This window comes from Pleuronectes platessa, chromosome 15 (assembly GCF_947347685.1).
Source record: "Pleuronectes platessa chromosome 15, fPlePla1.1, whole genome shotgun sequence".
In the NCBI taxonomy this organism is placed as follows: domain Eukaryota; kingdom Metazoa; phylum Chordata; class Actinopteri; order Pleuronectiformes; family Pleuronectidae; genus Pleuronectes; species Pleuronectes platessa.
Window position 1 is genome coordinate 16,363,847 of NC_070640.1, and position 144,179 is coordinate 16,508,025.

General features: G+C 41.5%; 1 protein-coding gene across 1 annotated transcript; it reads right to left on the reverse strand.

Moving 5' to 3' along the window:
- Positions 1–26,546: 26,546 nt before the first annotated feature.
- On the reverse strand, positions 26,547–102,497 carry pcdh1a (protocadherin 1a). Its single transcript, XM_053441673.1, has 4 exons — positions 101,694–102,497; positions 98,472–100,658; positions 47,438–47,657; positions 26,547–27,144 (listed from the first exon to the last, which is right to left on the reverse strand). Exons 1-4 carry the CDS (start codon positions 102,486–102,488, stop codon positions 26,771–26,773), a joined length of 3,576 nt encoding a protein of 1,191 aa, XP_053297648.1. The 5' UTR covers positions 102,489–102,497; the 3' UTR covers positions 26,547–26,770.
- Between the last annotated feature and the right edge of the window lie 41,682 nt (positions 102,498–144,179).

The following is a 144,179-nucleotide window of genomic DNA, read 5'->3' on the forward strand; positions in this document are numbered from 1 at the left end:
GAGGTGGGCTGAAGGAGCAGAGAGAGCGCTGAAAGCCCAGGCACGGAGACAGTGATATTCAATTACCGATTTTCTAATTCACTAAAGACATGAATGTGGAGGGAGAGAGAGGTGGGTTTATTTAGTTGGGAGCAGATGGAAAAGGGAGAGAGTGAGACCCTTATTTGACGAGTACCCGACACATGAGGTGAGGGGAAGAATGAGAGACTTTAATTAGACAAGATCGACAGTGAGAGGTTGGGAAGTCTAATTAGGTATGTTTGGGGGGGGAAAAAGCGGTTTTGAAAGTGAGATCACTCAACTGGATGAGAGACTTCATTAGAGCTGAAAAGAAGCGGAGCGAGCGAGAGAGGGATGGTTGTGTATATATTATGTTTTTTTTGACTCGCTGCGGGCAACATTTCAGATAACAAATGATAAGCCCTTTTGTCTGTTTCATTAGCGGAAAATGTCCCGTCAATCGGACTGCCGTGATACTGAGCGCCCTAATTTGCTACCAAAGCAGATCAAGCTCAGTGACCTTGTGAAGTGACAAATCTCTTTGGACACAAGCAGGTATTTTACCTGCCTGCGCCCCTTTGGTATGATTCCATGGCCGGCCGTGAAATTAGCACTTACAAAATATGCGGGGGCGCACATTAAAAGGAAGTGTCAATACAAATTGGGCAATTTGGCATTGCGACCCAGCGTCTCGGCACAATGGCTTCCATTTTGTGCCGTTTCTTCAGCCGGAGCCGGGGACGGCACAGCATTACACGGTGATGTGGAAATCGACTTCTCAGCTATTTCTGTACAAATTCTCCAAATAGCTGCCATATTCACTCAAACGTCAAACATGTTTTACACTGTTAGAATAATGTTATGTTCATCCATCCATCCTTTCATTATCCCTATAGGGTTGCCGGGGAGCTGCACGGAGCCAATCCCAGGTGATATTGGACGAGAGCCATGGTACACCCTGGACAGGTCGCTGGAATACTGTGGGGCTGACATATAGAGAAAAACATCCATTCACGCTCAAATTCACATCTTTAGGCAATTTAGAGTCTCCGTGTCGCCTGCTTGTATTTTGACCGTGGGAGGAAGTCAGGGTGCCCAGAGAAAACCCACTCAGACACATAGAGAAAATAGAAAACTCCACACAGGAAGGTTGCAGATGGCAGGGTGATAATAGTATGCAATCTCCTAAACTGTTAATAATAAAGTTCTCCCTGCATAGCATACGGCTTTGGGCCACTTCAGGCAATGATGCAGCACATCTGCACTTCTTGTGGCCCAGGCAAAAATAAATGTGAGCCTAAAATTGCACACATGTTAATTTGCTAATTTGGCCCTCAATATGCAAAAACAAACATAGGTCACTCTTGGCAAACATGTGGTGCTCTGTTGAAGCTGTAATCCTGATGTGAACCTGAAGCAGTCCATGAGGTAAATAGAGAATGTGGCCCAAAAATGATCTGCATCAGGCTCTTTATCATTGTATATTAGCAATTAATCAACTATTGCCATTAGAGAATGTTCATCCATTTTAATCAAAAGTAATGGTATTTAATCACTGCCATGGTTTGCATTTCAGTTGGATATATGTAAAGTTAATAGGAACAAAAACACAGCGGTCCACGTGAGAGGAGCTCTTCATCCTGGACGAGTTCAACTATGTTTGAAAAGATGAATAACAGAACAACAACGGCAAGGACACTGTCCTCCACTCAAGTGGTTGTTATGGGCTAATATCTTGGGGAAAAAAACAACTTGTATTTTAATTCATTATTATTTACTTATTAAATCAAATAATATTTCCAAAATATATTATTATTATATTTTATAAATAAAATATACACATATATTTATACATTCAAAGGGAGAAAAGTAACCCATTATGATAAAAAAAAGGGTTCTCCTAAAGGTTCAATAAGGAAACACACCATTGATTTGAATGGATGTTAGCAGCTAAGGGGCAGGACTCATCCTAGGCCATGCTATGCACTTGGGTTGATAAAGAAGATTGAAACAGGCAGCACATTATGTCTTTTGCCTCTTTGAGACAGCTGCCAAAATTTGTGAACCGGAAATCCACAAAGAGACTCTAACTTCAATTGATTAGGTGATTTATTTTAGGAACAACGTTACCTTTTATTTGAGGCATTTCTCTAGCTTCCAGACAATCTTAAGTCCAATATTGAGCCTCTTTTCTGCTTTTTTTGGTCTCCACCGGCTCTCGGGGGAACAATCTGTCTCTTAAGCTGCTAAATGCTCCCCTATGTCCACCAGCTGGTTGGTCTGTCTGCCATTTGATGTTTTGCACATTGTGTACAATGTTTTTTTAGAAATCCTTCCCCAAACCAGCTGCCTGCTGCAAACCCAAACAACATCTAGTGAGAATGAACCAAAACAGAAAGTTGATCACAAATGAAACCAATGAGCTGAGAGATGGTAAAAGAAGCTTTACGGAGCTGGGGGAAACTGCAGTCACGTGATAATTCCCTGTGGTTTCATCCCCACCAGCAACCCCTTTGACATTACAATGGCATTTGATCTATTGTTACTGATTACAGCCACGTTAAACTCATATCCAGCTGATCAGAATGGCACTCTGACCTGTGTTGTCTCCTGTGGAGGTAAAGCATTGACAGGATGGATTTCCTCACACAGAGACACAGAGTATGGATATTTTGACAAAGATTCCACCCTCGCTTTGGATCCTCTCTGAGATTGAGTCTAAATAGTTTTGAAGGAGTCTAACAGAAGTGGCTAATGATTTCAAAGTGACTGAGAGTCATCTTTATCTCCCTTGAAACCATTTTGAAAATCGTATAAGTCTAAGCAATTAGTATATGTAATTGAAACATTGAAATCTTCCCCCCCTTGTGATTTCAAAGCAATTTGTTTTTTAAAATTGCTCACAATAGGAGAGCAATATCAAGCCAATCAATATTCTCTCCTCACGCCGGAGCAACATTTACCCAAATGTACTTCAAATTAGTAAATCTGGAGATACCACCATTGCTGATTAACCAGCACTTTGTATTCTGGACAGAGTTCCTCCAAGGGCGTCAAGGTATTGCTGCCATATAGATCTCATATCTTTCCCCCCAGAGAAGTCAACCCCATCTCCAATCAATATGTAAGCAACTGTTTGCTTCTCTCTCTGCATTTACAGAGCTGACTCATCCTGCCATGATCCCACTCCGCTCCCATGGCTCCATTCAATAATTGCATGAGGGTGTCCTACTCAACCTGATTTTACAACCACAGCTCACTCTCTGCAGCAGAACCTCTCTCTGCTTTTTCTATTTCCATTTCACAGGCTCAACCGAAGGCACTTGAAGGCCCTCACACATTTATGGGACGACGCAGGCCCAGTTTCTGGCAAGAGGTGACGCCCAGATGTTCATTTACACTCTAGGATGACGCCCAGATATTTAGCACAAACAGTGTTTCGCGCTCTGTTTGGTATTTACGACCAAGACGATGTTTTCCCTCGCATTGAAAGAGCCCAAAGCCAATTAATAAAGTCGGGAAGAAAATAGCTGCGGTGCCTCAAATCCACGCCGGTGTCCTTGAAACCAGTCGTAAACCACTGACTGCGGCACCAGAAATGCATTTCTAAACCACGGGACCAGAAGTAAACAGCTGACTACACAGCTGGAAACAAACAGGCAGCAATGAGACCAGAAATAAATGACCGACCCACGGAGGTGGAACTAAACTGGTGATCACAGGAGAGTAGATGGATGACCAATTATCAAGCGGTGAGCAGGCAAAGCTCTGAGGGTTTGACATGTCTGTGTGTGCGTGCGCCTCCCCTCCCCCGCCCCGCCAAAGCCAGTGCCCTTTCAGCTGCCTCTTAAAAGACTTGGTCTCCATGAATTTGCTGTCTGCATTGATTGTCCCCGAGGAGACGGGTCGGCTCCTCCTAAAGGTTACGCTCTGTCACTTCAGGGAAGAGGGTCAGACGTTCACAAGGACTACAACCAGCTAGTGATTACTGTATAGTAGAAGTGTGTGTGTGTGTGTGTGTGTGCACGAGTGTGTGTGTTTGTGTAGATATTTCTCAGAGGGAGATAGAGAGAGCCAGATAGGCAAATAAAAAAGTTTGTATTGGGAACTTTTAAAAGTGGAAATACTTAAAATATACGCAACCGTGTAATATGCTTATTCATGACAGAAACAGCATCAATATTTTTCTTTAAGGTGAAGCTGTACTGCATTAAGTGTGCAAATATCATCTGAAGTGCTCTGAATAAACTGATAATCTACACTTTACCAGTGTCTTGTATTGATCCATAATGAAAGAGCTGCTCAGCACAGAAAGTACCAGTCGATAAATTGTGGACTTTGTTGATAAAAATGTTCAGAAAGTGTAAAACCTGGAGCCTCCAGGACCTACACAGACCCGAATAATCACTGCTTACCGTTCAAGTTCGGACTTGTGTTGAAGAAAATCAGCCGTATCTAAACATTGCAGTCAGCGCGTTATTTACGAGATCGGTGAGCACTCACAGATTAATTCGGCATTTAAACCCCCGGTGAAATAATAGGCAGCCGCAACCAAACAACGTCAAGTGTTACACAGAGAAAATATGCCGTTAGGATAATGAGCCAATCAATTATTTGGATCTGCTAAAGTGACAGTTGGCACTCACTGCTCGGCGAAGTTAACTCGCTGGCTGCGTAGCGTCTCTGCAGGTGCCTCCATCTTGCATGAGATTCTGCCGCCACTTAAGACCTAAATACCCCCCGAGAACAGGGGGAAGCATAAAACGGAGAGCGAACTACAACGTCTCCCTCCCGGAAGAAAGTGAACCACAACCAATTATTCTATCACCCAGAGGCCTCTATAAAAGGTTGACGAATTGCATGAGGCAGGTGATTAGTTTTAAGTGTCAGATGATTGGGCTGTGAACTCTGCACTCTAAGAATTGTTACACACGCTAATTGAAGGAAGGCTAATATTCCTCAAAAACTCCCCTAGCAAGCATTTGCTTACTTTTATTTTTCTATTTTAGTTAAAATATATATAATGAAGCACTTCAAATGTTGGAGCAGCTTCCTCTGTCAAAACACTGGAAAGTCTATTTTACACTGCAGTTGCTGCACCTGGCATGATGATGCCACAGAGAACAGAATAACTGCTATACCTTTATTTTGACAGTAAATTTCACTATTTCTCTTTTCTTTTTTAAAACACATCCCAGCACAGCGGGCTTTACTCGGAGACACAGGGACATCTTCACCGAGGAAGATTCCGCTAATTAGACTTAATATTTAATTACAAATCACGGCCTGTAAAAGATAATAGGCCAGGACTATCTCCCAACAACAGACTGTAATGTCCTCAGGCATTACAGTGTTCTACACATAGCTCTTGTTTAACATTTTATTTGCTGTGGGATTTCCTCTGTTCTTACAGATGGTTGTGGATGTGTCATGCTATTTCGCTCGCCCGTGAATGTTGAATCATAATGAATAATTACAGTCTGATACCGTGACCTAAATGTGATTTATCTCTGTTTTTTTGAGAAATAAGGAAGCGAGCTTAAGACCCTTAATTCAAATCATATGGCTTATATATATTTATTTACCTATTTTGTATCTTTATTAATATCTTCTTTTTCTTATTTCACTAGGAGTTCCTTCATCCTCTGCTTCTGTGATTCTTTGCAGCAGCTCATTCAAATCGGTAGCTGGACTGAACTGGGGGTGACATCACTCTCAAAAATGTTCTCTTTTTTTAAGTAATTGCACTTGACAAACAAACCATTGGCCCAAGTAAATGTTTATTGACTGGTCTTCCTGCCGAGCGGCGTTGCTCCTCAGAGTGCAGTGCCACCGTCGCTGCTCAAGAGGCACGAGGTTCTGGCTCACACCCATCCCCACCCAGGTAGCAGAGTGTGTAAACGCCCTGATCGATTTCAAATTTGGTGAGAGCTGCGAGGGATGCTGGTGGTGTTTCCCCCAAGCTTTCCCATACAGCCACGGAAGTTAAACTCCTCTCCCCGCAGCATCGCACCGGGCGAGATACTTTTCACTCTGCATTGCTCACATATTCTCAGTCCCTCCGGCAACAGCAGCTACAAAAGGCAGAGGAAAAAAAAGATGAATAGAATGTGTATTTGTGTTTGTAAGCGTGTACAGCGTGTGGTCTTGTGAGCCTGCCCACTGCAGATTAGTTAACTTATGCTTATCAATGTTTTTCTAGAAAGTTTTCACCCACATTTGAACAAAACACGATGAACATCATGTTCATTTTTTTCAACATAATTAGCTGGAGTTCTAACATCTAACTGAAAAGCAGGAAAATCTGCGACTCGCTAACAAAGCAGTTCATGAAAAAGTCACAGAATTTAATGTATTGATTTAACAGATTTACCAACTTTTTTATTGTGTTTCTTCGGGATTACCATGGAACGAGGTGCAAAGATCTGGTTTGGATCAAGAAAGGGACAGGATCCAGGGATCTTGTCTTTCACCTTTCGATTTAGGCAATTTTTTTGTGACATTTTCACTTATTTCACAGGGAATAATTCCTGCTTCTTAATGGAAACCAGAATCATATTTATGGGGCTGATGGGGATTGCTGTGCTTTCCTGAGAGCCATTCTAGATTGTTGGTTGGTTGTTTTATTTATAAGCAAAAAAAGATAACCACAAAACGTGGTTCAGGATTCAGATCTGGTAGCGGATCCAAAAGATTTTAGGATGAGATGGAGCTTTTATTTTACATTCTCACATATTTCCAAGGGAATTTGATGAAAAAAAGAGTGTGAGAACTTTTGTGCAACTGGATTGAATTTAAGGGGACTAGGGATGCACCGATTTATCGGCCGAACATCGGTAGCGGCCGATATTCGCCTCGTTTACTGATATCGGCTTATCGGTAATAAACTTGACTTTCACCGATATCATTGGCCGATGTTCATATTTGTGGTAAAACCGCTGGGCACGTGCCGCGGCTGGGGGAGCAGTCACTCCGTCGCCCTCCTCTCCGCGCCGCCGGAGGCTCAGTGTGCGGCACCGGGAGGTCCTCATGCGGTGCCGCCTAACGGCGTCGCTGGTGCGGGGGCTTTCTTTCTCTTGGACCGCGGGGCGTTGTCCATCGCCGGCGCGGAAGGCGGGCCGTTGGAGGGGACCGGGTACGCGGTCAGCGGCGGCCACTCTGGACGCGTGTCGGGCCCTTCTCGCGGATCACCTCAGCTACGGCGACCGCTGGGGGAACCCTCCGGCTGGCGCCTAGCAGCTGACTGAGAACTGGTGCGGACCAGGGGAATCCGACTGTTTAATTAAAACAAGCATCGCGAAGGGCCACGGTGGGTGTTGACGCGATGTGATTTCTGCCCGACACTCAAAACAGGTCAAACTGAGGAGGGCTTGTTAAGTTATCTTGACTCACGCAGTGTAACTTGGTGTAACAAGTATGAGCGTAGCGTCTGTTTAAGTACTTTATTCTCATGTGCATCGGCTCTATTCATCCGTCTCATGCACAGGTAACAAGGGAACTGACAACATACGTCATACACACAGAAGCCGTAACACATATAATAAACGGGCATTACTGCTACCGTAAATCAATGAGAAGAGCGTTTTCTATAATGATACTTTAACAGGGCTGTTTTAGACAGGGTAAAAGGGTGCTGTTTTAAATTATCCTTGTGGTATTTTGACCAAAATATGTTACAGACATTTCATTAAGATCCCAAGGAACCATTTCAACTTGCGGTAAAATGGGCATAATATGTCTCTGTTAAATAAAGTTATGATGAATAAATCTGATTCAATTTGTGCTCATTAAAAGATAAGAGGGATGAAGGGCTAACCCTAAAACATTTTTTTAAATAGTGCTTTTTAAATAATGATTTAATTATTTTTCTGGCACAAAAGGGTGAATGAATAACAACAAAAAGAAAATAAACAAATATCGGTATCGGTATCGGCTATCGGCCAGATTGTTATTTTAAATATCGGTATCGGTATCGGCCAAGAATTTCCATATCGGTGCATCCCTAAAGGGGACTGTTGGGTATGCACTCTACTGGCTGCCATTCTGTACGGCTATGTGAAATATCTTAGGGTACTTGGGATAGTTCACAGAAAAATGAAAGTTCAATCATTATCCACCACCCACTATGCCGATGGAGGAGTTTTTGAGTCCACAAAAGTAAACAGCGTTACAGCTTAATACAATACAATTGAAGTCAATCGCGACTGCTTCTTCAGACATAATAAAAAAACATACTGCTTTGTGTGGTGTCATACAAGTGTCCACAAGCCCCAACATTCCTATTCAAATCCAAACGATGTACATTCTATGCCATCCATCGATCAGACAACACTTGTATGACTCCACTGAATGTGGCCCTTTTCAGGTGAAACACAATATATTAATAAGTTGTGCCTGCCGTCTCGTAAAAAAAGTGGAAACTTTGTGTCCGTGTAACTGAACAAATTCATTAAATTTCCACGACTTTTTCAAGAGCTGCCGTGAAGAGTGGGTTGAAATGCCACCGTGACCTCTGAAGTGAGGAGCCGTTATTAGTTGTCGCAGAGAGCAGCAGATATTGTAAATGCGCAGCTTAGGCGTCTAATGGAAACGGGAGAAGGGGAGAAAGTGTGAATGCAGTGCCGACATCTGAAGACATCAATGTGTACGCTGAATATATCTTATGCAAATGCACACTGTGTTAATCCATTTGGACCTTGTAGTGGCTGCTTATTAGATTACAGCTTAAATGTCATGTTTATCAGGTTTAGACATGTAAATGGAGAGCATTAAACATATCCTTTAAGGATACAAAGAGGTAGAAAGCCAGTGCTCCCTGCCTAACGGAGAGCTTGTGCAGAGTTCTGGAACAGAATTTGTGGCTGACTTAATCTAATACAGATCGTTACTTGCCCACAAGCCTTTGAGGATGTGGGTGGTTTACATTAAACTGAATGAATATTTGGTGCTCCACTCGGCCCAGAAAGTATTTGGACAATGAAATACTGTTTGATTTTCGGGCCCCGCTCCCTGCCTTCTCATGCAGCGCAAGCAGATAATTCTAATGAGGTTAGTTGGTTTAAATTTCAACGTATCTTCACACTCAAATTAATACTGAATGAAGCGCACGTTCCTTTTCCTTTTTTTTTATTTTACAGTTCGAGCCGTCGTGTGAATGCGGCGCCCGGAGACATGAGTGTGCCCTCGGTGAACAAGGGGCTTGTTGTGAGCGGGGGCCAGCGAGCACCGAACGCGCCCGCTCACCTGTTCGTTCCTGATGGCCAACTCCTCTCTGCTCTGCCCCTGCCAAGCTACACCGTGACCAGCTGGTGGCAATCTTCAGTTACAACACCTGAGCCGCATTAACTAGCCGGGGCCCCCGAACCCTGGAGGACAGCAGGTGGGTGAGGGAGAGGAGCAAAGGCTCGCTGGTACCCGTGGACAAGGCCTGGCTCATGTCAAAGGGAAAGGGGATTTGTTTTGTTGGTCGACTGTGGCAGAGACTTTTGTTGTCCTTTTGTGGATATTGGAGCAGTGCGGTCGAACAATGGAGCTACCTGCTTTAAAACGACGTGCCTGGGCAAATGCATTCGCAGAACAGACTGTTAATGTTTTACATTTCACATTAAAATCGTAAACCGCGCATGAAATAGGACTTTACAGCTTATGGTGTAATAATAATCATAATTGCAGCATAACACAGTTCCCATTAACGTAATAGATGCTGCCTTCCAATGATGTGGCGAGTTTCATCCTGTCACTGTAGCAAATTAGATGTTATTGCCAAATTATGTATTTCCGTATTTTCATGAGTATGCAATTTAAAAAGCTGAAAGGTTTTTATGTGTCTAAAACAGAAGTGACGCCGTCAAAAGACACAGGCGGCTTTAATGTATTTGCAGATTTTGCACATTTCTATTTTAAACAGAGAAAGGGATGGTTTTGTGGGATCAGACATATAAATCTGTCTGCTGTATGGTTTTGAGTATTGATGGGATTGTTTTGTAGGGAGAAAATCTTCAGGAAGAGCACTCTGTTCTCTTTATATTACGAACCACTTTCAACTAACATGGAGCGAGAGTCAAAGAGCAATTCCCACCGGAGTCCTCGGGGAGAGCAACATGCCTGGGAAGAAAATAAGACGCTCAGTTTTACCAGCTGAGAACGTGCACAGGAGGATTTCTGACCTGTAATCTGACGAGTTATTTTTTGAAGCGATTAAAACGTAGCCACAGTGCACCAAAGAGATTTTTTTTTTGTATATATTGAAATCCTTGATTAAACTAAACCCTTTCTTCTTTAACCTTGCAAATAATTACAATCCTTAAAATCCTGTCTCACTTTTGTGGCATCATCAAGTCCTCGATCTTGATGGCAGCACGGCTCATCGCTTGAATTAATGTTAAGACACTCAGCCGGTGGCCTCCATTGAGACAAAGATTTACTGAAGTGAAGATATGAACAGGGGAATGTGTTTACTAGTTGTTGTTTTTGAGGAGCTGAGAGTGACAGCCTAATTTGGCACTGTGGACGTCGAACAGGGTTTATATTTGTAAGGTAGATTTGGCAGAGAGCGAGCGCGTCTGCTGTTATGTGATGGATTGATTCCGTTTATCTATAGCAACAGTTGCTCAAATGAGAGAAACAACCCCAAAAGATGGGTTTGGGTAAATTGTCTTTGAGATAGATGTGGAGTGTGTTTGCGGAGCTTGTTGCCGGATTACTGAAGGTCTGTCAATGCAAATGGATGGCGTGTAGGTAATTCAGTAATGACTGAGTGGGTGCTCAGGTGGGAGGTAATAGAGTGTTAAATGAGCGATGCACAGACTCACTGGCACAGCGGAGTGGGGGGAGAGGTTGCCCTGGCTGCTTTAAGAGCAGCATGATACACATAGAGTGCGTTTTTTTTATCCCCCTTTTGTTTATGTGTGAGAGGCACCGCCGGAAAAGTTCATAGTAGCGGTGACGCTGCACGTGAAATACTGGGTGCCGGGTGCAGTCCTCAAGAGTACTTATTCACTTAAAGCAAATGTCCTGTGATGATGATTCACTTACATTGACTTCATCAGTTTTAATGTGGCAATAATATCCTCGGTTAATCAGAGTCAAAAACCTGGGGTTACCGGAATCGCATGAGTGTGATCAGACTTAAAGGCTTGTGACTGCCATTTGTTCCACCAACATTCCTGTTATCACTCATTTATATAGGAATGGCCTTGAATGAATGGATGAGCACAACAAACGCTCTGTGTCTCGTCACCCCCCCCCCACGACTACTTTAAACAGTGGTGCACCCACAACGATGCCGATTTGAATTGATCACTTTGGCTTTTTTTTTTTCTCCTGAGAACGAACCGCGACAATGCCTGGGATATAGTTGTTTCCTTTTTGCTTATTTGAACGCAGAGGCTTGAACAAGCATCACGAGCGACAAGGCGGCGTTCTGATCCGTGTTAGATTTGATTCAAGGTGCTAAAAAACATGGATTTTTGAAGTCATTCGTCGGTACAGCAGCGTACAGTGCAGGCTTTTAGAAGCATCGCTCCCAGGTGCATGCTTTATTATATAGAGAGCAGATGTAGCTCGAAGAAGCATTGCTATTTGAAAGTATTTAATTGGAGACTGCATTTCAAGACAGCCAGCCCCGCCGCTGGTTTTATTCTAATTGCCGGCAGCAATGCACTTAATGAAGCGAGCTGTGAAGAGTGTGGGTAAAAGAGTGAGAGTGACCAGGTTTCCAAGGCAACAGCAGCGGTAGCCGAGTAGTGTTTTCATCTTGAGGAAAAGGCTACAAGAGAGCAGTGTTTCCCCGCAGTGCTTCCTGCAGCTCTACAATGAATAGCTATACAGTAATAGATATATACTCGGGGAAACGTTGCAGAGGTGGGAAAAAACGCACGCAAACCTGTAGAGTAAGGTCAGTGCAATCCAACCGGATGAACGGTTTTCCTCGAAACCTCAGGACCAGACATGAGCACTTCTTACATCAACCAGTGAGACAGCTCTGAAGCCTTCCGTCGTCAGGTTGGAAAAAAGAAAATATATGTTTAGTCGGGCTTATCTCACAGCATTTTACACATAGCAGTGCAACATCTTTGAATCCAGAAGGGGTCCATTTGCACTGTTTCCACCACAGATGCCCGTGATGGATCATCATTACTGTGCACTACACAATAAACCAAGCCCGGTGGCCCCAGAAAAGTATCACAAATAACAGGTCTGTGGGTTTTCAGCCTGGGGTTGCGTTCATTTTTTTTTTTTTGTAAGATATCATTATAAAGAAATTGCCCCTTTTTTTCCGCCAATGGTCTGAATCCACATGTGGCGTGTGTTTCAAGTAGGACACACTACGCCCAGCAGGAGAGGAGAAAGACAGGCCGAGCGTAGCTAATGCGTTGTATTTGCCTTACACTTAGTAATGGATACAATAAAGGAGAAGAAAATAAATAAATAAAACAAACTTGATACAGGGGAAGTCTCAAAATCCCCAATTATACAAGGAAGGATTCTTCAGTAGGCACAATCCCGTGTGATCCAAGATTATGTGGGTAAATAGATGTGTCAAGTTCAGCTGGGAAAGACGTGCAGACTTTAAACAAGCTGTGATCTACAGCAAGTACTGGGAAAATACAACGGCAAGAATTTGTTATCAGACCTCCCTAAGCCACATTGAACAAATTACCTAATTAGTGTTTAATTTAATTGATACAATAAAACAACATTTAAATTACATTCGACACATTTCAAGCACAATGTTCGTTTTGTTGCTGCAGTGCTTTATACTGAGCAGAATTAGAGCTGAAAAGTTTTGAAATGGGTTGAAGATTCTGTCGATTGTTATCAGACCTCAGAAGCAGCCGACATGCACTCTATGGAAGCATAACACCAGTTGAGTCAATCATTCAAATTGGTGTATAAACCACACAAGTAAATATAAATAGAGAACATTCACTCTCATTTTATCAAAAAACATTGACACTTTAAAATCTTCACTGCAGATAAAGCTGAACACTCAGTTTCCACCTTCGCTCTGCAACACAGACTGTTTATGAAAAGCTCTGCCCACAACATCCTGCACACAAATAATAGAAAGTGACAGTATATTGTGGAAGCGTTTGAGGAGGACTCACTAATGACAAGGGATAATTATTGAGTATTAACGCAGGACAAGACAAAAGTGCAGAAAAGACTCTGTACTAGTTTTACTGTTTAGGCAACAGTGTGCGTTTCCAATTGTCAATGCAGGTTTTAGATGTCAAACCTTACACCCCAGCCCGTCCACTCTGCTGTGTGTCGGCCAATCGGCTTACTGCGAGGGACACCTAGCCACTCAACATAATCACGACTGTTTGCTGTCCTGGCTCCTAAACGGTGGAACGAGCTCCCCATTGACACCAGGACAGCAGAAAGTCTACACATCTTCCGCCGCAGACTAAAGACACATCTCTTCCGACTACACCTTGGATAAAACAAAATTTGCACTTATATGGCACTTACATGTAGCACTTTTGTAGTTTGGCTTTTTTTAAGCAAATTGTACTTACTTGATTCTCTTAGTTCTGGGTTTGTACCCTCACGGTTGAATGCACTTATTGTAAGTCGCTTTGGATAAAAGCGTCAGCGAAATGAAATGTAATGTAATGTCAAAGATTAAGCATTAATTAAACAGAAATTATTTAATTTGTCTATTTATAATTTGTCTATCCTGTACATGACAAAAAAGTTTTGATTTTCATTTCATCTTTGATCTCATTTAAATTAGCTTCTTGTGACTCTTTGGTGATAGTCAACTAAAAAGACCCAGAATAAACTTGAACCAGAGACTGCTGTATCAAGATATATATTCTTTATTACTATGGATGAAATAAAATGATCCATTAAATTATAACCGTAATAGTAGGCCTAAAGGCAGAAAACAATACAGGAGGGATGGGGTAAATTGCACAAAACAAAATCTAATGTAATGTCATTATGAAACAGCAAATCCCCACAACAGTCTCGGGCCGCACTGCACCACCAGGAAGGCTGGAGTAGAGTGAGACAAAGGTGAAAGTGTCAAAATGTGTAGGGTACACTCAAATCTTGAACAAAACAATGTAAAACTATTTAAAATTATTATTCAACACGAATATTTGCTCATTTCAAGAAAGCTAAGGTGATTAAAGCTACACACTACAAAAACATGCAAGATGGTTTCTCTAACCTGATTAAAAAAAACCTGAAGGCTAAATAAGATATGGAAAAAACTGTTGCTGGCTCCTCATATGGTGTCTTTGTTTCATAATGAAACAAACGGGGGATCATTAACACATGTAACGGAAAATTCTACTGTTCCTGTAGTGCCTGTAAACACAACACAGGTACAAATCTGCCTAATCATAATTTGCAATCTGATACATCTGCATCAGTGACCAGGCTAACATTAAAACATTGTTTGAAACAATGTTTGTACTCAGGAGTTTCAGATGATTCATTGAATGTGTGTGTCCTGAAACTTTCTCTAAAAAAAAATCTATTGTTGGAGACTGTGCCAGACTGTGTCTAAACCAAGTTCCTGTTTCAATGCTGTTTCTCAAGGTTGCACCTCTGTTTTGTTATGCTGTTATTGTGTTGATCAGATGATCTGCCTGCTCCACGTGTGCAGCACATGTGTTTTTGAAAGTTCCTGCTACTGTTTTGCGGAACTCGGGGGGGGGGAGGGGGGGCTTCTTAACTGCCAGTTCTGAGAGGCTCTTTGCAATCTCAAGCAGACAGCCTTGCTGTCCGTTTGACTTGTGTCCGAAGCTTCGTAATAAAAGACAAACAAACTAAAATAAAATTGCCATCACACACACAAAAGTTAAGCATTTTACAACAAAAAAAGATCTCTGATTATACTCTGCTAAGCTGGAAGAAAGTTATTTTCCCCAAGTGACTATATGAATCCATATCTATATAAATTCCCATGTTATTAGGCACTAAAATCTATTTAAAAGCATTTCCATAGTGCTGACCACAGCATGTTATTTGGCTGATAAGCTTTAACAAGTCGTAGACCATAATTAACTATAATTTTAAAGTTTGGAGAATTAAACTTAAACTTAAAGTAAAAAAATAATGCCTGCCTAGATATATTTCAACTGACCATCATTTGCATAAATCTGTGTTTCCTATCGATCAAACGCTTTGCCACAGGGCCGATGTGACCGTGCAGGGGCTGAGGGGACAGCTCAATGATGGATAGATTAATAAAGAATATTTTTATTTAAATATTTAACGCAGTCATTTTATATTTTGTATTTACCATTTGAAGTGTGGTGGAACCAGGCCTTGAATTTTGAATTATTAGTATGTTTGGATTTTCTCTCCCTCTCTCTCTCTCTCTCTTGGTTCATCTTTCTCTTTTCTCGGCTCTCTTCTCCTTCTCTCTCCTCCTCTGTCCCTCCCTGAGCTTTATTGTCCATCCCTAATCCGTCCTCCGTCTCTGTCTATGGAGGTAAACAAACACTCAATAATACATGAATTAATATAGGCTGGTTATTTTTTCACAGACAGTTTGCCCATCTCCAGCTCTTTAACAACAGCCAAACAGCACCTGAGTGTGTGTGACGGAGACGAAGAGTTTCTCTCCCAGCAGCTCGCTGTCATGGCCACAGAAAAGTTTACGCTGTAAGCAGCGGCCACATCACTTTAGTCAGGGTTAGGGTTGATGTGAGGGGTATACTGAAAGTGAAAAGAGGAGAACCTGGTCATGTCTTTGCTACGTTGTTTACATCTGGTCAGTTTTGGGAGGTGTCTACTCGACATCGATTGGTTTGTAGACGTGCTAGTGTCTGACATTGGCGGGTTGTCAATCCAGCGGCTGCATTTTAACTTTTTTAGATTAAAGTGCAATGGTGAAGATAGAAATAGAAAAAAAAAAGTAGTCTTTCAGTTTGAATGGAGAAAATGAATGAACCAGCTCATTTTGTTAAGTACGTTGCCACTGTAAAGTCATTATGGTTTCACTGGCCAGCAAAATGCACGACTTGTTTGTATCGTCGGAGGCCAAGAAGGAGAGCAATCCTGCAAGCTGCTGATTTTCTTCTTCTATTGTTTATTGATGTCTCAACCTTCTGCAGTTGGTCCAAAAGCTCAAACTGTGTTCGCAATACAAACAAAACCAATCACGGTTCAGGGCCATCCGGACAGAGACCACCACATTTGGTCGGACTAAATTTTGGTCCACTGTTCCAAGGCACCTTTCCCACCTGTTGTTTTGGTTTCAGCCTAAACTGAAAGGTTTGACGGTCAGGACCAAACACGGAGGGTGTGAGAGCCTCTTAAGAATACATAGAGATTAGTCATGACTAACTACCCTTAATCAAATGTTCCATTATGAGGAGTGTCTTATATTTCCATCTGTGATTATGATGTATACACCATATCTACAGTCATTTGTTTTCAACTTCTTTGTTTTTTGTAATTATATTATTATTATCATGATTATTATTGTTATTATTGTATTATTCTTATCATTAGTAGTAGTAGTGTTATTATAATTATTATATATTGTAATCATTCCCCATGGTACTAAATGTGTAATTTAGCATAAACAGTGATAAGATGCCTTTAACATGCCTCCATATAGTTGCTAGACTCTTGGCAGTTGTCCCCAGCATGGGAAATACCATCATCATGCCTCTGACATCAACCCATAGCAGCAGTTTAATCACAGAGTCACAGAAACATATTAACTCGTATGTGTTGCAGTGATGAAAGTTTGAAATAAGGCAGGACTATTACAGCCACCAGCCAATGAGCTATTATTTCTATTTGCCAATGTATATTTTTACTCTAATTTGGCATATAGCAGGTTCTTTGTACACCACCCCCCCCCCCAATCTAACATCCAAGAGGTAAATTTCATTCCTATCTGCGAGAAACTCTGTTTATATACAATCAATTCCTATCATTTATTTACAATGTATGTTTACTGTGCACATCCGCTTCAGTGCATGCTTCTCTGTAGCGTTGTTATTCTCAATGCATTTTTATAGAACATCATTATTGCCATTCAGAGCAAATAAGTGTAGTTTTAAGGACTGATGTGTATTACAGTCTCCTCTACCACCTCACAATATGTTTGTGTGGATCATTAAAATCTATTTCCAGTGCAAACGACTGAACTTCCAAAGATATACAACCTCTAACATGAATAAATATGAAAGTGGCGCAGCATTCCTTGCACCTTTTGTTATTCACAGTATAACTTTCTAAGGACACCATCTTCCCTCCTGTGCACCAGTGTAACATTAATGACTGCCTGAGAAGTGGTCTCTGAAGCACTAAATCAAATTGAAAAATGTAATTGTACACTCCCATCCCTGGAAAAGTCGTCTGAACGTATTTAATACTACGCGATGCTACCTGCCCACTCATGACTGACATTTGGTTCTGCCTCCTCCGCCAGCAGCAAAGCGTTCAACTAGGTGCTGTAGTTCAAAAACACTTATTTCAATTATATATGTTATGCAAGACCAGTAACTAGCATACATTCCTGTCTGATGCTGCATTCTACATTACCAAGCCTCAAAATAAAGGTGCGTGTTTCCAAGGCACAGCGTACTCATGGTTTAGCACCGGCCCTCAAACAACACGCCACGCATTTCTTCCTGGTTTGCCACTGATCGTAAGCACTGTTCTTTAAAGTGGTTTGAGAGGGAGATGCTGGAAAGATGGTCTATTATCATCAGATAACATTGTTTAATGACGTGAGTCACTTCTAGCTGCAATCTGTGTTATTTTAATTATGTTTATGTAACAAACTGTATTTGGGCATTGGAAAATGTGAGACATTGCTGTTTGCTGTGTTTTAGTTTTACATTGTTTTGATTGTTCCTAGATTATACTTTAGTTATCATTAATAAACTATCTTGTCAGGTCAGTCTCCAGTCTTAGATTTGGTCATATCAGTCAGACTCATGGGCCAGTTTAGGGCATTCACTCCTACACCTCTGTTAGGGGGTACAAGCAGCTTTTTTAAACATGGACAAACCCGACATTAAAAAAAGGGAATTTACTCCTTTGCCAATGCCAGTAGAGGATTCCAACCACGCCCCTGCAGAAACCAACACTGTCTTGCCAGAGTTGCATCTCAAGATTTAGGTGTTGCATGTTGTTCCAAAGATGTACAAAAAAAAGTATACAAACATCCAGGGCTAGTTACAGGCCAACGAGCAACAGCTCAATAAAAGACATTGAATGACATCATGCTGTTAAAAGAGCAGAGTCAGCGTCTGGTCCACTAAAATCTAGAAGAGGAAAAAGGACACAAACCTTGGTGTCATGTTTCCCTGACTGCCTATCGGAGCTGGAGCTAATAAAAACTTTGAGTGAATGCTGATTGTATCCATTCTTAATGCAGACAATAGATGTTAATGGGTTTTTGAGCAGTGGAAAAGTGACTTGATTTTAGTTCAAACCCTTGAGCCGGCATTCTTTTTGGTTATATCGAAATGCCTCAGTTAGTTGCACATTTTTTACACTTTTTAAAACAAGCTTAAATGATACCACAGTTGATGGCAGCCTGCCACAGAGTAAAATAATATGATCTCTAAAACTGAATTATAAGTCAGGCTGCTCATGAGATATGTATGGAGTTATTGACTCAATTTAACATCTTCAATTTATCATCCTCCTGGCTTCATCTTTATTGCGTTGTCAATTACCAAATGGTCTCGGGTCTCTCTCGCCCAATTGTGGGCGACTGCCCTGAATAGAGAAACACTTCCATGAGTCAAAAGCTAGATAATAACCATAATACTGAGACAGCACATCCCTCAAGTAAGAGGGTATCCGGCAGAACATAGACAAATTAATAATTGATAGACAGAAAGCCAGCACTACATTGCAATTCTGAGAAGGCCAGTGGCTGCCACAGGAGAAATTTCCCGCAGCAAATAGGTCTTGAAGGTGCCAGTTATGTCATCTTTCACTACAACAGTGAAGCGAAATGCCGAGTGGGTCTAATAGACTAATAAATTACAAAACGGGGCCCCCTGCCCTGAGTTAAAATTCTGTGGCGACCAGAAATAATGTAAAATCCCAGTTACTATTTCGCCTGTGCTACTAACAAATCACAAAAATAACAAATAGGAAAACAACTACCTTCAGACCCGGGCAAAACTTAGTTAAAGTAACAGGTTTGTAGTAAGGCAAATAGTTAGTAGCAAATTCGGTAATATCTTGTTATTTCAATACTGGGTACAGTTGGTTTGTGGAAGATATGGAACAGCTGCAGCACTCTAATGTTCTACAGTTCATAGCATGAACTTGTTCCCCTGTTTCTATCACCGGAGTAGATGGTGCTCTGTGCACAGCAAGCTGGCTGCTTCATGTACGCCTTTAAGGTTACATGTTATTGATAATATTGGCTTTGTCTCACTCACCAGGAAGCAGGGCAGGCTAAAATTAGCAGCAAGTTAAGCATGGCATCAGAGCTGATAAAGTCAGTAAAGTTACTCATGCAAGTACCGAGGGGAGCATTGAACCCCCGAGGCAGACAGCTGTGTCTCTTTAGCTCTTGCACCTCCATACAAATGCCTGTAGTTGTGTTAGCGCTTCAAAATTAAAGGTGCAATTGTGTGAATAATGCAGCAGACGTATGAGGAATCAGTTTATTACACCTGTGCAGTCAAATGGATTTTCTTTAGATTTTGGTCTGCATATTTCAATTTTTTTTTTATGCAAAAAACTACTGGGCAGATTAACACAAAACTTGGAGGAAATATGTGGTATGGGTCAGGGAAGAAACCCTTCCATTTTAGATTGGATATAGATCAGTGAGTGAATCCGGGATTTTTTTAGGCATTCTAAAACAATTTGGGCGACTGGATTAAAAAACATCTGGCCTGTTTAGAGGACTGATATTTATGAGTCCGTTTAATTTGGTGCAGATCTACATACAAATCAGGATCTAGTGAATTTAAGGTTTTATTATTGGACTGTTGGGCCTTGACAGAGATATTCGCTCTCTGAGTACTCTGAGTACTGCTGATAAGTGATTCCTCTTCACATTGTGTTAGTCCAAATACTCTAAATGGTATTCAAAAATATTTTAAAAGGACATGTTGTTGCAGCTGATTCACAAGAATTGGTCCAGAAGGTGAGAGAATGGACCAGCGCTGTGCCATGATCAGGCAGAACCAATCCTTCTTACGTATGAAGAGTTATCCCAGTAGCACCATGGTCATTCAAGCTTTTCACGGACCAAGCTCCATCGCACAGGGGCAAAAACAGATATTGCAATATGCCTTGCACATGTTATGTTTGTAAGTCGCAGAACCAAAATGCAGGTAGGTACAATAGGATATTTATTATGGACCAGCTTACAAGACGGGCACGAAAAATCAAGGTAACCTAAATACACAAAAAAAAACTTTGGCAGAAAAAACATAGGCAGAAACTCGGAAATCAAGTATGAGCTAAAGTGGAACTAAATGTGAAAACTGAACAGATAAAGAGACAAAGACAGAGGGGAAACGTTGAGACTACTGGGCACAGCTGTGACACTAAAGGGCAGGCGCTCACAGGAGCAGGAAACAGGACAGAAAACAGGAAGTTAAAATGAATCCAAATATACACATTCAAGGAGATTGCATAAGCCAAGAACCAAAGACAAACGGCAAAAAGTCAATAAATCCAAAATGAGTGCAACACAGCGTTTCACAAAGATAAATCCATCAATAGCTCTATACCGGGGCAGAATCATGATAGTCATTCAACAGATGCAGCTCTCTGCTATGCTGTCAGAGAAGCTTGTAGAGGGGCTGGGCGTTTGCATTTCACAGGCTTGTGTAAGGGCTCTTGGCTTTTAAATGCCAGGTGTCTCTGGATTTCTCTGAAGGTCTAGTTTGAACTCTATTACATTAATCTGCCTCAGCCCGTACTTAAAACTACCAGGGAGGCCGGCAGGAGCAAGAGGCCGAGCACAATACCCATATCCATGAGATAACGTGTGAAAAAACAAACATAATATTACTGACTGCTCAACGCTTAACATAACACTGTTATACATTGAGTGAAGTCTAAACCATAATACTCACTGCCAGCTATGACGGAGGACGATGTGACTAATGACTGTAGATTAACCGGCTTATACAAGGGAGATTGTTGCCTTTATCTATTTCCAGACGAGTTAATACCTCCTGTTCTGTTGCTCAGCAGTCTCAGGGTGCGCATTGCACATGTTTGATCTCTGCAGCAAATGTAATATAGGTACAGTAAGCTGGTCCACTGGTACTAGGTGAGAGGCAATTCTAAAAGTCAAAATGCTGGCTGTACTATGCACTGTTGTATTATATGTATTCAGACTTCCTAGCAGCATGGATGAAGAGATGGTTATGTAATCCTAACAAAGTCCATTTTGGTTGCACTACCAGACGGTTAGGAAAAGATATAAATAATTCCAAAAGTCATAATTATGGCTTAACTATACATTTTAATTACCAGTTTTGGGCTTGAATGAAGAGATGGTTATGTAAGTCAATTAGTCGCCTCAACAACTTACTATGGACATTCATCGTGTTCAGAGGATGCATCTAAAGGAAAATTTTAAGTCTGTACTAAACCGTAGGGTTTGGTAAAGATAAATGAAGATTATATGAAGTTTATGAGCAATTACCTTGAAGGTCTTTGACATTTCCATCAGACCAAGCTCTATTTTGTGCTTTGTGCTAATTAGCAAATACCGTGCTTTAATATGCAAAACTAAGATGAGTGATAAATATTGTTGGAAACACTAATGTGTGAACAATCGGTATCATACATATACATATATTTATAACATATATTTAGCTCGTTTTACATATTTGCTTACCCTCCATATGATAGAATAATAAGATCTCACATGTGACTGAACATGTCGACCTTTCTGCTAACAGCATTTTCAAATTAACTCATACCGCGATGCACATTTCATTCACACTTGTATGCCCACAACACGATAAACCTCTCCCATGTACATACCAAAGACTTTTATTCTGACACATTACCCAGGCCAGTGACTACTTTTATTTCATCACCTTTCTAAACTTAAAAAAAGGTATAGCGTGATAGCTTATAGCATGGCTAGATTATAAAAGACATATTGTTCTTGCCCTTAAAATTCTTTGGAATTTCTTCATTTAGAAAAAAGCATTCAGGGCTTATTAGCATGTAGCCTTATATTCTCTCTCATCATGTGAGATACTATCTAGTAGGGCTACGATACTAATGAGTGTCATGGATAATGTTTAGGAAATAAGATGAAAATTCATCACTCGTTATATAACTGCAGTTCACAGATTGTTGAATAATATGGTATCTGTGCAACAATGATTAAGTAAATTAAACCCACAGCTTATGTGCTAATGATGAAACCGATAAATATGCAAGGACTGTGAACATGGAGACGTAGAAAGAGCTCGACTCTTTCATCGAAGGCTTTCAAGCGAAGCTCATTGTCCAGTGCACAGTTTCCATTCCCTGTCTTTGAGCAGAGGCACTTAGACGTATCAAAATTAACATCACAACACAACATTCTTGTAAGCTACGTGCTAAATGTGTAGCAACGGGCAGCTCATCAATGCTTTAAAGAAGTGTTTTTGTAGTAAGCTTAAGTGCATGATGGGGACTGTGTACTTCTGGCACATTGTTTTACTGAGTTGAAGTAGTGAACACAGGTCCTGGGACTCTACTACTTCAAGTCCTGGAATGCCGCCCTCTCAATATTCTGGAGCTCCCTGATTAAGAAATGAAGCGCTGTTCCCCCACATGACAAGAATCCTAGGTCCTCATAATGAGCCTGGGTCCTAGACTGAGACACATTTTACACCGTGTAGCTCCAAGGCTGCAAAGCCTCTTATGAAAATGCAACATCCAAAACCTTGTTTAACGCTGAAAAGTGATGAATAGTAATAGAAAGCAAAGACACTGACAGCCTTCGTTTTTTTTTTTTTTTTCCCTGAAGTGATTTTTATTACAAAGTTCATGAGGACTTACAGTATTACAAGAGAATTTGTCAACATGCGAAAACAGAACGAAGCAGAACACAGGAGTTTAACAAACTGGTAAGATAAGACGATCCACTGTTCACGATAAACATAAAAACTGATTAAGTCCTCAGGAGGTGAGAGCCGGTGAATGACTACAGTGCAGGCATTGAACGGCCACATTCACACTGACTCAGCAAAGGTCAATCCAACCAAGGCAAGATGTGCACATCTCAAGAAAAACATGTTACAATTTTTATATGCCATCGGCTTTTCTCAGAACTTTTAGAAAGCTTCACTTGTATGTACATAAAACTGTACAAAAACATGGCATCACAAGCATTTTTATCCTATATAAATATACCAACAATTAGGATAACAACTAGATTTCTTTCTTGCAAAGACATATTTTCAAGGCAATTGTCTTTGTTCTAGATGAACAGTGAAAAAAGATGAAATGTTCAGTTAATTTTCAGTCGGTTTGGGAGAGGGCTTTTTGAATATGAACCAGCACTGACATTTCAGAGAGTGAAATTAAAAACGGGGGAGGAAAAAAAACAGAAGAGTAAACAGTTTCTACCAATTATCTTTGGAATTCATGCTAAAATCATCGCCCGCCTGACAGCAGACACATGGTTGTGGAGATCTATGTACACTACACCACCGACGGATTTCTTTATTTTTTCACACAACCAGTTTGCTAAGAGTCTTTGATAGGTACGGAAAATCAACAAAAAAAAAATCCCTTTGCCAATTTCACTATAGTAATTTATCCATCTGTCCACAGAAATGATCACCGTACGATACACACCACAGAGAGGGAAAATATACTCAAGTGAATTCAACACTAAATCAATGTTAAGTACAAATTAAACATTATTCAACACACTTTTCGAGTGTGTTTTTGGTGCTTCATGACGTCCTCCTGGTTTCGGTCAAGAAGGACCGAACTGTGTTTGAGAGAGAGAAGTAAACACAGTTCATTCAGCATGAGTTCGAAAGAAAGGTCAGACCCGGTGATATATTGTTCCAGGGGTGAGTAGCGGGAGGTCGTTACCAGCCGGAGTGAAAGAGTCCGACTCATCAAGAGAGAGTGAGGGGGGGCAGGGAGGCAAGGGGGAGGGGGTGGTGGGGAATAGGCTCAGGCTTGTTTTTGATTTGCAGCGGACTTTTAAATCAGATTCCCGTCATTCCGTTCGGTGCAACAAACTGACGATTATGACTTATCTGCTGAGGAGCGAAGCTCGTTTCAATTAATGAACTGGTGATCAAAAAGACAAATCTGATGATACATCCCAGATTCACTAACACGATAAAGCGCGCAACAGGCTGGAATCAGGTTAAGACTTAACGCCGGAGATAAACCCCAGGATTGCGAGAGCGGTTGTGAATCCGAATGGAGTCAAAAGCCTTTAAATAGATAAAGTTATGATTGCGGCTACGTGACATTGGTTTTATCACTCGGTGCCATCTTTCTCACTTGTCATTAATTCCAGGTCAGCGGTCCTACCCGGTGCTCTCGGCTTGCGAAGCGGCTATTCTCAGCACTGAGAGGGGCGCTCGGGGGAGCCGTGGGGGGTTTAATCACAGTGTATCATGGCTGTTGTTTGAATTTTATTTCAGTCGCTAAATGGCTTTGAAAACGGCATAATGTGCTTTCTCCCCCTCAAGGCAGGATAATCGCCCACCTTATTTAATCATGGCCGTGTCTAGTAATTTCCATATGTTTTCACTTTAATTATTCTAAATGCAGTTTTCAATGGTGGCGTGATGAGGTAAGTGCTGATAAAAATACCCCTTTCAACTGATTGTAGCTCTGTGGGTGGATTTGCATTATCTGGTGGGTGCCTTGTCCTGGGGGTGCGCTCACACATGCCCCAGCTCAGGACTCATTACTCACCCTAATTAGGAAAATGTCCATTTTGGGCTCTTCCAGCCTCACTCAGAGACGCAATCTCACTGTGGAAACACTCCACAGAGGTGAAAGGTATCTACAAATCTAATCAAATCAATGTTTAATTCAAAGACGGTGGCTGGCTCCGCGATGTTGTACGGCAGCCTAGTGTAGTCATCATTAACATCCAATTACTGACTAATATATAGTGTCCTTCAGACGCATCCTTCACATTCGCCTTGAAAATCGTTGTAAAGGAAGGAAGCCCACGGGCATGCCCCATTTTCTTATTCTGTGTTCAGTAGCCAGAGGAGAAAAAAATGCCTAATAACTTATTAAGCATGTTCTCCTCAAAACAAGGATAATCACCATTTACTGGAGTTGAGGTAAATCTGGCCTCAGTCCCGTTTTCCAAAGCTAAGTTTGGACTCAACAATTGTCTACTCTTGCGGAAAATATTTACTGACACTAAACAAATATTTATTTTGAAATCCTTCACCTTATTGACATTAATTCTAAAAAAGTTCTCAAAAACCTTCTATTGATTAAAAAAAAGCACATTATCGGCTAATCCAATTGTTCCTGTGAGTGTGTTGTATGTTGAATTCACCTCTGAAGAAGTATATATTGTATATATATATATATATCGTGAGAAATTACACTTTGAACAACAACGACATACTCCGAATGCAGAGCACTCGTCTAGGTTACACCAGCGTGATATCAACTTTTAGCAGTACTCCGTCTCTCCAGTGGCTCTCAACACTCAAGTGCCCTTTCATGTAAATAACTCATGCATTCATAAGATCCACTGATGCACTTATAGATCACGAGGGAAAGGGACTTTCGAGCTCGAGAGGGAAGGGCCGCCAGCCGGCACGTGGAGCCCGTCTGATTGTCACAGTAGAGGAAAGCGCTCCAGAACCGACACACTGTCATGATTTTAATCGACGGGGTGAGTCACACGCTTTTATGAGAAACACCAATCAGAACGTGTCTGATGAGCACCCTGCGTTTGGTCACTGTGACTCCGGGGGTGCTGTGTGGCCAAGTCAACCGTTTTCATGACGAACGATAGGTCACAGTGTTGAGAGTCAGTGGAAATACACAATGTCAGCTGGCATGTTTCCACATAGCTTTCTCCACCAGCGGCAGAGCTCTACAGGGAGCAGAGGTAAAGGCCATTCTGCTATGATTAGGGGTCGAAGGTGTGTGTGATTGCGGGGAGCGGATAAATGCCTTCCACAATCTCGAGCTCCACCTCAGGAGACGGTTTCAATCAAGTTTAAACAGCAGCAGCAAAGAAAAGCTTAAATATGCTAGAAATTCTGAGGCAAACTTTTTTTTTAGTTTTTTTTTTAAGCCGGACAAAATATATGTAGAACACACCATTCAAATGTATTTACAGCACTGTACATTAAGAGAGACCGTTTCACTTGATTGTTGAGTCGTGCCTTTTGTTAGGGCCTGACTGGCTGTCTATGAAATAATAGCTAATAATGGCACAAGAGCACTGATCACAACTTTCAGATTTAAAGAGATCACTTCACAGAATGGGAAATTGGCTAACTACAACAATAACCACTTAGTACTAAAGTAGCATTCACCATCTGCACTTCCTGTGGATCTGTTTGAATTGTATCCTTCAAGATTTTGTATAAATAAATGAGTGAGTGAGTGAGTGAGTGCATCAATTAACTTTGTGGATTTCTTAATAAATATGCTAATAAATTAATAATTTAAGGAGGAAAAATGACAAAAACAAGTGTTCATGCCAGTGATTGAATGAGTCACAGACTATAGTTTCCTACAAAAACGGGCATTGGCTTTAGGGGACAGCCGCTTTCTCCTTCTGATAGTGGGCGTATCTTTCCTCATTTGTGCGCCAATCAGACGATGATAAATCTCACAGGTAAATTTCCCTTTTCGGAGTGTGGGCAGACGGGGAGGGGGTTGGGAACTCGGAGGCTGCGCTCAGGGGCATCTCCTCTAAGGGGCAGTCCTGACTGGCGTCGTGACCGCTGTTGGAATAGGCACTGCGGGAGGGCGGAAGGCGCGACCGGTGCTGCTCCTCGCCACCCAGCCTGGCACTCCCGTTCGCCAGGCGACCCAGGCTCCCTCTCTCCTGGTAAGGCACGAAGGTGGAGAGCTTCGGGGGGTTCCTGGTCTTGCGCACTGGGGAGGGATGCCCGGGCATCCAGCAGGCGTCCGAGTGGCCCAGCTCGCTGCACTCCGGCGTGCAGTTTCCGGTCATCGCCACGTCGGGCAGGGAGCGGATATCTGTGTGAGAAAACAGCACCGTCAGGGCGAGCCTCGACGCGGTAAAAGTCTGAGCAGCATTCATGAAAGACGAATTCTTGAAAAAGGCATTTGTGAACAGAAATGGTGTCATCTAAAACACCCCATGAACCCCCCCCCCCCCCCCTCCTTGAGGTCTTTGCAGCTGTTGCTAAGCAGTCAGCAGCAGTTGCTATGTAGCTGTTGCTATGCACTGTGTAATGAGCACTACTGTGTGTGTGTGTGTGAATGTGGGTGAGTGTGTGTGTAGTCCACTAGCCGATGTGATACATTCAGTAGATAGCATGCTGTGTCTATGTCATTTACAAGTATCTAAGAGCACTTTGTCTGCTGCTTTTTATAAAGTATACCTCTGTATTGTTAATGTGTTCGGCAGCAACATATTGATTTATGTTATATGTGATTTGTAAGCGGCGTATGGTGCACGGAACATGTGTCAACGTGAAATAATGACTGCAGGAATAGACCAAACACCACACACACACGCGCACCCACACACACACACACTGTAGACATGCAAAATTTGGTTACAAAGAGAATGGCTTAGTCCCTTTGGGCAAAACCATTGCTGAATGAGTTATTGATTGACAGAGCTGAAATGAGTTCCCTGCCCTTGATTATCATCCATTTTTTATTCAGCGGCTCCTAATTAAATAAATGGGTCCACGACCCAGTGACCTCATTCTAATGTACAATCTGGTAAAGCTCCAAAATAAGTTTGCTCTAACCATCACTCAAGTACATCACACTGTGTCTCAAAGTAAAGTTATGCCAGAGGAACCCAGCATTATTTGTTTACCAGAAACGTTAAGCTGTCAAACAATGGACTTGTTAAGCAGCCCACCTGTTGACAATCTAAACATAAAGCCAGGATTAAATGGGAATACCAGCAGTCACTTCATCTTTCTTATGCCTTCAGTCTCAGACTGCGGCACACAATTCTCTGTCAGTGAAGAGAGGAACAGACGACTGACATCTTTGATGTGCCAGACATGTAAAGTTTTGATTCCTCTGATAAACTGTAGTGGCACAATGAAAGAAAAGGAATCCATCACGGAGTGCTCAGCGTCTCGTCTCGCAGCTGCAGGACGAGAGTCCGAGCGAGAGCAAATGTATTCACCGCTGCACATGAGACGAGCACAAAGACGTTGCTGCATGCGAATGATGCAACCGCCAGAGATGACGTATCAGAGGTGGCGGCGGCGAGAGTTCGCAGCTAACAGAGAAAGGCCAGCTCGACAGTAAGCCTACGAGATGTACCATCAGTATTGTGCTCATGACCACTGGCTAGATAATTATCCCACAAAATGTCAGACCTCTGAGGCTGGAGAAAGAAAAAAAAAACTGCATCTGGCCCACCAAGGCTTCAATCTATCAGAAGGCAGAGTGAGACAGCTCGTGTGTGTGTGTGCTCGGCGCGACTTGAGCTATTAAACTACTTAATGAAAATGAATGGAGGTTTCATTATTCTACATATTTATGTCTAACATATTAATTTCTCCTGGATAATCCCCTACACAATTGTCCCATTGTTTAAATAAATAATAATAATTGGAAAAGAAGAATGGACCGCGTGATCTATTGTTGCAGTTAATCTCATTGTTCCTGTAATCCTAAATGGCTAGATGTTTAGGCTATTTAATACATTTACTTCACAATTGAGCAATGTTCTGCCTTATTCATGCTTAATTATTTCATTATGCTTAAGTGGCAAAATCTTCTCTCTGTTTACGAGGTCGATGAATGAACTACATTTTTACGCCTGATTAAGGGAGAAGAAACTGCATTTTGAGCTCTATGAAACGACGGGCAACCGAGTCAAGCGTGTGTCTTTCTGTGTGTGTGTGTGTGTGTGTGTGTGTCTGCACTGCCGGATGCACAATAACTGGAGTTTCATTTTCTCAGCTCCGCTAAGAGCATTGTCTGTATGCATCACTGCGGTGAAATGGACTCTCGCTACCAAACATGTTCACGGGGGAAGAGTCGGGGAGAGCGGTTTGAGGAGTGCGCTCCTCAGCACAAGCACAGTCGTGGAGGCATCTACTCCGACAGGATTTCACACTTGATTAAAACCTCTCCACAGCTTCCAGGAGGTTTACGCCACACCAAGCGGGCCCCGTGTAAAAAATTTGCAGTAGCTACACAAATAAAAACCAGTGTGTCGGAAACAAAAAAGAAGGTACGCTTACACAGGTTTTCTAAAACGCTTAACATGTCAGAACGGGGCCTATTTCTTTCTTTATGAAATAGGAACGGCCATTAAGTGTGTGCATGTCATAGGGTTCGGTGTGAACCCATGCACAGAAAACTCCCAGTTACTCACATAAATTGACAAATGCTCACATTTGCCTATTTAACGCGTAATGCATGCATAGACTCATTCAGGCTTGCAGACAGGAGATAAAAAGGCATAAAAGGTTAACGCTGAGTGCCACATCTTCGCTGTCAGTTAGGTTGTTAATTTACTTTGGGGCGAAGGTGTTTTTTTAGAAATCGTAATTGGACTTCTTTTATGGAATGCCACGCGGAAGAAAACATGCAATGTAGCGTGATACCAAGCACTGGTGACAGGACTTAAAGCACATTCTGAACCTCGCTCATCTTCATCAAGGGCCAGAAAATCAGCATTGACAGCTAAATGCGCCGCCTGGCCTGCCAAAGTCTGCCATTTTTCTTCCAGTGCCGCCAACGCACATAGTCGCGCGTCATCGAAAGAAAGAACATAGACGCTCTCATGCCAGCTATTTTAGTAGGCCATTACCTTGTCTGTTAATGTTTCATCTACATTTCAGGAGCTTTTATTTATGAACTACCTTTGACATTTTATCTATTCCTACCAGAAAATGTTACAAACGGGAGGCCTAGATTCAACTGTAACCCGTCACATCAGAGTCGTTGTCGCTACACGCTATCATTAGCATAATAGTGCATACAACTTTCAATCACGCAGGTCAGATCATCAGTTATCTACATGTGATTAAAATCAAGTTTGTCTGTGTTACGACAGCATGCTATGATAAGAGTCCAGTTTGTTCATTTGCATGCACTGACCTTTCTGTCACGCTCAAATCCATCTCTACAAAGACGTATTCAATAGTCAGTACTGATTCTTGTACTTTTGCGTTTGCCTCTTGCTGTGGCCATTAGCCAACTGTAGCTATAGTACCCATGTACAGTGGAGCAGAATACTGTCTGAGAAAAAAAAAAAACACGCTCACGCCTCACTGCAACAATCGCCGCTTGAATATTTGATGGACACGGGCGAAGCAAATGAGTCAACCGTGAGGTGAAGGAGGAGCCAAAGGCAAAGTGGGAAAATTGGTATTTTCTCGCCCTCTCAAAGCTGTTTTCTGCTGTACCCGGGCCCTGAAATAAATCTGCTCGCACTCTGGAAAAAAAAAAAACTCCTTTAGAGTTTATAGTCTTGCATGTCATGGATGGAGGGCTAAGGTGGACAGTGGAGAACAGATGGGCAAACCACAGCACTATTATGCCAGTGGCTGGAACAGGTTGACTGGATTTAGAGAGCTTGTGATTTGGTTTTGAAGAGCAATGACTCAATGACATGTCCACTTCCTCTCTGCACACCACATTTATTTTCCCCCAGTCTTGGGGGGGAAAGATTGCACCTGCAGCTTTCTCCTTATATACTCTGTCGGTTCCATCTGCTTGCTTAAAGCAATATCATGAAAAAAAAAATGAAAAAATGAAAAAGCAAAATAGTAATTTCCACCTTCTACCACCTTCGGTACCACATCAGTAGCCCTCAGTGACGCTTAGGGAAACTTCTCAAAGCACCTCCAATAGCAGTAGCATAGCATGCACTCCACAGTGCACTTACAGAGTGGAGGTACACATAGAGCTTAACCCCCCGGCTGGCAGATACATGCGAGGGGTGGGTTTGCATGCAGCTTGCATCAGGGTGCCAATGGGAGGTGCTGAGTGTCTGAGGCAGGCTTCCTCATCGTCTGATCCCCTGCCCACGGGCATGGGGGAAGCTGCCTCTTCCTGAGATTTCACACTGCTCCTCTCTGTTTGATTGCAGCCTCTCCCCACCGGCTGCTTTCCAGTGTGCGCGCCACACTGCTATGATCGATGGCGAACAAATATGAGAGACCCAGAGCTCGTGGAGGGATAACAGGGAAGAGCAGGGACTATCGTTTGGGAGTGCATGAGCGATATTAATGGTGTATTTGTGGTCCCTGCAAACAGGTTATGTGGCAAATGACTTAAAAGTTCTGGGAAACTAAAGGAAATAGAAGAAATAACCCCGGATCTCTGCACACATTAGAGTCTGGTGTTGGCTATCAGTATAATAATTGTGCGAATGCATTCTGTGGTTGTCATCCTCCATGAGGAAAAAACAACAAGAAACCAGGGTTTTGTATTTCTTTAGCTATGACATGTCAAGTCTTGTTATTCAGGAGCTCAGAGCTCTTTCTCACAGTAAGCAGAAGCATCCAAAAAACAATCCTTTTTTTATCCGGGGGTGCTTTTTTTTTTTAAGGGTAAAACTTGCCACGAGCACACAAACACAGTGTTGACATGCACATTTTCCTTGCTCGTCGTAATGGAATACAAACCTTAGACATGCACTTTCACATCTCACCAGCAAAATTACAATGTGTAGGCTGGAAGGCTTTGTCACAATCCCTTTGCAGAAAGTGAGATGTGAGATAAAGCTGCAGTTAACCGGCGTTACAATAGTGCGGTGTTATTCCGCAGGTAATTGATATGCATTTATTCCAAAGCATGTTCTGTGGACCACAGTTCACCGGCCTCCCTTGGATGAGGTTATTTATAATCCTATCATAAATGCATCGCTAATGGATATTGCCATGTTTTTTCGTTGTGTGCCAAAAAACGAAAAGGCACGTTGATAATTCGTAACTTGTTAATCGTGTGGCAGAAACGAGTTAATCGCGGAGTTAAACTGTCGACAGAACGTGACGCCCAGGTGAGAATCGATGTTGAAGTGTGAGACATGCATCAACGTCTCCTTCACAGATTTGGTAAGGCCCCGAATTCACGGCTTCTTCTCCAGCAGGCGAGCCCTCTCGCTGACAACGGCTGATGAGTGGACATGTCGGCCAGCGGCCCGTCAGCAGGAGCCGCTGTAGATGGTTCAGTGGGTGATGGTACACCTCCTGTCAGTTATCTCACCATTTTGTCTCGGAGTTCGTTTATTTGAAGACTGCCTTTTGCATCACTGCATTTGACAAAGCCTTAGCACCTGCTGACAGATCACACCATGCACCAGCTCCTCCAATTGAGAAGTTGATACGCGGTGTGATATGTCAACCAATTCTTAGGCTTTGTCAAACTGTGACACGCGCGAGGCGTTGTAGGATCAAATAGATTCGAGAAACCTGGCCGTGGAATGTGAGAAAACGGGGCTAAATGAGAACATAGTCACTTTTGTATGTTATATAATTGTTTCTTTGCAGGTGCGCGGAGGTGTTTGTGAAAAGCTTGTGTGGAGAACGGCTTCATGCCTCTGCCCACAGCAATATGTCAGGGTTGCTGGCCAATTACTGACTGGAAATTGCATTTTGAACTTTACAACAGAATATTGATCTCCTGCAAATGCAATAGTACAAAAATATGATTCATGAACATAAGAGACTGAGGTTTATGATTATCATGTAAACAACACTTTTTTTGCAATTAACAAAATGGGGCTGCAGGGAAACACCAAATACACCAAATATCTTAATAATAATAATGGTATAAAAACAAATTAACAACCTATTCAGCCGGCCTACAGTGTCATTTGCCTTGTCCTTAGGTCTATTGTTAAAGTTACCTTTGCCTTGAGAAGAATAGATGGCCACATCATCTTGCCTAAATCTTTAATCAGAAGAGTCAGCTTGGATAACAAACAGCATTTCTCTATATGCTGTGTTCTATCTCATATTCATGCAGAGAGGGCTTCGGGGACACTCTCAGTAGAATGTGCATGTTGAGTCTAAAACGCATTAGTCAGACATCAGTACCTAAATTTAGAAATTTGCATTTGTTCCTTGGGCCAGTGCAGGTATTTTATTAATGCTGCTCATTTAAATCTTTATTTTGGGCCAGGCCACAATTGATCCAGAAGGAAATCTACCAAGCAGAATTTAAATAGGGTATTAGTAGAGTTAGTTCTTGATGGATATTTATATGTGTCTATTAAGATGTACGGTGCAATATTAATAATCTATCATATGCCACGGAAACATTATCGTAATTTGTACTATACCAATATGTAATTGAACTTATTTATTTCCAGAAAATAAAATTCAATCGTTTTGTGGAGGTTAAGACTCAGGTCTGGAAACTGCCACAGTGAAGTTTAGACAGCGTTAAGTTTGAGCGCCGCTGGCGTCCATTCACCGGGCCAATCTCCGTCCTCTCGTCAACAAACTGGAGGAACTGGTGCTCATCAGGACAAACTCGGACTTTTCACGCTCGGCTGCCTCGTGCTTCACTGAAAGCTGCCTCTGCGAGTCCAGCCCAGACAGCTCATTACAGCTGCCTGGTTCTCATCTCCACTGAGCGGACTGCGCAACAGAGCAATAGGTGGAAACGAGCATAGGTGGGATCTGCTTTTACAATAATAAAAGGTCGGTGTAGAGATGTAACTATGTTGAGAAAATAAGACGAGGAATCCAAACTTAGAAACTCTCATCATGAACTGTAAACCCTCTTATCCTCCACGGTTCCTGCAGGTGTTTACATCTAACACACTTGGGCCTGTGTGAGTGAGGCTGTGCAACGCTTGGCTGACCTGATAACTAGCATGGGACATAAACATGCAGACCGATTATTTCAGGTGACTTCATTACACCACAGGGGAAAAAAACAAACTGGACCATAGCCGTACCATATTAAAGGACTCTGTTCTTCTTCGGGACTCCAATCTATTTTTCATTCATGTTCTCCTGACTCACACACAGAGAATCAAACCAACAAATCCTGCGGCAGAGACTGTGAGGAGATGGATCAACAAGGCGAAGCTGGAGCTACAGGCCTCTGTTGACTCACTCACACTGTACTTCAGTTTTTGTGACAACATAAACTCCAGCTTACAGCTAAACGCAAGCAGGTAAGTCACCGAGGAGGCCTACCGAAGTGGGGACCACTAAAAATAATAATGAACTTTATTTATACTGCACTTTTCAAAACAATTCTACGAAATGCTTTACACAGTTCAAACTAAACAAAATATCACAGAACAGAGGGAAATAAAGCAGTAAATAATACATAATTAAAATCAATTATAACAATATCAACAATGATTTGGGATTTATAGTAAAAGTGAAACAGATAGGACCTTAAGAACAACGGTGAACCGGAATTAATAAGTAGGTTTCCTGAAAAGATGCGTTTTTGAGAAGGGATTTAAAAGGAGGCCAGAGACACAGAGACTCTGTTCACACCAGGCATTAAAATGCTTCTTGGGTCCCAGCACCCAATCACAAGTGGACAGGTCTTCCTACACCAGTTCACATGTAGCATTAGAATGCATCTCCACATGTGTCTTGACTGACAACTTGTGATCCGATCTTGGATTTCTTTCCCCACTCTATATGCAAATAAACACATAATTTCCATTTGCAAGGACCAAATGCATTGCTGTTTTTAACCAGTGAAGACAGGAATTAACTCACCATGCCCAGACTGTCAGAAATTAAAAAGACGAAGAAGAAGAAATGAAAACAACACAGACCCCGCTCTACACTTTGGTATGTTCCAGACAAATTAGGAATTATCAGGCAGATTTCAGTTCAGTGTTCAAAACTATCACCACAGAAATCCTCCTCTCTAAACTCCCCCAGCTCACGGTGCTAGCCTCTACCTGTCAGTGGATCAGCAGCCTCCTGACAGGACGCAGCAGGTGAGACTGGGGAAAATCACATCCCGAAGCTGGACAGCCTGCACCAGGTGCCCCCCCCCGGGATCACCGCCTTCCCCACTGCACCTAAGCAAACCTGTCTGTTAACCTTTTGAAATTTGCAGATGACAAAACAGTCATTAAGCCGGTCCTTGACAGTGACAAGTCTGCATAAGGACAGGAAGGGAGGGAGCTGGCCCTCTGACATGGTCACAACAACATGCTGTTGAACACGCTTCTTAGAACTGGCTAGATGACTATGGAGCACTTTGTCATCTGTGGAATTTATCAGGTACCTGGGATCAAAAGTACTCAAAAAATGATTATTAAGGGATCTGCCTGCACCATTGCTGCAGTTCTACACTGCAGTCACTTAGTGGGTTCTCTGTGCTTCCATTACTGTCTGGTTTGCCTGGGCCACTAAACAAGACAAGTAAAGGCTACAACGGACAGTTAGCCTTGCAGAAAATGCCATTAGTGCTGACTTGCCCACCATCTAATACTTGTGCACCTCCAGAATCAGAATTGTCCAGGAAGCACCACTGCAGAATTCTCACACCTTGGATACCACCCGTTCTGACTGTGTGGTAGGTGTTGAAGATCGGTGAACAACAATACGGCCAGACAAAAGAACAGTCACTCAGATAAACAGTTATATATTAATAAGTTATATCAGACTCAATAACCCAGTATTACTAAACATTCACTTATATAATTAACTTTAAACTCACATTGTGCAAAAGCATTTATTTAGTTATCACTTAACAGGCAGATACATAGAAGTACAGTCTGTTTATTGTACATGGACATGCACACGTAGGATGCACATAAACACCTACATAGTAACTTATTACACTTTCCACTTTATATCTATTTCAGCACATTCTCACACCTTATATCACCGCTTCTTACTGCTTGATTTGTTGATTGCATGTTCTGTCCATGGTTGGTTGTACTGGTTTCAAGATAATTGCCGTGTGTTTGTGTTTATTTACCTTAGCTCAGCTTTGTTGTTCTTGTTCTTACTGCGTGTCAAAGTGTATCTCCCTTTACATTATTTTCAGTATCATGTACTGTGTAATTACATTGAGAGCCACTGGAAACCGATTCCTTCTATGCACAAACATACTCGGACAACAAAGCATTCATTGTGTGTGAGAAAAGCTCCAGGAAATATAAACTTAGATCCTGTCATGTTGAGTTTTGTGTGGTCGCTTAATTAATCTTTTTTGTTTGGACTCCATTGTTACCATTACAAATTCCGTACATCTAAAGGAAAAAAACGTTTAAGAACTGGTGACAGCTCTGATGTTAGAAACGAGGATGGAGCTGTGAATAAAAATGTAACAGCAAATATGTTTTTTGTCAAGACTGTGACCAATTTATTGGTAAATGTTGTCTTGATAATTAAACAGCTTGTTTTATCACCCAGCCCTTCTCTAATTACTGCATGACATTGACTTGAGGAGTCACCAGTCTATTCTCGTCTCACACCCAAGCCTTCTATCTACTACATGAGCACAAAGGAGATGTTTTCTTTTGTTACAGCAGAAACGGTCCCACTGTTCATATTCATTGTATTTTAAGTTGTTTAATTCCTTACACTAAGAGCAATGGACTTTTCTAGTCAGGTCTTAAAATGGTACAGTTTTTTTCTTCGTTACTCGGCCACATCCTGCCTCCATTCAAGCCATTGCAGAATTGATTGATTCAAGTAGAAAATGCTTTTTCTTTTGTTTTCACAACTTAGAAGGATGAATTTAAAGGGAACTGCCATTTAGACCGGACGTTAATGAAGCCCAGCGAAGGTTCAATAAGGAATAATGTCTTCTGCCATATGCCTCCTCAAGTATGCACAGTTCCCCAAAACTCGTAGTCCTGCAAACTCATTCTCTCTTTTCATCCAATCACAACCTGACACTCTCGCCCTGAGTCAGTCACTTGTAAGCTGTCAAACTTTAAAACGTTCTGCTCTCTCTCCTGTCATTCAGCTGTCAGTTCGGTACAACGATCAATGAGTGACCCACCCTTTACCCCTGCACCCCCTCAACTCTGAATACCCAGGCATCTCCCTTTAAACTGTCCAACTAGAAACCTTCATGAGACTTCCCAACTTCCTGCTCCATTCCTCTCTATCACCATTGGGGTTCCGACCCGGGTGGGAACTTTCCTCTGTAGCTGAAACACCTAATTCACAGCATTGCTACTATGGTGTTCTACTTCCTGCTTGGGCCTGAGCACCAACGTCTATTCCTCTTGCTCATGATAAATAAAATGTTAGTCTAATCTACTCACTTATTTAAAAGTCTAACCTGATTGATTTGGATTTATGTTTTAGTGACAATGAATAATTGTATTAACATAGTTAAAAAAAAGGTGTCTTTAAAACTGCATATGCTAAACAGAAATAATTATTTTCCTCTCTTTATTATCCTACTTGGACTTCATTCCAATGCACCACTTCTTTGCTCACCATCTCATAGATCTTATTGACATGTAGAATGGATGTCTTCCATGATCTATTTGTTGTTCTTTCTCCCCTTTCGATCAAGACGTTAGCTCTTCGCTAATTCTGCCTTTGATCTTCACAGGCTGCAGTGTGAGGCCTTGTTAACGGACATTAGCTGCTAATTATCTTATACCTGCATAAACGTCCAAAGAGAAACTTGAAATGATCATCAAGGCTTCCGAGAGTTCCTCTACTCTGTATTGACAGCATTCTCTGTGTCTGGTGGACTACACAGCCTTGCCTACGGCCGTGTTTGTTCTAGCACAACTTATCATTTGATCATACATCGTATCTTTTAACAGAGCTCTGCAGTTTGGATGCATTCCAGGCAAAATACAGGCTTGCTATATAACCACAAGTGATATGAAGAGATAGCTGATGCAAAAGGTAATACACGGAGATTTAAATAATACAGTCACCGGAGGTGCATGGTTGTCATGCCAAGTATGGCCAAACACCAATGTAATCTCACAAAATCCGATTTTTAGAATTATGTAAGCAGTCCATGCAGCGGCTAAATCATGACCCTGCAGAGGCAGAGCTTTATTTGACCGTCGTCTGTAGATAGGGTTGCTGCATGACTGACAATTCTCTGGTAGAGTCAGCATACTAAAGCAGTCAGACGGAAAAAAGCTCTCTTCCCACAATGCTCTGAACAATACAGCTATGCATTTGGAGCAGGACCATTGAAATATACAACATGATGAATAATGAAAATTGCCATTTGTGTAGCAGAGAGGCCACCGTGGCAATCTGCCCATGCCGCTCTACCCACATATATCCTGTGCCAGGCAATAGCTGGTCTGACAAGACTTTTGATTAAAGGAAGGGAAGAAAACATCACATGGAATCAAGAGCATGATTCAATGTACAGTATAATTATCAAGGGAAATCGCACATTTCCGTCTTTAAATACCGACTTAAAGAGGAATGCAAAGCACAGAAGGCAGCAGGGGGTCATCATGGTGGCTTCTGAGGCCAGCGTGATTCCGCCATCCCCTGTTGTTCCTCACTGATTTATTGCTTTCAGCCGCTTGTATCTGATTGACTTTTACAGGCTTTGGCTTGATGTCGAATGAGCCAACATTCATGTTCTTTGAAGTTGTCGAAACCCACCGGCAGGAATAATTATCCGGCACAATAACACCTCTGACCTGATAGTTGTTGAGATGTGTGAGTGCGTGTGGGGGAGGGGGCACTTTGGCATATCTGGGGGCCGCCTATTTTGGTTGATTGAATGAGGACCACACCTGCACTTAAGTGCCGTCTAGTGTATTAAAGGGGCATAGAATGGCAATATAAATGTTTTATCACCTTAAAATAACATCAATGGACAGGACATATGCAGCATTATCAGATAATAAAATGAAAATTTAATGAACTGATGGCTAAATGAGGTCATGCACACAGCGGAGTAGTCTGGGCATGTCTGCAGCCCTGGATGTGCATGTTTGGCAGAAAACAGACCTTTCAGCGATTTTCTTTTTAACAAATTGGGTATATTCACTGTGCTTTTGTGCCATGTAAATGTGGCTGCTGATGAGCTACATCGGGGCAATCAAGTGCAAGGGAGCCATCGCAATAACAACAACAAAGTGAGGAGGCAGTAAGAGATGGAGAGAAAATAATAAATACAGCAAATGCACATCAAGAGTAAATGTTGCTGTCACTTTTTCTTTTTTTACGAAAGTGGCTGCTCGTGCCATCTGTTTCGTCAGTGCCTTCGGTGGCTGCATGTTTGGAACAGTATCTGGCCTGAAGATGAGGTACACATCAAAGTGGACACTTCATCAAGATGAGTGACAAGTGCTGGGGCCTTGCAACATGACCATCTGAGACAGGGTAACACAAAGGTTAAGGGAAAATATGAAAAAACACATGATTGCTTTACGTAAAATGGTGACCAAGGATTCGCAGAGTGATAGATGTCTGTTGTTGCAGCTCTGTATTCTCAAAGTGACAAGGAAATCTAAAAAACGAAAGTTACATTTTCACAATGGAGTCAAGCGCGCTCTCTAATTAGAGCACAAATGCAGAAACAAGCCGCATCATCATGCAGTATTCTGTCTGAATTACTCTCCTTTTGGCTTGAGAACAGGGGCTCTTTGGAGACGCCTCGCACCAGAAAGTAGGTTTAAAAGTGAGCGTGGAAAGACGGGAATTTTTAGAAGTTGGGAAATAATTATCAAGATGTGGTTTTAAAAGAAAAAAAAAAACTGTCAAGTCCTTGTAAAAATGTGTTGAAGTCTTTGTGTAGAAGTGAAGAAAAAAATCCTCTTCTGTCACCTAAAATGAGTAACGCTTGGCCGTGAGGTTAAGCATGACAGATTACAGTGATTTTCTCTTAGCTGAAGGCACGCAGGATATTGATTGCATGATATACCATGTTAACACAAAATTGCAAATTAAGAATTGATCCTCTCACCAGGAGGATATTTTCATTTCTAAACAAATGGGGAAAATGCAAACACAAGCAAACAAACCCAAAAGTATCGCTGCACTCTATTTTGGTGTAGGGAGGTAATTTCCACTTTAACAGGATGTATTCCTCACTGAGTTGGCAAAGTCCTTAAACGGCAACGAATTCTAAGATATCCTCAACTGACTGTGAGAAAGCCTTAAAGCTAGAGCGGCTCCATTCCTCTGTGACTCACTGGAAATAAGGAAATGCATGTCAGACCCATACAGTACAATTCCAGTCCCTCAAGTGCCATCCATCATTGAAGGGCAGAACACTAGTTAGAGGGAGGTTCAGCGGCTCTCGGTCCCCATCACACTATGATGGAGAGATGACCCCCGGGGCCTTTCTCTGATGCCGGCTTCAGCTGCCCGACCAACTGAGGCTAAAGTGGATCTGGCCCCCAGCCAGCATCCCCTGCCCAATGCACATCGCTCTACCTGCTCTACGAATCACATCTGGGGTGAGACTGGGTAAGACCCACTGAGAGCCACAGAGCCCAACCGCCACTTTCTATTTCTGCCTCCATTAAAGTTTCAGCTCGGGATCTTGTGGACCTTTATGAGTGGACACTGTTAAAAGGAGTGTCTTTTATGGCTGCGACTGACACCGGGCTAATTAAGAAATTTTTCTTCTCCGGTGTCTTTATAAACTTGTACTTTCAAGCCGGAGTCTCTCCCATTACCACCTCCAAACCTGCTGCTTCAGCATGCTGTTGCCCAGACTCGCTGGCGTGGCAAGAGAAGGCAGTGTACTATCCAATTTTTGCCTAAGTACAGAGAGCCATCCACTTTTGTTAGAGTAATACATGAGCACATCTAAAGCTTAGGGATACTGGCTTAGGCAAACTGGCTCGCTCTTTCATTTTACAAGCTTAGTGCTAAAACTGGAGATTGTGGCAGCAATGGCGTTAAAAGCACTATTTATGGAACCTAATGTGCGCTCATATGTGTGTGCTTTACTTTTTGGGCATGACTCAGAACACTCATATGGGTTTTTCGTACATGCAAATTGAACTGAGTGGGTTTGGTAGACCTCAATTAGAGTGGAGAACAAAAGGGAATCTGTCCTGAGGAAATGTTAAAGAAATCTTCCACCGAATCTCTTACGAGTTTTGCTTTTCTCTTTTTAAAAAGTTATTTAAGACATTAAAATATCTCTTTTAATATTTAACATTGGAACTTTTTTTCTCTAATGTAAAATACCCAAATGTAAACTATATATTAACAGGGCAGGTACCCAAGCGCAATAACATAGCAGGTCCTGATAAAATCATGCTATTACCAGGGAAGATTCCGACTCAGATGGTCACAATGATGAAAGTACAGAGAAATCACCTTTATGTGCAAAATGCCGTGATATGGACTTGAATGTAAGAGGTGGATTCAAGGAGATAATAGGATTTCTGCTCTGGCTCCATTCCAGATTTCACATGTAATCGCGCAATAAGAGACAATAAGCAAACTCCTTTCTTGGCTGCAGTTAATGGTCTGAGCTGTGATACCATGTCCTTTCTTTCATCTAGCCCTGTTCAAATGTCTGGCCCAGCTGAGATCCTTTGACAAAAGCCGTAATGTGCGCACCCAAAGTTTGGGGTTGTCGGTCGTATTGTTAGTGACCACACGAGCGAAAGCACATTTTCAGATTCAAATTGGGTGATGGAAAAATCCATGAACGTTAAAAAATGTGACAAGTTGACACATCATCAGTTCCATTTTGGATTCAGCTGCATTGTCCTACAAACCCACCACTGCTACAGTAAACCATTGTTCATGGTGTGAAAGCCGTATTCAGGTTAGAGAGTTTAATTCTGCTCCAGTAAGGCTCGTCCATTGACCTATTTGTTCCAAAATAAAATTACAAACAATCTCGGTGATGGGGAGGCAAACAACGGCAGCTGATGTTAGCGGAGCATAATGCGTGTGCAACAATAAGCTCGGCATATAGGCGGATTACTCATGACAACTTGCCTCGAGGGACGACTTGTTGGGACTCTTTCCCACAGAATCGCCACAAAACTGCCAGTGACGCTTCGACCTTTCACTTTTATGTTAGGCCGGTCTGCTGGTTTGGGACTGGCATGGTCTGCTCCACTCAAATGTACAAACAGACAGGGACTCTGATAGGGAACATTGACATCTGCTTCAGGAGACCCACACCCTTGCATCTGCACTCTGTATTGGTGCCCGGGCAGGGGCCCAAGCCGACACTCATGGGACAAACAAGCCCCATTAGGCTGATGCTACGACTCTCAGTTTCTGCAAACGCTTTCCTCACATTTTTTTGTTTGTTTGAAATAATTCTCTCACTGTAACCTCATTATATTATAGCAGTGATGGCTAAAAATTGGGGTGCCATGTTGGATAGCGATATGGCACACACTGAAAGCAGAGAGGGAACCCTTGACTTCAGTTCCAAAGAATAAATACACGACATTACATGCATCGTCAAGAAGATCTAAGGCCGGAAATACAAGCATTACTAAAGAACTTCATTATAATGTAAATGCACATTTATTCAATTTGATCTCAGCCTTGTCTATAGCCCATATGGCGGCGAGTCCGTGCAGAGGGAGACGCAGGCGGACCTCACACTGGGCAACCGGCCACATCCAAATTCCTCCATCTGTGGCCAGTTGAGTGTGTGTGTGGGAATGTGTATGTGTCTGTGTTGCACGCTGGTACCTGTCTTCAATCCACCTGTGTCCTATCAGAGCTGGCCCCCATATCACAGCCAAGATGCCTAACCACTGATCCCCAGAAGAGTGATTATTATGTGCGTTGGACTGGACATGACAGGATTGCCGGTCAAACTTGTGTCACAAGAAAAGAGGGGAGGCCTATCATAGGTCCCGGCTGAATCATACCCAGGGTTCTGGGGCAGCTGGAGGTTAAACCGGTTCTGAGTGCTGGAGCTCAAAAATACACACAGTGGCTTGGGCTAATATTGATTAAAAAGTATGTGGAATATACGTTTTTATCAGTTGTTGTGAAATATCGACTGCTAGCATCGATTGAATTATAATAGTTTCTTTAACTTAAGCTTCTCCTAAGTTTCATACTTATGTTTCACCTCTCAGGCGACATCCCTTCTTCCCTACCCTCTGATTGGTAGAAATATACCTGCAGCCTGATGAAACCCTGCAGTGAAAATAAAGTCACACTTTTAAACATCAGTCTATTGGCTATCAAATGACTGCAAATTAGCCTCGGGGGGCAACAGCCAATATTTTGGGGCTTCTGATGCAGACAGCAAATATCCAGAGCTGTTTTGTTTACTTTATCACACAAAACAAAAACAGCGATACTTGCTATAGGTGTTTTTGGGCCAGACAACATTTTGGCTGATCTTTGTCAACATGAATGCATATGAATGCAGATCAATTCAAAAGCCGATAAATTATGCATTTTGTTCAATCTATTGTGCCTCTTTTTCTCTCCACACAAAGTGATAGTTGGCAACCAAAGCCTGCTCAAACGTGATTGGTCAAACTAGAAATGGAAAGCAGACAGCTTCTGGCTCACGTGCAGATTCGTCATATTCATATGCGGAAACTGTTTGTTAAAAATGACAGATAAGGTATTACAGGTGAGTGGACTGTAGTAAAGGACAGGTTAGTACCACAATTAACATTGTTTGATTGTATTAAACAACAATTAGCCGGTGGCACAATAAGTTATTTGCTGGATAAATATAAATATATAAATGCAGGAAACAGCATCTATTTAGAGTGTTTGTTCATTTAATAGCCATGAATGTGGCTAGTGACAAACACTCTAAATTACTTTGACACGGCCACTATTTGCAATCTGATCAGCAAAGTCTGAGACACAGAGGATGGACAGATTGGACAAACCAGCCTCCTTCTGATTTCACTGAGGACGACTAATCATGCATCTTGACGGCGAGCAGACATACAAGATAAGCAGTTTTCATGCTGTCTACAGCAATCAATTTAAAGAGAATTACAGAGCTCAGTGATTATGATGAGAGTCTATTAAAGTAAAATAGCACTGTAATCAAAATGATTTAGCGATTCGGGGTGCGGTGCAACACCAACCAATAGGAAGAAATACACGCACGCATGAACGCACGCATAAGCACAGGCATGAATGCACCCACTCATGCACGCGCACACACACACACACACACACACAGAGTCATGTCCATGTCTTCAAAGGACATTATTGACTTAAGTTCATTTCTTAGAGATTAATCTAACATTAACCATAACTACTACTTGCTTAACCACAATTAACCTCTTTCATTAATGACACGCACACAAATCCCAATAACGTGAGTCTACGAACAGATTTGGGTCCCCACAACATAAGTAATACACAGACCACACACACAATCCCATACGCACATAATGTAAGCACACACGCACACACACACACACACACACACACACACACACACATACAAACGCACATAAACACATGCACGTGCCCCTGATGAATAAACATTGCCGATGAGATGAACCAGCAGTTGAGCAATGCAACACGCGTGAACATGAGAGTGGAAAATACACATGGGGATACTGAAATGGAGTGCACTCTAACACTAAGCCTGAAGATAGGAATTAAAATTAAAAAAAAGTAGAGGGTGGGGAAAGCAGCCACTCAGGCGTACGGGAAAAAAGGAAGTCCAGAAATTAATTGCTGCAGATCCGGCAGCATAGATGTCATATATTAGAAATTTCATTACGGTTGTTTGAAACTACTCTTAATTCCAAAGCCAACCACCATGAGGGAACAACGTTGATGTCCACATCAGTGAACCGGAAAGTCTGATAGAGGCAACACAGACTTTTTTCTTTCAGCAAAGGTATAATAAGGAATATATACGGTATGTAAATCAATAAACCCCTCTATCAGCTATACTGTTTATACTTTCAGAGTTACTGGGGTTGCGGGAGCGAATCCCAATTCACACTGGTAAAGCCGCCAACATCCAATATGGATTTGTCTTTGGACTGTGTGTTGAATTGGAACCAAGAACATTTCATATATATACTAGTTTTATAACTTTAAAATTGGAACATCTTGAATAAAGACATTGCATTTAATGGCATGCCCTTCCAGTTGGAGGTCCGGACTCATGCCCATGCAGCAGTTGACCTCATTGCAGACAATGAAGGTCTGACTGATGCCATATTTTCACCAAGCGACGAAACTGGAATGGATCACGAGCTGTACATCACGCTCTGCTGTGGGCCATTGACACTCACTCAACATGCAGATTCAGCGCTGTCAGCCCACAACAAAACACACGTCCACGTCAATATTTCTCGGGCCAAGCGATGCAAAGACTGACAGTCTGAGGTTCATATATTGAGTTTTATCCAACTTAAGCGGAATGACACATCATGCTCACCTCCCCATTTTTCGCCTGTCACTCATCTGCAACTGCAATGAATAAAGCTCCGCACCAGTACATCCTGGCACCCTGTCACTCAAACCCCTAAAAAAAAAGACGTCACGTCACTGCTCAGGTGGAGCCGGGGAGGGAGTCCTCTGTTGGGTTTGATTTTTCTGTCTAATCCCTCATTTTATGCAGGCTCTCTGTTATCTCCCCGACGTCGGAATCACATTTTAATTAGGTTTACCTTCAGTTAGTGGCTCATCTTCTGCATCTCGCTGCCCTACGTGCTCATCCTATGGGCTTTGCCTCCTTGTCGGAGTCTCTGAGTCCCCGCTCGCTCTCGCAATCTAACATCTCCCCCCCCCCCCCCCATCTTGTGCCATCTTTTCATCCTCTAACTGCTCCATCTTCCCTCACAATCTTGCTCTCGTGCTGCTGACAACAAAGATCACCTCGTCTGACAGAAACCTGTGTTCGGCAGATAGCTAGAAAAGCCCAATAAACACTTACAACAGTAGGAACGTGGGGGTAAAAGAAGAAAATGCATATCTGACACACGTTGTCGGGAAGAAATGTTGTCGACAGCTGGCTTCTGGGCTATAAACATAAAACTATTCATTAAATGGGATGTTAAGAAGTCTCTGACCTCTGCAGAGCCGGAGGGAACGTTGACAGGACCTACACGCCCACCATCCCCGCCTGCATTTGAAATATGGTGTCACTAATTGACATCCGCGAATAAACAGTAAACATTTGCAATAGAGATGAATAAGCCAGCTAATGAGACCCAGCACACTTGTCGAGGGAAGAGGCAATGCATCACAATGCAAGACACCCCTAATAATAGAACTTTGTCGTCTGCTGTTTTGGCGTGACAGTGACACATTTTAGCCTTTGATACCGCAACACTTTGCTACTGGGAGTGCTTGAGACTGAAATAGGATATTTTTTTTCCCCTTCTCTCATCACTTTAAAAAAGGAAAAAAAGCAAGAAAAACTTTCCGCACTTGGAACGTACAGTCCCATTGACAAAAGATAAATCTGTGTCTCTTTCACTCGGACAGTGACAAAGTAACTGTCAGTGTTGATCAACAGCTCTATCAAGTCCATGCTGATACATGCCCCGTTTTGCACAGGGCAGTGAGCGCCTTGTTACGCACCTCCAAAATCCATACCCTGTGCTCGGGGAAAAAAGCAAGAGTGTGCGTTAATAGAGCAGACTAACACACTAGACAAATGTAGGAAGAAGGATGAGCCGGTCAAGGTGAGCAGTGAAACATCGCCATGTAAAAGTGTCTAATCCAGAGAGCGGGGCAAGGCACAAAATACTATAATAACTGGAAATGCACCATGTGAATCACTTATCATAGTGTGTTACAAGGCAGGTAATGAATTATGTTTAGCAGCTTAAGGCGGCAGGAATGGCTGGCAGTTGCCTGGCAGCTACGGTGTTGGCTATGAATTTTTCTATTTTTTTCTTTTCTTTCTCACCCTAATATGGACCTGTGCTGGGACCATCAGTGGTCACCCCGTGGATTGATGGCTCCTGCACACCTGAGCTGCAGAACAACTCGGGTCCAACTGGAGAGCGAGGCGCTGCTTTGAGTAAACACAGCGTTGTCTGCACAGATGTCATGGTTCAGATTTATTTAGAGGGCAAATGCTCCATTAGTTGGGCTTTTTAATTAGCACACTTGTGAGGGAGGGTCATTAAGGATGTCTGACAGAGGACCTGCTGATGACGAGGATGAAGGCACTGCTAATTCTTGCTAGCCCTTGATACCACAAACACACACATGCACCTACACACATGCACACACAAAGCACCTAGCCAAGCACAGGTCTGCTTAAAAACCAATAGCCCCTCACACAGTCATCAACAAACACAGCGAGACAACATCACAGGCTTCCACTCAAAAATACAGAGCACAAACAAACCTCACAGAGGCATCGCACAACAACACCGCCACGGACACACAACACGACGACAGCCAATTAAAAGCCATTGACACTTAAATACATATTCATGGGGAACAGGGCAGAAAGGCAGGGATTACCGTCGTACCATTTTCCGGGTGTTCGGTCTCTCCGATGCTGCCATCCGGAGTGGTTCTCTCGTAGTGGTCCTCGGGCAGGGTCAGGGGTCCGATGCGGGGACCAGACGACGACTTGCTGCTGGGAGTCTCAGATTCCTCCAAGCCGCTGTCATAGTAGCTGTGCTGGGAGGCGTCCTGCAGGTCCTGCACGGGGTTGGCGGTGGAGAAGGTCACTCGCCGATGGGGATGCTGGACGAAAAGAACGAAATGTGACAACGTATTAATGTCTTGAGAACGAGGGAAGTATTGTTTCAACTACACTTTCTGTCTTCTCCGTTTTTATTGACTGATGGCTTCACTGTGCGCGTGTGGCAACAGGTACACCTCGGAAGTCCACAATTTAAAGCTGCCGTCTGAGCATGTTCTGGCCTCCAAAAGTTCACTCTTTTAAGTTAGAAAACAGTATTAAATATTCAACACTCTTAAATATTAAATAGCCCTTTTGCACTATCATTATTCTGAAGATTATATAAGGTGGAACTATATGAACAGAGCGAGGCTATGGATTCCAATAATAGAAGTGCAGAAATTGAACAAATTGAGACAAAACACCCACACACACGCACACAATTAAAAGTTAATATACCACAATGTAAATATCTAAAAAATGGGGCATGTGTTTGAATATTCTGTATGATTTTGTGCTGCATGTGAAAAGAAGATTCTAATTTGTATCTTATTATTTGTATGCATTGTATACAAAATGAACACAGTTTATAGATTAATGTCTTTACAAAAATGGGTATTTTTGTGAAGACATTAATCTGAATCCTGGCACGTCGATACATGATCTAATATACTAAATTAGCAGGTGTTGATCCACGGCATAGAATGCAAAGACATGTATTTATGTTATCCATTTTCCCTCTTATCATGAGCTCCAGATGAAGTGGCGTAGATAATGTATTGCAAAAAATAACACCACTATTTTCAGTAATTTCCTCAATAACATTGTTTGGATAGAGGCAGAGTCTGTATATAGATGTATACACAGATTTCCATCTCCTGAGGCAATGAATAAATACATGTGTGCAGACGTGGAAGTAAACACTATAGGTACATATATCGAAGGGAGTCTTCCAGTGTTGTTAAAAAACACTTTTCTTGCTGTTATTACCGTGATTATACAGACAAAAGATTAATTTCCTAAATCCGCCACTGCAAAATGAATTCTGATGACAATGATTGGTACACTAATCAGTTGCCCCACTGAGCTACTTCCTATCTCCATATTTTAATATTTCCCCTTTCCACAGCTTTTGATGTTTAACCGAGCAGAAAGCTAGACAATATTTATGCAATTTAACTTAGAAGGAATCCCAAGGAGATCCAAATAAGGGTAACTGAAAGAAGTGAGGAGGAGGACCAAAAAAAACAGAGCACTGGAATTATGGCTTGTGACAGTCGCTGTTTTGCAAACATTAGAATATATCATTGGATCTGCTTTCGCTGTTGCACACTGATGAGATCTGATGAAAGAATGAAAGGGCAAATGAATGAATAGAAGCACTGATGAAATCCAGAATCGGATAGCTTGAAGACCAAGAAACAGAGCGGCATTATGATAAATCATTCAGGATCGCACCCTTTATCAAATTGAATGGCTTGTAAATACAGTTAGGAGACCATTAAATTTCCTCTTCCGAAGATCAGTTTACTAATGGCTACTTACCACCGATCCACAACAGAAAGAAGACTCCTCGCGGTGCACATGCGATTGCACTTCCCCCCGATCCCCCCGCCACCCCCGCACGTGAGTAACCTCTTGTAAAAGTCAGGAAAGCACTGATACAGCAGAATGGGGGCCCTGCCTCTGCTGCACGAGCCCACCCAGATCGATACCGCGGGTCCGTGCTTTCTACCGTTCAACCACTTTTCTGGCAAACAAATCCATGCCAGAAATCATTGGAACCATCAGCCTTTTAGTACAGACACACCAGATATTGAGAAGTGCTTTTAGAGCTTAGGTTAGAGCTCTATGGGTAAGAGCTTTCAACACTGTGGTCTTAATACCATTAATAGGCTTCAAAATGGCTCCAGAAACCCATTCATCTTTCCATCAGCTAAGTCGTGTTTCTGTTTTTTCAGTTTTTTCACAGAAAAGATGCCTTTCGGGGGGCTTTCATCTAAATAATGAAATCTTAAGATCTGGGCGGCTTCATGTTTTTTTGTTCTTTCCGCTGTGATTCTACTTTAGTCATAATAATATACTGTCTTGGATTTCTTAGAAACTTTAAGATTTAAAGGAACTTGTATCCAAAGTTCGACGAGCGCATCCCGCTCAGGCCCTGTTGGACATGGTCACATTTTTGTTTAAATTTCACTACATTAGGTCTAAGTTTAAGTTTTAATAAAAGCAACGGAAAGCATCTTGGACTTACAAATCCTTGTTTGCATAACAAGAAGGAGCCTGCTTAGCATGCAGCATATTTGTATTTTTAATGGAAAATACTTGCTACCTTTTAGTAAATGGAAATAAAGCAGCGCTCACTACATGGAACAAATGGAATGCTCATTTGGTTTAATTTGAATGTTGGATATTTTAACTGTTTCCACCATTCATATTAGTTGGATTTAAAGACGTTGACTTAGAAAAGAGAAACCCCATCCCTTCGAGCGTTACCCATAAGTCAACAAAAGAAAACCAATATCTGCTGCCTGAAATTAACAATTACAAACACGGGCTGCATATTAACTTTAGCTTCTGCAATGGTTGCCACTAAAATGAGAAAAGGAAGGAGTTTGTTTTAGGCAATATGCTCTTTGATTGGTGCATCTAGACTCAGTTACATTGGGAATGTGTTTATCAGCTACGTGCTACGCTGAAAATACTAAATAATAACTAAACATTTATCTTTCATTCAAGGATTTACAACAGACTAATTGATCGATTTCAAGTGTCACAGTGTGAGAGAAACTCTGAGCAACTCCTCCATCAAAAATAAAATAAAACAGACTATGAGTTGTTGCTCAGTCGCTTCCGTGTTGTTTCAATAAAGTTGCCGTTGACTCATGCGGCTGGATATTTCAATGGTGCATTATTAAACACATGATCGCAGGCTTCTGAGACTCCGCCACTATTTCAATGTGAGGGGGGGGCGGATTTAGTTGTTTAAATATGGATTCTTGCTTAAACTTCTCCTCAAGGCATCACTCCAGAGAGTCAGCATGTTTCCTGGGTATGATAACTAGCTGGGGCTGCAGAGATGGGAAATAGATTCTCCTTTTAGTCGGAGCACAAATCCTTTGCCAGGCCTTGGGGGGCTGCAGAGATGCGGCAAGACGGACGGTCGGAAAAGGGGAAGCTGAGCGAGGAGTGGGGAGTTGGTCAGGCAGACACGGACGGCGCTTTGGCTGGAGGGGACAAGCAGAAGGATTAGATTCTGGGAGACTGGAGGCGGGGAGAGCGGGATTGTTTGGGCATTGTGGGTAGGAGTAAGAAACTACGGGGCGAGGAATGAAAGAGGGGACAATTATGGTGACATCTGAACACAACCCCATTTAGATCGGGAAAAAGTGGCCTAATTTATACGCCTAATATTGCAATGCTAAAGCAGATACAGACGGATTCTGTCTTCACAATGGGAGCAAGACACATTTTTACAGAGTGAAAAAAATTGCAATCATCCACTGCCCACCTAAAGTTCCCGCAGCACTTTGGAATCCTGATTTTTCTCTTGGACTCCCAGAGAAATACAACTCCAGCTGCACATGCTGAGAGCTGAATATTTCAATCGATTGTGGCAACAAACAAAAAAAAGCCAGATAGAGCAGCTACCGATTTGAAATGGAGGTCTTCTTTTTGGAAATTAATAACTATCCACTGTACGAAGAGCATCTCATGGTCAAGTGTAATATGAAAAGTAATCAAGTTGACTGTAATACGAATTGGGTCAATTGTGTCCCCTTTTTATACAACAGCAAACCATCTATCCTCCACTGCATTAAGTTATTAAAAATAGCCGCGTCCCCTTAGAGCTTGGATTGTGCTGCTTTTACTCCCTTGAACATAATGCACTCGAAAAAAATAGCACACGTACTGTACACCCCCAGTGAACGTGAGTTCTCTGCCTTTGTTCCCCCGTCTGCGAACTCGCAATTGCGATGCTTCAAAAGACCTGGGTCAGTACCTGAACCAGTCAACATCGTAATTACATGAGCCGTCTGCACAAAAGCAAGTTCATCTCATTTCCTGTATTTGTATTTTATAAACGGATGAAGTAGAGTTTTCTTTTTCATGGATAAAGGAAAATCAGCTCCATGTCACCACCGTTAAATCTTCTTTTGAAACCACTGAAGCTTTGGCAACTTTTGCAGCAAACGGCACACGGAGAGGCCAAAGTGTTGATTGTTAAAGATACTTCCTTCTACGTGTGGACACAGCGACTTGCATACATACCCTTCAGATTCGCCCTGTTAGAGCTGTCGCCTCTTCTGCATTTTTAGGTGACAAAACATGAAATTAAAAAGCCGTCACGGAAAACCAATATTCTTTAGGCACTCTCGGGCACAGTGAGGAGGAAAGGAAAATAACGGCGCATTAAAAGCCTTTTGATGTGCTCGCGTTTGAGGTTGTTATGTAAGATGAGGGGAGTCTTTGTTAATTAACGGAGCTATTGATGTAATATAAAAATAAAAGACATTTGACTTCATAAGAGCTGGACCTTCTCACCCTCTCATCCTTCAATTGATTTCTACAAGTCAACATAAAATATAGGCGCACGCATACAGTGCACATGCGGGGGGGGGGGTTATAAAACGCATTGCAGTTACTAGTTCCTGCTTGAGAGTTGCCAAATCAGATATAGAAACAACAGGGTAACTAAGGCTAACAACTGGTTAAATGGTTGAAGTGATAAGGAGATAATCAAAAGTGACGATCTGAGTGAATTAGGTTTAAGGCATGAGGGAAAAAAAGAGACTTAAGAGTGCAGTTAAGGTTATGTAGAGAACGACGGGCCCTATCAGATTTTTGGCCTTCTGAGACATCACAGTGAATATTTCATTTATAAAATCAGATTAAAAATAAGGAGAAAAAAAAAAAAAACATTCATGGGTGGATTTTATATCAGATTAAAAAAAAAATTGGCTTCCGTACTGCCCTTTACATCAATTGGAAGCTGACATATTTGGTTAAAGTCGTGTCCTGAGAGCTGTTGGCCTCGTTAGCTGGCTGCTGCTGCTGCTGCTGCTGCAGAAAAACATGTTTCAACCACCTCTGTCACTAATGTTGTCTGCTGTGATGGAGGACTTCTGCACCCAGACTAGATATTGCTATGGTGTGAAGAGTACGAGGATACATCTCCATTATTCACCCGGGCCCCGCGACTCGCCGCTTTGTGTCTGTATTGGAAAATATGTGAATTTGTCGTTTCCACAGCAACTGACACAGATGGGTTATTGTTAACGGTTATATCTAATCACTTTCGGATAACGGCGTGGACAGTCTGTCCTAAAGATTGGATTTGAAATCAGAAAATAATGCATTTGCCTCAAGCTTGAATGAAGGAACAAAGAGGGGTTCCCGGGGCGGATAGCTGTGCAGAAGCAACAAGGGGCAGAGCGTTTCGGTGACTGTGGAGCATCTCTGTTGCCTCTGCTGATTTGCACCGCTGACTCCTGATGGGACAGCGAAGCCCCGTGCTACGCCTCCCGCAGCAGCCAGACTTCCCCCCGGTCCATTGTGAAAGCCTCGGGGCTACCTGACACCACTCTGCCGTCAGGTGCCCTGTCATCAAGCCAAGCCTCACTGATTGCCAGTGCACACGGCTGCTGGTACTTATGCAGATGGGAAAGCTTTTCCATCTCCTCTGCCACTTTCTGAGCCGACTCCTAGTAGAGTCGCAGGCGAGTTAGATTTGGTATTTGAATTTCTGCCTCCTGCTTCCAAGCACACTTTTTTAAAATATACCTCAGAAGATAATTGTAATACTCATACCACTACTACTGCTACTACTGGAAATAATAATAATAATAAACACATATTACAATTCAGGGGATGATTCTATTATTACAAGTATACTTTTACTACTCATAATACTTATAATTCCAATAATATGAATACAACAGCCAGTTAGTACAGGCTACTACTACTGCTTATAATAATAATAATAATAAAAATAATAATAAAATTGGTTATTCTACTCTCCCCTCTATTTGATATGAATTTTAAAGAACACTATATTATTTATTACCTCTCAACTTCAAACAAAAAAAATTGTGGTTCCATATTTCTGCCAATCTGTTTGCGTCTCCAGTTATGCTTCCCTGACAGCTTGCTAAAATATATCTGGGTCAAAGTCAAACTGCATCGTGTTTTATGAATTAATCAATAAATAATCCCTTTTAATCAATCCACTTATTCATTTTCTTCTGATTACAAATACAGACATGTGGTAGATGAGTGCAGAGCGGTGAAAAATAGATGATGTGCTACTTCTAAAACTAATCTAAAACTAATCTCCACTCTATTTCATTGTTATGTTAAAATGCAATTTTTCCCAAAGCTGAAATAATCAGCAAGTGCCCTCGCGCTGCATCTAAGTTATATTTCATTTTGTTTTCCAGTGGGTAACAAGCAATTTGTCACAGTTAGTTTGGAGCCAAATGGTTTTACTTAAATCTTTTATTACACAGAGGTATTGTTTAAGCTGAGTCACTGTGGCCGAGCGAAACTTGCTGAATATTCAGAAAAATTCTGTTGGGTTAGCAAAGCACGACGGCTGGGTGTCACAACTTTGAAGAAGACACATGAATGGGGGATAAAATAGGATGAGCTAGGGGTGCGGGCAGGGTGGCCTATCTTTTCCTCTAATGACTATAAAGTGGTGAGATGTGAGGCTGCAGAAAGGGAAGGATACAGTGTGTATGAGGGGAGACAAAGGAATCTCGAAGGCATCAAACCCGAGCTGCTTTTTATTTAGTTTACGAGGGAGTGTTTTTCACCGGTTGGGGAGCCACACTACTCTGTGGGAGTGCCCCCAACTTTCAAAGCAGAAGGAATCCTATGTGGCCCTGTTTATCAATCTTTGAGCTGAGGTATATCGTTTGTGCACTGGAGCTGGAAGCCAGACTTTTTCCTATTGAATCACCGTTATGTGTCTCTCAGATATTATGAAATGGGTTTTCTGCCCATGTTAAAGGAAACGGCTGATGTCTCAGTGCCCCTGTGATATGAAAAATTCAATTTAAAAGGATGAGAGAAAGAATGGTGCACGGCCTATTTTCATTCCCCCACACTGAGAGATATGAGAATGATGTTCTATTGTGTGGAGGAAATGATGCCAATCGTGCTGCGGAGAAATTCCTTCATAATTCAATTCAATTTCGTCTAAATCCCGGTGGCAAGCTCCTCTGCCAAAGAGCGGCGGAGTGACGGAGACGGGGAGGGAGGGCTCGAGACCAAGATGGAAGAAGAGCGACTAAAGATTGAGACTGAAACACTGGGGGCAAAATAGAGAGAGTCGGCTAGACACGCTGAAAGGTAAGAGGAGGAGACGGTGATACAAAGTGGAGGGGAAGCAGATGGAAGAAAAATGTTTTAGTAATGATTTTTTTGATCACGGTGGCATTTTAAGTACAGCCAACTAATTTCCTCTAATTACTTCACCGCAGTGTGTGACAGAAGCAGAGAGAAAAATCTTTTTTCATTGAAATCCAACAGGACAAAGTGTCGATCGCTATGTTCAACCTGCCACACCAGTGTACGGCAGATGGTAAATCTATAGTATATCCATCATCTGCTTTTTAAATTGCAGCGTTAGTTACAAAATGAGCATCTTCGACAGCCCCGAGAATTCCCCCAGTCTGGGACCTAGAATTTCCATTTAGTTACAGCGCTTGCAAGTACATCCTGTCTCTGGCATTTTGGGCGTGTATGCAGGAATCAATGAACTGCTGCCTCTGAAGGCACAGAAAAAATGAGCTGCACCAACAAATATGACAATGAAGGAGTGCACCTCTCAGTGTATGCAGCAAGCATAAAACCATACGGACTGAGGCAGTCGCAAAGGAAATGCATATGGAACTGATTTTTATTTTCCATTCCTCTATTATGTCCTCCATTCTTATCCCATCTCCTGCTCTCTCGCTCTCTCGGTATCTCTCTCCCCACGCGCACACAAACACACACACCCACATCCACACCCACACACACAGTTGTTTTTGTAGGTGCAATAGCTCCAAGGCAAGCAGCGTGGAATTGGAGTCTTCAAAGAGTCTTGGATTATCAAAGAGACAAAGCTACCAGAAAACTAGGGGACACGCTGGAGAGGGGGAGGGAAGAACATAAGCGAGAGGCGGGGAGGGGGAGAGAGTGCAGAGGAGTCAGCATGGGTTTGGGTGGAGGATGAAGTGATCAGACAGGGGAGGGGTGGTGGGGGGCGAGCGGGGTGGATAAAGACCAGGAGTCCCTTTTGTTCACGTTCTGCTAATGGAGAGAGCGAGAGAGAGAGAGAGAAAGAGGCTGGAGCAAGAGGATGATAAAAACAATCACACAGCCCTTAATGGTCTTGATGGGCGAGAATGGATTTGCATTCTTCACCGTCTGCGTTGCCGCACATTGTGGAGTTTTCCTGCGCGGGGACTTTCATTTCACCGGGAGCACAGGCCCCGGAAATACGTTGTCACAGTAAAACCAAGTATTACTGCAGCAGGACCCGCCATGTGTGAATATAGCTGCCACATCTAATGACAAATCTGACCGTTCACGCCATTCCATAAGACAGGATGTGGGAGTGCTGGTGTGAATGTATCACCCTCTGACAAAAATCTCTCCGTCAGCCCCTCTGTCCCGCAATGAGCTATTGATGTCTTTCTTTTTTTCTTTTTTTCATTACAAGAGAGTATATGAAACTGCTTCTGGTCCGCTGTTAGCTGCGGGGCATCATCCAACTGTGCCCCTCCCACAGGTGCCACACACACACACACCTCCCGCCCAACTGGTTTGACCTAAGCTGCACTCATTTAGCGTCTGATGAGAGTGGAAAGCGCGGCTAACACACAACAACAAAAAATATAAATCAAAAGTCCGAAAAAGCAATCTTGGATCTGCACAGCTCTTATTGTGAAAGGTGGGTATTTGTGTGTCCCCGCTGCCTGCACCAGTTTGGTAATACTCTGGCATGCCATGACTTCACTCGTTCTGACGCAGGCAGTGGAGAGTTGTGTCTACGCTGCATAAATTGTTGAAGTCTTTTCTGTGTTATTTTAATGGCTTCGGTTAGTGAAAGCACGCAAGGACAGGGAAATAGACAAAACCCTAAACCACATTAACGGGAAAAAAAAACATGACTTGACTGGTGTTACAAAGCCACAGCTTAATGTACCTGACACAATAATACATTTTGTAAGCTCCACAACTGGCTTGCTCAATATTTAATGATCAAATAATTGTTGTACGATGACCCTCAGTTGAATTACAATGAATTTATTAATTTAAAAAACATACTTTCCTTGAATTTGAAAGGATGTCAAGAAGATATATCAAGTCAGAGATGATTGATCAGATTGATAGGAACAGATGATAATTGGTGACATGATGATAATTGGTTAATTACAGGGAATAAGCAGGAAACATTCCAACTACATGTGGCTCGGTCTCCTCTCAATTAATTTTAGCAGACACTAATAGAAGTTTGTTCCATCTAACATTATAAATGTTTTCCCTTTCTAGCCCTGGTGATCGGCAAATCTGGCAAACACACACTGTCCACATCTGATCCACCGCTCCCTCTCCTTTGCTGTCGTAAATCATGCTGATGATATTTTTGGGGGGAGATTATGAGAATAAAATCATAATTTATAGGGGGCACATCAGAAGATCAGCCTGTCGCCTGCGTCTGAATGAGGAATGAGCATCTTGTTGTTCTTTAGTATTGGTTTAAACAATAATGTGCTAAACATGTCGGCGCATCAGCAGCGCATTAGACTATCGCTAGCATCAGGATTTTGAAAAGATAAGAAACTGTCTATTCTGAAGAAAGAACCACACAGAGTTGAAGGAGGTTGTCTCTTTTGTGGAGGAAGAAATGTTTGGCTTTAGTTGAGAAAACAATGACCAGAGGTTCTCCTTGCTGCTTATTTCCTAAAGAAACGTTTTTATTTTTTTTTATTTTTATAATATCAGGACTTCATTCTTGTAAAAATAAGACTTAATTCTTTAAATCGTAATATTTTAACATTTCTCATAATATTAGGTCCTTTATTTTTTCATTTTACAATTTTTAAAATTATTTTCTTAAACATGGTCTTAATAATCTTTTGTAGTCTAACTTTACTGGGAACCCCAACTTTCCCCACACAGCTGATTGAAAGAAGCACGCACATCAGTCGTTACACTTGTAGCAAATTAGCATTTTTCTAAAATAATGAAACAAGATGATGGAACGGGGAAAAACACCAAGTAATTTTCTTTGGTGTCAAGAGAAATTTGGAGAGGGGGGGATGAGCTTTAGAGAAGCCAGAGAAAGGATCAGTGGTAGAATTTAATTGGGAAGGGCACAGGATTAAAACTTTGATTGGTTTAGGGTTTAGATAGTTGTGTCTCTACAGACACTCTCATTGTCTTAAGCTGAGGGGACTAAATATGCTAATATGAGTGAGCTCACAGGACCAAAAGAGAAACCTTAAAGGATGAACACGATTTTTGGAGTTTGGGGTTTGCAAGCAGAGTGGCACTCTGGGAAGAAACCAGGGTACCGAACAAGAAGCAGAGAAAAAAGAAATGGAGGATAGAATATAGGGGACGATACCACTTTTTGGTAGAAAAAGAAGGGGTTTGGTACAAAAGAAGGGTGAAGACTCCCAAATAAAAAAGTGAAAACAGCCGGAGAGTGACAGTTGGTTGAATACCTGTTTAATTCGACCATTTTTATCCATTTAGCATCAAGCTTTAAATCGTTATTTGAGCTTAAATATCTTCTCGGTAATTATTGAAATACTGTTGCATTTTAATCTTTTTTTATACGTTTCATTTTCTCCACAGTAAAAGGGTCCAAGTTCAGGCTGACCCGTTCCCATTGCAAGTTTCATATTTTTCTCTTTGAGTGATTAAACTGTGAAAACTCTTTTCTGTGAAAATTCTTTTGCCTAATCCTCTGCCCTGACATTAACACTCCCTCGGAGCCCAAAGAACATTTTCAGCCGGATTTTTTCCAAGCAACCACAACAACGGTTACACTTGGAAGAAAAGTGTTGTTAGTTAGAGTGACTATTTTGCATCTTGGACACGGGCCAGGAGGATGCAGGGTAAGTGAGAAGCAGCTCAAGGGAACTAGAAGTGTCTTTCATTTTTCAATCTTGTTTAACTTTCATATATATTGCATACAATATCGTATTCACCATCACCTATTATATACAGCAACATGCAAACTGCTTGCACAAGGGAACCACTGCAGTTATGCTTATATGTATGTTTTTAAAGCTCATTGCCTCCCACTGTAACTCTTGATCACATAAAAACATAGTGACAGTTATTCTAACACTTGCAGAGATTTGGCTTCAGCTTATAAACTGATACATCCGACCGCGGCAGGATATTTTAGGTGGCATATATTTGCACTTTGTGACTTGGCACCTCTGAAACGAGAACATCCTACAAACACTCCCTCTTTGGTGAAGTTCATCTGGTGAGAGACAGTGAGTGCTTCACTGGTGGGTAGAGAGAACACACTGGTTACAGCAGGAGGAGCTGCGTTAATATGCTATGATAGCAGGCAACCTTTACCACAACTATGACATATAATTTACATGAATCAGACCTCTGATACTGTGCTGCAGGTAAAAAAAAAATACCCAAAATGATCCAACACTCTCAACCTCTGCCAGAATTCAGGCTTGGGGTTGAGAGGCCCTAATGTTCTATGCCAAAAGCAACGGAAACCAAATTTTTACATAAATGTCTGGAATGGGCCCCAAAGTTAGTGAGATCACATCTGCCGAGCAGACGCTTTGGCAGCTTTGCAAATTGCGATATATCTGTGTATGTTTGGCGTATGGGTTCAAAGCCCACTAATGGTCAACTGCAGCTATGTATTTTTTTTTCATATCTCAATAAAGTCCCGAGGGCAAGTTTCCAATTCAATCACCGAGAGCCGCGGCGCTAAACAAAACTGAATTAAATGCGAGCGCAGTTTAAAGGCAGAACAAATTTAAAAGGAAATGCATGAAAAAGAATAAAGTCAATGGTGCGATTTCAAACAATGCTGATGGTGGGGCGAGACAGGTCCCACAACACACTCGTCTCTGAAATAAATAGAGGGTTTTTTTTGCCCTAAAATACTTTTTGGTATCAATTGTGAGCCTTGTCTCACAAGGAGTTTACAATACAGTCTCTACTTGTTCTTGCTTGCAAGATGCAGCTGCTTCGAGATCTGTGAAAACCAATCAATATTTAGTGTTTTTAAGCCCAGAGCAGAAGTTGCACAGTCACCACACCTTAATAGCTGTCTGTGGGCCAGTATACACTCTGTCAGTGTAGTCATGTCAGCAAAGAAGGGTAAGCTCAATTGAGCAAGGTTTTTGTCAAGTACCCACTCAGATGCTCTGATACTCCATGAAGTGTATATCCATTGCAGATTGTCAGCTCGCGTCTTCAATGCATTTTCATTCTCCGCTTCTTATGATATACTGTAACATAAGCGTCTTCCAAACTGTCTCCCTGAAAGACGTATCAGGAGTTAATAACACCAGAAGGGAGAGATAGACACAGAGGAAGATGGGTGGATGGGGGAAGTAAAGAATCAGACATGAGAGAAATTAATCCTCAATATCCACTCCCTGCTGGGTACCTTATTGCCTCTCAAACTTCCCATCTTCAGAGTTAATATCTCTATTGCTGCAGCATCTGGCTGAGAAGCATGCATATACTTCCATTTGTTTGAACTGGAGCATAATTGGATTGGGGAGAGGGATGAAAAAGCCTTCAACCCTACTTAAAACTTTTTTTTTTCTTTTCTGGCTGTCCTCTAGTGTGTGCATGAGAGCGTGCAATCCTGTGTTTCAGTGTGCGTGCTCATGTGTGCGCTTGCTATTAATAGCATCTTTCACGGTCTTGCTTGTCTCGATTTGTTACCCCGCGTCCGAGATGTACCGATTGCCAATAGATTCCCGAGAGCTAAGCAATTTCAGAAATGTGTTTGCATCTCATTGTTGCGCCCAAAGTAATCCAGTGGCTGCAAGTGGATGGGGAGCTCTCATGCTCCTCCATCTTATCAAGGAACTGAAAAAAAAAAAATCATGCTTAATTAGATTCACAGTGACCTTTTTCGTCTCTGGCTACAAGTGCCCAGCCACCGCCGAGGCAAGATGTGTTCTCGACATTGATCTTTCTGCAGACCCGGGGATTGAGGAGAGCCCGGCGCAGTGAAACGAGGCAGAAAAACAACATATCAAAAATCATCAGATGAAGAGATTACTCTGTTTGAGTGAGCTGCTCTGTGTTTTGAAGCCTTTAAGAGTTAGCGTGTTCTGTTTTTTTTTTTTTGGCGAGGAGAGCTCTATAATCCACCTACTGCATCTCAATGATAGTGCAAACAAACTCACACACAAGTATCGAGTCCTGCCCTCCGTGCCATCGCCCATTTGCCAAACATGCGCGCGTAATCCGCCCGCATCTCTCGCTCCTACCTCCGGTCGTATCTCCCGTTTGAATCCCACTACCCCTTGCTCCCTCCCTCCTGCTACCGCGGTCTGCAGCTGAGCAATGATCTTTCCTGCAGGCTTCAAACAAAAGATGACTTACAACTCCCATCCGGAAGAAAAAAGAAAAAAAAATAGATTCCCTGCTGATAAAGCCACAACACACTGATCGGCCATTTCCAGGCAAAGGGGAGTGCGTGGCTGTTTACCAACAATTTCAAGGTACATGATGTGCGTACATCTGCAGCATCGCATTTTAAATTCCATATCGCTGAAAAAGAGAGTTATTAAGAAATCTTAATTAAACCGTCGCAACTATAAAAAACACAGGGAATATGAGCAGATTTGTGTTTGTCACAGTCTCTCTGCAGCTTTGGTTTTACCGTGGGGGGAACACAGTAGACACAGTTGACACAGATATGGTATGATATTGATGACAGATTTGATTAGTCCAATGATGCAATTTTTTGGTGGAGCGCCCCACAATGGGCTTTAGACAGAGCCCAAAAGCAGAATATCCAGTATGAAACGTCTATTGCCATCTCCTTTCAGAGCTCATTTGAGTCATATCTGACATATTTATGGCTCATCATGTCATATCGTAGCCATCAGAGTACAAGCACCATGAACCATTTAAATACTGTGGGCCATGCTGTCATCTCCCGTTAGTAACATATGTCTGATGGATGCATAAGAAGAGGCACTCAGCTTGATTCTTTCATAGCGCCGCAGAGAGGCTTGAGCCCAGAGTCGGTGAATTTACTGGCAGGAGTGTTTTTTTTTTTTTTTTTTTTGCGAGGCGGCCTATTTATTTGAATAAAAAAAAAATCGACTGCTTTATATTATAGAGAATGCATGAGGGAGAGAGATACTGGATGCCATTGGCAAACACAACAAATAGGGGGCCTTATCTGGATACAGAGTGGCACAATATATATTTAAAGAAGTTAAAAGTTGCATCCAAGAAATCTATAATGATCCTTTGTGTGCACCTTAACAGAGTTGCCTGGCAACCGAACGAGAGCTCGGCAGTGAATTAAAGTGTCAAATGAAATACATTTGTAATCCAAGGGCAACATGGATTAAATTGTAGACAGTAGGAGTGCCTCTTGGACAAGGTTTCAATAGCAAAGGTGGGCAAAGTGAATTGGAAGAAAGGCAAACAATTTCCCTGCGCCTTGGTAACTTTCAGAGCGGCGGCTGGTACCTGGATATGGATGGTTGAATGAGCACAGAATAAGCACAACTAATTAACTGCGCACATTTATAAATGGGCTGTCTAAACGGATGCAGTTATTCATCTGCCCCCAGCTGATATCTATGAAATATCACGAGGGTGGACAAGAGGATGATAAATCATCAGAGTGCACGGTACATCAGTGTCTTACCTTTGTCCTCTGAATTATTGACGAACACACACGCAGTGATGCCGTTTGAAAACACCCCCCCGTCTCCCCGTTTTGTCTCTAAAATCGTAAAAAACAAAACTTGCCTGTGGCAGACGATGCTTCTCATGTGCTTTATGTACGGACGAGATGCAAGTAGCCCGCCCCTCGGTCTCAGATGCCGCACACACTCGGTAATAATTAAACTGTTTTATGAGTGGACTTCTTGTTTTCTGCTAAACAATGTTAAGGATTTACACAAAGGGACTCCAATGAGCCTCTGATTGCAGATAGAATCAGTGCCCAAGCAGCCCATCACAGCTCCACTCAATCCCACATATGCATGATTAATACATCAAACAACATCAATTCTCCCTGCTCTTCCACTCGTCAATGAGAACGGACGCACACACACACACACACACACACACACACACACACACACACACAGAGTTGTGTCTTCCCTGACTTCAGAGGACATTTCCTGGAGCATAAATCTAGCGTTAATTGTGACTACTACTTGCAGAACCATAAACCTTTTGCTTACCTGAAAACAAGTCTCCTTAAAATTAAACGATTCGCCACAAGGAAGTCCCCATAATGTGACTGTACCCACACACAAACACACACACACACAAACACACACACATGCACACACAAAATGTACCCAAATCCTTGCAGGACTTGCCCATGAACACAGAGATGCTGCCCCCTCCATCATGGTTAATACATCAAACAGCATTAGCTTCCTGGATTCCTGAAGCTTAGACAGACACGGTTCTGACAGCCCATGATTCCTTGCCGTCTGCCTCCCCCTCCAGCTTCCCCACTTTTCTTTATTCCCTATGAAGTCTGTTTGGGTGGTTACAGAACATGCTGCCAAAATAGATTCACTTACGTATTACCTTTTGCTTTTTGTACGCTTGTATAATGTCATGTTAGAAAGCCATCTCTACAATAAGATGACAGTGCCGGGGCTTTGGAGGCTCGGGGGGGGGGGGATGCAACAATAGTAACCGCAAGCCCCGATCAACAAACTCTTTGTTTTATGAGAATTCCATATTCTTCTGACATCAGCTGATATTTATAACCACGCATTTCCAGCCGTCAGTTTTTGTACCAGGGGGCAGTCATACTACTACATCGATGAATCCTCCGTGCAGGAAGAGAGCAGGAGGCTTATTGGATCGCGGTCTAATAAAATGGATATTCATTAGTACAAGTTTGGCATAAAGTGATTTGTAAATTACCATGAGAGGCCTGCAACCTCACAACGCAGTCCTGCATATGATCTCGATTGATCTCCATTTGATTGTACTGTGCTTTCAGTGGGATATTGATTTGAGCTTGACTTTAGAGATCCAAGCTTTAGTCTTCACATAAATTAGTAGACAGGAATCTCTGACTTCTCTGTAATTATACTCAACCACGAAGGAAGTATTAGTTGTAGTATCCCTCCCTTAATGCTAGCAACAAACTGCAATTTTTATTGATGCTTCCAGCATCAAATTAATAAACACACTGTTCCCTGTAGTCTCCATTTGTTTTCACAAAACCGTGTATTATTACAAACCACCAAAGCAGCTCTAAAGGATATGCAATTCAATGCCCGATATACGTGTGCTATTCCCATACAATCCACACCGTGCTGTTATCTACAACATGGTGTGGTGTCTTATATGATCTAATCTTATATTAGAGAGAGCAAGTGATTTACGAATGAGCTTCTTTGGCACCAAAGATAGATGAAGCACTCTTCCACAATACTTCCCCTCGCCTAAAGTAGTAACCTAAAGGCACTTAGCAGATTGTTTCATGATTTTGAATGATATGGCAAAAAAACTGAAAAGAGGTTGTGTATGTGTGTGTGTGTGTGAGAGAGAGAGTGTGTCTGTATGTGTGTTTGCGTTATGGGTAGCCTACTGGGCTGCTGATAGTGTAGCTTAAGTGCACGGAGTACCGCATGTGATCTGCAATACTGCAAATCCTCAAAAAGAGGATAAAGAAGCTTTAAAATCACATTTACAGCACAAGAGCAGCATCCCGCTGATAAATACAGATCATGGTATTTGACCCTGCCCATCAGCGCATTGAAAGCCTTGTGGCTGCTGCACTATAGAGTCACAAACCAACCTTTGTCGCTAACCGATAGAGGGCTACACTCCAATAACCCTAAATAATAGCGCTGGTTTGCGAGGCCCCCGGGAGCAACTGGGGGGCAGGTCAGCTATGACTTCTCAATTTTCTAGATTTCTGCTCAGTTATTTGACCTTTTATTTGATCTATAAATGAAAACATGCTCCCAGTCTTTGAAAAAGTCTGAATACAGAGTTTGTTGTCAAACGCGTTGTATGTCACACTGATCGATAGGCTGCCTAAAAACCAGCGCGCCATATTTGTTCGCTCATAAGATTCGACAACAACCTTAAATGTCAATGCTGATCACCATCTGCTAGACATTTTCAGAACTACCTTCGAGGTATTAACTTCCCAGGATTACAGGAATCCGATGGCAGCACAGGCACGGATCTTGCTCCTCTAGCCATGGGCATATCGTTGCTGCAGAAGCCAATAACTCATGGTATGTTTCCGAGGCCTTCCTACGGTTATATGAAACCTGTGACCTTTATTCGATCAATGTGTCACGACGGGCTTCTAAGTTAATAATACAAACAAGAGAGCAACTGGGTAGATGAGCCGAGTCTTTACACAGGAAGAAAGAAAACAACCTGCTGTTCAATAATATCTGGCAGAAGATGATCAATTAAATGTATTGATATGTATCCCTACAAAGGGTTTCCTCAAAGTAAACAGCTGCTTCACAATTCATAGTTCTGCTTTCCTGGAGAGATAGTGCTCTCTCATCTTCATGAATGTGATGAATGGATAGGGAAGTGATTGTTAAGGGTGAATTTGTGCTTTATCAGCCTGAAGTTCCGTTAATTGGGCATAGTATTGTCCCCCTGCATTGGAAGACTGTGCATTGTCTCTTTACTGTTTAAATGTCCATTGTGCACATGATCTGATTTATATCTTCAAAATAGCTGCTCTGACGACCGGACACACTTTTGAGTTCTTTCCATATGAGGAAACAGCTCCTTATCATGGAGACTGACACAAGCTTTTCAGGTGGGAATTAAATAATTAAAGTTGAAGTGAAAACATCATACATGAGTTGACGTCTCATGTTTATTCATCTCTTCTATGTGACAGATACACAGAATAGAAAATTCACTGAACAGAATAGTGTCACGCACTGTAACATTTAGAAGCTACAGTTTGCGACTCCTGTTCATACTTTAGCAAACTGTTACAGTACCTAATGCATGCTATTAACAGATAACAATCAAAGTAGCAAAAAGTTAGCTACATTAAATTCTAGGAGGAGCTGTGTAATTATGCTTCAGTGCTAAATAAGCGTTTCACTGGTCCGAGGAGTGAGCCTTTTGTGAACTCTGTAGTAAAGAGTTCCACATATCGATCTGCCAAATTGAGAAAAATTCCTTGATTTACTGAGCCAGAGAACCCTGGGAGGTTTCACGGTGTCACTGAACACAAGCAGTGGCTAGAAAAACATTTAGAGATACAGTAGGTTTAGCATTGCGGAGTCGATGAAAGTTGTTGTGCTTAATGTCTTGAGAATGTGGGAATAATGAGGTCGTATCGACTTGCCATCCAAAATCTTTGTAGCATGTAGCGACCTGCTGACTGCTGATTCTATAGGAGTCTTATTTGCTTTGATTCTGGTGGAGAGTGCTTGAAGTAATCCACTTTCATAACTATTCCAAAGCTAAAGAGAACCAAACAATTAATAAAATTGCTTTTCTGAATCATTCATTAACATTTGATAGTTGCTCACGGAATACTTGAGAGTAATTTTTTGCAATCTTGCTTCCAATTTCTGTGTTTTTCTCAATAAACAGTGTCGACCATACATTTTATTTCATGACTCCTTCCTCAATGCCAGTAGAGAAACATGCCTTTCTGTTGTTGTTGTTTTTTCCCCCCGGGGGGTCATGTTCGTCACTAAAGTACCAAAAACATAAACGCTCCTTCATCTGGTTCTCTACCTAAATTAACATGTTTACCTGGTGTCTCGTTTGCAACACTGCCAAATGAAGCCTGTGTCTACTGCAGAGTCGTTTGACCTGGAGTCAATGCAGATTGCTTCCATTCCCATTGCAACCAAAACCCAGATGTTAGTGGGTATTAGTGCGTTTTTTGACCAGTGGAAAAATTGCCTTTTACAAGCCTGTTTTGCAGCTTGTCCTTTAGAGTTCAAGTTGGATTCCTTCACCTCTAGATGACGAGCCCATTAACAACAAACTCCTGATGTTCAGTGTTAATTATTAGTTTTTGACTTGCTGATATTGAGTGCAAAGCCGCTAAAGTGGGACACAACTACACAACTTCTGTCGGTTAAATAAATCTTCCGTGACACTGACAGTAAAGCCTCAGTTTTCCTTAGTTTCAATCTGAACTCATTTATGGCCTTTGAAATTCAAGACTGTGGATCATGAGATAGACTCGGCTTAATAGCTGTGTTATTTGATGAAGATAATGAACAACCACTCGAGGAATGAAGCTGTGTTTTCTTCTAGCAGACATTAGAAAAAAAAATACTCCATTTCCCTGTTGGCATTTCAGTGACATTTTGATGTGATGCGTCTCTGGTGAGTTGGGCAGGAAATCTAGTCTATACATGTTCAAATAACAAAACATTCCGTGCCTCATAAACACCCTGTGTAATCTGTCTCGGATCGATTTCTAAATCTAAAGTCCAGATGGCCGCGTTAAATCAATATGAGGAAATTAAATGTGTTTCTTTATCTTATTTTCATGAGGTGTCTGTCATAAGTTAAGCTTTCACGCTGGCTCCTGGGGCTGTTGGAGGCAGGCAAGTTCCGTTTTACAGTAAATACACCCACGGCAGATTTTCTGCACCAGAGTTGAAAGTGGTTTGTCATGGTTTTTCCACCCCTTTCCAAAACTGAATGAGAACAGACCTGGATGACTCATTGGCACTACAGTAGTAGGTTCTTGCTTTATTTATGAGCGCTGGTGGTTTTCTCCTGCGTGTCTCGTACGCCCAGTGATTCATGAATGGACTAGACAGACGGAGCCTGCAATCGTAGAGGTGCACTGGGAGCAGTGGATATTGAGGATTAATTTCTTCCGTGTCAGACTGTTATTCCCACCCCCCATCAAATCCATCTCTCTTGCTCTCTATCTACAATGACTTTCCCATTTCTTAGTTTAATAGCGTGAAGCACAATTATTTGTCTACTGGCTGACAAATGGCCTGAATATTACGATAGAGCGACCCTCTGATATACTGGAGTATATATTATGTTGTTGTTGGTGGTAATGATTTAGACACCACCAGTCGAATCCGGGCTTGTTCTCTAAGCACGTACAGGGATTCATTGCTTGTATATTGGACCGGAGCAGAATGTAAAATGGGCCTATTAGCCTGCGAGGTGACGCCATCGAAAGTTAGAGGAAGGAGCGAAACATTCCTTCTTCAGCTAGGCTCAATGACATCCTGGCCATGGTAGGATTTTCTTGCATATAGATATTGATGAAACTTTATTGTCCCGATGATCGAATTGGGAATGCCAACCCCGTTTCATTCGCTGACAAGACGAAAATCACGTCCCGTCTTGTCACAGCTGGAGCTGCTAGGCAGTTATCTCGAAATGTAGCCTGAGTCTCCGGTTTCACTGACACAGAAGGTGTCCAGAGGAATCTTTGAAATAGATGAATATGTCCTGGTTTCAACAGTATGCGTCCCCAGATATGCAGTTTGGCAGATTGTTAAATATTCCTTTCTAAGTAATGTGCCTTCTGCATCCTGACCCACAAAAATCAAACCACAGAACAAACAGCGTTAACCCCATGCGGGGTTACTTCTGCAGCTGTTGGTGGTTGCTCGGCTGCTGACGTGCCAGTCAATCACAACGGAAATAGTTTCAGCCGTCCTCACGACATCGATTCTGAAGCAACTCCTGCTGTCTGGCGGGAGAGATTGCTGACATTTTGCATTTGCACCTCACCACAGACAAATGGTTCAACAAAGACCTCCAGCTAGAATTCCTTCATCATACTAATGATATTCAGCGCATCAAATTCAGAAACAAAGGTTGTGTTTGTGTATCTCTGTTACAAACAGAGGGGATTTTGACCTATTTAGAAAGTATGGTGGGTCTGTGCAATACCACTTCATGTGTTTGTTTGGAATTTAACCAGTCATACATAATAGAACAAGATTGCTCTAACTTTACCTTACAGGTATCTGATGTGGAACATATCCTGTGATCAACCAGAGATCTCTGCTGAACAATTATTTCTAAAGTCCCAAAAATGTATTTGCATTAACCACTGTAATAAAGAAGCAAGTGCTGCAGACTTCCATTGACTGGTGGTGCTAATTTCAAATCGCTCTCTTGGTTGTTATTAGATAGCTTCCTGGCTGATCAATGTGTTAATTTGATTTATAAAGAACAAGATGTATTGAGTTTAGGCATTACTCAGGATTGTAAAGAATAGCTGCAGAGAAACGCTGTGAGCACCCACAGAAACCCATTTAGTGCCACAGTGTAGCTTTGATCCTCGAGAAAACAGATTCAGATCTGTGCACATCCTTTGCGTTCTAATCCTATTTCTGAGTATAATCTGTTCTCTCTTAGTTCGGCAGTCATTGTGGAAAATCTCTATTTTCACTCGTGAGCGTGACATATCGTGAGACTATCGCAAAATTTCAGCAGATCAAAGCAGTGTAGCTCAGCTTCACGTTATCCTTTCAAACAATGTCAGAAATTTCCTGGAAATTTCCTTGGAAAATGTCCTGGAAATTTTGAGATACAAATCTCTGACACTGTCAATGTTACAAGACACACTTCTGGTGTAGAGGAAGCTGGAGCTAACAAAAAGCCAATGAGTTTTGTTTCTTATGTTATCAGGGTGAAAATAAAAGATCTAGGATTTTCCTATATCAGCCACAGAACATTGATATATTTTGAAAACCGGTCTTTATTAAAGCACACTGTGTGCTTAACACTGTCTTATTTATTGATAGTATTGTTACTATTGGAACTAGTTTATTTAAAAATGGACTATTGACAGAACAGTTACACTTTAGGGGCCAGTCAGATTTCAGCAGGAGGCATGGCCCCTCCCAGCTTCATCCCTGTATGCGCCCGTGCCTGGTGCTTTTGACATTTTATGCAACATAAATACCTTTTTCACCAGCAACAGCACTGTGGCTTGTCCACTTGACCTTGTGATCATTTCTTCCTCACACAGAAATATTTGATGGGACAGGTTAAATTTTCACTGTGACAAAAAACACAGGAGTAATAGTCTGTGTCTGGACAACTTCAACAGACGAAGAGACTTTATAGAAAGAAATCTGACTTGTTGTTGCCAAAAGTTTCTATTTTTGAGTAGATGTAGATGTAATTATTGTGGCTGGTGATAAGTGGTCATGAGCAGATAACAAATGTGTCATGTTGTCATTGTCGTGATATTTAATGAATGAGGGGTTGCCTTTTAATCTGATTTTAACCTTGATTTAATTCATAACTTGTCTCTTATTATATATGTTTTATTGATAGGTGTTTAAGTCTCACATTTTGTTGTATATAAATTGTCCTTGGGTGTGTAGAAAGCCAGTGGCATTATAGTGTTTTATCACTACCATTATTGTTATTATTGTTACAAAATATAGATATTTTAGCCCTAAGCACATTTGTTACATAGCAAATGGCATCATTACCGTGAAGTGGGATCAATGCCAAGGTTTTGACTTGACTTTTTCCATTTTATAAAAGTGCATTTTATATTGTTGTGGTTTCCTCAAATATTGACTGACATGTAACCATTGCAGCTTTGCTAGAATGAATGTCAGATTAACCTAAAATCTCTACAAAATCTTCTTGATTTTTGAAAAGATAATTCCCACCGGAAAGAATAGAACAGTTTCCCTCAGTCGGCAGTCAGACCTAAATAAATAGCCAGGAGGTCTATGATGAGAACAATCCCAATAGAGCTCTGATAGCCCTGGAGGTAACAGTGGGTTTATCATAAGATAAATATTAGAAGAAAAAGATGGAATAATTCCAAGTAGCTTGACGGCAGCAGAACAACATGACCGAACCACTCTTTCTCATCATGACATCTTCTTCTCTACACCCAAGCAAATAATAAGACAAAATTTCCTTTCATTTCCTTCCCATGTCTCACTCTGTTGGCCCGGTGCTCCGTCACTCACAGTCTGCGGTCTGCTGGGTGTAAGAGCATGTCTGACACATTTCCATTAGTGGGGAGACTATTCAATTACCATAGCTCAAGATATTTAAACCTTGCCAATTACCGAACATCTCCCCTTTAAATTATGCATACACAGAGCTGATAAGGTTGTGTGTAGTGATTTCTCCTTTTGACATGTTGCAGAGTGGTCTGCTGGGTCAGACTTGACTCTTCAAAGAGAGAGAGAGGACATTACATCATTTTTTTTTTTGTATCTATTCAGCCCGTGGATTTCAAAGTCATGCTTGACATTTTCAGTTGTGGGCAACCATTGAAACAATTTTAAGTGTAAGGAGAGTCAAATTTGTCAGGCTGTAGAATTTATAGTACATGTTTTTGGGTGGTTATCTCCTGATTTCGCAGTGGTCCTTCACAAAACTGCTAAAGGCTTGTTAGTTTTCTTGAAGAAGTAATAATCACTGGCTCTAATTTCCGTGCGGCCAAATCCAGTCGACAAATTGTGTCTGTGTGTGTGTCTGTGTGTGTGTGTGCTCTCCACAAGCATCTGATCTCTTCCTGTGTATCCTAGCAACCCCCCTCCATTTCAAACGATACAGGAGCGTTCACACATCTTCCTACTCGCCAAGCCCACATACTTCTCCCTTGCCCTCTGTCTCTGCTATCTGCACCTGACCCAATCCCCAGGTGAGCAGCCACCGCCTATCTCCTGCTGGAGTTTTTCTTCACCTTCACCTTCACCCCAACCCACTCATTGCTGTGCTTTTTTTTTTCTTTCCTGTAGCGACATAGATTAAATAATAAACACAAACATCGATGCTCCTCTGTTTGACGCTGTTTTTCCTTTAACTGTGTGTGATAAGTAAACTGCATAGTCTCGATTTAGATGCTGTTTCCACTTTGACACATACAGTTCAGTGTGGTATAGTGGGCTTCACCCCACAGTGATTCCACTTAAGTAATCTCTCACTTTATATATATATATTTGTTCTCAACAGCCAACAGACATGGAGGGAGATCACTTTTCAGGTTATTATTTCTTGACCCATATGCTTCCCTGAGATCCCTATATCTCCTGGAGCTCTGAGTATAAGCTTTGACCTAACTGTTGAAAACATTACACAAACCCTTAATTATCAAAGAGAAATTCCAAGGAAGGACTGCAATCCGTGCTGAAAGGCTCAAGGCAGCGGAACAATTAAGACTTTGCAGAGTTCTTTTGCAATAAGGAGACGCTCATTACCATAACTGTGAAAGGTGCGAGGGCACTGCACTGATATCATCTAACCTATGATCTTCTCCTGGAGAAAATAACATACCAAAGGACCATTTGATCAGAAGAGGAGACTGAGAGGAGGTGAGAGACTGTGCCCATGGAATTTTTTGCGTTTCATCAAAGCGCCGCTACTTAAAATATATTCTGTTGGTAAGGGATTCTTGAGATAACAGCAAATGTCATCAAGATCTAGATTGGAGGTGTCAAGTTGCCGGGAGTGGGGTTGGGGCACGTATTGAATACATGTCAAATAGGAACTAAATGTGTGAGGCACCTTCTCTTTCGCAAACCCGTTCAATCATCACTATTGTGACTGGCAGAAGAAAAACACAGATGAACACATGCAAACGTTTAGAGCGTGCTTATTTTTCCGCCCCGCTGTCCACTGGACAATTTGATGAACAACGTGAGGTCTCACTGCAAACTCATAAATCATCCCAAATGAGTGGAGAAGATTAAGGACTTTCATGGAACAGCGTCTCCAAGAAAGACGCCAACAGCGATGACGTCTTTCATAGGAATTGGGGAAAACGAACTCTGTTCTGCATTATTACATGTGAAATGAAGGAAATTAATTGAATTATTTTCAAGTCACAAGGGTAATTGTTTTTGAGTCAATGGTTTTTTTTCCGGCAGGGATGCAGACAAGCTGAAAGACACAAACAAGTTTCCAACTGGAGAGAAACATGCTGCAATTCACAGAAAGGAGTTGATTGTAAATAATCTATACGGTATTCTGACAGTGCTAAAATCATTCATGTGTGTAACCTGTCTGGTTATGATACTGCTGTGCAATCTAACAATATCACTTGATGATATTATGCTCCGTCATTTATTCTGGTGTACCACAAATCACAAATCAAATTGGAACGGCGGTCCTTTTGACTTTGCTTTGTTTTTATCCACTCACAACAGATGGAGGCAGGAAATTTGCATGAAAGCAACACAAACAAACATGGAGGACATTGAACTTGACACACTTTGGAATAATGCCAAACAGAGGAAGGGACAGTCAAGACAAAACAAGGAGCTAGTACCTAAGACAGGGGCCAGTTCTTTGACACGAATAGATTACATGAAGTCATTTAACAGTTAAGAGTCATATTAAACTATCCCGAGTCTACGAATGAGAGTCACATAAGTACACTTGAAAAAAAATCCCTGATGTCTTCTGCCCATGGTTCCCAATATGCTGACTGAAGACGATAATGGATTCCAATAGCATTTTAAAGTCTGAAAAGATATTGCCCCATGTCCCATGGTCAAGAAAAGGTGATTTCAAATTCCAGTGAGATCGCACCGTCCTTCACTCATCTGTGAATAAAGTGGAAATTTCGACTTTGAAAGATATGGGTACTTGAACAACTAGAGTGGCACTCAGGGACAGTGCCTACCCTCCTGAATCAATAAAAATTACCAAAAAAAACTAAAATATTAAAAGGAATATTGCAGTGTTAAAGAAAGTGATGAGACGTTCCTGGATCTGCCATCTGATCTGGATCCAAACCAAAATGTGATGGGTTCTTTCCTCTCAACCTTCCACCAAGTTTTGAGGATATTCATCCAGTAGGTTTTGCAGTGTTTTTAAAATAATTAAACAAAAGGAAATAACAAGAAATAAGCAATATTGTAACCACTAGCTCTTCTTGTGAGGGAATATACAATGTACAGTTGCCAAAGCTAAGCTATGGGTGGGGCTCAAATGTGGATACAAGATAAAAAAAATAAAGATGAATCACAACTCACATATTATACATACAGTTATCACTTGCCTGCTTCGGGAATACTCTTTGATCCGATACAATGTGGTAGAGGGAATACAAATTCTCTCGTGTACAAAATCAAAATCCTACTTTCCGATTGATACCAAGTTCCTGCTCAGCACAAATAGAAGTCGTGCAATGAGATACTCAGTTCTCGCCAAACAATCCATAAGCCTAAAACATTTACAAAGACTTCGGATCAAGAAGTGTTAGCATTGCTGTTAAATTCACTGAGACCACGAGATCAAAGACATGGGCTTTGTGGAGGGGCTACCGTCAAAAGTAAGGCTTATCACACATTTGCAGCATATTGATTTAGGACATATGCTTATCAAGTGCATACAGAAACACGCGTAGACTGCTTCTAACATACTCGTGGGTCGGGGCTAAAGAATGTTCAGGTTTGCGATATTTTGTATTTGAGCTTATCCATCTCTGCAGGCTGTCTGCTACTCAGCTAACAAGGTGGAAATAGCCAAAGGAAGCATATAACTGAGAGAGAGGATATAAAAAGCTTCTTTCAGATTACCAATATACCATGGTCGGGGGTTATTCTTGACAAGGGCATATCACTTCTGCGAATCAAGTAATCAGTTTTCCCTTCCTTTTTTTTGTTCAGCAGCTCAAAAGTAGATTACTTACTTCATATCCTAGGTAAGCATTTCTGGTTTCAACAAGCCACAGGGGGAGAAGGGCAATAGCTGCTTATGTTTTCTCCTCCAGATAGTGGAACCTTATAATAACTTTTGTAATCATCAATTTCATGAAACTGCCCCTGGTAACCTAACAGCTGGAGATACCTGCAAAATGAATGATCGCATAGCTGTAAAAGATAAAATGAGTTATTGGCTTCCAGTGTTGTATGTAAAAAATGTTTAACACTTCCTAAATTGTGAATGTCATGTTGTGTTGTCAATTTTCAACGGATGTACTCCCTGAAACAAAACAGTTTTTACTGCAGAAGTTGAGCTGTAGCAGATATTAAAGCACAAGCCTTGGTTGGAAATTTAACTGTGTTGGTGAAATTAAAATGTTGTGTCACTGGAAACAGTTAAAAAAGGGAAATATCCGTAACCTTTTTTAGACAAGGCAAAATGTGAATCATTTGTAGGAAATTGTTACTGTTGGGTTTCACCAAAAAAGGGAAAATAACCTGAACGACATAAGAAACTGCTTTGCGACCACCAATAACATTTAATTACTTTATTAATGATATTTGTAGTGTGTTTTTCTATATTGTAATATAATGTGGTTATTTTAGGAGTTGCCATTGGGATTTTTTTTACATTGCACTAAAAAAAAATACATACACATACATTTACGCTGATGGATCTGCCATGCAAGGTGTTGACCTGCTCTACCAACCGAGTTACCGTCAGCCCAAACGCAGTGAATCATCACACATGAAAACCATGGCGACTACGAGCATTCAGTATATGTCCACAAGTGTGAATCCATCTTAAACAGATACATCATCTGCCTCTGGCACCATATTCTCTCGGCAGGATGTGAGAATTTGCCACTGCACATTTTTTTCCTAGAACAATAAAGGAAGGCACTTATCACTCTCCACTCCATTACCAAACGGCCAATGTGTTTTAAGTGCATAAAGGAGACGATATGATCGGCCACAGACTTATTATTTTCTCAAAATTGATTCGAGAAAATTCAACCCATGGGCACTAAGGAGCTCCGGGTCACAAAAACACCTTCATGGTGTCACCGCTCTCTGTGTACAAAACATTTTTCATTATGAATATGTGGAATTGTTGCTGAATGTTAATGTTAATTTGGAAAACATTTTACATTCCCTGCTGATACGACGCAATCAGGAAATGACCTTCTGTCTAATCATTTCCAAAAGTGTCCGTCCCTGCCTGTTCAAACTGAAACACAACCCTAGAGTGAAAAAATTTAAAAAGGACCAGCGTTGTGTCTCCAAAAATCACATTGTGGGGCTTGAAACCCTAGAGTCCTTTGGGTGGCAAGCAAACGCCAAGCATATCAAAACTAAAATGTGATTTGACAGCTAACTATGCTTGTGCTAAAACTATAAAAAAGACAACAAGCCAGGCAAATGTAACTGAAAACTGTAGGAGACGGACCATTAAATGCCAAAGGTACTGTTGTACTGTTAAAATAATTAACACATCTATCCATAAGTATAGCAGATCTTTTTCCCTCTGCTCTTTTTTTTTATACTAGGCTTTAAAATGTAGTAAGTGTTTCAGGCGTTTCACTTCACTTTATGAACAACGTGGGTTTAAAGCAACCTTTTACCTGCAGCATTAAGGAAAGAAGCAGCAAACTGCTGCCGTAGAAAAAATTATTGTGGTTAAAATGTATTTTTTCCTTATTCAAGTTTCCATTCAACTCAAGTGGCTGGAATATAGGATGCTCTGCTTGTCTTCTTAAGTTAAAAACAGTAACAGTATGCTTACCAAGTTAGACGCTTGACACACACACACATACTCAAACACACAATAAACACATGGGCCTGAAATGTGAGGGGAATCTCAGGTTGACAATATGAGATGCTAATTTGACTGATTATGGTGAAATTATTCACGAGTGGTCGACTACGCGGCGGTGGATGCAGCTGCAGTGGATGCATATTGTTTGAACTGAAGTGGAAGCTGGACAATTGTCCTACTGTAGCATGCCCTGGAGCTGAAACTGTGCGGCCGTGGAAATATCAACGTGCCGAGGAAAATAGATGCCTTAGTTGCAAACCCTTTCCAGCTGTGCCGCCGAACCTCTCGGCAGCTGGAGCACAAAACATGGACTTTTGGCAGGCAGACCCACAATAACTCAAGTATTGAGCTGTACGTTTTGGATGGAAAAACAAACAAACAAAAAAAGTAAGAAAAAAAACAACTAGATCTTCAGTTGATTTGCCGTTTATGAGCAACTGCAATTAGAATATAACACCTTTTTTCATGTCCATTTGTAAAGAGCAACTGTGAGAAAAAGGAAAAGCTTTATGATTTCGAGCAAACTAATTAATTTGAACTGCCACAGCAAACACGCAGTTACAAAGGGGCTAATAAACTCAGAAATGAAAAAAGATACTAATCTGATTTCTCTTGTGAAGAGGTTGAGAGTGGAGGTTAATGTAACAAGGGAACTGTAGATGTTTTTTTATTAATGTTATCATTATTTGAATACATTGTTAAAATTAGTTTAATTAATTGCTATTTCGGCAAAATGTTATTAAAGTCATGTTAATTATTTGTGTTTATCATCACACCAGAGGGGAAATACACAAATACACAGTAAAACGTTGGTTAATATCTTTACATGACAATGCAGAACTTAAAAATAACAATAATGGCATCCGCTTGGCTAAGTGATATCAATTCTGTTTCAACAGTTTGCAAATTCCTGGCCAGTGACACTGCATAATCAGTTTAATAGTATATAAAGGCTGCCAGTTATTCTGACCTCGAGACAGCCCGAGCCCGCAATAATTCTTGTGGCAAATAATTAGTTTTATCGCACAATGACATGGGTCATCCGCGAGGGCTTGATTATAACAAGAGAACAATATAGGAAAATGTGCGGTTCAGTGGAGCCCTCAGAGGGGATTGCTTCTTCATATCTTGTCAAATTCCAGATGACATTTCCTATGACTGCGAACCAGAAACAATCCCTCCCCATATGAGCTGCCGCAGCCTCTGAGAGTCATTATGTTGAGAGCTGAAATTCCACACTGCGATGCTTTAGTCTTCACTCTAAGTGCTTTGTTTGTACTGACACTCGACGGAGAGCAAGACGAGATGGATATCACGTTTTTTAAATCGACGCTGTCTGCTGGGATTTTTTGTATTGTAAAATATGCAAATATTATATAAATATGTAATAATTAGGGATGCACCGATATGGAAATTCTTGGCCGATACCGATATTTAAAATAACAATCTGGCCGATAGCCGATACCGATATTTGTTTATTTTCTTTTTGTTATTATTCATTCACCTTTTTGTGCCAGAAAGATAATTAAATCATTATTTAAAAAGCACTATTTAAAAAAAATTCAGCCCTTCATCACTCTTATCTTTTAATGAGCACAAATTGAATCAGATTTATGAAACAATCTTTGATTTAACTAAACTTTATTTAACAGAGACATATTATGCCCATTTTACCGCAAGTTGAAATGGTTCCTCGGGATCTTAATGAAATGTCTGTAACATATTTTGGTCAAAATACCACAAGGGTAATTTAAAACAGCACCTTTTTACCCTGTCTAAAACAGCCCTGTTAAAGTATCATTAGACAGAACGCTCTTCTCATTGATTTACGGTAGCAGTATTGCCCGTTTATTAGATGTGCTACGGCTTCTGTGTGTATGACGTATGTTGTCAATTCCCTTGTTACCTGTGCATGAGACGGATGAATAGAGCCGGTGCACATGAGAATAAAGTACTTAAACAGACGCTACGCTCATACTTTTTACGACAAGTTACACTGCGTGAGTCAAGATAACTTAACAAGCCCTCCTCAGTTTGACCTGTTTTGAGTGTCGGGCAGAAATCACATCGCATCATCACCCACCGTGGCCCTTCGCGATGCTTGTTTTAATTAAACAGTCGGATTCCCCTGGTCCGCACCAGTTCTCAGTCAGCTGCTAGGCGCCAGCCGAGGCGCACCGCAGGGTGCCCCCCCCCCGCGCGAACAGAGGGTTCCCCCAGCGGTCGCCGTAGCTGAGGTGATCCGCGAGAAGGGCCCGACACGCGTCCAGAGTGGCCGCCGCTGACCGCGTACCCGGTCCCCTCCAACGGCCCGCCTTCCGCGCCGGCGATGGACACCGCCCCGCGGTACAAGAGAAAGAAAGCCCCCCCACCAGTGACGCCGTGAGGTGCCACCGGATGAGGACCTCCCGGTGCCGCACACTGAGCCTCCGGCGGCGCGGAGAGGAGGGCGACGGAGCGACTGCTCCCCCAGCCGCGGCACGTGCCCAGCGGTTTTACCACAAATATGAACATCGGCCAATGATATCGGTGAAAGTCAAGTTTATTACCGATAAGCCGATATCAGTAAACGAGGCGAATATCGGCCGCTACCAATGTTCGGCCGATAAATCGGTGCATCCCTAGTAATAATAAATATTGAAATTGTATGGAGGGAATAAGGACCACCTTGTTTACTATTAATCTTTACCTCTAACTGATTAACAGTATTTATTTGAGCTTCTATTATTCATAACACTTTCCATTACCCGTGGTGAGGTGCTCTCTTAATGGCAATGCACATTGTGCCTACCCAAAGGAAATGGTGTCGCAAACATGCACATTTTGCTTTTTTCTACCCTGACTCCAATCTGTATGGTATTGACCATATGTTGAATAATATAGCCCACTATTTGTTATTCCAATTACATTCGGTACACAGTTTTTTTTTCTGCTCTGCCTGATGGATTTGCACTCATCTAATGTGTGCAGGGTACTGCTGCTTAACAGACTCAGAATTTGCATTATAATGATTTAGAACACCAATGCATTTTTAATGCTCATAAACAAGAGTGTGTGCTGTGGCTTTTCTTCACAGAATGTGTTTACTCCACCATTTAACTGTGTATATGGTCGTGACATTTCCAGCAGCTCCTTGGTATGAATTTGAGTCTGCTGTAATCATGATGAAAATGTGTCTAAGCAGAAAACCCAGATGGACACTTAACCAGGATTTGAGCCTCAGCGGTCAGATGCAGCATGAAAATCATACTGACTTACTGTCATAGACGTGGGGCAGCTGTGTTCTGGGTGTAGTATCAGCTCGCCTGTGGGAGAAATTCCTAATTGATAGTGCGAGTCTTATCGTAGTGTAGAAGACCTGCTGCTTTAATGCTGATCGGCTATTGACAAAACCTCAGGGAATTAGGCAGGTCTCTGCTGGCTTTTTGTGTTTTCAAAAAATTACACTGATTAGCTTAAGGCGGAGCGCTGCACTATTCATTCAGTCATTCCTCCAAGCATCCCAAACGATTTCTCAGACATCACTGACTGAATTTTTACTGAATGATGCATGTCAATTCGGCACTTGAGCATGTTTTTGATGTGGACAAATTGGCCTATGTGTTCCTTTCGATTATCCGCAGATAAATAATCTGTCACCGAAGGCTGCACAAGGACACAACATATATCATACATTTATCCTGCTATTATTTTGCCCGCTCCTTCCTACATCAACATACATAAAATCAAATTTATGCTGGCCACTGAGCAGGAAAGCAGAAAAAAACACACACAACCCAACCAGTCATATTATAATAGTATTGTTATAGGACTGTGCACACGCACATAGTCCTGCTATTTGCATTTAGTGTCTGTTGTGCTCTCAGTAATTCTGTCTATTTGAAAACAACAGCAAGTGGCACTGTATCTTCTGTGACAGTCACACTATTATATTAATATATTATTATAACTCATGCTAAGGAGTTTACTGCTTACATTGCTTGACATTAAATTTAAGTCTTTAGTATCCAACTGCAACTAATGGTTATTTTGAATATGGATTAAATTGTGGATTATTTCCTTTGTTCATTTATTGTTTGTCTGGTTTGTATTAATTCTGAAAATAGTGACAAATGGGCCTCTGAACTTTTCAACTCTCAAACATTCTCACTTATGTCAAGCCCTTGAGTCCACGGAGTTTACAGTGTTTCTTGATGAGGTCAGACCGAGGTCAGTGTGTGTCTGTCTGTGCGTCAGAGGTGACGGACACACTCTACATTACATCACGAGGTGTGACGTTGAAAATAATGCAATAGTGCATTAAGTGAGACTGACTAAATGTTAACACGTTTTTTTTTTTATCATCGCAGAGATGAGAGTTATATCCGATGCCTATCCTGCTTTGACAGTCACTGCACTTTTTGCAAACTGGATATCCGTTCTGCAGGGACAACCATTTTGTTGGGGATATCGAGAATAATCCCACATTGCTGGTTTTAACATATTTTTCATGGAATAAAGATTGGTGATTTCCTCTCTCTGCCATGTCCTCTGCTGCAGGTGTGTGTGTGCATGCAGCTGAGGAGGTAACGAGATGTCCACGCACAGACATTCTGTTGCCTTTTTTACCCACTACCAATTGGCGAACAAGTATGACATAATAACCTTAAATTGTCATACCATATACAGTGAAATCATGATACCCCTGCAAATCTACCTGCAAGGCATTAGAATTTTCCTCGGGCATGGCCAATACCAACACATGAAAGACTTAGAGCAAACAAAGCACCCACAATATATGTAACATAGTCATAGACATGTCACTTAAGGTATTAGGGTGGCCCTAAGCCCTTATCTTATCAGGTTTCAGTCAAATACACAGGGGGATGGGGCAGGGACAAAAGCAAGCCAAGCAATTAATTGTGTTCTCTACTTGGCATCTCATTTCAGCACCCCAGAAGGTCTTTTACAGGAGCAAGGCAGTCATTAAACCTCAACAATAATCACTGCTGAGCTATGCCTTCATCCTCTGTGCTACTTCAGTGTCTGCTGCTTAATGGCACCCGGCTATGACAAGTCCACTCAAACGCAATAAAGTTTTGATACATCCGCGGCAATTTATAGCATTTAAATGCCATGTTAGTCACATCGGTGACATGAAACAGAAGCAGAGAAGTAATTATTGTCCACTAGAATCAGAAATGGACTTACTGATCTACTCTAAGAACTATATTAGAAAATGCAGCAGGAACCTCTTCAGATGCAGAACACCAGCAAGACTTCTTAAGCTACAGAAGGAAAGAGAGAATTGGGAAGCTAATGGTGGGAGGCAGAGAAGTAAAGGGCGTTGCAGGAAGAACAAAAGGAAAAGCTAAATATGTAGGACAAGGGAAAGTGAGACAGTAGAAGAGGTTGCTAGGTGAGAATGAAGGAGATAAGGGTGGAGGGCACTAAGGAAGAAAATGGTGGGGAATAGGGAAGAGACAGAGGGTGAGGAAGGAGGTTGAGAGGCAGAACACTGGCAGTTGGGGAAGAGGAGACGGTTCATTTGTCACTGTCAGATCAGTTTGCTTCTCCTTCATAACTGCGAGGACCAGATTTGGCCCACAACCCAGCCCCCGATCCTCCCCATTCTTAAGCCAACCACCCATCACCATCTATCCTCCAACCTCTGCTAGCACCTGCCCTCTCCCCTATCGCCGGAGATGAGGATGCAACCCGAGCCACGGTGCACTCTCCGCACACACAATTTCGTCTGCCTGCATGGACATGCTCACTGAACTTAATCGAATGTATGGCCCAGTAACAGTAGCAGCTTATAGCCTGCAGTAAAAGCATCTCCTTTGGATAGATGCCTGAATGATATTAGCATTTTGCCCAGAAGCTACATTTATAAGCCGGGAAGTGTATCCGCGCAATTGTAGCATTTACAAACCTTGGGTTGAAACGACAAGACGAATGTTTGACTTCTACTCACGATACAAATTCAAGATAGTTGCCTATAGCTCAGCTGGACCATGGCCCCTCTTTCTTCTCTCTATGTACCTCCTGCAAAGAGGCAGAGGCAGCATGCTGATACAGCACTCCTGGATGCATCACAGGCAGAATTCAACAAACTTGTATTGGCTTGGTGTCTACCCAAAACGTGGGCCCTGTAATGACTACTGTGGTGTTGCTTCCTCACTAAAAAATCTATCAGTTGGAGGTTAAAGAACACGTTCCTTGGCTCAGGATGTGTGGAGTAGTTGGCAACTGTATTGCATGTTGAGTCCCTTGAGGGTAATGTGTCTGCGCATCCTTCACCGGGCGTAATAAACCTGAATTGTCTGTGCGCTGTGCGTAGGTAAGTCTGCAATTACTGCACCGAACTGCGAGATGTTTCTGCCGCTTTTGCAGTTATCTGACAAGCAAGTTTCCGAACGTTAAGAATGGTTTCCGTGCGGATGCTATTTCTTACTTTCAAGTCTTTCTTCTCATTGTCTGCAACTGTTTTTCCTGCCAAGCCAGCTCGCCTCACGACAGCCGGATTGTTAATTATTTTCTTTCCTTCACCATATTATCCCCCCCGCCCATTTCCTTTATTTGTTGTGCACTTTTCATCGTGCATCCACATAGTTGATGGATGATTCCCTCATCTCTCATTATCTTTTATTTTCTACCCAAACCACATTGCTATGTATATTTCACGTATAGAATAGACTGAGATTGCTGCAGCCACAGTATAACAAAAACGCAGGGGTTTACTCAAATTTGTCAGAGGGCATTGTGCTATGCAAACGTGTTTCTGTTGAGGCCCTGTATGCTGAATGGGGAGGGTAGAAATTATTGTGAGAGTTCTTTGTGCTGGAGAAAAAAAACTAAGAGGTGGCTTGATTTAAAACGGAAAAAAGGAAAGCTGGCAACGGGAATAAAGTGCTAATCAACAATCATTGGACAAGTGCTTGTGTGACAGATGCTCATCGCCAAGCTAATCAAACAGCTGATTGGACATTTCTCCATTTTGTCGTCTCGAGATGGCAGTTGTAACCATTGACTCGGATGAGCAATTTGCAAGCCCTCAGGAAGCTGACGCCCAACAAACAATAAATCAAGCTCAAACTTTTATTTAGGAATAATTCTTGGCAGCTGGCAGAGAGAGGGAAAACAGCTAGCATAGCCTATGTTACAAGACATTGCTAACGTAGCTAACTTCAAAATGCAATTGAGAGTATCGTTTGTTTCTCTCACATATAGTAGCCGAAAGGTGCTGTTAGGTAACAGGCTAGTTTTGCAACCGACCAAAAAAAATCCAAACACCAACCAAAACCTCTTAGGACCTCTCTAGTTTTACTAGAGAGGTCATATTAGCCATATATTTCACTCTGCTCTGATTTAAACATCATTCTTTAATTTTCCCCATCTTATCCAATTTCAATTTAGCTATAGGACATGACAGGGGTTGTTGGTCCTCTTGTGACTATTCAGCTAGTCAGAAGTTTTTCCCGAGAAGTTAAATTTCTATAAACGGAGAATAATTATACACTGTGTGTATTTCCACATATTCCACAAAAAAAAAAAACTTCACCTACCACCAACCCCCCCCGGAACCCAGACAGCACCTAAGCCCTCGACAAACCAAGCAAAATACCCTTCTTGTTATTAGATACTGATGCAACACATCTAGGAGATGTCAGCCGGGTAACGGTAGAGGTGTTCAGCTGTCATGCCGAGGAAATCCCAAAAGGAAGGGAACCTCAAGCGCCTACATCAAAGGATAAACCAGCAGCCCAGACAGAACAGGCCTATAAGCCAGTTGAAGACTCTCACACCCTGCCTCACAAGACGGCACTGCAGGGTCGTGTGGAGCCACAGGACTCTTTTTCTATCGCCCTCAGGAACCTGAAACAAAACACACTTAAACGAGGAAAATACAAATATTCTCACCTTTATATGTACAACAAACAAGGTTGGGTTGTAAGGTTGCAGGCAAATTAGGTGGAAGGTGGACTGTGTTAGATTTGGCTTAATAGCCTAATGTTTAGCTAAGTAAACCAAAAATAATCTTTATTAGATGCTTAGCCTACATTAGCTGGAGCAAAAACATAGTTATGTTGACCCAAAGAATACAAAACTATCTTATTAATGCTTTTTATCTGGTCACCCATACATCAAACGATCAACTAGGTGTTCTCTGTTGGATTAACTCTCAGGAAAATAGCTGATAATAACACCTAGACTAGCTACATGGTCCTTTAATTTTTTTACAGGTGAGTAGTCTGTTATCATGTAATCGTGTAAACACAACAGCTCTGAAACCTTTTTACAAGTTTAAGAGTAATACAATTTATTCAAGGATAGTGCAGTTGTATCTAAATGTGAAATGAACTGAGCCTAATTGCTGAATAGCTGTGGAAAGAGCCGGCCATGTCAAAACATTCTGCAGCTAAATGGAAATTTGACAGAACAGTAATAGTCGCACAATGTCATGGCTGCTAATCCAAATCTCAGCACTGCCACTAATAAAGTGAGAGATTATATTGAAACTACTCGGATGCAACATTTAAAATGTTAAGAACGTCAAAATTAATGAGATTATTTCCTTGTGAATATTTCCTTTTACTTCCTCTATCTTTTCTCCCTTTTTGTTAAGACGTCTCTAGTCAGAAATGTAGAAGGCACGGTGACATAACTGTGTTTTCAGCCACGCTCATCTGGCTTTCACTGGTTTACGATTCATTCAACAGCTCATTGACGGCAAAAAAACACTTTTCTGTTTGGGTTGGATATTGGTACAGTCAAACTGGTCGTCACCCGTAAAATAGACTTTTATTCTGTTCCAACATCTTACTTTGATTGCTAGGTCCAGGACCATATCACAGTGAATTTTTGCCTATAAGCTGATTGATTTTTTGCTCATAACTTACTGACGCATAAAAGAGGCTTTTGTCAATTCCCAGATATGCAATGTTGCACATTCAATTACATAATTTTTTTTTCTTGACTGGGATATTCAAGCAATTAAAAGGTTCACAAGTTACATTATCTGTCTGCAAATGACACGGTAAGAGACATTACTGATGTAAAGAGGAGACAGAGATAAAATAATAAAATATACCAGAGGAATGAAGAGAGCACAACCACTTGTAATGGGAAAGAGTAAATTGCAGAGTGGAACACTTAAGGCAACGTTTTTCAAGTGATTTCCATTCTTTCAAAGTTCACCTCTCTTTTTTTTTTTTTCATTTGAAGACTGAATACATTAGATTTCTCACACTTAAACTACATATTCTTTCTGTTACAGGCTTATGAATGGATCGTTTTGCCGTATAACTCTTTAGGGGAAAACATTAGAAAATCTTAAATGTCTTTGTCCCTGAAGCACATAGAGCGTAGTCCTACAGGACAAGTTCACAGCTCTTTTCAGAGCAGCAGTCATGCAAAGGAAAACTGAAGCACTTGAAGTGAATTGCATTTCCATTGCAGAAGAATCAGTTATATAGTCCTGTAATGTGTATATAAAGTATAATTAAAAAAAGATATATACTCTAGTCCTTTTGAAATAATTACGTTTCAACAGTATGACTCAAGAAAAGAAAATGTGGATTGTGAGTGTGTTTGTTGTAGAAAAATTGAATACATGAAATTAATCATAGCCCCACAACAGTTTGTCAAAAGAGACGCTAATTAATTGCCATTTATTCGGCAACGCTCCAAAATGGAGCGAGGCAAACTTTTGGTTTAATAAGAGAATGTGACACATCGTACTGCCTTGAAACTCACTATACACATACACTGGTAGCCGTTTTAACAATGTTTATTAAATGTCACGAAGAAATCCTCCTAAAGACCAACATTGGTGGATGTTCCCCACTGCAACGCACCAGAAATAGCAATTTACGGCCAAGTCAGGGATTCACCTTTGACTTGATCTAGGATTTAGAAATTTCAAACTCACTATGAGAAATGTGTCTGCCTCGGGAAGATTTGGGTCAGGCTCATCAAGCGTAATAAGCGGCGCTCTAATCACATGAGAAGCAGTATGCTGAAGCCGCACAGCTGTATGCAATTGTTCCGACCGAGGGAGGGCGAAAGAGCCTGTTCAGGCAGAGTACAATCTCAGTGGGGACCTGTTTTGGCTCAATAATGCTCATGCTAATTCATATTTATTGGGGTAATGTGCATTATGCGTTGGTCTGCCGAGCAGAAAAAAATTATGGAATGACCCTACTGTATTTGTAAAACAGCTGTCAGGGATGAATATGATTTACGAACATGTGACTTATCGCGATTACACGTCCGAAAATTTGAGGCAGAAACGCTTGAAAAACTGCTTGTTCTGTAATCATATCCGACCAAGAGCTCCGAACGAACGTCCTCAGGGATAGAAATGGCAATTCAGTGACCAATCAAATAAGTTTTACACCATCTGTAACAGTGCACCTTTGTTGCTTGCTGATTTTAAAGGTGTTTGCGGGCCAGAGCACTTCCCTAATGGACCTTAATGGGTTTTATGGTGCACTGCCGGATTCTAATGGGGTAGTATGTCTAAAGGGGATAGTGCTCCCTGGTCCTCCTGGGCCCTGTCTAGGTTCCTGAATTGACCCGAGGAGGAGAATGCATAACGTATCAGTGTTTCTCCAAGTCAGAGGTTAATATAATTAAAGAAAGTGGAGAATTTCAGTGAGTGGAAATAGGGAAATGTGAGGTTATGGGAATGAGTAAGAGCAAAATACAGGAAGAGAGAAGCCCAGGAGTTAAAGCAGCAGGAGAAAAAAAAATACCATGGCATATTATTGAGGGACACTTTGGTGCTAAGCTGCTTATTGATAAAAGCACTAATCTGCCTGGCAGAAGGTAAGAAGGCTGGGATGTGTGGAGATATAATATCTCAGCTAACGGCAATGCCATCATGGAGCTGAGCCTCGACACAGCTTTACTTTAAGGAGTTACTCATTTTATTTTATTTTTTATATAAAAAAACGGAATCTGACCATGTGCCAAACGCATACATTTGAGCCCTAGGGGAAAAAAATGAGAGCGGATCATTCTGAACCGTGGGCTTTTCATCAGACATTTCATCAGACTTGATCGATAGGCAGAGACCATCACTTTTTAATACGTATATAGATCACTAGCAACACTTTAATTATTTTCCCTCTACATCAAAGGGCCAGTCAGCATTGCTGGGCATTTTGATGACATCAAGAGGACCCGTGGCCGGCAGTCAGGGGCTAGCCGCGCAGAAACTTCTGGCCATTCATCAGGAGGACTTTCGGCATGGGTCTTTTTTTTAAGATTAGATCAATACATGATCACATTATTAAAATACGTTTCATGTATAACTATTAAATTAAAAGTGCATATGATGAATCGGGCGCTATTCATGAAAAGTTGTCATTATCGCTTTAAAATCTTGGAGACAGTCGCTATCAGCCTGCTGCTGAGTTGTTGGCATACTAATGGCGTTTAATACCAATACAAAGGGTTTCACACTATGTTAATGTCCCCATGCATCAACTTCAACAGCAAGACCACTGGTGTCAAACTTTGCTGGTACATTTACTAAGATTTGTTGATGTCTTGCAAAAATCAAAGAAAGACAAATTCCCCTAGTCTCTGCAGAGGACAGATTTAAGCCTTTTACTGGGAAAAACCTGAGATCACAGTGGACCTATAAATATATATATTTATATATTTCATTACATATTGATAGTTCACTACTCCTTCCTGCACAGTCTTATCACATTCTCTACACACGTCAGCCCAGCTACACCAAGACATGAGAGATTGGACAAACCAGTCTCAGAGGACCAGCTCTGATCGTTCACTCTGAGAGTGAGGTGCAAATGAAATCAATCCCTGTGTCCTAGTTCAAAGAATGCTTCGCACATTAGGCCAAGTCTGCTAATTGAAGTAATTTGCCTCTGTGCTGTCTCTGTTGGCCTCCCCATGTTGATCATACCTCCGGTTTAAGGCTCCTTTACTGGGACATTTTTTACTCAATACTTCACTGGTGCCCATAGGAGGTAACATTTTAATATTAACTGTGCGCTAAAGTGACAACAATATATTTCTCTTCAACACGCATTCAAACCAATGTATGTAAGTTTAGTAAATGTTATACAGTATATATTATAGTTTCTCCAATAACAGACACAATTAGAGAAAATAGGTATCGGAACAAAGTAAGTAAGACCTTATATTATAATGTATATATACTGTATATGCTTTTCAGTTCAGTAATTTTAGTAAATCAGTGGCATATGTTATTCCTATGGTAATTTTGATAAATTATGTAGTAATTGGATAACTTTTGCATGCAAGACCAATTAGAAGTTGTTCACTCTAACCCTGTGTGAAGCAACCTCCCGCCAGCTGTGCACTTGAGGTGCTGAATACATGAAAAACCAAGCATGTCCAACTTCATGACTTGATCCACGCATTCTGACTTTTGGCTCAGTCAATATTTAATCCTCTCCTCCTCAGCTACCTGGAGCCTGCCAATAAGTCTGGCACTTCCGTTGGGTTTGCTGCTCCTGAACCAGAAAACTTCATACTAATGAGCATCGCATGCATCAAATGGGTTTTACTTAAAGAATCTGTGTCGACTGGCTTCAGAATAATTAGGATGTTTCCTGATATGTCCGCGGTCCACTGCACATGAAACAAGACAGCATCAGAGGGGCTACGTGGAAGGTGCCAGGACGTTGTAAATGTGCTGAGCATCGCGGGCGACGTGTGCATCCAGCGTTTCCCGCATAAGCCTTGATTATTGAGCTGTGCCATCTTTTATTCCGCACGGAGCCAGATCGCGCGTCTGACATCCGTCTCAGTCGACTGTAACTCAAGGTAACGCACATCCTCTCCGCCCTGGCAAGATACTTCAAAGGATGTCTAGGGATGTCATGCGAATATTTTTGGCCTCTTTATCTCCACCTGCCTAGTTCAGGGTTTTTAATGGGCAATGAGCAGACGCACCACAGAAGATAAGAGGGAGTAGAGTTTAAGTATTTTTTAGGACTATAGCTTACTAGACATCTACAGTCAATTTATTATAAAAAATATAATTAAAAAAACCCGATCAGTATTTAATGGTTATATAAACTTCATTAGCTTGAATCAGGAGGTTTAGATACGATCCACTTTGTGTCTGTTGCAGTGTTATCTTGTGTCTCAGGTTTTACCCAGAACTAATTTAGAATGTTACACCCATTATCTCTCATGGAAGGAAATGGTGCCTTTGCAATACAAACAGTTGTTTTGCTATTATACTGGTCAGTGGCTATGAATATAAAATGAATATTAACATCTACTGTATATATATATATTACTACTCTCATCATTCTGCCCGTTCTAGAGCTACTGAGGGCTGCGAGGCCACATAATAATACCTTGTGTAATCGGCCACAATGTATGAGCACAAACTGCACTTTTGATTGAGAAAATCAGAACGACGCTTATGTCTCCAGAAACTCAGGGAGTTTGAAAGAAACTGGGTTTGTCACAATGTCTGTCTCCGGAAACGTCCATAATAAACCAAGATCAGCACTTTGGGAGTCAAAGTAATGAACTATTGAGAAACCGTCTTGTTTGCCTCACACCCCTGAGAGCATAACTCACACTTAACTTTTTTCACAGACAACAGAACTACTTGGTGTTTTCAAAACATCCGCTTCTAACCCTTCCTGGTACTGCTGTTACCATAGTAACCCTGCTTCTCCTTAAAGGAACAGGTAACTCAGAATGTTCCACCAACTGAACCCTATATGAAATCCACACCAAACAGGCTTTGGTGAATTGTGTCTGTAAAGTGTCCACTACACATGCCTACCTGTTCAGCTTCTGGAGCTATAACACCAGCTCCATCACATGGGTCAGGGACAGAGCCTTCATTTTCGGGGGGTGAACTAAATCCAAAATATGAAACTACATAGAGTATATTTGAAATCCTCAATAAATGTTGCACTTGAGCGTTTGTTGCTATGTGTGGCAAACTTTGCGAAACAAAACTCACAGATTTATGAGGTATTTGTCCGCAGGTAACACCAAAATACAAAAACCTTTGATAATAATACTCACAATACTTACAATCTATATCTCTTATTAAGACTTTAATACCCACCTGATCTTGATTTTAAGATTAAAAAAATATCCAAACCCATCTCAGCTGTCTTCCTGGGTGATACGATAAAACCGACAATGAAAGATAATACACTTGACACTGCTCGATTACTGCGTTCACTTCCAGGGTCTCTTTGTCTTTCCTGTTGTGCTTCTTCCTGAAGCCAACACTGCGGTGGATTAGTTGCTAGTGACAGGTTGACACCGAATCAAAACAGGCATCCAGCTTGGTTGAGTGTCAAAAGATTTTCTCCCTTTTCCCTCTTGATATCAGCGAGACCTGAGATTTCTGGATAAATGACAGATACCTCATTTTGAAAGCCTCCGAAATAACATGGGTGTCGTCAAATGCCAGCATGTGGTCATTTTATTTCAGTAAATATCTGATTGCCGGTGATTAAACAATGTTTGTAGTCTGTCAATAATGCCCAAATTTAGTATCAGATAGTTGTCACGATGAACAACAAGAGGGAGTCGCTTGTCAGAGGAGAGCAGCTGCTTTTAGTGTCTCGCCTTTTGATAGATTGTTCAACTTTTTCAGATTCTTTTTGCATCTATCTGGTGTGAAACTTCCTGATATCACTTCTATGCAAGGAATCATTTCAGGATGTGAACAAATACTTCATTATGCTATAATTCATTTATTGTCCCGAGGAAGAGAAGGGAAATTGCCAGGTCGGTATTGCTGCTCAGCCATCCTAAGCAAAATTAAATTAGAAGCACTCAGTATTTAAAGGCAGGAGAGTAGTGAGCGTCCTAGCGCCTTCCTCGCAGCATTCCTCCCTTTTCCCTTCAGCGTCCCACAGTCATATTCCAGACACAGCCTCAGCTACGCCTTGTCTCGGGTTTTCAGGAATATTACTGCCTCTCTCCTTTCTCCTCTGTTTGCTTTACCTCATCGTATCACCTGTCGTCTGAGCTCATCACCTATTAGTCTGAGTATTTGTAGGACTGCTCACCGCCAGGTTCCTCTTCTGTTCTGCATTTCACCTGCTCCTCTTGTTATATATCTGTCTGATGCAGTACCTTCCAAAAAATCTCCATGATTTGCCCTTTACTCCTGCAACTTGCCTGCCTACCAGGTATTGATATCCTGCCTGTCTGCCAGTTCTGCTGTGTTTGACTGACACGCTCTTCCTGTTGCAGGTAATGAAATTACTTTACTCATTGTTGTCTGTATTTGCCTCCAGCTTTCGATTACTTGAACGTGACAGCATGATCTGGCCTCACTGCACTCCTATAGCCGAAAGAGGGGGGAAAAAGGGAAATGAGGTATGAATCGCTATAATGTCCACTGTGCACATTATAGGTCTGTGCTTCCTGCTATAGTGCATGCATTCAAATTAAAATTTACTCAAACCTAAGAGAGCTTTTCCTGCCGAGAATCTACTCTTATCATCTATATGGCTTTGTTTGATCCGGCCATGGCTTGGTTCAATCAGGTCTGGATCAAAGTACCATATATTCATCCCTGGCTTCTGCTCTTTCAGTGCTTGTTTCTGGGTCAGTATGGTCACCTCATCAAAGCTAAAATATTATCTTTTTCTTCAAATATGATCAAAAACTAAATTACATGACTCATGCAATGAATCTTCAATCAAATTTTTCATAAAACTGCATTTTGTTTGGGCGGATTTGATATATGAACTCTTAAAATATACTTGATAAACTAACACGAGACTTGAATGCTAACCAATCCACTCCTCCAACCCCACCCTCCTTCTCCTGTGTTCCACTCTGACTAGCCCTTTGCGTCCATCCTTTTGGTCTGGACTAATGCAGCAATCTGGATGCCGCTAGCCCCTGACCCAGCCGGAGTGGTCTCCTCCAGCAGATAGCCTTTGTGTGAGAACAAGACAAAAACAGAATCATGTTTGCATAAGCATTGACAGTCGTGAGCCTATGTGTATTTCCACCCCAAAAAATATAAACCCATAATTTGGAGCTCACAAATACACATGTTTTATATCATGTTTTTATTCCATAAAATAGTGCAAAAAACATATTATTCCTGCATCAACAATACCTTTCACCTCACTCTCCTCCCAGCCTTCTTTTTCTGGGTAATCAACCAGGGCAAATAGGTGGTGCACAAAGAGCTGTGTATGTCTGTGTGTGTCGCGCCTGTTTGTAGAAAATACTAGAAGGCAGATTGGCAACTGAGATGGGAAAAGATAGGGGGAATAAGTCGACTGCACTCCTTACTCTCTGAACTATCCGCTGAAATGCAGATGACATATTTATGATTATTTTTTTGAGGATTTTCCGGGTCGTGAGTACCCGGAACAGAGAATAATGTGTCACAGTCTTGTAGAACAAATGCAAATCATGCCTCCGGCCTCGTCTGTAATACACCTCTACTTAGTTCAAACAGCAGTATTGGCCTAAATTGGGTTAATCCCAGCTCTAAGGGATGCCTAAAGTTCACAAAGTGTGGGCCTTGCTTAACAAAGAAACAGGTTAATTAGGTCTAGCACTGATTCACCATTCCCACTTTCCTGCTCGGAGAATCCACCGGACTGCTTTTAGATAACCGCGCACTGGAAGGGCGATAGACAAACAGCCCACGGGGGACAACATTTTGGATTCAAAAATGGATTTTGAAGTGTGGATGCACAAGACTTTCAAGTCGTAATTTCTGTGTAACACAGGAGTGGTCCTCACCGCTAGCTCCGTCTTTGTTTCCATCCAATGTAATATTTTGAGGAAGTGAGGTGTGAAAGAAAGGTGCCAGCTCTTAGACCCAACAGGGCTAATTAACACCTCTAATGGCTTATGTAAGTCACTGGTTTCTCCAGCAACCATCATGAAAATATCACACGTTCGAAACTGACAAGGGTAGTGAAGTAAACAAGGAGCAAACCTAGAAAGATAATGTTGGAAGGGTGCACAGACCTATACCTTTCTGGTTTGAAATAAGTAAAGCTCACTTTGTCATGCCTAGATACAACGGTGCAGCAGTAGCAGCTTGACAACGTGGTAAGACATTCATCTTCAATTAGGACTCTATCTATGATTTAACTAAACAACATACGAGTTTAAATGAACAAACAACTCATGTATTTCTACAATGACTCCATCACACCAATTTTGAATGAGTAAATGTTCGTGCATGTTTTTAGTTTATATAAATATATTATAATATAGAGTTATTTTTTAATCATAATTCAGGAACAACATCTGCAATGTCAACTCAGATTCTCCACACGCACATGACATGCTGTGCATCATGCATTTTAACTGTGCAGGCTATTGCCACATGGACAATAATTCCTTTGAAATATGCACATTTTGCTGCTTGTAATTGCCTACCCAGGCTCAACGACAAAATTGTGACATACACCAGAGGATAGTGTAACTTGCCAAGACCCTGAGGAAAATTCCCAATGTCCCCACTTTAATTACAATACTACCCAAACAGGTGCAAGCAGTGTGAAAGCAATTGTAAGGACTTCAATTCAGCACATGGATGCTAAAGCCCTTGTATCACCAGTGGGTTCATCGGGTTTGTTAAATCTATTATAGAAATATTTTGGCTTTGTACGATAATACATTTGCACTTGCTAAGGCTTATTTTTGTTCTTGCCAAAAATGGTTATCTTATCGGTAATAGAAGAAAACAAATGATAAACTACCAGTTAATACTGCTCTTTATAAATCTAATTGAATTTAATTGAATTTAATTAAAAAAGCATTTCACATATTCAAATGTGTTTGTGGTATCATTTAAAGGGTGTTGACAAAGGACCGGAATGAAAAGGAGTCCATTTATATCAGCCTCGCTCGGGCCTATCATCTTTCTCCATCTGCACAGAGGCTGTGGAACAGTTGGCAGCAGAAAGCTCTGTCCATGGTGCTGAATTTCATTGGTTCAAGACAATCTATATATGACAAGCCTCGGTTACAGCTGTGGTTCGGCATTTGGATTTTCAAGTCTGTTTCTGGCATAATTTCTATTTTATATTGCAAAAAAATAATAACATAATAATATATAATATTTGCTGTGAAGCAATGGATATTTTTTGCCCTACTTCCTCCAGCTGTGTTTAGATTCCATAATATGCAATATCCCAGATACTGCATTTCAGGAATTCTGTGCCAAAGTGGGTTAATCTAAAGCAATTAGAGAGCTGCAAATTTCTCTTCCGAGTCTTGGGAGAAGATGAAAATGTCTCTGAATTGATAACAGTGCTATCTCCTTGTGTAGAAAACAAAACAAATATGGCTTCACACATATAGCTGGCAAGTGCTGAGATAATACCGCAATCTAATTAGGACATCTACAACATCTGTAGGGGTTTGGCATTCTCAACAAGCCATTCTTCACTGAAGAGCATTTAAACCCTCCACTATCCACCCCCGAGTTGTTCTCATGGCTAACATAAATAAACGTAGACTTTTCTATAAAATGTAAATGTAAACTTCTACAAATCAACTGATAATAATAATAATAATACATTTTATTTATAAGGCGCCTTTCAGGATACTCAAGGTCGCCGTACAACAGTCAACAATACATTTAATTAAAAATTTAAAAATGCACAAAGCAGAGCACATTAAAAGTTATATGCCTGCCTAAACAGGTGGGTTTTAATGCAAGATTTAAAAAGAGTGAGTGAATTTGGGTCAATGTAGCAGCAACTGATGACTGTAAAGTTAGTCCAAAGTGAAGGTGGTGCAGCCAACAGGGCTAAATCCAAATAAATATTAGAGCTCTGTGCCCCACCCATAATAATGCATGTGTAAGACTGCTCTCTTGTTTATGTTGAAATATAATTTATACACCCCTGACAGATAACACAATCTACTGCAAACATGTCGTCATGTATGGCCTCCTTATGGATCTTGTGAGCCCTGGAATGATGCTTTCCCTGGTCCTGAGGCGCTAACTGAGCCTGCATGACGAAACATCAAACTCCAACCATAACCTAAAACTACTTGTAACCTTAACTCTTAAAGTTTCAGTGTTTTTAAATGAAATCTAGTGGTGAAGTTGCATGTTGTAGCTGAGACCCCCTCACCTCATCATCCCCTTCCAACATGAACGATAACCTCTGGTAGCTCAGTTTGGGCTACTGTTAAAAAAATGGCGGCCCCCGTAGAGAGGACCCGCACCTGATGTTAATATAAAGTATCTAAATATAAAGGGCCCATTCATGGGTAAAGAAAACAACAATTTGTAGAATTTAGATGAAACACACTCGTGAAAAAATCACCTTGTAGTATTTTATACTCAACACATGCCTGTAGATTCCTTTCAACTAAATCGCACACACTGAATCTTTAAGTTCCTTTTCCACTGGTCAAAAAACCTAACAACATCCACGGACATTGGGCTTTTGTCTGCAATGGGAATGGATTCAAATCGTATTTCCTCCTGGGTCAAATGACTCAGAGATAGACACAGGTTTTTGATCAGCTCCAGCTCCAATTGGCATGATGATGGAAATGAGACACCCGGGTGAACGTGTGACTTTGGCAAGACAGCGAGGTGAGAGAGCGCCTCAATTTCTGTTGCATTTGTGACGGTGAATATGACGCACCGGGGGAAAAAGACAGAGGAGCCAACTCTTCTCGTGGCAATGGGAAAGAAGTGTTTTTTTCTAGTATATACCTGCTAATTCTGTAAAAGAACATCATCATGTTTTAGACATGCCATCACCTCAAATATCTAAAGCTCAAAGTGGTCCTGTTACAGTTTCTAGATCAACTTGCTTTAGTTTATCAAACAGTGACACAGACTTCACCCAACAGTAGAGTGGTGTTCATAAGTGAACTGTGTTTAATTAAAGCCCAAAGGGCGTGGGAGCAAATGACTGATAATACTGCATATCGTTACAGAGCTAAATTGTGTTTGTGGTACGACTCTTCAAATCCTTTCGAAACCGTGTTGTAATCTCAGTTTAACTAAACGAAGCTCATTACCATTGATAGGCTCACAATCTGTCTCAAAGCTGAATTGAATTTCAGACGTAATATACAGAAGTTTTGCACAAATCCAGACACCTGACCACATTCCCAACGAAAAGCCATTGTTGTGAGTAGCACGGTTAATTAAAGCAAGGGCACCACTCTACATCTGTCACATCACTTGGCAGTTACTTTAATTATATATTTTGGTCAATCTGTTCTTCCTGATGTGAGAGGGGATGCTATACATGAGACAACATCTGCTGAGGTATGTCACATGAGCTTCAGCATCTGTCCGTGTTTTTACAATTCCTGTCAATCATTCGAGTCATGTCTCATCCGCATTCATGTTTTCATATTGAGGAGCCGAGAACAATGTCAAGCGCTGAGTGCCTACATCTGCGCCGCAGTTACAATTAACACTCTCACAATAAGCTGCAAATCTACACTCGTATACGGAGATTGGCACGACACACGCACAAATACCCAGGCACACCCTGTGGCTTGTAGTCATTTCTGTCCCTTATGTTGTCCATCAAGGAGACAGTGGTGACTGTTCTCCAAACTGACTCCACCCACAAAGGCCTGTGATCACCTCAGCTGTCAGCGAGCATCTGTTGAAACTACCAACCAGCCAACTGTGTGACTGGCTCCGAAGTTGTCTCCACAGAAAATGTGTCACCTGCTCTCGTTCAGAACTCAGCGGCATATTTTTTTCCCGCGTTTAATTTCGTTAATTTTTGCGTGGCAAATTGTGTCTGCAGAGAAACTGTCAAACTGTTTTGTTTGGATGGCACTGCAATGTAATTTATGGGAACATCTTGAAAGCCCATGTCATTGTCAACTTGTCGTGAATTAAAATAAATTGTATGTATCACGGTCACATTTTCAGTACAAACTGTCTGTGATATCTTTTGATTAGAACTGTAGCAACATGACTATTGCTTTTATAGAGCTGGTTCCTATGTGTGTGATTTACAAATATCTGTCCTAGTAATGGTCACTGCTCAGTGAAGTTATGCTGCTGATCATTGGTGTGCTGTGTTTGTTTGAGAGGGTTTTTCCCTGTAGGAGGCAGTCTTTGGATTTGGGGGTACTTAGAAATTGTGTTGTATTGTTTTTGCTTCCTACATATACCGGGCCTTTTATCTTTCACATTGAGTAGAGTCATCACTTTGAAAAAAGAGATGCAATGAAATAGACTGTGTATATCTGTCCTGATAAACTGACACGATCAAGATATCCGTATATGTTGTAGTACTATACAGAATGTTATACTATTTAAGGATTATAGTAGTCTGCTTGATCCTCCTGCTCACACAAAAATACACATGTACATTTGTTTAGTCCAAGACGCACATTCACACACTTGCAGATGACACAGAAACCTACAGACACACTACTTTCCTGTCCCTAGACAATTTTTCTGCTCGTAATCCCCTGTGTGTCTATTAATGTTTCTGTTTCCATGGCGATTCAAACCTTGCCAAATGTTCTTAAGATAACAGGAGATAAGAGCATAAGGAGTGGGGAGATAAGACCAAGTGACCCGCAGAGATCAGAGCACTAGAGGTCAGGCAGAAGAGCAGAAATAAGTCACTGAGAAATGGACTTTGCTCAACTCCACTAGCAACCTAAAAAAAAAAGTGCCATCTGGGTTTGAATTACATACCTGGAGCAACTTTTTGTGAATCCAATTTCACCCTCCAGAGTGGAGGCTAATCTAATACTAAGACAGCAAGTCACTGCATTAAAGTGATTAATTGATACTCTAACGAATCTATGAGTCCCTACATCATTCCCAGAGCATATTTGTGTTGCCAATGTGACGATAGCAACAAAAGAGGAAGGTAATGTAATTTTTTTAATGTTAAAACAACTTGGGTGATGAAAGACATTTTGTATCTTCTTATTGCATCATCTCATCACATTAAATGTTTAAGTATCATTTCATGCTTTTACAATCTGGACTGAAGGCACAATAATAACACGTTTTATGTGGTATTGAACTACTTTCTTTTCGGTATATTATGGCACTACTACTGGAGCTGAAAACACAGTCCTAAATGAGAGCTCAAAAGAATACCATGTGTTAGGGGATCTAAAATTAAACTGTCCTTCAATGCCCTGAAACAATTTGACAAATCAACCATCCACTCCTCTGACAGACCATTCAGGCAGCAGTTAGATTATGGAAAGCATGACTTTACCTGTTTGTTGTTGTACTTCGGTTGGCTGGTCTTGTAGCTGTAATCTGAGTACTGGTCTGATCCGGTAGAGTTGTCATCTCCTCCCGTTCCTACAAAGGTGTTGGCAGCAGGAAGGTCCTGGACAGCCTGATGCTTCTGTGAGGCAGAGGGCGATTGGGCCTGCAGCTGGATGGAAGGTAAAGGGGAGTTGGAGCGGTAGTGCCTGCCTATGTCTGGGCTTCCTGGTGAATATGTTAAGGGCAGGTGTATCCTGGGGCTATCATTGACTCCATCAAGGTTGAACTTGAGACTCTTTTGGAGGCTGACTTCCTCGTCTTCTCCAAGTGGTTTCGGGGACTTTTGGGGTTTTCCTTTCCTCCCTCGTTTGCCTTTGGTATTCTTTGGTACCTGTTTGGGAGCATATAAGTCCTTTGTTTCTTTTTTGCCAGCCTGATACCCACTTTTAGTTTCTCTCTGGATGCGGTGTCGAATGAACACCACCACCAAGATCAACATGACGACGCCTGCCACACCAGCAAGGCTTCCAAATAAGATGTTACTACGCTGTGCTGCAAAGCCACTGTCAGGATCCCCAGCAATGTCCCTGTCCAGTGGAGTGTAAAGACTGTGTCCTACTAGGGCCTCCACTAAGCTGACATTTGAAATGGTTTCATTGACATAGATGTGGACCAAGGCCGTTGCGTGACGAGCAGGCTTGCCCCTATCACTCACTCGCACCACTAGGCGATGCAGTCCACCATGTTTGCTGGTCATCTCCTTTGCGAGAGTGATCTCCCCACTGGAAGGAGAGATGCGAAATAGCTGGTAAGGGTTTCCACCAGCAATCCCGAAGACCAGTTCTGCGTTAGGCCCACTGTCTAGATCTTCAGCTTCCACTATTTCCACATGGCTGTCCGGGGAAGCCAGAGGAGACAAACGCCTGAAGGAGGAATTGGAGGGCTTAGTAACCACAGGGTCATTGTCATTTTCATCCAGTACATTGATAGTTACAGCCACATATGAAGACCTGGGTGGCTCTCCTCTGTCCACTGCTTTTAGACGGAAGGTGTAGCTGCTTTCTTTCTCCCTGTCGAATGAGATGCTTGAGAGAATGGTGCCCGTTCCATTTTGAACGACAAACTTCCCTCCATCAGGCTCTACAGAGAGTTGAACATGAGCATTCTCACCTTTATCCTGGTCCAAGACTGTCACCATACCAACTGGACTGAGGGGAGGCATGTTTTCCAAAACTGAAAAGCTGTAGCCACTGAGCATGAACTTGGGATCATTGTCGTTGCGGTCAAGGACGTTTATCACAACTGTCGCTGATCCTTTATGAACAGGTGAACCTTTGTCTGCTGCTGTGACACGGAACTCATATCTTTCTTTATGTTCACGATCAAGTGGGCTTCGGGCTCTGACTTCACCTGTATTTGGGTCAATCTCGAAGAGACCTTTGATGGATGAGTCAGCCACTATATTATAGAGGAGTTCAGCATTCATGCCGCTGTCAGCATCCGATGCTATAACATCCAATACCTTTTCCCCTGGTTGGTTTTCTTCCGCAAAATTCACCTCAAACAAGGTTGGGGAGAATATTGGAGAGTTGTCGTTCACGTCAGTCACCTGCACCTTCAATGAATTTGTACTTGAGAGCGCTGGATTTCCAGAGTCCACGGCCACAATCTCGACTCGGTAATCCCTAACCCTTTCGTAGTCGAGAGGAGTGGTGGTCTGTAGAAAATACTTCCTCTTGTTGTCACTGGACGAGTCGCTGGCAGGGCGAAGCTGGAAGGGCACATCTCCTGCAACCACACAAGTTACCACAGCATTCTCTCCCTCATCGTTGTCAGACACTTGCACCAAAGCTACGGCTGTTCCCACTGGCATGTCTTCGGAAATGTTTGCCACTCCCTCACTGTGTGTCACAAGACCAATCCCACGGATCTCCACAGCTGGTGCGTTGTCATTTTGGTCTGTCACCTCAATGGTAACAAATGTCTTTGAGCTCTTAGGTTGAGGACCCTTATCCTTTGCCATCACATAGAAGGACAGGCTGCTGATTTCCTCCCTGTCCAGTGAACCTTTGACATAGATAACACCAGTGGACCGATCAATTCGCAAGAGTTTCGGCACTGGGTCTACCGCCTGATGAAGGGTGTACTCAATTTCTCCATTAGGGCCCATGTCCGAGTCATTTGCTCTGACCTGCAATTAAAGGAATTCCATGGTTAAAGGCATGAATAATGTGCAACAATTTAGTGCTATAATTAAAAGGAAGCCAGAGAAAGAGTTTCTCGACTAACGATTGACCAGTGAATAAATACATTAATCAATGAACCTTGATCCTTTAATTGCATTGCATGTTAACATCATTATTTAGGTATATTTGATTATTTCTCTTCCCATCTGCTTCAGATGGTTATGTCACTGAGAATTTTCCCCTGTTCTTCTTTCTTTTATGGCCCAGAGAAAATGTGCAAATGAAAACATGATGAAATATAAGGGCTGCTTTTTCTTTCATGACAGTCAGTGCAATGTCACAGCGGTAGGCAGAGCAAATCCTACAAAGAGCATCTTACTCCCACACTCTGGCATTGTCTATCTCTAGCTATATATCTGCAAGTAGAGTAGCAACACAAATGCAATAAGCAGCTTAATTACCTGTACAGGCATAATGTCCTAATGCACATATTAAAAATGCACATTAGAGCAATTGGAGGGGATCAAATTTACACATAAGAAGACATGTGATGCAACAATAACCAACCAGGGCCTTATTTGCCAAGAATCCTGATGGTTATATTTTGAATAAAGACGTATTTTTAAAACAACACAATAATAAGTGTATTTGGTTTGTTTTCATTCATTATAACTTTATCAAGGGAATAAACCAAGTGCAAAATGATATTTTTCTACATCATCTTGATAAATTGGCAGATATTTGCTCAGGGCCGGGTCTAGACAGGCATGTATGAGGGGGCAGCCACAAATCTTGAGGGGGCATTGTGCCTAACCCTAACCCTAACCCTATTTAGTTTGAGGGGGCACAACATTTATTTGAGGGGGCCAGGCCCCCTCTTGCCCCTGCCTAGACCCGGCCCTGTATTTGCTGTCTCTGAGCAGCTGAACATAAAATTCACAGCAGTACGTCAAGGTTCTTTGAATAAATATTGGTTGCAGTTCAACTGTGCACTTCAGATGGAAATTATGACTTAAAATGTGTTATTGAACAGATCTTACCTGCAATACAGAGTGCCCTACTGGGCTATTTTCAGAAACCTCTGCCTCATACGTGGACTTTTCAAACTTGGGGGCATTATCATTGGCATCTGTGACCACGACTCTAAGCAAAGCACTGCTGTAGCGCTGAGGGTTTCCTCCATCCACTGCCTTGATGGTGAGGTCATAGGAATCCTTTAACTCACGATCCAGGTTGCCCAGGACAATCAGCTGTGGGAGCTTCCCTCCCCTGTCGTCGGCCACTTGTAAACCAAACAGGGTAGCTGCATCTGGCCCGGCAGTCAGCGCGTAGTCAGCTACCCCATTCCTGTCTGAGTCCCTGTCTGTGGCTAAGGGTATGGAGAACAGCGCCCCCATGATCGTGTTCTCTGGGACAGAGATGGTGAGCACAGAAGAGGGGAACTGTGGGGTATTGTCATTGATGTCCTGTACCTCGATACGTCCTTCAATAAGTCGTGGGCTTTGATTTTGTATCAGATCCGTGACTGATACTTCAAATTCCAGGTAGCAGGGTTTACCCTTACCCAGCGTTCGACAGTCCCTCAGGGTCTCTCTGTCTATGGGGATCTCTGTGGTGAAAATGTCCCCCGTCTTTCCATCGACACGGAGGTATGGGGCACCCACCTCTAGCTTGTAGAGGTGACCCGAGTCAGGCAGTCCCTGGTCGGCTGCCAGGCTACCAATAAGGGTGTTGGGAGGCTGCTCCTCCTGGACGCGGTACAGGATACTGCCGTTAGCTGAGCCACAGCACAGTACCAGGACCCAAAAAAGCACTACGTGTGAATTCGGTTCCATTAGGTCATCAGAAGAAGGGCCTGTCAACGACAAAGAGAGCAGGTGTCAAAATGTTATCAGGAAGTCACATTCATATATTTAGACGAACATATGGGACCTGTAAAAAAGCTCAATAGGCAGTAACTTCACTGGAATTTGAACAGAAGCCACATCAACAAAAAAAAAAAACATCATTGTATTGTTCTTTCTATTATATTGTCAACATGTTGAAATGAAACAACAACACGCCTGCAAGCACAATGTAATCATCAGACCACAACGAAGAGAAAATAATGATTTTTCTAATGCAGTCATAACTATAGTCCAACATGTTTCCTTCAATTGCTTCAAAAAATGACTAAACTTTATGAATTCTGTGAAGAAGTTAATGTAGGGAAAATAGAAGATATAGTGAGCTACACGCAAAAAAGGGCGGATTATTTCAGATTTTTATCAAATAAAAAAGAAATGCAAACACTCAGCGATTAAACAAAGCCCAAGATAATAATTATTTCAGTATAACACTTCATGATATTTAGAGTTGAAGCACTGTAGCTCAAACGCTATGAACCACACTCAGAAATAGATCCTTATGAACTTGCCATGTGATGTTGCCTATTGACAAAGCTAAACTGCTCCATCTATTTCATTACCAGTCAGGCCTCTAACAACATGGTGGTCACAGAGGCAGGGAGATCAATTCTCCTCATGCAGATTATGCAACTTGGCCGTTAGCTTCACATGCGGCTTGCAACAATCCACAATGCAAGAAATCCCCCCCCCCCCCCATGCTCCTTTGCTACTGGCGAGCTCAAACACTGCAATCATTGTTGGATTTTGAACTTTTCAACTATGTAATTACGACCCATTATTTTAGTGTCTTCTTTGATCTGTATTCCCTCCAGCTAAAGAATTCTGGCTTTTTTTCATGCTGCAGTGATTTTAGGCTATAATTATTTCTGATGTGTGTGTGTGTGGTGGGGGGGTTGTTCTATTTGGTAATTGAAATGGGAGCAGTCATGAGGTTAAGTATCAAAGTCCAGTGCTCTGCAAAACTTAGTGGTGGCAGCATTTTACCAGTTTAGTGTGTGTGCCGCAGCTGTGAGTGCCTGCTCACTAATCATGTAGAGTTCACTCATGTGCGTGTGTCCACTGCTGCCCAGACCAGTCCCTATTAAATAATGTTCCTTTGTCGCAGTCATAACAAAATTGCAACAATAACATTTACTCAACTTTCTTGAATGATAAGATTTCCATTTGCCTTCAAAGAATATTGGGGTTCTAACATATTGGCTTTTATTTTAGCAAGTAACATTTTGTTAGACCGTTATGTTACACAGAGGAATGATCAGCTCACTTTAACATAGAAAAGTGAAAAACAAAATAATGCACTGGATCTAATACTGGCCAAAACCATAAATGTAGGGATTGGAGAGTAAGCAGTGGGATCACTGTATCCTTTCTTTGTGTGGGTTTGAGAGAGATAGAAATATACATGAGTGTGAGCAGCCAGTGTTATTCAGAGTTCACATCTGAATTTTGCATCCTGCTGGTCCACACATGAAAAAATAATCCAGAGAGGGGCAAAGTAAATGTGTATTAAGCCAGACAGCAAAACACAAACATACAGAAATCCGATGAGAAATTCAATCCCCTTTGAATACATTAAATTTGGTAGTGCAGGTTATTGATGTACTAATTGCGCAGATATCGATTGCGTCCCTCTTTACATTTTCAGGGGAGCCTCTAGTCGATGTGGCGTGAACAGCCGGTGTTTTTTTCTCTTGGTACATGTGAGCAAACGGAGGGGAAAAAAGCAAACGGGAGCAAAAAACAAGATCAGAGGTTTCACATGAAGAAACGATACTTATACCTAACTGACGCTTAACAGCCAAACATCATCAGTCGTGATGTCAGTTAAGAAGTGTGTGGAGGGATTTCTACATGAAACTGTAACATCTTCAACACTGCTGTCCCGGCGTAAAGATCAACATGCAGACATGTCTATTAAATACAGGCATTTAGATTCGGAGTCACTCAAATTGGCATGTGTTGTATTGAGGTCTTACGAATCTAGTAAAAAAAAAAGATTTATTGTATGATATGGTCACATGTACATAATCATATTTAACACCTGCAACCCTTTGCTTTTTTTCCTCCCTCAATATTCACTGTGTATTTTAGGTTAGAGAGGATCCGGTAGTCGGACTTTAATTAATTAGTTTAGATTTAAGTATTCCTCTGCTATTACAGCCGCCTCCAGAATGAATAGGCATCCTTTGATAGGGACATGATTGTTATGGTTGATGACACTCATGACTTAATGTCTTCCAGTTGGCCTAATGCCTGTCTTCCAGATGGCACTGTGCCTGGCAGCCACAGCGAATTGGTGTTCCTTTTTCCTTTGTTTACATTTACATTAAAATTCATGTTGTTCATACAATTTTGCCATCACTCAGTGCAAAACTTCTATCGCTTGAACATTATTGACACCATGCCTATAATTGGTTTTATCTCACATTTCTCAGCTATCTCCCATTTTTTTTCATCAAAAGCTTGACAGGATGGTTTTAGCTTTTTTCTCATCTCTGACAAAGGGGATTCTTTGGCCACTGGAGGATGTGAGTCTCCTTGAGCAGCTCCACATCTCACCAAAGTTCACTACCTGAGCAGCAAAAATGGGTGAATTCAAACTGCTGAACACAACTAGGAGTGACGTTGCCTGCATCTCAGCGCTTTTTCTCTGAAAAACTTGGTTATCATCTGCCATCCCAGATGGTGTGGTAGACCCACAAGACTACACGCTGATGCAGGGAGTTATGTGATACATAACTCAGCATAAAAACCAACGGAGGAACAAGAGGTTACTTTTCCACTATATTAGTATGTGTCATATTAGACTCCTGGCCAACCAGTCTTAATAAAACAGTTTTTTCTGTTGTTTCCAGGATTAAGGTGTTGGCGTCTGTTAGCACTGAATTATACAATAAGAGTGCCAACAAGTGAGGCATATATTACAAACTGGATACGGCATTGCATCACAAATCTTCGGGACATGTGAGGGTGAGAATCTGAAATCCTTTTGGCTATAAAACAAAATCGCCCTAATAACTCCCGAACACTGTAGCTCACTTTAAGCAGTGATTACAGATTATAACTAGAAAATGGCAAGCTACAGTACAGTACTCTGTGGTAGCTTCACTTCAGGACAACTTGGACCGGACTTATTCTTGGGTGACCCCAACTGTACTGCAAGTTTCATGAGAGTAGCCTACACTCTAACTCCTACATGCCGAGCTATACGAGTTCTACCGACTTTACAGAGCTTATGGTGTAATTTCCATATGCACTGTATGCTGCAAAAACCATCCTGCTTAAACAGACAAGCACACTCAGTCAGACACTTACAGAGGTGCTCTGGAGCAACAAATAATATTCCAAAGAAATGTCTTTCCAAATAGAATCAAAGCGTTTCACTGTCTGAGTGGACAGAGGACATACATTCCACCAGTGAAAAATCATGCAGCACATAGGCTCATGCTGTGATCATGCAATAGTCCAGATGGTTCCCGCACAGAGAAAAAAAGTGAAGGCAGTCTGTACCACAGTATGGTAGTGGACCTTCAAAGACAGTCTAAAACTGGGTCCACTGTTATCTACATCTCATGCAAAGACGTTTAGCTCTGCAGCGAAGGAATACAGTCAAGGCAGAATTGTTCAGGAGTGGAAATCGAGGCTTTAAAAAAAACACCACAGAAGTCCGCCTGCCACTGCGGGACCAAAAGCCAGCTGATTAAGACCATGAGGGGTGCCAAGTGTAAGAGCCACAACACTGGACTGGAGAGTCGGTGTTTCATGACTCATGCTCAGCGTGGCCGTCAGTCCTCAGACTCACAAGCGGCAGGAAAAGCTCACCCGAGCATACCCCTTCACCTGCCAATGACCTCTCCAGATAAGAGTGTCCCCAAGAGACAGTGGGTCTCACTCCTGTCCACCCTGTCGCCGCAGAGTGTGTTGTCACTGGGGGTCGGCGATTCAGTCAAATGCAGGAGGGACTTGATGGATAGAGGAAGTATGGATGCTCCACTCTCTACTGTTAAATATAGACTTGCGAATAAACAGCAAATACATAGATAGATAGATAGATAGATAGATAGATAGATCAATAGATAGATAGATAAATTGATATTTTCATACACTATAAAAAAAAGTGCATTAGATTTTTTTAGAAATAAAAATAAAGATATGCAGAAACCTCTAAAAGAAAATATAGACGACCTGAATTGTAATAACGGGTAGGCGGATGTCTCCTCACATTAAGCCTACTCTCCTGTTCCTTCTGATCCCTTCCTTATCGTACGGGTCTACCATTTCCTCCAGTGCCATTTTGAATGACAGTGGACACCCAAATTCTTCCTAGCAACTTCAGGCAATCCTTTAGCCTCACATCTCCCCTAAAGGCTCCAAACCCAGTGCCAGTGCCGAAGGTGAAAGACTCCTGTGGCAGCTCAGCATCAGTCAACTTGCAAGGTCTGATTGAGACTTGCCTGGAGCCCTCACATCGTGCTCCACCCAGCTGACCCCATTGTTCAAGAGATCATTTAAACTTATACATGGCTACAATTAGCATCCCTTCCTGTGTCAAACTGCGCACAGTTGGCCTCGTTCCCGAGAGGGATACAATCCCCTTCTTTAATGATGGCAGGGGTCCTCAACCCCATGCTAAGACCCTGTTCATTCAGCCGGTCTTCTAAAACGGCAACTACCATTGCTTTGGTGTGTTTCCTTTCCACCACAGGCAGTTGTCAAACTGTCTGCAGGAATGTTGACATTTAATAGACTAGAGGAGTGCATAGTATAAGGTTAATTGGTGCATTGTAATCTCAGTGTTGGGCACAAGGCATCTCTATTAATTGAATACTAATGCAGTTTATGTGGTTATCAAATAAATACATATATATTGGCTTGGACCAATTTGGATATTATAGAATTTGCTTATGTTAATTATTATTGAGGAAAATGAAGGGTAGAAAATATTGAAGTAAATCTGAATAGGAGATTTATATGAAAAAAATTACATTTATAAAGCAGCATTCAATCGATCATCAGTATTTCCTAAGAAGGTATTGAAGGAGATTTATTGTTGATTTTTAAGATTTAAATGTCATTTTTTGTCTTAAAGCAGAAGAGCTAGAAAAACATGTGGAAGTTTGTGTCTGTATACTTTATTTGCCGTTATAACGCATAATTAAGGGTTAGGGTTAGTGCTTCAAAAAGTCAGGTATTTAGAACATGAACAATATAATTGTGTTGCTGAGCATGTGCCCCTGTCCTGGTTACCATAGAGACAGACTATCTACTGAGTCAACTCAGGGACCGACTCGGTGACATTTGCTCTTTAAGTTGGCCGCTCCACAGGTCCAGCAGAAATGACGACAGCATAGAATTAACCGAGTCATAATTGTGAAATTACCGATGTGTTAAGATTAAATAAATGGCCTGTTATCTACAAATGGCTTGTTTTGGTTTGGCACTGAATGCAGGGGAGCCTCTGTTTCAGGAACAGTCGGCTGCCTCCTCTGCAGGACCAGAGTTTTCACCTGTTACCTGGTACAAATCAAGCCCGAGAATTTCTGCTGAGGGATGTGCTCTCGTCGGCTCCGCCACAGTGTGGAAAGATAACGGATAATTTAATGATTTTCTCAACTGATGTGATTTGATGTATTGGCTGACTCTGCGCCTTTGGCTAGTATAACAGGTGAAATCCATTTCCCTCCCACTAGCTTGATTTATGACGGGAGGTATCACAGCTCTGGGTCTTCTTACAGCTAATCTGCCGATAGAATTTACTGCAAAATCTTACCCTGCACACTTCTAGTGGCTGTAAACCCCGGCTATTGGTAATGAGAAAGTAATGGCCTTTGGTTGAAAACACTTGTTATGGGTATGGGTAGTTGATTTAGCTATTCGTGCAGGTTTCTCCACACACAGACACACTGATGGAGGGTCACTAGTAGCACATAAAAACACCCATTGAATGCACCGCCATCAAAAAGGCTGCACTGCCAACGTGTTTAAAAGGGAGATATGAACTCAGTCACAGGTCATACACTTTGGATTTTTTGTTGCTTTGTGTATGTTACTAAAAAGCAGAGGTTTGGTTAAATTTCCTCAAAGGGATATTTGGCTGCTTTGGTGTTAGTTTGTGAAAGCGGGGGCTCTCAAGTAGCAGTCAGGGCAGTCGTGTCATAAAAACCATTCAAGCCCTTTCTGTGATAGGATCTTTACCAAATGGCAAACAGTTAGCCCATTACATGACACTAGATGAATAGATAGATGGATGAATAGAAATATGGATGAATAGAAAGATGGACAGACAGATAGACGGATAGACAGACAGACAGACAGATAGATAGATAGATGGACAGATAGACAGAAAGATACATAGATATAGCTCAGGTCATCCCATTCATCGGATCCATGTCTCGCAGACAGTTTCTCATATATGGGCTACTAGTGGGTCACAGGCCTGTTCTGATCCGCTCTGTTGTGACGGTCTACAGTGTGTGTGGGAACTTCCGACATCTCTATGTAGAGCAGACCATTATAATGTGCCTGGTGGTCGGTGGAGTGGCAAGAAGCAACACCCCAGCCCCTCACTGGAGGAGAGAGGAGATTACCCGTGCGGATGCGCTGATCAAAGATTTGTTCTTCTTTTTCTTTTTTTAATATTCTATTCCTTCTCCAATTATATGCACCAATCCCCTCCATAGGAAAACTGTCGATTGGTTATTAACGCCGGCAGACTATACTTCAAAATTAGGGCTATTTGCGCAGAAATCGTTACTCGTGAGTAAACAGGGCTCCAAATAAAGATCCACTGATACAGGCAATTAGTATGATGATGTTTGCAGTAAGTATAAAAAGGAGATGGGGGCGAGATGGAGACGGTTGTATACGAATGGATCAGATTATCTGCTCCACGGAATCACAGAGGTGGAAATATAAAAAATAAAATGCAATTACGCGATCGCAGGTCCAGATCACATTGCAGCGCGTTCATTCATACTGTAGCTGAAGTGCAATGGTCCGCGGACTTGAGGCCATTACGCACGGTGGCTCGACCTCCAGTCCAGTCGGATGCGCTTTAATTGCGCCGGATCGTTTTTTGTTTAACAATCGCGAGGCGAGTCATTATCGCTTGAGACACATCTGGACTGTTGCCTCCCGCATCAACCTGTAACACCGAGCAGCTGCTGCGTGTGTCGGCTTCTCTTATCGCAAAGTGCACCGCGGACAACTTGTTGTAATAACAGTCCCTCGGGACCATGCGCGGTCTGCGCAATCACTCCATTCAAGTCAGACGCGATTTCCGAAGAAACTTCATTCATATCACCACACACATTCCCCACAGAATGGGACAAACTTTCTCTGGGCATTCTGCGGTGTCGTGTCAGTACCTGATCCAGAGAGTTCTCGTTGTCCGCTCGTCGCGTAACCGTCCGCAGCTGATGCGTCCGCCACCGGTGCTCCCAGAGGCAGGTGTCTATAACCCTCAAACCTCCATCACAGCGCTGGCAGCGACAATCACTTCAAAAAATCCATGAACTTTACGCGTCGAAAAAATGTAAGGATCCCGTATTTTAGTCGTACTGTGGAAACGTCGGCATCGGTCTGTCCGTAAGTTCTGAGCGGGTTTTGCGTGGCTATTTTAAGACAGGGCTGGGAAACGAGCAGTCTCATTCCATAAGGAGAGCCCACCGTCTGTCATCCTTCATTCAGTCCCCCAATTGATGCCCGCCGAGATTATAATAACGCACGCGTTGTTGCATCCCTTTGGTCCCAAGTTTCTTCCAAAAGCGTTCCCCCCCCTGATGCCTCAGAGCGCACTCCTCGGACGCACCGGGTGTCTGAGCGATGGCAGCGTAAATGGCATTTTTTTTTATTTTGCAAACAGCTGAGCGGTCCTCAAGAAGAAGCCCATCTGAAGCTTTTCCAGAGAGCAAGTGGTGAGATGCTGTTAGTTACTCTCCCTCTCTCTCTCTCCCTCCCTCCCCCTCTCTCGCTCTCTCTCTCTCTCTGTACTCATCAGAGCGTGGGAGGAGGTGGGGCTCCCATCCACCGCAGCACACACTAACTTCATCCTCCAACACCGCTGCTTACCAGGGAAATACTGTGATTCCTACAGCTTTACGGAGATCTCATCAAACTGGGTCAGCATAAACATGAGGGGAGGAAGATGCCTCTTCTTTTGTTCCCCCCCCCCCCCCCCCCCTTTCAAATGAGCGTCTCATGTAATCACAGTGCGCATCCTTCACTTCTTCTTTTTTTTACGCCTGCTCCTAATAACCATCACGTTTATGTAAAAATGTCCAACTTGTCCTAATGTGATGTAACAGGTAGCCGGCACTGACAGTTTACTTGTTGATATGCATTCCATGTAGCCACACGAGAGGGCCTAAAATGGAAGCAGCCCCGGCCACTATTTATTCATTTGGCGCCACCCTCAGGCGGTTATAATAACGAGAGGGGAAGTATCACAGTCTTGTGCATTAGCTCTGGGGGAAATCAGGGGGAATGGGATCTTAACACTGCCTGGTGTTGGAGTGATGTGCATGTGAAAATGTTAAGTGGAGAGAAGCCCCTATCAACTGCACAGGAAAAGAAAGAGGCAATGCTCTTGGTGTGTGGAATAAACTCGTTAGGTCTGGCAGCATCTATTAAAACTGCGGCAGGGTAATTACCAACTTAAAAAAAAAAAAAAAGATGCTCTTGCTCAGGGTTATGAATCAGTGTGGCTCAGCAAGGGGTGAAATCCATCCCACGCCACGGTTGCTCTCTCTCCCCTTTCTCCCCAAACGCTGATGCCATGTGAGCATAACTGCTTTGAGCAGCGAGCCGGCAACAATGAGTCAAACACGGGTTTTGTCACAAAGGAAAGCCTTAAGCAATGTCCTCTGGAGAAAACTTGATTTCCTATCTTCCCCAGCCATTCCCCAGCAAGGAGTTTATCAGAGTGTTTCCAGTCTGTGATCCTTTACTCCTCCCCCATCTCTCATTAGCTGCAAACACACAGCTGTTGGGTTACCTCTCCAGGGCTCCCATTAAGAGCTGCCACTCAGGCTCGCCGCGTCCCTGAGCCAATCATGTGAGAGCTCCCGCCCACGCACTGCCACGCTATGCTGCTCTTCACCAGCCATACTAATAACATTTAAGTATTTTCACAGGTGGCCCGTGAGTCTAAGAAGAAGAGGGCCGATAGAAAGAGAGGAGGTGGTGGTGGTGGCTGTGAGGAAACACATCAACAGACGTTACCACTTAGAGGAATGAAATAAACAGGGCATTCCGGTGCTGAGTGACCAGCCGTCTGAATCAAATAATTACATTTCACATCAACATGTTCAAAAGCCTCATTAAGAAAAGGGGGTTATGTGATTGCAAACAATTTAAATTCATCATCTTTTCAGTTAGCAGAAAATTGAAATTGGCGATCTTGAGCTGTTTAATTGAATATTTTCTCTCAAACTGTTTAGCCGTGTGTTTTGGGCAACTAATCACATTAAAGAAAATGAGAAACCAAGGCAATGTTTTAATATAATCACACTTCAGGTCTTTGCAAACCAAATCCCTGTACTTCCCGTGTGTTTTTTACAATCCGTCATCCTATAAACCTTTCACACTGAGTCAGATGGAGCATCATTGTTCTATTTGTTGCAAAAAGTCACGGTAGGAGATAAAGTGAGCAAGGAGGATGATTTTGTGAACCCTCTCACTTCTTTAAAAAAGAAGAAGAACACTGGGACTATTCGATCTTGAGAAGCCGTCAGGAACAAGGAGAATTTCATCTTCTGATCAAGAGCTGCAACAGTTCACTTCCAAGTCTATTTCAGGATGTCAGTAGTCCAGGTAGATTCGCTAACCGGAACTGAGACTCCAAGAAAAAGAAGGAAAAAACACATTTCTGTGAGCCAATGGATCCCGAACAGCTCAAGCAACTCCCTGAAGCTCCTCTGATAGATGCAAAAATCAAAGCAAATCGAAACTTGTACGAAACCTTAAATGACAAACACAAGTTTCAGAATCTGTGTGAAAATTGATAAACAAAGCGCCAGGATGAAAAAATACAGACTTGGTTTCCTAGGAACTTTATCTGTATGTGGTATTTATTGGAGTCATCGCCTTTCTTCAACCACACAATAGCTCTGCCATTTCAGTTATACACTATAAGAGTGTCTGGAGATCCTATGTCATGTGAAGCCTTTATTTGTCACCTCAAAGAACGTCTCACCTGCTTCTCCGTGGCCATATTCAAGAATGAGAGAGGTAAATCAAGGACAAGGCGAAGAGAATCTGTGCATCAGGGACAAAGAAAGAGAGAGAGAGAATGCTCCTAAACTCTCCCTGAATCCCCCGAAGAGTCTGCCCACTATGCAAGACGCTGGCCAGCACCTCGTCATCACCAAGCTCTGCCTTTTTTTTTTCTTTTTTTTTCAAATCTGTCTTAGTCATACAAACAAATATAATCATCCCTTAAGTGTTTTGCATTTTTTTTTTCTGAGACCCATCTGCATTTTCGTCGAGCGATGCCGGAAACTTTGAAGCTCAGTGCTCTCGAATAGAGGCAGACAGAATGGCAGGATTCCAAGTTCATGGTTTGAATGCCATTGCGGTGCGCAGTAACACGGTGTGTGAATGTGATCTGTATACATTTACATCTATTCTCTTATCACAAGCCACACCTGGAGGACGACCCCCCCCCCCCCACACCCTGCGTGCACAAACTCAGACACAGACACATCACACACACACACCTATCACCCCACAATCACACCCACACACACACACCTATCACCCATACACACACACACACACACACACATTTTTGCAGGTGTATAAGGAGAAAAGACAAATATTCGTCGAAACAGACTGATGCAAAGATACACCCACACACACACATATATATATATATATATATAGGTATATAATGCAAATATAGATGTCATATGTAAACAGAGAAATAAATTGGTAAAATAAAAGCTGCAGCAGAATTTGAAGACTAAATCCACGCTGAATGAGAATGGGCAAATATCTGCCGCTGCTGATCTGCTCTCTATAGATACAAATAGTCAAGGATGTTGTAGCCTCTGGTCACATCAGTCAGCGATGCCCGATGCAGATGTTGTGCCTCTGACAGGTGATTGAAAACATCGTGGGGAAGCAAGGCTGGACGTTTTAAGCCCACAGGCACCGGCACAGCAGCAGTTTTCCACCATAATGTGATTCGGTGTGGATTTACTCTTTAAATGTCACCACAAAAAAAAAAGAGAAAGAATCCAGTCAGGGGGGATATTTCATCCTCAGCTATGGAGAGAAACATCCTTTACCTGCCTCACATTTCCTTTTCTCTACTCAGGCAGACAGCGGGTAAAAGGACGTGTTGGATTCGGATTTGTAGCACATCCACTTGTGGAGCGGGAGCAGTCACAGATGGGTTGACCGAGGGATTGAAGGAGCAGTGATGCGAAAAGGAACTTTATGATTCTTGAACAGTTCAGCAGAGACTGAAAGCCCGGCAATACAGAGTCATCATTTTAGTGTGGGGGGGGAATCAATAAAGTGTCGTAAATCTGATTTACGAAATGTGTTCATCCTAACTGGAGTAATTTCAACAGTTTTTTGTGAATTAATACATAAAAAAAAATATATATATATAATTATGGAATATCTCCAAACCTAGGCCTTTCATTCCGTAATGGGGTATGCACATCCATTCATCTTCTTCAGTTTTAATTCCTTGTTTAATTAGTACTTCTTCAGCTGTAACAGTTTGATCATAAAAGCAAGTCTCTTCTGTAGCCAGCCCAATTCCAGTAAAATTTCCTACATGACTAATTTCTGCTTTAGTTTGATATTCTGCTGCACAAATGATGTAATAACATAATCGTGCATGGTCCAATAGGCTGAGGAAATATTGTTTTTGTAATATCACAATAGGACAGACTTTTTTGGGGTATCTCCAATTCATGTTTTTGTACTCACGTGTACGGGGGCCGAGACATCTCACGTCAAGTGCATTATGGAATACACAAATGCAAATGCTACACAATGGAAACAAGTCTAGCCGTTGTTTGTGAAAACATGGACAAGCCAGTCTACTCTTAAAGTGTGATGCTTGTTTATTGGAGGTGCTACGGTTCAGGTGTGTTCTTCCTTTGTGGCTGCTCTATGCACCCCTGTATCCCCTTAAATACACAAGCATCAGATTGGATTAACTACAGCTCGCATGAACGCAGTAGAAAGGAAAAAGAAAAATACTCATCAGCAGGAAGTAACTCCGCTCATTGTCAACATTGCGGCTGCGTTTTCCGTTGTACAGCTTTTGTGGCTTTCGGAGTCACGTTGTCACTATTGCATTTGTGTTGTGGCCCTTTCAGGTTTTCCATTGATTCTCGTGCGAGATGTGTCAGCCGCCGTACACCCGAATCGAATTCTGTAGATAATATCACAAATCTCTTGTCGAGAGAAAGAAAGAGAGGAAGAATATTTTTCTGAGGGTCAGGTGTAATCTTTCAACTGAAACGTGTTGACAACTGATTTCTTAATGGCATGCTGGCATTTTTAAGGAGATTTAAAAGAGGTGTTTACAAAGCTGTCAGCACCACATTAACAAGTCACGGTCTGTCCTGTCGTGATTTAGCCTTCACTGTGTGTGTGTGTGTGTGTGTGTGTGTGTGTTTAATGGGGGGGACAAGGCAGGTACTTTTGTTCAGATAGAGTTAAAAAAAGATAAAGGGTTAGGGTTAGGGGTTGTGCTAAACCTTGTATGAGTAGAAAGATAAGGCTGGTGATGGTCATGGGTTAACACCGTACTAACACCCAGTCCCTTTCTTCTTCCTGAGTGAGATCTGACCCTCGGCTTTCCTCACAGCACCAAAAGCGCAGGTGTAAGTTCACAGAGATTCCACTGGCAGCCTCCGTCTCATAGCTATTATTTACCGGGAGAATATACAGTGAACTTAAATCAAAACAAGCGAGAGCATTTGGACTTATGTTTGGCCCCGTGTGGTTTGGTTAATTAACAGAATGGTCTCTCTATCAAGCGGAGAGTATTAAGAGGGGGGAAGGATCTGCATCACTCCCCTCTCTCCTGTAAGGAAAAAAAAAGCAATGTGTGAATTTGAGAAAACGAGGGGCTTTTTGGAAAGCAGCTCTCTCCATTGTTCACAAAGCACGGACTTCCAAACTAGAAACCAACGAGAATGAGTGCAAATTAATTTTCTACAACAGTGTGCGCAATGAGTTTACTGTGCACTGTAGGGATGAGTAATCCTGTTACTGTCACGTAAATACGTCTCTTCCTTAGACTCTCTTTATCTGGTTCCGTGCGTATACTCCAGGTTCCATGTAGCAGGGTTGGATGTCAGTGTATGTCTCTTGTAGGGGGATGAGGGGGAGGGGGGGGGGGGGGTGCTGCTGCTGCTGCTGCAGTGTGTCTAACCACGCCAGGAGCTACACTACTTTGCATTTGCTTCCCCTCGCTCATTGTTTATGTTTGCCACTGGGCTGGGATTATAACCCAACGACAGTCAGGCATGCAACCGCAGCAACAATACCATTTCAGATAGTCGAACAGAGGGCTTCAAGAACTCCTGCAGTCATTTGCCGCACAGGCCCGACTGCTAACCCTAAAGAAAGAGAGGGAGAGAGAGAGGGAGAGGGAGCTAATTAAGATGCATACTGTTTTGGTCTTATGCTTTTTAAAAAGATTAATTTATGTACAAATTCATGCATAAATAATGCAGATTGGAATAGGTTGGCCAATAGCATTCACCTAGTTTAGCAGGCTGAATTAAGGGATCAACTAATTGGGTGGTGTAAGGAATTATTTTGCTTTATTTTCCAAACTTCTCTTTTTTTATTATATTTTTTTATTATTATTTTCTGTGTATTGTGCCAAACAATTCAGCTGATTACACTCTCGCTCTAATGGGGCTGGGAGGGTTTGAGGATTGTTATGCTCGAGTTGAAGTAATTGCAGGAAAATAGCACAGTTCTGTAAGCTCTTAGCCACGAGCTTTAATATGGGCACAGTATCATCCACTTGTATAAACTCTCACTGGGCTACATCTGGAATGAAAAACAAAAAGCATGGAAATAGCCATCTGCTTTTTGTTTGCTCATTCTCATGTCCAAACCCAAATTAGCAAAGTAGTTAATAAAATAATAGCATAACCATAAATTGAACTAGGTATTGTAACATCTTTATAGTGATGTACTTCCAGATTAATATCTGCCTTATTTACTATGGTGAGGACGAAGTCGCACGAGATGACACTTGTGTTGAGTCCAATCTGAGCTACAGAGTTAATAAAAAGACCTGCTTGCTATCTATGATGCCCGTTACCAGTTTGGTTGCAGATCAGGTTGTGAACCGCTCTAAAGTTAGAGGCAACTGAGCACACTAAACTAAAAGCCCTGTTTTCATCACATGTTTAGATACAAAAGTATTTTCAATTTTAAATTCATTATCACGACTGATGTGGTTTTAATATTAAAGCTTTCATTTTGACCTGAAACAAAATCCAATATAAGACTTAAGATGTGTTTGAGGAAATACATGGGTTTTCCAGGGGAATGACTTCGGACAGATATAGCTGCCTCTGTATTGACTTGCATTGTTATTTTCATTATTAGATGTTAGCAAAATGAGATATCATGACTGTAATAATGTTCAAAATCAGATTCAGGCCTCTGAAGAAATCAAGGCGAGGGCTAAAGCAGGATATCACTTTTGTTTATTATTTTCAAATTATAACGCACATGAAATAATAACAATAAAAAAAAACTGTGTGGATTGCCTTTTCCGTCAGTCTGATACACAAGTCCAGTCGCATGCTATGAAGTAATAATTCGTTTATTTGACAATACGTTTAACAATTTAATCAAGATTAATTAAATATGTAGGTGAGGCATAGGTGCAGGATGTACGTCAAGCCCTGTTGACGTAGACCACTGTTGGCCAACTGTGATTGGTCAGCTCGGTAGCATGTCTCGTCCATGTCCCTCTGACAATCCACTGTTTTTATCTTTAAGATGGTGAAATGGGACGTTTTTTAATTGTTTTGTTGATTTCTCAAAAGATAATTCACCAATCCTGCATCAGGCTGATACATATGAGTGTGCACAATTTGTTGAAGATCCCCAACAAATTGTGAGTTTAAATGTGGTTTCCTAAGGGATCTGTGGGGCCTCGGTTGGAAGTATGGACTCTTTGAGTGCCCTTATCTTTAATAGCACACACCATATGAACTGCCACAGCACTAAGCCACACACTGATTTTAAAGATCATTTGGTTTAGTTTAGATATTTATCTCTTTTAGCCTTACTTGAAATACAAAGCTAGGTCTATTGTAGAGATGAGAACAGTTAGTCACTCATATGACAATGACATCCGACACATTCAAACAGCCTGTAGCTAATTAACCATACAAAGAACAGTTTCATCGGAGTACATCATTCCCACAGACAGTAAGCCTACACACAATGTAAAATATTTCATTTCCTCCTAATTCTTTCGCCCCACAATTTTAGAGTTGCATTAGCATCTAAAAGGCAGCTTGCCAAGGCAGTGTGTCAGTGTGTGTAGCGGGGCAGCCTCTCACGCACCACATATTTCAGTGGTTTTGTCATTTTGCAGGTCTTCAACTCTCAAGAGCACCTTTTTAACGCGGCACAACTCAGCTACAGCTGCCAAGATCTCGTGGAGATTGGCAGAGGGAGTTCGATGGACTACCCGGCATAAAATGAAGATGTGCAGCATCTTTGTTTTTCAATGAAATGTGCCTACACAGCGACAGCCGAGGCTTACCCGCTACCGAGATGCCAGGTAATCATCAGTGTCTGGTGTAACATTGGACTGTTTTCATATCTATAAGGAAATGAGGGAGAGTTCTATGGTTATCGTCGAGGCAGAACCACTGAGAACTAAACAGCAACATCGACAAGCAACAAACCTCTGCCTATTTTTCATCTCTGCTGGTGATTTCAGTCATGGTCACAAAATCTAATTTCTGCCATTATGTCGGGTTCGGACCCTGTATATTTTACTACACTCACCCTTAAATGTAGAGTGAGCCATTTTAATTCAGTCCACTTTTTGTCAAATTGTGTTAATATGTCCTAATGGTCCGCTGGCTGTGTGTTTTGTGTGTATGCTGTCAAATTATATTTTGATTACACAGCCCTGGCTCTGTATTTGGTGAAAGATTGATTGCTAGATTACCTGAACACCACAACACTGCTCCAGCCAATCAGCAACAAGGGTATCCGTGCACAAGAGATATATTCATAAGCAGTATATCCTAAAGGTACACTGATCCATCACCTGTGACTTTAAACCGAGATATTGCAATCATGCCTCTGCCGTCTGCTAATGAGGGCCTCAGATAACATACACCACCATTACTGTTTCAGGACAACTACTGTTAGCAGCTGGAAAGGCTAACACCCCTATCTCACAGGATGTTACACCGACAATCATGTTCAAAGTAGCGGCAAAAAACGCTGAGAGCTGAAGCGCCACAGAGTAGAGCTAACCTAATTAAAATGAGAAAATATAGCAACGACACAGCGGTATGTAACGTTCTCAGAGCAGGTAGCAGCCAGTCCTCACACCGATGGTGCAGCGGTTAATGCTATTATTGTGTTATTGAAATAATATATTGAATGTTATGATTATCATTGTAGCCCATTTTCATTATCTCCACCTTTAATACTCTGTTGTCTAATCCGTGTAGCACCCAAGGTCCCAGAGGAACAACTCTCCTTCCGACCCATTCTATGTCAATCTGTTCCAAGTTGAAAATCCATGTCTTTGATAAAACCAATTCAGTTATATTTACGACGTATTTTTCCCATTCAATACCCGTGCTGCTTGGGTTGGTTCCAGACAAAGCATCGTGCAGGTTATCATTATCTGCACCTTATTGTGAATATACAGACACGAGTTCAAGAGGTGCAGCCCTACAGTTTTTCATGTGTCAGACCTGGTGAGACGACTGAATAAAGTATTCTGAAGCCACGTGGGTTAAATCCTCAGCAATTTGCAATGCTATTCAAGCTTCAAAGTCCTGTGTTACATTCCAATGAGTTGATTTTCCTTTATTACATTTTTCTGTGCAATTCAAATTAAATTTGAATGGAACTCCTTGCAGAGAAAAACACCACTGTGGTCTAATTTGGTGTATTAAGTTAATCTGTGCTGCAATTCTGTAGCTCTGTTTGTTCCGTGTTACAACCTGGGGCAAACTGTGAGGGGCTGAGTCACAGCACAAACTTCCAAACAGCAAAACAGACGTGATTTAAGGCGTTTTTCAAACCTGAGAGTGCAAAGTCTGACCCAAGGTTCATGTCTTTGCTATATCTTATACATTTGATCCTGCTAGATTGGATTTTACGTTGCAATTTATGAGCAGACTAAAGACTTTTGTACAACATACGCACGTCGCTTCATCATCTAACTTTCCAGGGATTGGTTTGTAAATGCTGTGTGTTTTTTAGGCGGGGGAGCGGGTAGTAGTCGTTTGTTTTTAATGGTAAAAACTCATAAACTGGTTCATTTCCTTGCTAATGTTATTATTATGATATTACCAACAGCATCACCAACCTTCGTGTTGTACCTGACAATGAATTTGCCGAAAGAACACAAGCAGTCCTGAAGAGCAGCTTCCTGAAAAGCCGGTATTTTGGTTTTGGCAAAATTGAAAAGCACGAAAGTCTAGAACCCATCTAGTTAGGTGTGGACATTCTCTTAACAATTGCCTTGCAACAGCCCCTATTACGTTCGAGCTTATACTATGGGGCTTTTGTTTGTAGTAATGCAGTATATGATTTTATGTTTCATTAGGCATTTCTATTATTCTGTCTCTAACCTGTACATAAAGTGTTTTGAGGCTAGTAAGAAACCTGTGGTAGAAGCAATGGGTTTACATTTTGACACTGGCAAATTTATTATTTTCATGGAAAAACCAATATAAATAAAGATATATCCACTCTTACATCATTGAGGTGGATGTTTAGAGTCTGAAGAGGGAACTATTTTATCAGGAACTAAAGCTTCAGAGGCTGGTAAGTATACGGTCGGTGGTTTTTCCTGAACAAACTCAATGTGATGAGCATTATCATGGGTTTATAAAAGCGGAAAAAGTCATAAATAATAGCTCCGTCTACTAAATCTCACTGCTCAGCGAACCAAAGCCTTGGTGTGCTGTCTGGTGTCAGTAATAGTCATATACCAAAGAAATGATTGTTTTCCTCTTCTCAGTAGAAGCCAAAATGGCACTTATCCAAAGGAAGAGGCACAAATCAAGTGTTTCCACTGGAGTAGACCACATTGGTCAGAAGGAAAGTAACACGAGAGCGGGCCTTTATCGGTGCACACCCTCGTGGTCTTACAAGGCATTTGGATAAAAAACATTCAGCGAATGACATCTATAAAGGAATAGCCACTGGCTGGAAATGAAAGATTTTTTTTCTTGCTTTATTGTGCATCCAAATAGCTTCTTGAAAAATACAGAGGCTGGAGGCTGCCAATAGAATTCTTTGGGGAAAGAGAGAAAGCAGAACATCTGGCCTCAAATTTCTAATTAGATTTACCATTGGGATTTCTTTCATTTTACATACCGTTTCTTTTTTTTCATTTCCTTGAGGAGTTGTTGACATCATGATGCGAAAGAATAAATAATTAAATATGTATATAGAAAATAGCCGCTTAAAGTGGAGTGCCATTTATTTTGGGAATTCATACTCAATTATAATTTGACTGTCAAAAGGGCCTAAAATAGCAGCTCCAAAGATCTCAGCATGTTATAATAAATGATGCTGCAAGGACTTGAGTGCGTCTTTGTACCAAAACCACAAACTACGACTTGGATTTAGGGCATGATCGCAATGTCTGAAGCTACTATGTAAACAAGCAAAGTTATTTTGTCAGTTTGTTTGTTTGATTTGAGGTTTTATACGCTCAAATTAGACTGGTTCAATTGATGTGCAACCGGCACTGAAGCAGAAAATGCTCTGTTATCTATTGAAAGTACCCTGGAGAGAGTTTCCATCACGCAGGGAGGGGAAACTGCCGCCTCGCTGCTCTAAACGGGTGCAAAGTTTGGGGCATTAATCTTTCCTCAAGCATTGTTTGAGCAGTCACGATTTTACTTTGTATTTCAGGACATCCGTGCCTTTGCATAAGCTTGAGTAGCTCATACCTTTATTTATTGAAAGGGGGAGTATTTGATAAGCCTTTTCCATTATTCGGGCTTGATGCATAGCTCTGTAATGCAAAGTCCTGTGAGCTATTTTTCTGCTGACTTGAGCTTTGACATACGGTAAAAAAACATCTTATTTTCTCTGTTCCCTGTGGGTGCTGAAAAACTTCAAACTTTAGTAACTGGTTATATGAGTGTATCTCAAGGTCTTTCATTTTACACTTTCTTAGCATTTTATTCAAAGTTTTGAAATTCAATAGAATATAGATCCCTATGTACACCTCAGTATCCCTTTATCAGTTATCTCAAGAACTTTAGCAATAACACATAACTTTTTCTGAGTATCTGTATCTCTTCTCTCATTGTAGGACTGTTTTCTTAGACACGCACAGCCAGGCCAACCACAGTTAACAGATTGTGACCTCATACTGTTGCTTGGAAAATACTCAACTATGTGTTCAAAAGGCATTGATCTGGTAATTCTGAAATGAGCCCCAGGCAATATGTTGAACTAAAATGCACCCACATTTCAGAAAAGACAGTGGTCATATTGGGAAATTGGTCTTGAATATTTATTTCACTGGGAAGACTGTGAAGGACAAGATGATTCTTGAGCTATCGCGTTGATGAGAACAGGACGAGCAGACAGGAAATTTGATGCCTCGGGCCGCTGGCTTTCACCAGTGTGGAGGCATAAATAAAGGTTGAATGAATGAACCATAGACTGTATATAAATATGTAATTTCATTCTTATCACACTTGTGTTTGTTCAAGTGTTGTGTTTGTTTCTGTAAGCTTGGTTTTCGTTACTTATTAATGCTATAAAAAAAACTGGTGAAACGTCAGGGTGGACAGCTGAGACTGACTCCCAGTTAGTGCATGTTTTCTATCTTTATATACAGTCTATTGGTGGGAACACGTGGCCCACGTGACATCAGGAAATGAAGGAAGTCCTGATGGCTCATTTCAAGGCACAGTATCTGCATACGGGCATTCCTCCATAACTCTAGAGCTTTGATTCACACAGGTTGAACTTGACTGTAGGACCACAACCTGTTTTATCACAAAAACACATCTCACTTTCTTCAGTATAAGACCTTTAAAGCACTTAACAGGACTGTGAATCATGAATGTATCTAAGATGCTTTAATTTAACTTTTGAAGTTGCATAAAAAAAGATACATTATTGAGTATGGCAGGCAATAGCACACTTTGTAAAATGCTCACAATTCAATGCAATCAGCTGGAGGTGGCAACGTGTTTAGTCTAATTGCTAATTGCCTAATCGGCTAATGGCATCTGTAATTTGAGCACTCCATACATTACTGCGTGTCGTGATTTGAATCACAGGGTAATGAAGTCCCACCATTACTCATCGCTCTGAGTTCTCACAGTCTGGATATGTTCCAACACCTGGCTGCAGCCGCTCCATATGTGGGCCGGACACAAAATAGCACTGAGAGCACAGGGACTGCCAGGGACTAAGCAGGTGTTTAAGTAGCATGAATGAAAAGGATGATGGGACATTTTGTGGTAGGAATCAGTGCAAATACTTGCAAGCTAGGATAAGAAGCTTCCACGTCAAGGATTGGTGCTAAAAACAGTTTATTCTAATGAATGATGTAAATATTGTAATGATGCAGATGTGTTCAGCCACATTCGACATCTTCTGCACTTTTGTCCGTCCTGGGAGAGGGATCCCTCACATGTGGCTCTCTCTGAGGCTTCCGAGTTTTTTCCCCCCTGTTATTTGTTGTTAGTTTTGCCTTACTCTTGTTGAGGGTTGAGGACAGAGGATATTGCACCTCGCTAAGCCCTACGAGACAGATTTTGATCGCTGAATATGGGCTATACAAAAGAAGGTACTGGGTTCAAGAACATGTTCCTGTCAGCCGTCAACAACTGAAGTTGACAAATCAATTTCCTTTTTAAATGACAGTTCAGCTGCCAAAGGACCTGGAGCTTGGATATTACAACCAAACATAACATTTTTTTGAAAAACTGCGGCACAAGTTAAGCACGTATTCGTCTACACCAACATTTTGAGTAAATTTTTTTAGCTGGACTTAAACAACCTGCATTTTTTACCATTTATGAGAATTTCTCTTCATTTTTACTTTATTCTCATTCTACTCCCTCTAACCCTCACATTTTACAAAAATAATTCTGGTTGAAAAAGTGTTGGTAAATGTTCTGCCATTGACCTTGCGGAGCGATAACTAAATGTTCTCTGTTGGATTTGACAGATTGAGTTAAGCCTTTGTGCGGCATTAATCAATAAAACTGGTTTGATACTTTCTCAGTTAAAAACAGTTCTAAATCAGATAAACTCATTTTCTTCTATGTTCTATGCCTTTAATTTTGGGGCGTATGTAAACTACTGAGTGCTATTCGAGTTAAAGAGTGAAGTAATTTGTAATTGCTTCACAAATACAGCCGTATTCTTTTTCTTTAGTTAATTAATTAAATATTCAGAAATGAAATTCCAAATGTGACCGATATTTCACCGAGGATTACATGATACTAATTAAATGATATAAGTTAAAGACATCCAATGATGAAATCAGAAGTGCATTGACTCTTCTACTAATATAATCTCCCCAGGTAGGATGTTCATGAAGCCTAAGGGCCAAGGAAGCGGAGTCTGAACTGCCTTTGGTCTTGGGTGTAGACTGCAGAATGGCCGGGGGGGCTCTGAGCTTGTCAAGATACATACTTGCTAAGGTTAAAAGATCAGAGGTAGCTTCACTCAGACATACCGGAGTGTTACAGGTCATCAGTACAACATACAATCGCAAACTCGAACAGAGACAACCAGGCCGAAGAAGCTCTATGGTCTGACACGTGTGTTGTCTTCTTTAATTGTCTGACAGCAGGTTTGGTCACCATCTGGAGCCATGCCTCACTCAATTGCGTTGCAGTTGTCAGGGTGAGGTATTTCAACCCGATACAACCTCACCGCAACCTCATATTTGATTAATCTGGAGTGGGTTGCTGCTACGGCTGAAAAGTTTGGCCTCCATCACAGCCAACCTCCGCCTTCATAGTTTAGAGTCTGAACCAGACTCAAGTGTTTAAAATGTTACAAAATCGTACTTAATATCTTGCTTTTGGCTCAGACTTGTATAAAGCCAGGTCTAAGAGATTTACATATTTGCAATGAATGGTTTAATCATGACTGATGAAGCTTAACTTTTAAAAACATTTTGTTTGGTATGTAATGTTTTTTGTTCATTTTTTGTTCAATTTTAACACCATCTGATGTTTCTGTTTAACAGTATATGGATGAAGTCCCAAAAGTTGAGGTGAACATTAGTAAAATACTTGCAAGCAAAATGCCCGGGATCTTGCCCACTTTGGATGGTTCATGTGCAAATCTACATCTACGTCCCACTGAAGTGAAGTCATATAATCTATGTCCACTTAATTTCAGATTGTATTGAGGCTTAAAAAGAGATGTCTTTAAAACTTTGACATTTTGAGTTAAGAATACAAACTATACAAAATAAGTGTAATCCGATTATCATTGTTTGCTCGGGCTCCTGAGCCAAACAACTCTCCACAGGTCCAGCTTCGGGACGTAGGCCATCCAGAACAGAATGGACTTATTGGAATGGGGATCCGAAAGATACTACAATTATTGTGTTTTTAAAGTCTGGTCTGAGAGGCTGCACAAAGGGCCAGTATGAGATTACAATTTTTTTTAGCTTTAAATGGTAAATGCTTAATTACCCAGTGGAGTTCCACATCAAAGAAATAAAAACTGAAAAAGTGCACGTCCCCGTTCAGTCTCCCAAATTAAACCAAACAATTTCATGACTATACCTTTTATGCAAACTGTGAGTTTACTTAGCACTCTCATAATATCTGATATTGCCATGGAACAGTGAATGGTGAAACTGTTCCTGTCAGCTTACTTGCAGTATTGTGAACAATGTGCCATGCTATTATGTGTCCCTATGTTAATGCAGATGAGGCATTTCATTTTATACTGTGGATGTTTGTATAATTACCGCCTGTGTGCCAAATGGACCTGAGGAAATATGTCTAAATAAAGTACATCAGATTAATGCATGATGATATATGGAGCAAAGTACAGCAACATTTTTATGTTATAATTAATCTCATATGAACGATTTTGTTTTGTTCTGTGTCAAGCAACAAGACAAGTTTATCACTGTAGTCACCTGTTTGAGAAAGGCACTGTTGTTTTCTGACAGCTGTCTAACCTTGAACTGGGACAACATGTGATCACCATGAGAATTAAAATTTATAAAACTGTGTTCGGGAAGTGCATGAATCGCAGAACACATTATTGTTCCGTGAGCAACAAGATGCTTCTTGGTAATTTTCTATATGTTCTGTAAATTTGTTCAAAGATTATCCCAGCATTCTTCCTGCATGACAATAAAAAAACACAATGCCAGCTCATTGGATCCTGTTATTGTTGTTTTTTTGGCTGTAACTATTTGTTGATGTTGTTGATCTTATTCTATGTTATTTTATTGTACAGCACTCTGGTTGTTTTTTAATGTGCTTTATAAATATACTTGATTTGATTTGACTTTTTTTTGTAATTTCCTCTCTTGTATATTGTTCGCTTCCAGAAAACCAATGCAGGCCCCGTCACGTCTCTGTTGTACTGTCAGATTTATACCTTTTTTTTTCTTTTCTTGCCAACTTTCACAAGTGAAAATGGTGTGCAAAGGATGGTTTCTGTCTAGTATCATAATGAAAACACCTACAATAAATCTGCTGTTTTTCTCACATGCAGCCTGCAACACTGTTGGTGTGAAGAGAAACTAAGGCCTGGGATGTACACCTTGCCTCACAAAACATTTTCTAAAGGTTTTTTTTTCTACAGTGAGAAAGCTGGTCTAATATTATTGTTAAGCCAAAGGAGTCAGAAGATGTTTGTAGTGCCGACCCGAGACGATTTTCATCCATCTCTGCAATCCCTCTCAGATCATTATTTCTTATTCTTAGCATACAGATTTACTTTTTAGTTGATTCTTACAGATTCTTATCCACATACTGTTTCTAGCAGATGGTTGTTCAGAGTGAAAGAAGCTTTGATTAGTACATAATACACTACCTATGTACACTTTTTGATAGACAACACTTCATCTTGACAACATAATATGAGACACACATAACATTATAACCTTGTTATTGTTCTACACCAAAAACAGTATAATAGTAGCTTGTAAATAAGCAGAAAGTTGAGAACAAAAATGTGCCTCTTGTTTAGCTTTTTCCTATCAAGGGTTGGATACAATTGTATAATATCCTTTTAAGGCCATAGTCCTCTAAAATTACCGAAAACCTCGGTATATCACTCAGTCCTCTCTAATGCTGTGGCTGGAACTGCATATCTTTGGCGAAGCTGCTTTGCAAAGGTCTGGGTCCATCAGTCTCGAGCAAGACTCTTTGCAGGTGGCCATTCTGAAAAAGGAATTGCTCACAGCAGTAGGTGAACCCCAAACAGGTGCAAACTTCAGTGTCTGATCAGAATGTGGAAAATCCTCACATACAGCTCACGGAGCCCGTGCAGAGGGCGGCTGTTGAGACGAGCTCCGAGCCTGTTGTTTCGTCGCAGCTCAATGATTCCGTGCTGTAGGTTGTCAGGCACATCAGCTGGCTCCACATTAAACAGCATGCAAATATGTTCTGTTCCTTTTGTTTACTTTCCGTGTCCCGAAACCTCCCGCCAAAAGCCTGAAGAAATCTTTAACACTCACCAGGTTCTTCAGATTTCTTGTTCTTGCCGAGTAGGAGTATGCAAAGTGTTTTGCACACAAGGCTAAATTTTACTTTGTCCAGCAGCGCTGCAGCAGCAGCAACGCTTGTTCACAAATTCTTCTTCTGAGTGAGGTTTCTCAGCTATTAGCTCGCTCACTATGAAACTTGCACAACCAGCCTCCTAGAAGAGCATTAACTTTTGCATTAAGGTAAAATTACCACATCAACATTTTCAATTTAAGTAAAAGTAAGTTAGTAGATTAGTACTTGCCAAATATAATTAAAGAAATCAAAATATAAGCACTTGCTGAGTGTAGCCTAGTGTGTAATGCAACAGTCTACATCATACATTATTATGGCTGCGTCTCGGTTGTGGCCTCTTCAGAATCCATTTTATATCTTTCACTTCAACAAAAATATAATCATTTTCATATCTCTCTCTGAAAGTGCGATACTCCTCATCCACTTTTCTTTTTGGACCGTCAATGATGCCTGTCAGAGAGCAAGAGAAACAAAACAAAAGATTAGTGTAATAATCTGTTATTTTCTTTTATTGCAAAACAAAAAAACTATGGCTGCAATATTTTCCTCTTTTTTTGCACCTTGAGGTTGCTTTTTGTGAAACGATGTCTAGGCCAGATCAAATTGACTCATTTACAGCCCAGAGGATGGAGGTTTCCCACCCCTGTGCTCGAAATGAATCAAGAAAAGAAAAATGTGCCTTTGATAACCCAAAATGGAAACTGCCCACGCCATGAACAGGAGCCAGAAAATTGGGTTTGTGATAGATGATGTGAGAGATGAAAATGAAAGTTAAATTTCGTTCCAATGGTTACACCGGAGGAAGAGTCATTGAAGCTAACAGAATATCTGTGTGTTTACAAATAAACTCTCTGATTTTGATTGTAATTAGAAGGGGCAGCACAGAGAAACATGGCACATTGTAATTCTTATGTAGTTTACAAGTTTGACAATTTTCACATCACATAAGATGAGCTGTGTTGACAAGCTCTAATAAAAGGCTTTACAGAGATGATTCCTTTTGTGTGTATTAGATTAATGCAAAAGGACATTTTTCAAAGGTGATTTTGTTGAGAGGATGGCAAAATTGAAAACGCTGGTTCGCATAAAAATACAGAGTATAGTCATGTGGAAATGAGTCGAACTTAATGCTGCAAATTGAAGAAAAAAAATTGTGCTTGCTGAAAACGAGACAATCTTTCTGCCAGTGTGCCAGATGGGCTCTGCAACAGTAGCTCTACATGATTTACGTGCAACAGACAAACAGAAGTAGGAAGGTTTCAAGAGGCTCGTCTTTGAAAAGATGTTTGGTGCTTCAGCTTTTGACTGAGAATGAATAATTGTGACTCTCGGAGCAATCCTGGGTTTACCGAGGGGATACAGATCAGCAGTTTTTTGCGAGCAGCAGGCCTTTGTAATCCACTGCTGGAGTCCTCCGCCACCCATTGTGTTGCTGCGCACCACGGTTTAAAGAGCCGGGCGGTACCGCAGGGTCAAAACAGGCAAGGGTTCACAGACAGTTATTTTCAATATTCTCCTAAAAAAATATATCCTGACAAACGGAGAAAATATTTTTTCGAGTACTCAGGAATTGGACAAAATTGTGTTTTTAGGCACAACACATCACTATGGAAATGTCCATCACCATGAGAACTGTCACTGTCTGCTGTTTTGAAGTAGACGCCATGATACTGAGGAAATGAGGTTTTCATGTTTAATTAATAATGCTAATGAAACTTAATTAGAGCAGCTTATGAAAAATGCATTCAAATGAGAGATGAGCTTTATCCTTAAATAACAAGCCTCCTGTGCTGGATTTGGTTTCCTATTACATGATAATTAGACTCCACTGGGGACTGTTAATGAGCATAGATCATTTCAATCTTTGGCACAGTGGGACCCACACCCACCCATTATGACCATATATTTAGAAATTTCCTTCCTTATGTTTGCATATAGTAAGACTGGTTCATTGTATGCAATGTTAGTCGGACCAATATCTGGGCTCGCGTTATCATTCACTGGAGTGCAAGCTTATTGATGAAATAGCCTGAACTTATTAGATATAAATACAATGTGCATATACACACATGTATGTGTTGCCGGTATTATATTGAATAATTATTTAAAATAGATTTTATATGCATTTCAAATCCAAACTCTTATATCATTCGCTGGCTGTTTTAGTGTCCAAAGATATGTGATATGATTAAGAAAACACTATTGTTTGCATATTTTTTAACCAGACCCAATTGCATTAATCATTTATTTTTATTTTTGTAAAAAAAGACAAAATATAACAAATGTAAAATAACTTGACTCCCTTTTGTATTTATTTTAAACAATCTTTTGAAATAGATACCATTGCAGTTGTAAGTATTTACATTTGCTGCCCTGAAAGCAATGTCGAGACTGTCAAGTGCACCATGCATTGCCTCGGAGTATCTTGGCATTCCACAATCCTTTGGGAGTGTCTATTAAAAAGACCTTGCTGACTGCAGGCTATCAGTTCAAAATATATATATTTATATATCTTCAAACCAGCGCGCACAGTTCATTTGCCGTGCTCTGAAAACCATCCAAAGGTACATTTTCAGATGCACACCTTATTTTTTTTTCCAGTTCGTCATATCAATTATCCAAATTTGGCTCGGTGCTCTTTCATCTCAACTCAAAATGCCAAAAATAATAGATTTCTAATTTTGCACAGTGCATGTGTCGATGCATGCTGTGTGCTGAAACGTACAGAGCTGGTCTCTGTGTGGAGAGACAGTGGTGAACCGTCACAGTGTGTGTCATCTCCAGCCTTCTAACAGCTTACTAACAGCACAGTTCACTTGCTGAAAATGCCTGTGTACCCTGCAGGTAAGGGTCTATTAAATCCTCCTACACTGTGATCCTGCTTCTCTGCCCGATTCCATCTCAACCCGTGAGGCTTTCGGTCAGCACCACCCATTGCAATTTAATTCTCCCGAGTTTTAACAATTTAACCCTTAAAAAGGGGGAACAAAGCAACCATTGATTTTATTGCCAACGCGGGACAATTCATAGCAGATGATAAATGATGACAATGAGGCGTATGTATAAACTAATTAACTATATAACTGGAGTCTCTGTGCTGGAGCGAGAGAGGGGGCTGGATGAATGGGTGGATGTGTGCACTCTGTTTTACACTGTCAATTTGGCAGACGCCTGCAGGGGCTGGTGTGTTGCCATGGTGATATGAGCACGGCATGAAAGAGCAGCAAGGTTTTTCCTAACAGGACCAGTCTCATAAGGAGTGATAAAATGAGAACCTTTCTTTAAGACTCTCACAAACACTATATGTCTATTCAACACAGCCCTAAGTGTCCACCTAAAGCAAAGCACCATTTATTATAGGATTGAATCACACAATGAAGTTTAGTATTTAAATGTTTTTTGGAAGAGCTTAAAACATGTTAATATTCACATGTTTATAGTTCTGGCCTGCATTTGTCTTAAGCTCACGTATTTTGACACTTATTGTTAAGTATTTATATATTATAGGCCTTTATCTGCTGCAGGGTAACCACTCTGATTGGCTGAGGACAGATCGACACACAAGGAGTCTTGGGATCAGATTTTTATTTTGCCACTGACGTTAATTTGTAACAGGCTTAGTAAACATTTTAGAGACTGCAGCCATGCTGCCTCTGCCATCTCCTTGAGAAACAGCATTGTAGTTCACTTGATCCTGATTTATATTTGGATCTGCACCAGATTGCACACGCATCAATTTCAGTCCACAAAATGTTTCAGATTTGTTTCATCAAGATCCATTAATAATTTTCTGGCAAAATCAGTGAAAACCTCAAAGAAAACGATAAGGCTGACATTCTATCTCACCATGTTTAACAAAATTATCTGGATCTTTACCAAACGTAAAATGTTCTTCCTAGGGTCATGGCCCACCCCTCCACAAAATATCATGGAAATCGGAGGAGTGTTTTTTGCATAATCTAACTAAATAATAAACAAATGCAGACAGAAAATAAATCTTAATGATGTTTAGCAGGCACAACAATTAGCATGTTTTCCATCTTAGTTCAGAATGTTGACATGCTAATATGAGCAAATTATCACTAAACACAAAGTATAGCTGAGGCTGATGGAAACGTCATTCAGTTTTCAGGTATATGGTCGTAAATCGCAGTGTGACTTGAATGAAAATCGATATAACAGGTGCTGTGACATTTCACCAAAGCAAAAACATTTATGCGGCTCCCAGTGACCCTGGAGAAAAAGGCTGGGGGGTGGGGGTAGACTAACTCAGCAGTACATACAATGAAACCTACTGTGTGTTGGAACTGGGACTCAGCAGAGTGTATACCTCCACCCAACTGTCCCCTTATGAAACCACATTTAAATTCATTTGTATTTGCACCAAACTACACATACTCATAAATACCAGTGCCCAAAATATGCCTGATATCTTGTACCAAGATCAGTGAATGAACAGGGATGAAAACATAACATCTTTGGCTGAGGTATCAGTTTAAAAAAAAAAGAATCTCCCTCAACTCCAGTTGCAGATTCTCTGATTAAGACTCCGGTGGGATGACCTCTGACCTCGCAGTGGGCCGGGTAGACAGGTGGGAAGCCAGCGAGAGGTCACATTTCCTCCAGCACTCTCATGACTCCTTCTGGTGGAACCGAGTGGCGTCGTCGGAGTTGAGCACCGTTGCTGTGACGCTCCATGCGGATGGCGCCCTCCCAGTCGAGCGCGTCACAGTCTGAGGAAAGGAAGCAGCTGATGTGACCCCGGGCCTGCATGGCTGTCCTAATCCTCCACAGGCCAACAGTGAGCGTGCACAGGGTCAAGGAACAGATGGCACAGTAAATTAGTAACTCCCTTTTGGGAGAGAAAAGGGGAAAACTTTTTTTTTTTTAACACGCAAGGACATAACATGGAAAATGCAAACACAAATACAAATAATAATAACGGTCTTCAAACTGGATTAGTGGTTATATTGTGGCTGTTTCAAAACTGGTCGATATGATTTTGTACTAAGAAAAGATCAAGTAAATATCGATGCAACACTTCTTTCTCAGTCTTTTTAATAAGACCCACAAGTATTGGACCATGCCAACTTGTATTGCCTTTTCCCTCTCAGATGCTGGGACTAGATAATTTTAGCATTGGCCTTTATTTTTATTTTCAAAGATTTTCACCTCTCCGTTTTAATTCCTGTTTGTTTCTAATTATATGAATTTTCAAACGCCAACCTTCAATACTTCATTAACCCTTCATTAATCCTAATTTCAATATTGTCCTTTGTGTGTGTGTGTGTGTGTGTTGTGTTTCTCATGGTGTCAGTCCCTGCTGATTGTTTCTCTACTTTTAATAATGTTTCAAAAAAATCGCCCGTTGGGAGTGTGAAGCGATTTCGACAAGTCATTAACCATCACTAATTGTCGTGGTGAGGTGTTCTGCTCTTTCATTTTCATTTAATTTTCTGCACGACACAGTCCATTGTCAACTCTGTGGAGTTTTCACTGTGTAAATTGCTCCGTAATAGTCTTAACCTGATGTTTCTCACCAGGTTCAGACTGTATTACAGACTAATCAGCCTCCAGCGCGACTTATTTTATCTCATGGCCATACTATTGGACAATTGACTGTTTACTGTTCTCATTAGTGATCTGCAACGCTCCAGTCATTATTCCAGCTGACAGGTCAGCGTACCCTTTGGGTGAGCCTGACTCGCTTTCATGCGTGAGCCAAATCATTAATTCAACCAGCAGACGTGTCCCACAGCTTTCCAGAGGACAGCGCAGTCGGTACGTTGCGCTGCTTCCTTCAAACCTCACAGAGACATGATTAAGAAGTTCTAAGCGGAAGAGACACATTAAAGTGAGCTGATATAGTCCGAGCTGATCAAATCTGATAACATGGCCAAAACGGGTCTTACAGTCTCATACAGCCTCTCACTGTGTAGGAAACATTTAAGTCCACTCGCATTATCAGCAAGAAGAAGAGGCTTACATTGGACAGTGTGGTAAATATATATTGGTGCACAGGTGCATTCAAAATTATGGCTTCATCATCCTCAGCACATACAGTCGTGATAAACACATCTACCGCTCACTGATCAATCCCTGCGAGAGCTGAGGAAGTTTAGGTGGTGAAATAATCTGAGCGTGTTTCAGCTGCAGACAAAGAAAGCTCCAACGTCCTGGAGATGGAGCGGCGTCGCATTCAAACCGCCTCCTCTGTGCGAGTCGGCTATATTCAGCTTCTTAACAGAACAGCTGTCACCTAAGTGGAAGACACTGTGTCATAAGAAGTGACTCACCCAAGGGTTTCACGTGATCCATATGTTTTTTTATCAGAAAAAAGGGAGTGAACACAGTGCCAATGTCTCAACCTTAAGTCTTTTTTTCCATCTAATTTTTCCATCTAATTACACGGGTTGGGTTCCAAAAGCCAGTGGCAATCAGGCACCAGTTCCTACATGGCCAGTACCTACTGGACTGAATCACAACCATGATTCCAGTAGCTCATTTCGGGGGTTGAGCTCTGTGCTGAAAGAGCTGCTCTGCCATCATAAACATCACCAGAATGTGTTAGGTATACGTTTAACTCAGAAATATATCAAATTTCAACTTCAACTTTGCCTTAGAAAAAAAAAAAAGCTGTTCTCATATTTGACTGTCAACTTTACCATTAAATAAATAAGGATCTGGGGCCATTGAGGCACTGGTGCAGTTTGGAAAGTATTGATTTTAGCACCGGTATCAGAAAAAACTCAAATGATACTAATCCTTATCGACAGCTCCTCCCAGTGTGTCCAGTGACAGGCTCTGATATATTTACATGAGGTCAAGGGAACAGACTGGACAGTAAAGCAGTGGTTTCACAGATACACAGATTTTCACTAACACAAGGTTACAATTCAGAAAATTATACAGCATGAGAAGTAATGCAGATAAATGACAAACAACATTGGCATTTCAACATCCGATTGTGACTGTGTTATGTCGTGCAGACGTATATTACATATAAAAAGCTTCTTGTAGCACAATGTGTTTGAGGTTACCTTTATCCACCTCTCTTCTTTAAGCCTTTCAGACTCTTAACTCACAATCTTACAGATGTGCCCTTGTGCTTCTTTTAAATTGCATTTGTTGTTGACTCAGTAATAATGCCTTTTACGCTTTTTCGAACTTTTGCTTTGTACTTTCTCACCGTTCAATTTTCTTTCTCTGTCCCCTTGAATCTCCAACATGCTTTCACTTGTTTTTCCATCTGTTCCTCCTCTAATTTGTACATTTTGTGATTCACATTCGCTTGTTTGTCTCCACTTCTCTCCCACCCTCCTCTTATTGTAATATTCTGCTGTTTAGCCACTTTACCACTTTTTTAATTCCTCCTTTTGTCCCCTCTACTGTCTCGTCCTGTTTCATTCTCCACTTTGTATCTTTCCTCTCTCGTAATTCTCTCCTCCACCCTCTCCTCTGCTTTTGTGTTTCTCCGTTCCTCTCATTTATTCCTGTCCTCCAGCTCTCTTTGTGTTCATTACTATGCTCCTAATCCTGCGCTTTCCTATGCCTCAACTCTTTAAATCTCTTCTTTATAATCTTCTACCCTTAACTTAACACAGCGAAATCTAAGCAATAACAGTGTAACAGTTGCAAGCAAACATGTTGGAAGTTTATGGCCGGTTGCTGCAGCAGGTGAGGTTCGCCCGTCAATGCAAACACGTGTTCGCCCAATATCAGAAGCAACTTCTCTCTCTCCAAATCTGAGCAAATTCATGATGTGAGAAAAATGTGTAACAAAAGATTTTGGTGGACGGGCTCCAGCTAGAGCCACACAGCCTCACATCCGGCTGAGTCGTGTCTGACTGACAGTCTCTGGTAATCTGACAGAAACAAACGAGCGAGCGCTGGCTCTGACAGTACTTACTGTAAAACCTGGGATGTAACACGATGACACTTCAAGGTCACATCCAATGGATTTTCCTCCGCTCTCACCCGGAGTTTGCATGTAGGGGGGGGCACAAATTGAAAAAAATTGCCCGGTGAAATGTGCAGCTTTGAAGATAGCGGGCAAAGAAATGTTACAACACGGTCCAATCTAAAGTTTCAAAATTCTCTTGCAGCTCAAACGTACAGATTACATAGCAAAGATTAACAATCACAATGTGACTCAATCTCTGTACAAATTGTATCTGTCCATTCAAATCTTCATATCAATACAAAAAAAAAAAGATATGTGCAGGCTTGATGGCTCTGTCACCAAGCAGCATGTGTGGCTGACAGGTACTGAATGTGTTGCTTAAGATGAATGATGCGTTTGTTTTTTTGAGCGACATTTTACTATCATCTAAAGAAGTAGATGGAGCGCAGGAATAAAACTGTCCCCTGTCTTTGAGAGACACATCTCAAAACTGTCTGATTCTGTTGTCTGCTTACACTCACCGGTCACTTTATTAGGAACGCTGGAACTCCCCTTGCTGTCAAAACAGCCCTGAGTTCATTGTGTTTTTTGGAACATGTTAGATTCTTATGATTTTTTTTTTTGTTAAGATTCTGCTTTATGTTGGCATGATTGAATGACAGCATCTCTGCAGCTTTGTCAGCTGGTGCCAATCTCCTGTTCTATCACATCCCAGATCTGTTCAACGGGATCCAGATGTGGTGACGGGGGAGGTCACCGACGTACACCAAAATCACGGTTACCTCCACCAAGGATGCTCCTCGTTTGTTTGTGTGTTTGTAAGCAAAATAAAACAAAAAAACCTGATGGATATCCAGGAAGCTTTGTGGAAAGATGTGGTATGGGTCAGGGAAGAAACCCGTATATGTTGGTGCAGTTATGGACCCTTTCTTACTTTCTTACTAACATTGTAATATTTGGCATTTTTCAAATTTTTTCCAGACACATTTATGGAACAGATTTATATTTTCTAAGTGTGTGAACTTTGGTGCAGCATGGTTGAATTTAAGGGAACTGTTGGGTCCTGGTGGAGGCATTTGTCATACTGACTGTCATTCTCGCTCTATTCATGAAACCAGTTTTTCTTTGTGACATGGTGCTTTATCATGTTAGGAGTAACAATTACAATATGGTATATACGATACAAACATGGAAAGCACCAATATTCAAGGAGGCTGTGGGAATGGAACAGTGATTGATTGGTGTCAAGGCGCCAAAGGTTTACCCAGAAGTTATTCCCCACGCCAATCCTCCACCACCAGCAGGCTGGACTGTCGACACATCTCAGGTTGAAGTCATGCTGCTGACGTCAAATTCTGACAACACTCTGCAGCCTCAGTAGAAATCCATATTCATCGGACCGGGCTGCATGTCTCTGGCCTTTCACTGTCCAGTTTTGTGGAGCCTGTGTCCACTGCACCTTCAGAACAGTGGATCTGAGGCTGCAGTGAATACAGGCTCATGTTTGGGTCAAGCTCACAGAATTCAACATTGTTTCCTCATTCAAGCTGAAGCTCCATAAATAGGCATGAATACAGGTGTTCCTAACAAAGTCCTCCATAACTGTATTCCCTATACATAAAGGGACAATTCTTTGCATTCCTTTACTGAGTCCGATTTCATGAAATACTGAATTGTGTTTTTTGGGGGATATGAAAACAAATTTAGCTTGACTCATTTTCATCTGCAACTACTGTAATTATCACATTGCAGATATCATTGCAGATTTCAAAACTCTCCATATGCTGCGTTTTGTATAATCGTAATGTTTTTTGTCCCCCCTGAAAGTCTCTCTGTTTCAGGGGAGTCTAGGCTGTGTTGCCACTCTTGAAAATAACACAGATCTACTCTATGCTTCAATATGGTAATCAGTGCTTATGTTTCTGTATATAGGATGAATTATTGAAAATGTCTCTAGGCACTCATCATTTAATGTGATACTGAGGCTAATAGACTGAGCTGACCTTATGAGTCTCCAATTTGTGTTTTATTGATAAAGAAAATAAAACCACTGGGAGGTAAAAATGAGGGCCGAAGAGTTTTGCTTTTATGTTCTGCATATCAACACTTTTGAAAAGAGACATATTAAGTTTTTTCACTTTTTACCTTTTCTCTAGTGTGCTATTTAGGTGATGCTCTGTATGTTAATGCGCTGCAAAGTTGAAAAGCCCAAAGTCCGGGGTAAAGGGAGCGGCCCTCCCTCACAGAAAACACTGGTCCTGAAATGCCTCGTCAGCAGTCTGGCACCATCGTGGAGTGGGACACATTTTCATAATGTGCCCCTAGCGGCTAGTTAGGCATGCCCCCAAACTAAGTCAGGTAGCGCGAGAGCTAAGGCCAACATTTCATACAAGCGCTCGACCAATCACAACAGTGTGGACCAGTTGGCCAATCAGAGCAGACTGGGCTTTATCAGGAAGGGTGCCTTCAAGAGACAGGAGCGGAAACCAGGCATTGTATATACACAGTACGAGTGTAAACCTTTTCAAGTAATTACCCAAATTAAATTTATGAACCTTAATATGGCTATAAGATGTCTTCCTCAGAGACGCAGTATACTTACATTTTCCAAACAAGCAACAATGATTAATTCCAAACCAGATTCGGTATAAGGTTAGAGTGTCGATCAGCAAAGCACACACCTCCTCCAAAGCTAAAGGTTAGCCTAAATATGTCTGATTCTATTAAGATCTGTACCTCCAGAGAAATTTATGGAGATGTTGAAAGCTTGCAATATTATGGGAATTTATAGAAAAAACTCCTTGATCTGCGTCTTAAACCGGACTCTGGTTCGCTGACCTATAGGGTAAGGGTTATCCTTCTGTCACCTTTGGTGACAAACAAATCTACCCAGGAAGAAAACCTATTAGTCCTTGGCAGAGATAACAAAGAATGAAAAGACTGTAAAATATAAAAGCCATCGTTTGTAGTGACAAAACCATCAAAGAATTAGTAAACATTCTCCAGTTCCACTGAACGTTTTGACATTTTCAACTTATTGTTTTCCTTTCACAGCACTCATCCTCAATGTTTTGGTTCAGTTTCCCTTGACCCTGATGTTACAAGATGCAGCAGGCAGCTATTTCTATTATAAACTCACTGTACACAACACCAAACAACGAAAGGACAGATTTAGTTACTACTTGGAAATCTAGCAGCCAAAACGACAGATAGTTCTCTCCTGAGTTTGAAAAGACCGAACCCAGCGAGTGAATATTGGGTTTTCATCTGCCTATTGTCCATGAACTGGATTTGAATGAATTCCATGTCTGCTTGTTGGAAATTCACCAGATCAACTTAAAAAGGCACTGACATCTCAGTGTTGTGTATGTAGCTTTTTGCACTGGCCCCAGGTGACAAAAAAAATCATTGCAGGGTTCAACTCAGTTATTTCCAGCTTGTGCAGCCAGTCAATGCTTTAACCCACCCTACCACTTGATTTATCTTCTCTCAGCTTGATGATACACTCTGTTTGACTGACTAGAGCAACCTGGAATATAAATCGGCGGCGTTAGAGCGGAAATGGACAATTTTCTACGCATGTCACTTATTTGACACGCATGCAGACACACAAAATCATCAGTAAAGCCCTCCCACGTGTGAGCTCTTGACCAGCAGGATAATCTCTTTTGTTGTTTGAGTTTTGGATCAGGTAAATGTGTGCCCTTTTTACTTTCCTACTTTGAGGTCAATAAAGCTGAATTAAAGAGGTTTATTCGCATGACACAGATTTAAGAAAAATATACAAAAACAGCAACATTTAGGTTTTCCTTATTTAGTATTTTAAATTCAAATAAAAAATGTAAATGTAAGTATCAATCGGCTTATTTTAGTAATTTCAACTATATTTGTTGCAGTGTGTAGGATTTAGCGGAAAGGGATCTATTGAGAGAAATTGTATATAAAATAATCGTAATGATGTTTGCACGAGTGTGTTTCATCTAAATTATACAAATTGTATTTACATCGGGGGGGCTCTTCACTATGGAGGCTGCAAGTTTGTTGTAGTAGCCCAGACTGGACAAACTATACTCCCTTCGAGTTTTTATGAAAGAAGGTAACAACAGGTTCTCTTTCATGTTTGGAAGGGGAGGATGAGGTGAGGGGTGTTCAGGTGCCACATGCAACTTCACCACTTTATGTCACTTAATTTTACACACTGCAACTTTAAGTTTACTGATTCTAAATGAGTGTATTTCAAGTCCATGTTTTGGTGGGCTGCCACTGTGGAGGAGAAACACTTTCACACATGTATTTAATTCCCACAACAAATGGTTATTGATGTGGAAATTATAATCTAATGATGTTACATCATCCAACAAAGTAGGCAATGGATCCCCAATATATATTGTCACTGCTGTCATTGCATTTTTCAGTAATTTTTTTACTCAAAGATATTCATCATTGGAAAAAAATATTTACAGCTGTTCTTGACAAAAAGTGCCAAGCACTGTAGAATTTACATGTAATCCCCTTCTCCACAACATCTGTCTTCTGTTTGCAAAGGGATTGGATACAATCTGAATTGACTCCATCGGCAGTGATGGAAACCTGACACCTAAGAGCTAATATCTTCTTCTTCTTGTCTTCTTTGGCAATTCAGACACTGATGCGGCGGTTTTCTTGACTTAACTTTCAAGTGTTCAGGTGGGTACTCACTGTTTTTACTTCTTTGGAATACCAGTGATTATTTTTTTTTGTACTGTGCAAAAGACAGCACAAGCAAGGCAGCGTGGTGTGAGAGCGTCTCCATTTCCAGCACCTTTGTAATGTCAAACATGACTCAACAGGGGGAAAAGATATAAGCAAACTCCTGTGCAGGCAATGGGAAAGGAGTTATTCACCTGTTTAAGCAGGTTTTAACTGGTGGTCCAAACTCTTAAGAGCTTTCAGATTGTATACATGTACAAATAGGAAGATGTTGCAAGAAGGCGAATGAACTTGACGAATACAGCAGGTCACCACTGCCTTAAAATCTCTGGTTTGTCCATTGTTTTCTAATAAAGATAATCAAGTGAAGGAAAATGTGAGAGATGTCTATGTATTTTGTTGCAGAGGTAGCTAGAGAGGGTAGCATGCTAACCAGCTAACTCTAGCCCGCTCTACCCCTGAATAGCACTTTGTGGCTCAAGATGCAATAGTGAGTCAGATGTAGTTAATGTGAGTAGGATATGAACTCCTCTACTTGGGCCACCTTTACATCATCCCTGTCTCTCTGACTGGGCAGCTAGGCTGGGAAATTGTAGCTGTCCCTGGAACATTAACCAATGGAAACAGCCAGTGATTTACATTTTCAGACTGCAAGGCAAACCTGTCTAGATAACACATTTCTTTTTGCAGTGGTATGACGTCACATTTATTCAAGCTGATGTTAAGGTGTATAATACATTTTAATTGGCCAGTGAGCAAAGAACCCACATGCAGAACGATCTCATTACACCAGGGTTGGGCAATGATAAGTGAATAGCCGGTATCCTGGGGTTTTTGAAAATAACAACCGTGTCCATTATATTTCTACAAAGCTGTAATATCATGTATCATAGGGAAATTTAGGGGAAGGTTTAACAATTTCATAAATTGGATAGGGCCTAACCTTGATGCACATCCTGAATGATGTGTAAACAGAGAAGGCCGAAAGATTGCACATGAGCAATCAATGTACATCCCCAATTATTATGATAACTACTAGAAAATACTAGATATCTCAGCTTTTGAAGCACTGACTGGTCTGTAAGATGGAAGCCACCAACTAAATACAATCTTTGGAGAAAAGAAAACAAGAAAACAGCACAACACAACAACCAATCCAACAGCAACACACGGACAAATACAAATAACACAACTATGTCCGAGAGCTTCCTTATCACTTTGAGTTAAACTAACTACGCAGACATCAGGACCGATGTACCTGAGGGCCTCAGCCCTACGAGCAAACCAGTGAATGTCTGATAACATAACAGCAGATAATAGCCTGCGTTTCTGTTGAGGCTTTAAGCGCGTCCCACTCTGTCTGGAGGGGAGGTGAGCGTAACAGCTGTGGTGCCAGCTAACAAGCCTGTAAGTAATTGGTGGCAGCGCTGTGGAACAATCCATACACACAAGAGCAAACAATCAGATCAGATAAGCAGAATTTGTTTGTCCTCACTGTGGTTTCCGGCCATGAAGCAAACTTTCATTCGGCGCCGCGGAGAGATGCCTCGTATGATCCATTCAACCTCCGGCCATTTGCCATTTTCAGACGCACAGTAATTTCCCCTGCAGCATGAAGACTTGCTTCTCTGACCCATGCAGTTAAATCTTTGTTGAATATAAGGTTGCCATATGACTGGTATTTTCATTTTATATTAATACAAACAATAGATAAAACTATTCTTTGTGCATTTCTCTAAGCTTTTGTACTTGCAGTTTGTCATATCCCCGTAATTCCAGTTAATTAACTACACTGTTGTGCAATTATTTTGTCTCACCAAAGTTCCATAATGAACCATAATGTGCCTCTGTCTCACTCCCATCCTCTCTCCATCTGCAGCACCAGGAAAATACCGCAAAGTCCTGGGCAAACTACACATTTCTAAAGTTTTGACCATGCATGCAGACCAGACAGACATCATCATATTGACCATCATAGATATAGGTTTGAAACCTGCAAAGCCAAATGTGTGTTCTCATGTTGAATCCTGACAAAATGTGAAAACCTGTAAGAATTATTATTTTACGGACACAGATTTTTAAAGGAATATCAAAAATAAACTACCTAATAATGACAGAAAGTAAAAAGTGTGGTCATCCTGAAGCCAGCTTGTCTGAAAACTATATTTGACTGGTGATTGTCGTTGTTCAGGTTCCAAAAAAGGTCTGAACAAGAACAAAGATGGGGGGAAGTAGGGTGTGCTTACACAACACATCAGAGCTTTTTTGAAAGCAGGTGAGGGGGACAAAGAAACCGTCTGTTGTCAAAACCTCCCAATTTGCAGAAGATTTCCCTCATCAAGCAGGACAGGGTAGAGCACACAGTGGCAGGAACCACCACCTGTCTTTTTGTTACCTTTTAATTAAAGGAAAGCCAACGGAGTATGTGCGCACTTTACTAAAAATGTCCTGCTTCACACTCACACGCCTGTCACACATTCACAGTCGATGGTTGCCAAGTACAGCGGAAGCCTGGTGACTGGTGAGTAACGAGGATGCGGCTCTCAAACCTGGACTTTAATCCTTACTTCAACACAACACGCCTGAGTTGCACCAAGATTACACACAGCTTGTTTGCGTGTACACACATGGGTAGTGACCTAAGCTATAAGGATATTTGGCTAGTCGAGATGCTTATGGGTACATCCCCATTCCCCTAATTGTTTCGCTGGATCGAGTATTTTCCTCACACTGAAGATGTAAGGGGAGCTGCAGAGGAAAGGTAGAAAGGAAAAAAAAAAGAATTCGAGACATGAGCCATTCTTTCATCCAAACCATTATCTGAAGCAACATCGGTGTTTGATGACAGTGGCTTCAACAGCTCAGGAGCTGTATTAAATGGTCCATAGTTATCTATAGGTATATCATACATAAAACTACAGCTATGCCTGTCGCATAGATAGTCTTCAACGTATTTGACTGAATAGATGTTACCAGACAATTAAAACATGACTGCTGAGAGACAGCTCTCACCTCCTCCCTCTGAGTATTATGTAATGCATGAGACAGACTGAAGGGAAAAAAGGATACACAATGATGAGACATATTTATCATTCACATATACAGTATACACATACGCAACAACTTAAAACAGTTTACTCCTTTTGTTTGCCTCCAAGTTGCAGGGCTTCCTACAAATGCTGCACCACACTGATTAGCTAGCAACAGCAACACAAAGACTCCATCAAGCCTTGTGCTGGTATGAGCATGTCTGTACATATCCTCCCCATGGGAGCATCATGGCGGGGCATACATTGTGTGTATTTGCTCAGTGCAAAGCCGCGGGTTTTAGCTGGTGGGGGTGTCTGTCACTCCGTTAGGTGAGCATCTGTTTACTCTGTCCTGACATCCCCTCTGGTTAGAGCACCTTGCAGGCATATGTACTATCTGAAAAGGGATCAAATCGCTCTTTGACAGTGTTTGCCAACGTATTATTATTCTAAAAGAAGAGTTATCAACCTTTTCATTTTGTTAAAAAGTTTGTACAATTACAATACATCAGATAAAGTGCTCTATGCTTCATACATTTATGGTATACTGTGGGCTTTGGCCATCTTGTAGATTGATGGTGATGCAGAATCGACAGCAGCAGCTTTTATGAAACAAACTGCTCACGATTCCTTACATGACTTGTTTTCTCTTTTTTCTCAAGCCCACATCATGGTGTGATTTTGTATATATTAATCACCATCCCACTCGTACATCTGCCGTAACGTCTACACACTTGCAGATTCCGCGTTTAATTATAAGAAAATCGTAAAGTGACATATAATTGATCGGATTATGTTTTATCAAATGATTCACTTCAATATGATACAATACAGATTCCAGGTTGCATTGAATGACAGGAGTGGACTGTACAGCAATAACAAACAAATCTCAGTTTCATTGTATCATCATATCATTATCTTTAGTATTATTATTGAGGTTATTGTAACTTGAGTAATAGAGTTTTATTGAAATAATTAATGATCAAATACACACTCCTCTCATATTGGGATTGTAAATAGAAAAAGATTATTTCTTCTACAAGGA

Excerpts from the sequence above, each read along its gene's own strand:
- pcdh1a (XM_053441673.1), bottom strand. The coding sequence starts at position 102,488 with ATGGAACCGAATTCACACGTAGTGCTTTTTTGGGTCCTGGTACTGTGC. Across the intron at positions 47,658-98,471 it reads CGAAGTACAACAACAAACAG|CATCCCCATCGGCGAGTGAC; the intron begins GTAAAGTCATGC and ends CTTTTCGTCCAG. Across the intron at positions 27,145-47,437 it reads GACCGAACACCCGGAAAATG|ATATCCGCTCCCTGCCCGAC; the intron begins GTACGACGGTAA and ends TTTCTCACACAG.